This window comes from Phyllobates terribilis, unplaced genomic scaffold (genome assembly GCF_046119375.1).
Source record: "Phyllobates terribilis strain yellow unplaced genomic scaffold, ASM4611937v1 Scaffold_1__5_contigs__length_1240528914, whole genome shotgun sequence".
NCBI lineage: Eukaryota > Metazoa > Chordata > Amphibia > Anura > Dendrobatidae > Phyllobates > Phyllobates terribilis.
This window is the reverse complement of record NW_027362761.1, coordinates 1,023,566,396-1,023,710,574: the sequence shown is the minus strand read 5'-3', so window position 1 is coordinate 1,023,710,574 and position 144,179 is coordinate 1,023,566,396. Positions and strand designations below refer to the sequence as shown.

The window sequence follows — 144,179 nt, the reverse complement described above, 5'->3', positions numbered from 1 at the left end:
GCTGAACAGTGAGCGACACACTCAAACTGCTTTTTTTTTAGATACCAAAGGCCCAAAACTGGATAGTACAGCGATTTGACGCGTGGAACTGCGAAACCACACTGGGATGTCGGGCCTACACAAGACTATTTTCAACAGATATATTTTTGTGTCACAACAGTCAGGAGACACTACTGTTTTTCTTTACGGAAAAAACTACCAAAAGCTGAATAATAGAGATTTTTTACCGTGGGATGGCAAAACCACAGTTATTGTTTACTGGGGTATACCACACTTTTTTAAATAGAGATATTTGCGGCTGAACAGTGAGCGACACACTCAAACTGCTTTTTTTTTTAGATACCAAAGGACCAAAACTGGATAATACAGAGATTTGACCCATGGAACTGCGAAACCACACTGGAATGTGGGGCCTACACAAGACTATTTTCAACAGAAATATTTTTGTGTCACAACAGTCAGGATACACTACTGTTTTTCTTTACGGAAAATATACCAAAAGCTGAATAATAGAGATTTTTTACCGTGGGATGGCAAAACCTCAGTTATTGTTTACTGGGGTATACCACACTTTTTTAAATAGAGATATTTGCGGCTGAACAGTGAGCGACACACTCAAACTGCTTTTTTTTTTAGATACCAAAGGCCCAAGACTGGATAGTACAGCGATTTGACCCGTGGAACTGCGAAACCGCACTGGGATGTCGGGCCTACACAAGACTATTTTCAACAGATATATTTTTGTGTCACAACAGTCAGGAGACACTATTGTTTTTCTTTACGGAAAATATACCAAAACCTGAATAATTGAGATTTTTTACCGTGGGATGGCAAAACCACAGTTATTGTTTACTGGGGTATACCATACTTTTTTAAATAGAGATATTTGCGGCTGAACAGTGAGCGACACACTCAAACTGCTTTTTTTTTAGATACCAAAGGCCCAAAACTGGATAGTACAGCGATTTGACCCATGGAACTGCGAAACCACACTGGGATGTCGGGCCTACACAAGACTATTTTCAACAGATATATTTTTGTGTCACAACAGTCAGGAGACACTACTGTTTTTCTTTACGGAAAAAACTACCAAAAGCTGAATAATAGAGATTTTTTACCGTGGGATGGCAAAACCACAGTTATTGTTTACTGGGGTATACCACACTTTTTTAAATAGAGATATTTGCGGCTGAACAGTGAGCGACACACTCAAACTGCTTTTTTTTTTAGATACCAAAGGACCAAAACTGGATAATACAGAGATTTGACCCATGGAACTGCGAAACCACACTGGAATGTGGGGCCTACACAAGACTATTTTCAACAGAAATATTTTTGTGTCACAACAGTCAGGATACACTACTGTTTTTCTTTACGGAAAATATACCAAAAGCTGAATAATAGAGATTTTTTACCGTGGGATGGCAAAACCTCAGTTATTGTTTACTGGGGTATACCACACTTTTTTAAATAGAGATATTTGCGGCTGAACAGTGAGCGACACACTCAAACTGCTTTTTTTTTTAGATACCAAAGGCCCAAGACTGGATAGTACAGCGATTTGACCCGTGGAACTGCGAAACCGCACTGGGATGTCGGGCCTACACAAGACTATTTTCAACAGATATATTTTTGTGTCACAACAGTCAGGAGACACTATTGTTTTTCTTTACGGAAAATATACCAAAACCTGAATAATTGAGATTTTTTACCGTGGGATGGCAAAACCACAGTTATTGTTTACTGGGGTATACCATACTTTTTTAAATAGAGATATTTGCGGCTGAACAGTGAGCGACACACTCAAACTGCTTTTTTTTTAGATACCAAAGGCCCAAAACTGGATAGTACAGCGATTTGACCCATGGAACTGCGAAACCACACTGGGATGTCGGGCCTACACAAGACTATTTTCAACAGATATATTTTTGTGTCACAACAGCCAGGAGACACTACTGTTTTTCTTTACGGAAAATATACCAAAACCTGAATAATAGAGATTTTTTACCGTGGGATGGCAAAACCACAGTTATTGTTTACTGGGGTATACCACACTTTTTTAAATAGAGATATTTGCTTCTGAACAGTGAGCGACACACTAAAACTGCTTTTTTTTAGATACCAAAGGCCCAAAACTGGATAGTATAGCGATTTGAACCGTGGAACTGCGAAACCACACTGGGATGTCGGGCCTACACAAGACTATTTTCAACATGTATATTTTTGTGTCACAACAGACCGGAGACACTACTGTTTTTCTTTACGGAAAATATACCAAAACCTGAATAATAGAGATTTTTTACCGTGGGATGGCAAAACCACAGTTATTGTTTACTGGGGTATACCACACTTGTTTAAATAGAGATATTTGCGGCTGAACAGTGAGCGACACACTCAAACTGTTTTTTTTTAGATACCAAAGGCCCAAAACTGGATAGTATAGCGATTTGAACCGTGGAACTGCGAAACCACACTGGGATGTCGGGCCTACACAAGACTATTTTCAACAGATATATTTTTGTGTCACAACAGACCGGAGACACTACTGTTTTTCTTTACGGAAAAAACTACCAACAGCTGAATAATAGAGATTTTTACCGTGGGATGGCAAAACCACAGTTATTGTTTACTGGGGTATACCACACTTTTTTAAATAGAGATATTTGCGGCTGAACAGTGAGCGACACACTCAAACTGCTTTTTTTTTAGATACCAAAGGCCCAAAACTGGATAGTACAGCGATTTGACAAGTGGAACTGCGAAACCACACTGGGATATCGGGACTACACAAGACTATTTTCAACAGATTTATTTTTGTGTCACAACAGTCAGGAGACACTACTGTTTTTCTTTACGGAAAAAACTACCAAAAGCTGAATAATAGAGATTTTTTATTGTGGGATGGCAAAACCACAGTTATTGTTTACTGGGGTATACCACACTTTTTTAAATAGAGATATTTGCGGCTGAACAGTGAGCGACACACTCAAACTGCTTTTTTTTTAGATACCAAAGGCCCAAAACTGGATAGTACAGCGATTTGACCCGTGGAACTGCGAAACCAAACATGGATGTCGGGCCTGCACAAGACTATTTTCAACAGATATATTTTTGTGTCACAACAATCAGGAGACACTACTGTTTCTCTTTACGGAAAATATACCAAAACCTGAATAATTGAGATTTTTTACCGTGGGATGGCAAAACCACAGTTATTGTTTACTGGGGTATACCACACTTTTTTAAATAGAGATATTTGCGGCAGAACAGTGAGCGACACACTCAAACTGCTTTTTTTTTAGATACCAAAGGCCCAAAACTGGATAGTACAGCGATTTGACCCGTGGAACTGCGAAACCACACTGGGATGTCGGGCCTACACAAGACTATTTTCAACAGATATATTTTTGTGTCACAACAGTCAGGAGACACTACTGTTTTTCTTTACGGAAAAAACTACCAAAAGCTGAATAATAGAGATTTTTTACCGTGGGATGGCAAAACCACAGTTATTGTTTACTGGGGTATACCACACTTTTTTAAATAGAGATATTTGCGGCTGAACAGTGAGCGACACACTCAAACTGCTTTTTTTTTAGATACCAAAGGCCCAAAACTGGATAGTACAGCGATTTGACAAGTGGAACTGCGAAACCACACTGGGATGTCGGGCCTACACAAGACTATTTTCAACAGATATATTTTTGTGTCACAACAGACCGGAGACACTACTCTTTTTCTTTACGGAAAAAACTACCAACAACTGAACAATAGAGATTTTTACCATGGGATGGTAAAACCACAGTTATTGTTTACTGGGGTATACCACACTTTTTTAAATAGAGATATTTGCGGCTGAACAGTGAACGACACACTCAAACTGCTTTTTTTTTAGATACCAAAGGCCCAAAACTGGATAGTACAGCGATTTGACGCGTGGAACTGCGAAACCACACTGGGATGTCGGGCCTACACAAGACTATTTTCAACAGATATATTTTTGTGTCACAACAGTCAGGAGACACTACTGTTTTTCTTTACGGAAAAAACTACCAAAAGCTGAATAATAGAGATTTTTTACCGTGGGATGGCAAAACCACAGTTATTGTTTACTGGGGTATACCACACTTTTTTAAATAGAGATATTTGCGGCTGAACAGTGAGCGACACACTCAAACTGCTTTTTTTTTTAGATACCAAAGGACCAAAACTGGATAATACAGAGATTTGACCCATGGAACTGCGAAACCACACTGGAATGTGGGGCCTACACAAGACTATTTTCAACAGAAATATTTTTGTGTCACAACAGTCAGGAGACACTATTGTTTTTCTTTACGGAAAATATACCAAAACCTGAATAATTGAGATTTTTTACCGTGGGATGGCAAAACCACAGTTATTGTTTACTGGGGTATACCATACTTTTTTAAATAGAGATATTTGCGGCTGAACAGTGAGCGACACACTCAAACTGCTTTTTTTTTAGATACCAAAGGCCCAAAACTGGATAGTACAGCGATTTGACCCATGGAACTGCGAAACCACACTGGGATGTCGGGCCTACACAAGACTATTTTCAACAGATATATTTTTGTGTCACAACAGCCAGGAGACACTACTGTTTTTCTTTACGGAAAATATACCAAAACCTGAATAATAGAGATTTTTTACCGTGGGATGGCAAAACCACAGTTATTGTTTACTGGGGTATACCACACTTTTTTAAATAGAGATATTTGCTTCTGAACAGTGAGCGACACACTAAAACTGCTTTTTTTTAGATACCAAAGGCCCAAAACTGGATAGTATAGCGATTTGAACCGTGGAACTGCGAAACCACACTGGGATGTCGGGCCTACACAAGACTATTTTCAACATGTATATTTTTGTGTCACAACAGACCGGAGACACTACTGTTTTTCTTTACGGAAAATATACCAAAACCTGAATAATAGAGATTTTTTACCGTGGGATGGCAAAACCACAGTTATTGTTTACTGGGGTATACCACACTTGTTTAAATAGAGATATTTGCGGCTGAACAGTGAGCGACACACTCAAACTGTTTTTTTTTAGATACCAAAGGCCCAAAACTGGATAGTATAGCGATTTGAACCGTGGAACTGTGAAACCACACTGGGATGTCGGGCCTACACAAGACTATTTTCAACAGATATATTTTTGTGTCACAACAGACCGGAGACACTACTGTTTTTCTTTACGGAAAAAACTACCAACAGCTGAATAATAGAGATTTTTACCGTGGGATGGCAAAACCACAGTTATTGTTTACTGGGGTATACCACACTTTTTTAAATAGAGATATTTGCGGCTGAACAGTGAGCGACACACTCAAACTGCTTTTTTTTTAGATACCAAAGGCCCAAAACTGGATAGTACAGCGATTTGACAAGTGGAACTGCGAAACCACACTGGGATATCGGGACTACACAAGACTATTTTCAACAGATTTATTTTTGTGTCACAACAGTCAGGAGACACTACTGTTTTTCTTTACGGAAAAAACTACCAAAAGCTGAATAATAGAGATTTTTTATTGTGGGATGGCAAAACCACAGTTATTGTTTACTGGGGTATACCACACTTTTTTAAATAGAGATATTTGCGGCTGAACAGTGAGCGACACACTCAAACTGCTTTTTTTTTAGATACCAAAGGCCCAAAACTGGATAGTACAGCGATTTGACCCGTGGAACTGCGAAACCAAACATGGATGTCGGGCCTGCACAAGACTATTTTCAACAGATATATTTTTGTGTCACAACAATCAGGAGACACTACTGTTTCTCTTTACGGAAAATATACCAAAACCTGAATAATTGAGATTTTTTACCGTGGGATGGCAAAACCACAGTTATTGTTTACTGGGGTATACCACACTTTTTTAAATAGAGATATTTGCGGCTGAACAGTGAGCGACACACTCAAACTGCTTTTTTTTTAGATACCAAAGGCCCAAAACTGGATAATACAGAGATTTGACCCATGGAACTGCAAAACCACACTGGAATGTCAGGCCTACACAAGACTATTTTCAACAGATATATTTTTGTGTCACAACAGACCGGAGACACTACTCTTTTTCTTTACGGAAAAAACTACCAACAACTGAACAATAGAGATTTTTACCATGGGATGGTAAAACCACAGTTATTGTTTACTGGGGTATACCACACTTTTTTAAATAGAGATATTTGCGGCTGAACAGTGAACGACACACTCAAACTGCTTTTTTTTTAGATACCAAAGGCCCAAAACTGGATAGTACAGCGATTTGACGCGTGGAACTGCGAAACCACACTGGGATGTCGGGCCTACACAAGACTATTTTCAACAGATATATTTTTGTGTCACAACAGTCAGGAGACACTACTGTTTTTCTTTACGGAAAAAACTACCAAAAGCTGAATAATAGAGATTTTTTACCGTGGGATGGCAAAACCACAGTTATTGTTTACTGGGGTATACCACACTTTTTTAAATAGAGATATTTGCGGCTGAACAGTGAGCGACACACTCAAACTGCTTTTTTTTTTAGATACCAAAGGACCAAAACTGGATAATACAGAGATTTGACCCATGGAACTGCGAAACCACACTGGAATGTGGGGCCTACACAAGACTATTTTCAACAGAAATATTTTTGTGTCACAACAGTCAGGAGACACTATTGTTTTTCTTTACGGAAAATATACCAAAACCTGAATAATTGAGATTTTTTACCGTGGGATGGCAAAACCACAGTTATTGTTTACTGGGGTATACCATACTTTTTTAAATAGAGATATTTGCGGCTGAACAGTGAGCGACACACTCAAACTGCTTTTTTTTTAGATACCAAAGGCCCAAAACTGGATAGTACAGCGATTTGACCCATGGAACTGCGAAACCACACTGGGATGTCGGGCCTACACAAGACTATTTTCAACAGATATATTTTTGTGTCACAACAGCCAGGAGACACTACTGTTTTTCTTTACGGAAAATATACCAAAACCTGAATAATAGAGATTTTTTACCGTGGGATGGCAAAACCACAGTTATTGTTTACTGGGGTATACCACACTTTTTTAAATAGAGATATTTGCTTCTGAACAGTGAGCGACACACTAAAACTGCTTTTTTTTAGATACCAAAGGCCCAAAACTGGATAGTATAGCGATTTGAACCGTGGAACTGCGAAACCACACTGGGATGTCGGGCCTACACAAGACTATTTTCAACATGTATATTTTTGTGTCACAACAGACCGGAGACACTACTGTTTTTCTTTACGGAAAATATACCAAAACCTGAATAATAGAGATTTTTTACCGTGGGATGGCAAAACCACAGTTATTGTTTACTGGGGTATACCACACTTGTTTAAATAGAGATATTTGCGGCTGAACAGTGAGCGACACACTCAAACTGTTTTTTTTTAGATACCAAAGGCCCAAAACTGGATAGTATAGCGATTTGAACCGTGGAACTGTGAAACCACACTGGGATGTCGGGCCTACACAAGACTATTTTCAACAGATATATTTTTGTGTCACAACAGACCGGAGACACTACTGTTTTTCTTTACGGAAAAAACTACCAACAGCTGAATAATAGAGATTTTTACCGTGGGATGGCAAAACCACAGTTATTGTTTACTGGGGTATACCACACTTTTTTAAATAGAGATATTTGTGGCTGAACAGTGAGCGACACACTCAAACTGCTTTTTTTTTAGATACCAAAGGCCCAAAACTGGATAGTACAGCGATTTGACAAGTGGAACTGCGAAACCACACTGGGATATCGGGACTACACAAGACTATTTTCAACAGATTTATTTTTGTGTCACAACAGTCAGGAGACACTACTGTTTTTCTTTACGGAAAAAACTACCAAAAGCTGAATAATAGAGATTTTTTATTGTGGGATGGCAAAACCACAGTTATTGTTTACTGGGGTATACCACACTTTTTTAAATAGAGATATTTGCGGCTGAACAGTGAGCGACACATTCAAACTGCTTTTTTTTTAGATACCAAAGGCCCAAAACTGGATAGTACAGCGATTTGACCCGTGGAACTGCGAAACCAAACATGGATGTCGGGCCTGCACAAGACTATTTTCAACAGATATATTTTTGTGTCACAACAATCAGGAGACACTACTGTTTCTCTTTACGGAAAATATACCAAAACCTGAATAATTGAGATTTTTTACCGTGGGATGGCAAAACCACAGTTATTGTTTACTGGGGTATACCACACTTTTTTAAATAGAGATATTTGCGGCTGAACAGTGAGCGACACACTCAAACTGCTTTTTTTTTAGATACCAAAGGCCCAAAACTGGATAATACAGAGATTTGACCCATGGAACTGCAAAACCACACTGGAATGTCAGGCCTACACAAGACTATTTTCAACAGAAATATTTTTGTGTCACAACAGTCAGGATACACTACTGTTTTTCTTTACGGAAAATATACCAAAAGCTGAATAATAGAGATTTTTTACCGTGGGATGGCAAAACCTCAGTTATTGTTTACTGGGGTATACCACACTTTTTAAATAGAGATATTTACGGCTGAACAGTGAGCGACACACTCAAACTGCTTTTTTTTTAGATACCAAAGGCCCAAGACTGGATAGTACAGCGATTTGACCCGTGGAACTGCGAAACCGCATTGGGATGTCGGGCCTACACAAGACTATTTTCAACAGATATATTTTTGTGTCACAACAGTCAGGAGACCCTACTGTTTTTCTTTACGGAAAATATACCAAAACCTGAATAATTGAGATTTTTTACCGTGGGATGGCAAAACCACAGTTATTGTTTACTGGGGTATACCACACTTTTTTAAATAGAGATATTTGTGGCTGGACAGTGAGCGACACACTCAAACTGCTTTTTTTTTAGATACCAAAGGCCCAAAACTGGATAGTACAGCGATTTGACCCGTGGAACTGCGAAACCACACTGGGATGTCGGGCCTACACAAGACTATTTTCAACAGATATATTTTTGTGTCACATCAGTCAGGAGACACTACTGTTTTTCTTTACGGAAAATATACCAAAACCTGAATAATAGAGAATTTTTACCGTGGGATAGCAAAACCACAGTTATTGTTAACTGGGGTATACCACACTTTTTTAAATAGAGATATTTGCGGCTGAACAGTGAGCGACACACTCAAACTGCTTTTTTTCAGATACCAAAGGCCCAAAACTGGATAGTATAGCGATTTGAACCGTGGAACTGCGAAACCACACTGGGATGTCGGGCCTACACAAGACTATTTTCAACAGATATATTTTTGCATCACAACAGTCAGGAGACACTACTGTTTTTCTTTCTGGAAAAAAATACCAAAAGCTGAATAATAGAGATTTTTACCGTGGGATGGCAAAACCACAGTTATTGTTTACTGGGGTATACCACACTTTTTTAAATAGAGATATTTGCGACTGAACAGTGAGCGACACACTCAAACTGCTTTTTTTTTAGATACCAAAGGCCCAAAACTGGATAGTGCAGCGATTTGACCCGTGGAACTGCGAAACCACACTGGGATGTCGGGCCTACACAAGACTATTTTCAACAGATATATTTTTGCATCACAACAGTCAGGAGACACTACTGTTTTTCTTTACGGAAAAAACTACCAAAAGCTGAATAATAGAGATTTTTTACCGTGGGATGGCAAAACCACAGTTATTGTTTACTGGGGTATACCACACTTTTTTAAATAGAGATATTTGCGGCTGAACAGTGAGCGACACACTCAAACTGCTTTTTTTTAGATACCAAAGGCCCAAAACTGGATAGTATAGCGATTTGAACCGTGGAACTGCGAAACCACACTGGGATGTCGGGCCTACACAAGACTATTTTCAACAGATATATTTTTGTGTCACAACAGACCGGAGACACTACTGTTTTTCTTTACGGAAAAAACTACCAACAGCTGAATAATAGAGATTTTTACCGTGGGATGGCAAAACCACAGTTATTGTTTACTGGGGTATACAACACTTTTTTAAATAGAGATATTTGCGGCTGAACAGTGAGCGACACACTCAAACTGCTTTTTTTTTAGATACCAAAGGCCCAAAACTGGATAGTACAGCGATTTGACAAGTGGAACTGCGAAACCACACTGGGATATCGGGACTACACAAGACTATTTTCAACAGATTTATTTTTGTGTCACAACAGTCAGGAGACACTACTGTTTTTCTTTACGGAAAAAACTACCAAAAGCTGAATAATAGAGATTTTTTATTGTGGGATGGCAAAACCACAGTTATTGTTTACTGGGGTATACCACACTTTTTTAAATAGAGATATTTGCGGCTGAACAGTGAGCGACACACTCAAACTGCTTTTTTTTTAGATACCAAAGGCCCAAAACTGGATAGTACAGCGATTTGACCCGTGGAACTGCGAAACCAAACATGGATGTCGGGCCTGCACAAGACTATTTTCAACAGATATATTTTTGTGTCACAACAATCAGGAGACACTACTGTTTCTCTTTACGGAAAATATACCAAAACCTGAATAATTGAGATTTTTTACCGTGGGATGGCAAAACCACAGTTATTGTTTACTGGGGTATACCACACTTTTTTAAATAGAGATATTTGCGGCTGAACAGTGGGCGACACACTCAAACTGCTTTTTTTCAGATACCAAAGGCCCAAAACTGGATAGTATAGCGATTTGAACAGTGGAACTGCGAAACCACACTGGGATGTCGGGCCTGCACAAGACTATTTTCAACAGATATATTTTTGCATCACAACAGTCAGGAGACACTACTGTTTTTCTTTCTGGAAAAAAATACCAAAAGCTGAATAATAGAGATTTTTACAGTGGGATGGCAAAACCACAGTTATTGTTTACTGGGGTATACCACACTTTTTTAAATAGAGATATTTGCGACTGAACAGTGAGCGACACACTCAAACTGCTTTTTTTTTAGATACCAAAGGCCCAAAACTGGATAGTACAGCGATTTGAACCGTGGAACTGCGAAACCACACTGGGATATCGGGACTACACAAGACTATTTTCAACAGATTTATTTTTGTGTCACAACAGTCAGGAGACACTACTGTTTTTCTTTACGGAAAAAACTACCAAAGGCTGAATAATAGAGATTTTTTACCGTGGGATGGCAAAACCACAGTTATTGTTTACTGGGTATACCACACTTTTTTAAATAGAGATATTTGCGGCTGAACAGTGAGCGACACACTCAAACTGCTTTTTTTTTAGATACCAAAGGCCCAAAACTGGATAGTACAGCGATTTGACCCGTGGAACTGCGAAACCACACATGGATGTCGGGCCTGCACAAGACTATTTTCAACAGATATATTTTTGTGTCACAACAGTCAGGAGACACTCCTGTTTTTCTTTACGGAAAAAACTACCAAAAGCTGAATAATAGAGATTTTTTACCGTGGGATGGCAAAACCACAGTTATTGTTTACTGGGGTATACCACACTTTTTTAAATAGAGATATTTGCTGCTGAAAAGTGAGCGACACACTCAAACTGCTTTTTTTTTAGATACCAAAGGCCCAAAACTGGATAGTACAGTGATTTGACCCGTGGAACTGCGAAACCGCACTGGGATGTCGGGCCTACACAAGACTATTTTCAACAGATATATTTTTGTGTCACAACAGTCAGGAGACACTACTGTTTTTCTTTACGGAAAATATACGAAAACCTGAATAATTGAGATTTTTTACCGTGGGATAGCAAAACCACAGTTATTGTTTACTGGGGTATACCACACTTTTTTAAATAGAGATATTTGTGGCTGGACAGTGAGCGACACACTCAAACTGCTTTTTTTTTAGATACCAAAGGCCCAAAACTGGATAGTACAGTGATTTGACCCATGAAACTGCGAAACCACACTGGGATGTCGGGCCTACACAAGACTATTTTCAACAGATATATTTTTGTGTCACAACAGTCAGGAGACACTACTGTTTTTCTTTACGGAAAAAAACTACCAACAGCTGAATAATAGAGATTTTTTACCGTGGGATGGCAAAACCACAGTTATTGTTTACTGGGGTATATCACACTTTTTTAAATAGAGATATTTGCCGCTGAACAGTGAGCGACACACTCAAACTGCTTTTTTTTTAGATACCAAAGGCCCAAAACTGGATAGTACAGCGATTTGACCCGTGGAACTGCGAAACCACACTGGGATGTCGGGTCTACACAAGACTATTTTCAACAGATATGTTTTTGTGTCACAACAGTCAGGAGACACTACTGTTTTTCTTTACGGAAAAAACAACCAAAAGCTGAATAATAGAGATTTTTTACAGTGGGATGGCAAAACCACAGTTATTGTTTACTGGGGTATACCACACTTTTTTAAATAGAGATATTTGCGGCCGGACAGTGAGCGACACACTCAAACTGCTTTTTTTTTAGATACCAAAGGCCCAAAACTGGATAGTACAGCGATTTGACCCATGGAACTGCGAAACCACACTGGGATGTCGGGCCTACACAAGACTATTTTCAACAGATATATTTTTGTGTCACAACAGTCAGGAGACACTACTGTTTTTCTTTACGGAAAAAACTACCAAAAGCTGAATAATAGAGATTTTTTACCGTGGGATGGCAAAACCACAGTTATTGTTTACTGGGGTATACCACACTTTTTTAAATAGAGATATTTGTGGCTGAACAGTGAGCGACACACTCAAAGTGCTTTGTTTTTTAGATACCAAAGGCCCAAAACTGGATAGTACAGCGATTTGACCCATGGAACTGCGAAACCACAATGGGATGTCGGGTCTACACAAGACTATTTTCAACAGATATATTTTTGTATCACAACAGTCAGGAGACACTACTGTTTTTCTTTACGGAAAAAAACTACCAAAGCTGAATAATAGAGATTTTTTACCGTGGGATGGCAAAACCACAGTTATTGTTTACTGGGGTATATCACGCTTTTTTAAACAGAGATATTTGCGGCTGAACAGTGAGCGACACACTCAAACTGCTTTTTTTTTAGATACCAAAGGCCCAAATCTGGATAGTACAGCGATTTGACCCGTGGAACTGCGAAACCGCACTGGGATGTCGGGCCTACACAAGACTATTTTCAACAGATATATTTTTGTGTCACAACAGTCAGGAGACACTACTGTTTTTCTTTACGGAAAATATACCAAAAGCTGAATAATAGAGATTTTTTACCGTGGGATGGCAAAACCACAGTTATTGTTTACTGGGGTATACCACACTTTTTAAATAGAGATATTTGCGGCTGAACAGTGAGCGACACACTCAAACTGCTTTTTTTTTAGATACCGAAGGCCCAAAACTGGATAGTACAGCGATTTGACCCGTGGAACTGCGAAACCACACAGGAATGTCGGGCCTACACAAGACTATTTTCAACAGATATATTTTTGTGTCACAACAGTCAGGAGACACTACTGTTTTTCTTTACGGAAAATATACCAAAACCTGAATAATAGAGATTTTTTACCGTGGGATGGCAAAACCACAGTTATTGTTTAATGGGGTATTCCACACTTTTTTAAATAGAGATATTTGCGGCTGGACAGTGAGCGACACACTCAAACTGCTTTTTTTTAGATACCAAAGGCCCAAAACTGGATAGTACAGCGATTTGACCCATGGAACTGCGAAACCACACTGGGATGTCGGGCCTACACAAGACTATTTTCAACAGATATATTTTTGTGTCACAACAGTCAGGAGACACTTCTGTTTTTCTTTACGGAAAAAACTACCAAAAGCTGAATAATAGAGATTTTTTACCGTGGGATGGCAAAACCACAGTTATTGTTTACTGGGGTATACCACACTTTTTTAAATAGAGATATTTGTGGCTGAACAGTGAGCGACACACTCAAAGTGCTTTGTTTTTTAGATACCAAAGGCCCAAAACTGGATAGTACAGCGATTTGACCCATGGAACTGCGAAACCACAATGGGATATCGGGTCTACACAAGACTATTTTCAACAGATATATTTTTGTATCACAACAGTCAGGAGACACTATGGTTTTTCTTTACGGAAAAACTACCAAAAGCTGAATAATAGAGATTTTTTACCGTGGGATGGCAAAACCACACTTATTGTTTACTGGGGTATACCACACTTTTTTAAATAGAGATATTTGTGGCTGAACAGTGAGCGACACACTCAAACTGCTTTTTTTTTAGATACCAAAGGCCCAAAACTGGATAGTACAGCGATTTGACCCGTGGAACTGCGAAACCACACTGGGATGTCAGGCCTACACAAGACTATTTTCAACAGATATATTTTTGTGTCACAACAGACCGGAGACACTACTGTTATTCTTTACGGAAAAAACTACCAACAGCTGAATAATAGAGATTTTTACCGTGGGATGGCAAAACCACAGTTATTGTTTACTGGGGTATACCACACTTTTTTAAATAGAGATATTTGCGGCTGAACAGTGAGCGACACACTTAAACTGCTTTTTTTTTAGATACCAAAGGCCCAAAACTGGATAGTACAGCGATTTGACCCATGGAACTGCAAAACCACACTGGGATGTCGGGCCTACACAAGACTATTTTCAACAGATATATTTTTGTGTCACAACAGTCAGGAGACACTACTGTTTTTCTTTACGGAAAAAACTACCAATAGCTGAATAATAGAGATTTTTTACCATGGGATGGCAAAACCACAGTTATTGTTTACTGGGGTATACCACACTTTTTTTAAATAGAGATATTTGCGGCTGAACAGTGAGCGACACACTCAAACTGCTTTTTTTTTTATACCAAAGGCCCAAAAATGATAGTACAGTGATTTGACCCATGGAACTGCGAAACCACACTGGGATGTCGGGCCTACACAAGACTATTTTCAACAGATATATTTTTGTGTCACAACAGTCAGGAGACACTACTGTTTTTCTTTACGGAAAATATACCAAAACCTGAATAATAGAGATTTTTTACCGTGGGATGGCAAAACCACAGTTATTGTTTAGTGGGGTATACCAGACTTTTTTAAATATATAGATTTGCGGCTGAACAGTGAGCGACACACTCAAACTGTTTTTTTTTTTAGATACAAATGGCCCAAAATGGATAATACAGAGGTTTGAACCGTGGAAGTGCAAAACAACACTTCTGTTTCTCTAGCCTACACCAGACTATTTTCAACAGTTATATTTGTGTCTGAAAAATCAGAGACACGCTTTTTTTTTGGGGGGTGGGGACACACCAAAAGGTTAATAAGACGGGTATTTGTATAGTGTAAAGGAGGAAAAAAAAAGGAGGATTTAGATGAAAAAAAGAGGATTTTTCCTGGCCCCCGACACCTGGAGCTAAGTCCAGCAATTTCAGCAACAGGAGCACACAGGACTGTAATGCAGCGTTTGCTGGTATAACCACTGTGTCTCCTATACAGCCTGCCTGCCTGGTATCTGGGATGGATATTAGTCCTGAAAAGGACTGTTTATTTGTTCTGGCAGCATTTACAGACCCTACACTAACTATTTTGCAGTTTATATGTCTCCCTAAATCAGCAGCACTGTCCCTACACTGTCTAATCCGGAGCGACTGTGTCCAAGATGGCGGCGCCCAGTTTTAAATACTCGAAGTGATGCTGTGCGGCTAGCCAATCACTGTAATGCCCACAACCAACATGGTTGCAGCATTACAGTGACTGGCTGGCAATCCCTGCATGTTCATTGGCTCTGTAAAGAGCGCCAAACATGCAGGGCGGAGACCCGAGCTCCCGCCCGAGTAACCCGGAAAAGCTCAGTGCTCGCCGAACATCCCGAGTAGCGTGATGCTCGGGCGAGTACCGAGCAGTGTCGAGCATGTTCGCTCAACACTAATGTTTATCTTTATGGCTAATTGGTGTGTGTAGTACCCTCCAGGACACTGACCATTCAGCAATAGACTTGCTCCATCATTTAGTCTATAGATTGTTTAGGGTCCCAGGGAAAAAATTCAAATTGATCAGTTATTGATAACAATCAATGTTTATAGCTTTAAGCTGTTTAAGATTTAACTTAATTATTTCACAATAGATTATATGTTAATTATTATATTTAGAAAATAATTCCAGCTATAAACTTTGAAGGATATTCTTTTGTAGACTGATTTAAGCACAGCATGATAAGGAAATGTATGTTATTTAATTTTATCATAATCACTACTTCCCACAAACATTATTTTCTGATTACCTTATAAATGTTTAATCTTGCAGCAAAGCAGGGGATTAACACAACATTAAAAAGAGCTGCAATGATTTTATGAAATGCCTCCTCTGACTAAATTGTACATTTATAGTGATGATGGCCTACTGTGCATAACTTATAACTAAAAGGTGCCAAAGAGATATGTATAATGATCTCTGCAAAATTAACTATAAAATTCAGCTTCAGATGACATCATAGTAATAATTTGTAAAGCTTAAAATTCCTCAAAATAGCTCTTACTGCTAATTATGTTTCACAAAATCTAAGTGAAAGCAAATAATAAATAGTAGCAGCATCTTTCGTTTCTGTTGACAATCTAAATAATTCAGCACTAATTGAAAAATCTAGTTTGTATACTCATATATACAGTTGAAACCGGAAGTTTACATACACTTTTTAGAAAGACACATATGCATGTTTTTCTCAATATCTGACATGAAATCAGAATAAACCTTTCCCGTTTTAGGTCAATTTGGATTACCATAATTTTTAATATTTGCTAAATGCCAGAATAATGAGACAGTGAATGTTTTTAGGCATTTTTATTACTTAATGAAAATATCAAAAGTTTACATACATTTCATTAGTATTTGGTACCATTGCCCTTAAACTGAATGACTTGGGTCAAACGTTTGGGATATCCTTCCACAAGCTTCTCACAATAGTTGGTCTGAATTTGGGCCAATTCCTCTTAACAAAACTGGTGCAACTGATCCAGGTTTGTAGGTCGCCTTGCTCACACCTGCCTTTTCAGCTTTGCACATAAATTTTGAATAGGATTGAGATCAGGGTTTTGTGATGGCCACTCCAACACATTGACTTTGTTATCCTTAAGTCATTTTGTTACCATTTTGGCAGTATGCTTCGGGTCATTGTTAGTGATGAGCGAGCACTAAAATGCTCGGGTACTCGATGCTCGGGTCGAGCACATTGCAATACTCGGGTGCTCGACCCGAGCAACAAGCCCAATGTAAGTCTATGGGAAACTCGAGCATTTTTCAGGCGGCTCCCCCCGGCAGTCTGCAGAGGGCCTAAAAATTGCCCAAATCGATGGGGACAGTGCTCAAATGACATGGCGACAGCATGGGGAAGACCCCTGGAAGCATTTCTGACTCCCAGGTCACTTCTGTCAACAACGTTGTCAGAGGTATTACGCCACTTTTACGGACTCACAATAAAACATACCAAAACGAAACCAAATTGGATTTTCCTGGGAAATATGTTAAGGAACATCCTTTCCTGGGTAATGACTTGTATATAAAGCAAAATAAATAACCAAAAACAAAAATGCTCCTCCACACCTTGGGCTATGTTCACACGTAGCGTTTTTGATGCGTTTTTTCACTTTTGCATTGCTTTCAACCGTGACAAATGCATTCACCAGGAAATGTCATTTTGAAAATTTGGATGCACTCCAGTACCCCTTTGAAGAGACTTAGAGGAAGGCCTCATTAAAAATGTTCCCATTATTAGGAAGTGGGTCTCCCATAGTGTTGACTCATGCAGTGAATGCAAGGGCTTCCTAAAATTGGGAGTCACACCAATGCCCATTGAAAGAGACTTGGAGGAGGGCCTCATAAAAAAATGTTCCTATTAGAAAGGAGCGGGCCTCCTATGCTTCTAATGCCCATGCACTAAGTGTATGGGCTGACAAACATTTACCCCTGGGGGGTATACATGAATATACATAAAAAAAACTTTTTTTGTTACGGGCATCATAAACACCCTTTAAAAAAATTATGTGGGTGTTGCATCATGGACCACGGTCACCCTGGTGATATGATGGTGGAGGATGAGGAGAAGGAGGAGGACAAGAGCAAATAGCCAAAATCAGGAAGCGTATACCCATGTCTGGGTGTGAAAAGGTACATGGGAATACACCTCCCATGAAAAGACACTGGATTTGAGTTTGCTACGCTGCTATCATTCGATGGTGTTGAGAAGTCTGGCCCAATCCAGCCCTTGTTCATTTTTATAAGAGTCAGCCTGTCTGCATTTTCAGCTGACAGGCGGATGCGCTTATCAGTTATAATTCCACCAGCGGCACTAAAAACCCGCTCTTATAAAACATTAGCGGCATGGCAGGCCAGGACCTCCAAAGCATAGAGAGCCAGTTCATTCCACGTATCCAGCTTGGATACCCAATAATTATAGGGCACAGAGGACGTTGGTACGTTCAGCAAAGTACTCCCTCAGCATCTTCCCAAACTTTGCACTCCTTGTGAAAGTACCCCGCTCCTCAGGGCTTGTGCGATGGGAAGGGCTGAGAAAATTCTCCCATAACTTTAACAGTTTTCCCCTGCCTCTGCTGGATTGAAGTTGTGTCTCTCTCGCCTGTACTCCTTGGTTGTCCAATGAAGTGTGCCCTCTGCCACCAGTGTTTTCAGATGGGAATTTTTTTAATAGTTCCGCAACAAGGGCCTTCTGGTACAGCCCCATTTTCGCAGACCTGTCCGCCTCAGGAAGAAAAGATATAAAGTTCTCCTTGTCACACTTCCTTTATCAAACGGGACCTGTTAGTAGTCTGTTATGCATGGCTGAGTTTATGTTACGCTTAATTTCCCATGACCCTCGCATTCTCAAAATTTTGGGTGATAGTCATTACTGGTTGGTGACACTTCTGGATCCACGCTACAAGGAGAACTTTATATTAACGACAAAGTTCCATAGCTGGAATCCTATGAATTATTTCCGGTTATTTAACTCAAAATATACATGTCACACTTCCTCTCTCAAACGGGACCTGAGGCCCCTAAGAAAAGACTTGAATGAGTATTTTCAACCATAAAATCCAATTTTATTATATCCAAAATTAAAAACCTGATAAAAACCAATCACAGTGCTTCACAAATGTGAGCGGGCTAATAAATATGTACATTGAAAAATATTATTATATCCCGACTTCCCAAAAATAGTATGATTTTGTGATTCAAAATATGTTGTTGAAAGTTGTGACCATGCGGCTAACTCATAAAGGAGTTATGTAACTCCTTTACAATGATTGCGTGGTACACGGTTCAATGTTATTATTAATTGAGAGGAGGAGAACTGTTCCCACTCAATAGTGCATCTTGTCCGCAGATAAAACACATGAATTTTGTGACATACTGGGCTTTCGTCCAAGTACAACCATAATGTGGAATCCACATGATTATCACTTTTCATTAATTCAATTTGTAAAAGAATTTTCATTTACTTCTTTCTACATATACTTACCATGCCGCCTGGACCGGTGCGCATGCGTATGATTGACCGCTTCCGGGATACTTCCCGACCCGGCCACTGGGCCTGTGAACGTACATGCGTTGCCTAGCAACCTGTCGCTTGCGGTCCACCGGCCGTGAACGGAAGTTCCGTAACAGGAAGCCGTCATCTAGCGCATGCGCCGTTTGAGGTCAAGGAAAAGGCAGCGCATACACTGATGTGGGATTACCGCTCCATCCTATACATACCACCATGCAACATATTCACTTCAGCTCCCTGAGGAAGGATATTCGAAATATGCGTCAGGTCGACGGGCGGGCTCTTGCACATGACACTTTGTCAAGGTAATGTGGATTTATTCAAATTCGTCCCTTTGTCCGTGAGATACAGCTTCTGAGTTCAAATCTAGTTGTAGCTGCTTCCTATACATAGGCATTCTATATGCTACTAATTATATTTGTGTGCACTTTGCATATTCTTTATGAGGTAGCAGCATGGTCATCAAATAATACACTCCAATTAATAGTGACAGCTGCTTCTCATACATAGGTATTTCATATGGTCCCTACTTCATATGTTTATGAGGTAGCCGCATGGTCACAACTTTCAACAACATATTTTGAATCACAAAATAATACTATTTTTGGCATGTCGGGATATAATAATATTTTTCAATGTGCATACTTATTAGCCCGCTCACATTTGTGAAGCACTGTGATTGGTTTTTATCATGTTTTTAACTTTGGATATAATAAAATTGGATTTTATGGTTGAAAATACTCGTTCAAGTCTTTTCTTAGGGGGCTCAGGTCCCGTTTGAGAGAGGAAGTGTGACATGTATATTTTGTGTTAAATAACCGGAAATAATTCATAGGATTCCAGATGTGGAACTTTGTCGTTAATATAAAGTTCTCCTTGTAGCGTGGATCCAGAAGTGTCACCAACCAGTAATGGCTATCACCCAAAATTTTGAGAATGCGAGGGTCATGGGAAATTAAGCGTAACATAAACTCAGCCATGCAAAACAGACTACTAACAAACAAGACTTCCGTGTCCTCACCAAGAGGATGACTGACCATGCTCTCTTCCTCCTCCTCTATGTCCTCTGGCCATCCACGCTGAACAGTCGGTATGACAGCTGTGCAGGTAGTAACGTCTATAGCGCATGACACTAGCTCCTGTTCTTCCTCCTCCTCCTCTTCCTCATTATCCCCCAATCCACGTTGGGATGAGATGCGGCTGGGCTGTGTGTAATCACCCTGTATGGTTCCTTGCTCCATCTCATCGTGCTCCGCCTGCAATGCATCCTCTTTGATTGTGAGCAGAGAGCATTTCAGAAGACAGAGAAGCGGGATGGTGACGCTAATTATGGCGTCATCGCCGCTCACCATCTTGGTGGAGTCCTCAAAGTTTTGGAGGATGGTACATATTTCTGACATCCATGTCCACTCCTGAGGTCTTATGTGTGGAGTCTGAGCTGAATACCGACGGCCTTGCTGATGCTGGTACTCAACAACTGCCCTCTTCTGCTCACAAATTCTTCCCAACATCTGCAGTGTAGAGTTCTAACACGTGGGGACATCACACACCAGTCTGTGAGCCAGAAGCTGCAAACACTGCTGAAACATGGCAAGGGCGGCAGAAGCTGTTGGTGGCTTTCTAAAATGGGCACACAGGCGGTGTACTTTAACAAGCAGATCCGGCAGCTCTGGGTAGGATTTGAGAAACTGATGAACCACGAGGTTAAACACATGGGTCAGGCATGGTACGTGTGTGAGCTCACCTCACCTCAGAGCCGCCACCAGGTTCCGGCCATTGTCACACACGACCATTCCTGGCTGTAGGTTCAGCGATGTGAGCCACAGATCTGCCTGCTCTTTCAGAGCTGTTCACAACTCTTCAGCATTGTGCGGTTTGTCACCTAAGCATATTAGCTTCAGCACAGCCTGTTGCCGCTTGGCCGAGGCAGTGCTGCAGTGCTTCCAGCTTGTGACTGATGTGGTCATTTCGGAGATGGAGGCTGAATAGGAGGGGGAGGCTGAAGAGGATGAGGTGCAGGAGCTGTAGACCGTGGGGGCAACCCTGATTGACCTAGGGCCCGTAATCCTTGGCTTCGGGAGGACATGTTCCGTCCCAAGGTCCGACTCGGTCCCGGCTTCCACTATGTTAACCCAGTGTTCCGTCAGCGAGATGTACCATCCCTGCCCACAAGCACTTGTACACGTGTCCATGGTTAGGTGGACTTTACCGGTAACTGCGTTGTTGAGGGCACGGCTAATGTTTTGGGACACGTGCTTGTGTAATGCGGGGACGGCACACCGGGAGGAATAGTGGTGGCTGGGGACTGAGTACCGAGGGATGGCCGCCACCATTAGGTTGCGGAATGCTTCCGTCTCCATGAGCCTAAAATGCAACATTTCGAGCGCAAGCAGTCGTGAAATGTGAGAATTTAGTAGTGTGGCCTGTGGGGCATTGGCTGCGTATTTGCACTTGTGTTCCAAGGACTGTGGTATGGAAAACTGAATGCTGCACTGGGACAAGGACGTGGACGTGCTTCCTGATGCTGCTACTTGAGAGTGTGCAACGACAGGTGCAGGGCAGGAGGCATCTTCACATGCACCATGGACAGGGGATTGGCTTGCATGCACAACAGCGGAAGAAGCAATGGTGCCACCCGCAGACATTGTTACCCACCCATAAAGTCGGGTGCTTTGCTGCCATGTAACTGATCATGCTTGGTGGTGGTCTGGCTGCTAGTTTTGCCACCCCTGCTGATGCTGGCCTGGCAGGTGGTGCAAATGGCCTTTTTGGGGTTATCAGCACAGTCTTTAAAAAACAACCAGACTCGGGAAGACCTAACAGTTGTACTGGCAACTTCCTTTGTGTGGTGTTACGGGGAATGGTTGCCTGCCTTCTGTCTGCGGCCACAATACTGCTTCTTCCTGCCTGTTGGGGTGCTCTGCCTCCCTCCCGCTGTTTGCTTCTGTCCTTGCTCTGCATGTCCTCCTGTCAGGTTGGGTCAGTTACTATATCATCCACCACCTCGTCTTCCACTTCCGCACACTGGTCCTCCTCCTGACTTTCTGGCAATTGTGTCTCATCATCGTCCACCTCTTGTGACACTTTCCCACCGTCGCCTTCATGTGACCGTGGCTGCTCAAATATTTGGGCATCACTACATGCGATCTCCTCTTGCCCCACTTAAAGTGGACCGGGCGAGAGGCCCGAATCTATAAATGGAAAGGTGAACAGCTCTTCAGAGTGTCCAAGTGTGGGATCATTTGTCTCCGGGCACTTGGCATGGTGGGAGGAAGGAGGATCATGGTAAGGAATATGCTGCCCAGACTCACGGCTACTGAGACTTGACTGTGTGGAAGACAGGGTGGTGGTTGTGGTGGTGGCTAAGTGACTGGAAGCATTATCAGCTATCCAACCAACAACCTTTTGACACTGTTCTGGGTTCAATAGTGATGTGCTGCGGTCCCCTAGGAATTGGGACAGGAAGGTCGGGCGAGAAGATTTGGGTGTTTGTTGTGCCACAATTTCAGCTTGCCCACGGCCTTGTCCTCAGGCTCTGCATGCACCCTCACCATCACGTCCAGTTCTCCGTCCCTTGCCACATGCCTTGCCCATTTTAAATGGAGGACAATATCTTCCACGCTTAGAACAAATGACTGAATTTGGAGTGAACTTATATGTGATCCGTGTGACGGAGAAACCACAGTTTTAAATACATGGCCTGTAGGTAACTATTTTGAACAGCAATCTGGTGTCAATTGCTTCACTTGCACACTGAAACAAATTGTTAATGGAGGTCAGAAATGGCAGTATTTTCTGAAAACATATATGTGATCCATGTGACGTAGAAAATTCAGTTTTAAATACCTGGCCTGTAGGTAACTATTTTGAACAGCAATCTGGTGTCAATTGTTTCACTGACACACTGAAACTAATTTTTAATGGAGATTAGAAATGGCAGTATTTTCAGAAAACGTATATGTGATCCGTGTGACGGAGAAAATACAGTTTTAAATACATGGCCTGTAGGTAACTATTTTGAACAGCAATCTGGTGTCAATTGTTTCACTGACACACTGAAACTAATTTTTAATGGAGATTAGAAATGGCAGTATTTACAGAAAACGTATATGTGATCCGTGTGACGGAGAAAATACAGTTTTCAATATCTGGCCTGTAGGTAACTATTTTGAACAGCAATCTGGTGTCAATTGCTTCACTGACACACTGAAACTAATTTTTAATGGAGGACAGAAATGGCAGTATTTTCTGAAAACATATATGTGATCCGTGTGACTGAGAAAACACAGTTTTAAATACCTGGCCTGTAGGTAACTATTTTGAACAGCAAACTGGTGTCAATTGCTTCACTGACACACTGAAACAAATTTTTAATGGAGGTCAGAAATGGCAGTATTTTCTGAAAACGTATATGTGATCCGTGTGACGGAGAAAACACATTTTTAAATACTTGGCCTGTAGGCAACTATTTTGAACAGCAAACTGGTGTCAATTGCTTCACTGACACAGTGAAAAAAAATTTGAATGGAGGCCAAAATGGCAGTATTTTCTGAAAACATATATGTGATCTGTGTGACGGAGAAAACACAGTTTTAAATAGCTGGACTTTTGGCGCTGTAAGATGGAAAGGACCTGGCTGTATTCTGCAGTGCCAACAAGCTAATGGCGCAGAAAAACGGTGTTCTCTGGATTGCTTTTTAAGCAAATAATGAGGAGTAAGATCCAAAAAAGTATTCCTGGCACCTGAAACATGGGCCTTTGTCAAGAAATATCTAACAGCAGCAGAAGGCAGAATTGGAATGGAGCCTCTTGTGCTATATGCACTGCAGTATGATATATACACTGCCTGCCCATATACACTGCCTAACATGAATACAATTGAGCCGAACTCTATGGTAAATCTTTAACATCATCCTGTATATTCAGGGTACTCCTACTTAAATACATAACCTATAAGGACATGGAGTATAACCCCCATAAAGAAGTGTAAAGCGATACTAGATGGTATTAAAATGGAAAACTTTTATTAGGTACAAATATTAAAATCAAGAGAATATTGAAAGTTAACAGGTCACTAGGGGTGAAAAACACAAAGTCAGGGCGGCAATTGTGTATAGAGATACACATGGGGTCATCTGACAGAACTTAGCCAGAGGTTGCACTCTAATATATATGTGACTGGCCCCATAAACAAGCGGGCACACAGATAATATATCCAAGTGACAGTGTATACAGTCAGCAGAATACAGATGGCAAGGAATCCACAAGTGTATAAGTTCAATAACGATTCCAACCCTTTTTACATGTATACAAAACAGGCATGGATAGTATCTACATCGTAACAGATGGCTCACCCATATGTCGTGTGAACTCTTATGCCGCGCTGAGGCCCCGACGTGCGCTTCGCGTGTAACTTCCTCGCCTGTTTTGTATACATGTAAAAAGGGTTGGAATCATTATTGAACTTATACACTTGTGGATTCCTTGCCATCTGTATTCTGCTGACTGTATACACTGTCACTTGGATATATTATCTGTGTGCCCCCTTGTTTATGGGGCCAGTCACATATATATTAGAGTGCAACCTCTGGCTAAGTTCTGTCAGATGACCCCATGTGTATCTCTATACACAATTGCCGCCCTGACTTTGTGTTTTTCACCCCTAGTGACCTGTTAACTTTCAATATTCTCTTGATTTTAGTATTTGCACCTAATAAAAGTTTTCCATTTTAATACCATCAAGTATCACTTTACACTTCTTTATGGGGGTTATACTCCATGTCCTTATAGGTTATATCCATATACACTGCCTGCCTGATATCACTGCAGATGGATTAGTCCTCAGAAGGACTGTTTGTTAAGATGGATATGTGTAATGTACGGGTTTTCTCCCTACACTACCTAATACACAACCAAATCTCTCCCTAGCTCAGCAGCACCTCTCCCTACTCTGCCTGATTCCGGAGTGACTGTGATGAGCACAGTGGCGCCAGGTCTGATATAGACCTGATGATGCTGTGCGGCCAGCCAATCACTGTAATGCCACAACCACCATGGCTGCGGCATTACAATGATTGGCAGGCAATCCCTGCATGTTGATTGGCTCTCTAAAGAGTGCCAAACATGCAGGGAGGGGACCCGAGCATCAGCCTGAGCATCTCGCAAGTACTCGGCAAGCTCCGAGCATCTTGAGTACTGAGATGCTCAAGCGAGTACCGAGTACTTGCAAGTATGCTGGCTCATCACTAGTCATTGTCCATTTGGAAGACCCATTTCCACCCAAGCTTTAACTTCCTAGCTTATGTCTTTAGATGTTGCTTCAGTATTACCACAAAATCTTCTTTTCTCATGATGCCATATATTTTGTGAAGTGCACCAATCTCTACTGCAGCAAACCAACCCCACAACATGATGCTGCCACTCCCGTGTTTCACAGTTGGGATGGTGTTTTTAGGCTTCCAAGCGTCTCCCTTTATCCTCCAAACGTAACGATGGTCATTATGCCCAAAAAGTTCAATTTTAATTTCATCAGACCACAGGACGTCTCCAAAAATTAAGGTCTTTGTTCCTGTGTGCATTTGCAAACATTAATCTGGCTATATTATGCTTCTTTTGGAGTAATGGTTTCTTCCTGGCAGAGTGGCCTTTCAGCCTATGTTGAAACAGTACTCGTGTCACTTTGGTTATTGGCACAATCTTACCAGCTTCCGCCATCATCTTCACAAGGTCTTTTGCTTTTGTCCTTGGGTTGATATGCACATGTCGAACCAAAGCACGTTCATCTCTGGGACACAGAACCCATCTCCTTCCATAGCAGTATGATGGCTGGACATTCCCATCTTGTTTGTACTTGTGTATAATTGTTTGTACAGATGAACAAGGCACCATCAGGTATCTTGAAATTGTATCCAAGGATGAGCCAAGACATGTGCAAGTCCACAATTCTCTTCCTGATATCTTGGCTGATTTCTTTAGACTTTCCCATAATGCTTCACAAAGAAGCAGTGTGTTTTAGGTGTGCATTAAAATACAGGTGTGGCTCTAATTTATTCAGATTTTGCCAAAAATACAGAAGCTTCCAAACATATGACATTATCATAAGGGCAGTCCAGAACTGTTTAAAAGCATAGTAATCTTAGTGTATGTAAACTTTTGAATTTGCAGTAAGTAATAAAATGCCTTAAAACATTCTCTCTCTCATTATTCTGGCATTTGGCAAATATTAAAAATGATTGTAATTGACCTAAAACGGGAAAGGTTTATTCTGATTTCATGTCAGATATTGAGAAAAACATGAATATGTGCTTTTTTATATAGTGTATGTAAACTTCTGGTCTCAACTGTAGCTAATATACTGTATATATTATATATATATAAGTGTTTGTCCCCCTTTAACTTTTCTACCTTTTGCCACATTTCTGGCTTCAAACATAAAGATATAAAATTCTATTTTTTTGGGGAAGAATCAACAGCAAGTGGGCCACAATCATGAAGTGGAACGAAATTTATTGGATATTTTAAACTTTTTTAAAAAATTAAAAACTGAAAAGTGGGGCGTGCAATATTATTCAGCCCCCTTGAGTTAATACTTTGTAGCGCCACCTTTTGCTGCGATTACAGCTGCAAGTCGCTTCGGGTATGTCTCTATCAGTTTTGCACATCGAGAGGCTGAAATTCTTGCCTATTCTTCATTGCAAAACAGCTCGAGCTCATTGAGGCTTGATGGAGGGCGTTTGTGAACAGCAGTTTTCAGCTCTTTCCACAGATTCTCTATTGGATTCAGATCTGGACTTTGACTTGGCCATTCTAACACCTGGATACGTTTATTTTTGAACCATTCCATTGTAGATTTTGCTTTATATTTGGGATCATTGTCTTGTTGGAAGATAAATCTCCGTCCCAGTCTCAGGTCTTTTGTAGACTCCAACAGATTTTCTTCCAGAATGGTCCTATATTTGGCTCCGTCCATCTTCCCATCAATTTTAACCATCTTCCCTGTCCCTGCTGAAGAAAAGCAGGCCCAAAGCATGATGCTGCCACCACCATGTTTGACAGTGGGGATGGTGTTTTGAGGGTGATGAGCTGTGTTGCTTTTACATCAAACATATCGTTTTGCATTGTGGCCAAAAAGTTCGATTTTGGTTTCATCTGACCAGAGCACCTCATTCCACATGTTTGGTGTGTCTCCCAGGTGGCTTGTGGCAAACTTCAAACAAGACTTTTTATGAATATCTTTGAGAAATGGCTTTCTTCTTCCCACTCTTCCATAAAGGCCAGATTTGTGCAGTGTACGACTGATTGTTGTCCTATGGACAGACTCTCCCACCTCAGCTGTAGATCTCTGCAGTTCATACAGAGTGATCATGAGCCTTTTGGCTGCATCTCTGATCAGTCTTCTCCTTGTTCGAGATGAAAGTTTAGAGGGACGGCTGGGTCTTGGTAGATTTGCAGTGGTCTGATACTCCTTCCATTTCAATATGATCGCTTGCACAATGCTCCTTGAGATGTTTAAAACTTGGGAAATCTTTTTGTATCCAAATCCGGCTTTAAACTTCGCCACAACAGTATCTCGGACCTGCCTGGTGTGTTCCTTGGTCTTCATGATGCTCTCTGCACTTGAAACAGAACCCTGAGACTATCACAGAGCAGGTGCATTTATACGGAGACTTGATTACACACAGGTGGATTCTATTTATCATTACCAGTCATTTAGGACAACATTGGATCATTCAGAGATCCTCACTGAACCTCTGGAATGAGCTTGCTGCACTGAAAGTAAAGGGGCCGAATAATATTGCACGCCCCACTTTTCAGTTTTTAATTTTTTAAAAAGTTTAAGATATCCAATAAATTTCGTTCCACTTCACGATTGTGTCCCACTTGTTGTTGATTCCTCCCAAAAAATTTTTAATTTTATATCTTTATGTTTGAAGCCAGAAAGGTGGCAAAAGGTAGAAAAGTTCAAGGGGGCCAAATACTTTCACAAGGCATTGTATATATGTATATATATATATATGTATATATATATATATATATATATATATATATATATGTATATATATATATATATATATATATATATATGTGTATATATATATATATACACACACACACACAGTCATGGCCGAAAGTGTTGGCAGTGGCACCCTTGAAATTGTTCCAGAAAATTAAATATTTCTCTCAGAAAATTATTGCAATTACACATGTTTTGTTATACACATATTTATTTGTGTGTGTGTATTGGAGCAACACAAAAAAACAGAGAAGAAAAAACGAAATTGGACATCATTTCACACAAAACCCCAAAAATGGGCTGGACAGAATTGTTGGCACCTTTCCAAAATTGTGGGTAAGCAATTTTGTTTCAAGCATGTGATGCTCGTTCAAGCTCACCTGTGGCAAGTAACAGGTGCGGGCAATATGAAAATCACACCTGAAACCAGATAAAAAGGGGAGAAGTTGACTCAATCTTTACATAGTGTGTCTGTGTGCCACAGCTATGCCAGTGACCCTCGGTAAAATCGCTACCACCGGTCACAGCGCTACGGGGATCATGCTGTCAGCTGTTAGTGGGATCCCTGCAGCTGTGACAGTGACCCGCGGTAAAAAGCTTAACACAGGTCACAGGCGCCGGCTGATGGGACTACTAGCCCCATCATCTAGCGCCTCCAGTCACTGTAAACAAGCGCAGCTGATTGGAGACATCATCTCTCATCAGCTCAGTAAAAGTGAAAGTTAAAATAAATATTTAAATAAAAATAATAAACACATCATACTCACATATCACTTACCTGCACCTTGACTCTGATGTTCTCGTCCCCTGTAAAAAATAAAAAAACACCATATACTCACGTTACAGCTAATCCCCAAAGACCATACTCCCCTGCAATAAAGGTAAAATAATAAACCAACCTCATCCTCACCTGTCCGCATTAGTCCATATACCGAGTGTCCCATGACGATCTCAGTGATAGCACGGCCACATCCAGAGATGTGACCGTCCTATCCAGCAGCCGGCGATACATTGACAGGGGCTATGGCTCCCGCAGTGTATCGCAAGAAGCAGCTGGCTGGGGTCACCAGAGTTCAAACAGCTTATCATCAGCTGTTTGAACTCAAGTGACCTCAGCCCCAGCACTATACACTGACAAGAGTGACTACACTCCTGTCAGTGTACAGTGCTGTATTCTACTGCGGGGTGACCCGGAACGCCGTGGGACAATATGGATTACATCAATACAAGGCTAACATGAACCCCGTCCTATTACCCCACTCTCCACCGCTAGACAGCAGTGAGATGAGCGAGGCTAAGCGCCAGAATTGGCACATCTTATGGATGCGCCATTTTTGGGTCCACTGAGGGCTGATCTTAATAGCCTCAGAGAGAGCCATGATCCATGGCCCCATCCCTGGCTATTAATATCAGCTCACAGCTGTCTGTTTAGCCTTTGCTGGTTAGATTTTATAGGGGGACCCTACATCAATTTCTTCTGGGGTCCCTATGTAATCTAGCCAGTAAAGGTTAAGCAAACAGCTGTGAGCTGTTATTAATAGCCAGGGACCATCTTTGGCTAATAGTTCCTAGTAATAACAGTCCTCAGAAGTCTGCTTTCCCTCTGCTGGTTATGAAAATGACGCGGGAGCCCACGCGATTTTTTTATTTAATTCTTCATTTTATTTCATTTATAAGAAATCCCATGCCCACTGTGCTTGTTTTTGACGCTGAGTAAACTCACCTGCAGCATGTCAATTTCTGTAGTGGAGATGCAACTCTCCGCTGCAGATTTTGACCGATTGAAATGTCATTACATGCGGTGAATCCGCATGTACTGACAAAACAAGTGCAGCATTAGAACGAAGTGTTTTGGATGCAGCGAAAATACTCACCCCTGGTCCGACGGTAATCCAATTGTGTATGTGCACACGATCTGGACAATCAGCGCTTTGAATGCAGTATACTTTATGCTGCATCCAAAGCGCTGCATTCTATTGAATGTAGGTAAATCTGCATGTGTTCATTGAACCATGCGGATTCACCGCATTCAGTACATTGTACAGATCAGATTTCTTTTGTAGAAACTAGCGACTCTGCAAGAGAAATTGACATTGTGCATTCTTGAAAGACGCGTCGCATGTCCGTGTCTGCGGGTGATCTGCAGGTGCAGAAAGACGCATAGTGGACATGGAATTTCTACAAATCCCATCCACTAAGCTGTAAGATTTGGCGCTGCGGGTTTGACATTGCATAAGCAAGCAGCATCAAACCCTCGGCGGCTCCTGATCGTGTGCACATAAAGCGATGTCCCACATTTCTTTTTTCAAATATCTTTATTTAGCTCCAAAAAACATTCATTGCTGTACAAAAACACATGCAAAAAACGCAAGCAAAAATGCACTAAAAGCTCTGCAACAAAGCGAATCAGAAATGTGAAGTGTCATGCATACGTTGAGCATTTTTGTCTTGCAGATTTGATGCAGAATCATCATCATGTTGATGCTCTGTGTTTTTTGCCTGCGTTTTTTACCTGCATCAAAAGGGAATATAGAAAATAATCTGAATGCACTGAAAAAATGCATCAAAATTGAGACAAAAAACACAACAAAATAGCGGCAAAAACAAGCATCAAAATAGCAGTAAAACTGTGGCAAAATGCAGGCAATAACATGCATCAAAATCGCGGTAAAATCACCGCAAAAACGCAGGTAATAACAAGCATCAAAATGGCAGTAAAACAGCGGCAAAAAAAGGCAGGCAACAACACACATCAAAATCGCAGTAAAACCGCAACAAAAAAAGGCAGGCAATAATCGCTGTATAACCGCGGCAGAAACAAGCATCAAAATCATGGTAAAATCACGGTAAAAATGCAGGAAATAACACGCATCAAAATCGCGGTAATATCACATCAAAAAAGCAAAGTGTGAACACAGCCCTATTCTGAAAAAAAAACATGCAAAGCACAAAATCCTGTTAAAAAAAATTATGTGTGCATGAGATTTCTGGAATCTCATAGACTTTGCTGGCACTGTAAAACGCAGCTGCAAATGTGCATAAAAAAAACGCAGAAAAAAAGCAATGCGTTTTTGCTGCATTTTTTTTCAGCAGCAAATCCTGATGTCTTGCCAGGAAGGTTTGTTCAGAATTTTTCTTGCTTTTTTTTGCATTTTTTTCACTGTCATTTTGTCTCTTTATGCATGTACTTAAAGTTCAGTGAAAAAAAAAATCTCATCAGGTTTTGGTACAAAAAATGCAGAAAAAACTGACACCTGCGTTTTTGGTGCTTTTTTCAAGCTTTTTTCACCACCCATTACTTCCAATGGGTGAAAAATGCTGAAAAAATGCTGGAAGAAGTGACATGTTCCCACATTGCGTTTTTTCAGCATTTTTTTATGCTTTTTCTATGCTAATTTTCTGTTGTGTTTTACTGTACCAGCAAAGTCTGTGAGATTCCAGAAATCTCATGCACACATCTTGGTTTTTTTTATCAGGATTTTGTGCTTTGCATGTTTTTTTGCAGAATAGGGCTATGTTCACACATTGCATTTTGCAGCGATTTTTGGGCAATATTGATGTGTTTTATTGCCTGCATTTTTTGTCACGATTTTGATGCTTTTTTTTAAGTGAAGTCAATGCAAAGAGAATTGACATGCTGAAGATTATTTTCTATTTTGTCTTTTGGTGAATTTTCCAGGCAAAAAACGTGGCAAAAATGCACAGAGAATTTACATGCTGATGATTATTTTCTGCACCAAATCGGCAAGTCAAAAAATACTCAACGTGTGCATGACACTTTACGTTTCTCATTGACTTTGCTGCAGAGTTTTTGTTGCGTTTTTGCATGCATTTTTGTACAGCAATGAATGGTTTTTGGAGCTAAATAAAGATATTTGAAAAAAGAAACATGGAACATTGCTTTAAGGGTATGTGCACATCAGGAGCCACTGCGGGTTTGCTGCTGCATGCTTATGCAACTTCAAGCCTGCAGCGCCAGATGTTACAGCATAGTGGATGGGATTTGTAGAAATCCCATGTCCACTATGCGTTCATCTGTGCCTGAGGATCACCCATGGACACGGACATACGGCGCGTCTTTGAAAACCGAACCATGTCAATTTCTCTTGTGGAGTCGTTAGTTTCCACAAGAGAAATCTGATCAGTACAATGTATTGAATGCGGGGAATCATTCAATTAACACATGCAGATTCACCTGCCCTCAATAGAAAGCAGCACTTTGGACACAGCATAAAGTATACTGCGTCGAAAGCGCTGCTTATCTAGATCATTTGCACATACCCTAACCCTTGGATTACCGTCGGACCAGGGGTATTTTCGCTGCATTCGAAATGCTGCGTATTAATGCCGCACTTTTTTTGTCAGTACATGTGGATCCACCACATGTAATGACATTTCAATTGGTCAAAATATGCAGCGGAGAGTTGCATCTCTGCTACAGAAATTGACATGCTGCGAGTGAGTTTACACAGCGCCAAAAACAAGCACAGTGGGCATGGCATATCTTATAGATGAAATAAAATGAAGAATTAAATTAAAAAAATGACGTGGGCTCCCGCGTCATTTTCATAATCATCAGAGGGAAAGCCGACCACTGGGGGTTCATATTAGTAGTCGGGGAGGGGGCCATTAGCCAAAAATGTTCCCTGGCTATTAATAACAGATCACAGCTGTTTGCTTAGCCTTTACTGGCTAGATTACAGGGGGACCCCAGAAAAAAATTGACGTAGGGTCTGTCTATAAAATATAACCAGCAAAGGCTAAACAGACAGCTGTGAGCTGATATTGACAGCCAGGGAAGGGACCATGGATCCTGCCCCCTCCGAGGCTAATAACATCTGCCCTCAGCGGACCCAGGAACAGTGCATCCATAAGATGCGCTAATTCTGGCGCTTAGCATCGCTCTTCCCACTGCCGTTTAGCCGTGGCGAGTGGGGTAATAGAGCTGGGGTTCATGTCAGCCTTGTATTGGCGGCTGACATTAAGCCCAGGTTAGTAATGGAGAGGCATCTATAAGATGCCCCCATTGCTAACCGCATAGTAAATGTTTACGACACTGTTTCAATAAAGACACCGCCAGAATAAAGTCTTTTATTTAAATAAAATTCCACACAGTTTTAATAATTTATTTATTACTCACCCAGTTCCCGAATCCCTCGATCTTCTGTAAAAAAAAAAAAAAGTAAAAAACAACCATATCCCTTACCTGTCCGCCGTAATGACATAATCCAGATTGTCCCATGGCGATCTGGGTCACTTCTACAGCAGGGACATCCGCAATCACTCTTGTCAGTGTATAGTGCTGCTGCAGGGGTGAGGTCACTTGAGTTCAAACAGCTGATGATCAGCTGAGAGCTCAAGTGATCTCACTTACGGCATTAGGGCTATCACTGAGATCGTCGTGGGACATTCGCTATATGGACTACGGCGAACAGGTGAGGATGAGGTTAGTTTATTATTTTACTTTATTGCAGGTGAGCATGGGCTTCGGGGATTAGCTGTAAGAAACCCCATATATAACCCCATTTATAAGGCAAGAAATCCCACTTATTAAACCTGACAGGGCACACCTGTGAAGTGAAAACCATATCCGGTGACTACCTCTTGAAGCTCATCAAGAGAATGCCAAGAGTGTGCAAAGCAGTCATCAAAGCAAAAGGTGGCTACTTTGAAGAACCTAGAATATAAGACATATTTTCAGTTGTTTCACACTTTTTTGTTACGTATATAATTCCACATGTGTTAATTCATAGTTTTGATGCCTTCAGTGTGAATGTACAATTTTCAAAGTCATGAAAATACAGAAAAATCTTTAAATGAGAAGGTGTGTCCAAACTTTTGGTCTGTACTGTATATACAAAAAAAATCAATCCATAGATGTCCATCAGTTAAGTTATGTGTAATAATGAGAATTGACACAGGGAAAAAGTATTGAACACACTTACTGTATGGAGAAATTGAAATTGAGAGTTTCCTTGGCTGTGTGCTTGGAATCATTGTCTTGCCGAAATGTCCACCCTCATTTCATCTTTATCATTCTGGTTAATGGCAGCAGATTTGTATCAAGAATGTCCTATTACATTTGTTCTTTCATCCTTCCTTCTAGTATATGAAGTTCGCCAGTGGAAATTTAATTCTCCAGCAGGACTTGGCACCTGTTCACACTGCCAGAAGTACCAATACCTGGTTTAAAAACAACAGCATCACTGTGCTTGATTGGCCAGCAAATATATTGGGTATTGTCAAGCGGAAGATGAGAGACACCAGACCCAACAATGCAGACCAGCTGAAGGCTGCTATCAAGGAACCTGGGCTTCCATAACTGCTCAGCAGTGCCACAGGCTGATCGCCTCCATGCCATGCCACAATGATGCAGTAATTGATGCAGTAAATGATGCAAAAGGAGCCCCGACCAAGTATTGAGTGCATTTACTGAACATACATTTCAGTAGGCCAACATTTCGGATTTTAAAAACATTTTTCAAGCTGTTATAAAGTATTTTAATTTACTGAGATAATGACTTTTGTGTTTTCATTGACTGTAAGCCATAATCATCATCATTAACAGAAATAAACACTTGAAATAGATCACTCTGTTTGTAATGACTCTATATAATATATGAGTTTCACTTTTTGTATTGAAGAACTGAAATAAATTAACTTTTTGATGATATTCTAATTTAGTGAGATACACCTGTATATACACACACACATACACACAAATACACACACAGTGGTGTGAAAAAGTGTTTGCCCCTTCCTGATTTCTTATTCTTTTGTATATTTGTCACACTTAAATGTTTCAGATCACAAAATAAATTTATAAGATAAAGATAACACAGGTAAACAAAAAATGCAGTTTTTAAATGAAGGTCTTTATCATTGGAAAAAGAAATCCAAACCGACAGGGCCTTGTGTGAAAAAGTGATTGCCCCCCACCTCCATTAACCGGTTCCCGACCGCCCACTGTAGATAAACGTCGGCGCTTGCCGGGCTCTGTGCAGCGCCGACGTTTAAAAACGGTGGGTGGTCTCGCAGTGCTCAGGACCCCCAGGGTCCTGCAAGCACTGCGATTCCGGTGCAGAGCGTTAGCTCTGACAGGGTACATCATCGGGACCTGATTAGATCAGGTCCCAGTGATGTTAACCCTTTGCTGTCTTCTATATGCTGTGATCTATAGTGATCGCGGCATATAGGAGACAGCAGGAAGAGAGGGGGTCGTCTTACTTACCTCCGAAGACCTCCATTTCGTTTGAGGACCTGGGGTTGCTATGGCAGCTGGAGGTCACATGACCGCCTCCAGCTCTGCCATATATGGTGTCCTTCCCGTCTGGCTTCAGCTTGTATGTAGCTGAAGTCAGACAGGAGACTCTGACTGAAACAGTCAGTGAAGATCTCATATAATGTAATATATGTGTATTACATTACATGAGATCAGTGATCAGAAAAATAAAAATTAATGTCCCATACAGGGACTAAGTAAAAATGTAAAAAAAAGTAAAAAAAAAGTTTTTAAACTATTAAAAAAAAAAATCACAAAATAAATAAAAATAAATAAATAAAATATTAAACCAATAAATCCGTAAATTATTACAAAACCAAAAAAAGTACACATATTTGGTATCGCCGCGTCCGAAACAACCCGAGCTATAAAACTGTCACACTAATTAACTCCTTCTGTGCACACCGTAATAAAAATAAATAAAAAACGGAGCAAAAAAATATGCTTTTTCATCATATCGCCAAACAAAAAGTGGAAAAAAATGTGATCAAAAAGCAGAATAGAAATAAAAATGGTACCACTGAAAATGTCATCTTGTTCCGCAAAAAAAGCCGCCATACAGCTCCATCAGCCAAAAAATAAAAAAGTTATAGCGCTCAGAATAAAGCAATGCAAAAAAATGTTTTTTTCTATAGAATTGTTTTATTGTGTAAAAGCGCCAAAACATAAAAAAAATACAGTAAGTGTAGTATCGCTGTAAACGTACTGACCCGAAGAATAACGCTGCCTGATCACTTTTACCACACGCAGAACGGCATAAAAAAAAACTCAAAAAACAATTCCTGAAGTGTTTGTTTTTGTTAACTTTACCTCCCAAAAAACGGAATAGAAGGCGATTAAAAAATGTCACGTGCCCAAAAATGGTTCCAATAAAAATTTCAACTCGTCCCGCAAAAAACAAGCCATCACATGACTCTATCGGCCGAAATATGGAAAAATTATAGCTCTCAAAATATGGTGATGCAAAAACTAGATTTTGCAAAAAAAGCGTATTTTAGTGTGTGACAGCTGTCAGTCATAAAAACCCGATATAAATCTGGTATCTCTGTAATCGCACCGACCCGAAGAATAAAGTAATCTAATCAGTTATATCACACTAGGAACGGCATAAAAAATAAATAAAACAAATATTATTCACCTGCTACTGATTTGTTTATTATGTCTCCCAAAGATCCCAGTAAGGCTCTGCTCACATTTATCCTGTGCACTGCGCTGAGCACTTACACCAGAGTTTCCGTGTAAATCTCTGAAATACGTGATTCAGCCAGAACCCATGATGGAAGATTCCCTGTAATGAGGCAGATATAGGCCACTGTGGATGCCGTCTAGCCTGGGATCCCACGGTGTCATTTGTTTTAGGCGTGCATAAAAGTGCGGTTGGCCACAGTTTTGTGCACTTCTGAAAAAAAGGACACCACTGAACAGAGGCCAGACGGAGTCCAGAGTAACTCTGCTGCCTCATTACAGTGAATGGATCCTGCAGGGGTTTCATCTGAATTACATCACTTGGAAAATTAGATGGAAACCCCGATGTAAGTGCTCAGCCTAGAGCGCCGGATAAATGTTACGTAAAATGTTCCCAATAAAAGCTTCAACTCAGTCCTCAAAAAAAGCTAGTCCCCACTCAGGTCCATCATCTGTTAAAAATATAAGGGACTTCCAAGTTACTGGTAGCAGAAAGGCTCTGGAAAAGCAAAATGGTCCTTGCCCCCCAAAAGAAATTCAGAAAATTTTGTGCTCCCAAATCCAAATGCCTATTCTACAATAATTTGTTCTCCAATTGTCAAATAGCGCTCCTTCCCCCTCAAATCTCACCGTATGGCTAAGTGGTACGATACAGCCACATATGGGGTATTGACACTTTTAGAAGAAATTGTGTGACACATTTCGGCACCATTTTTACCCATTGCCCTGTGTGAAAATGTAAAATCTGAGGGTAAAACATTTTTTTGTGGTAAAAATATAATTATGCTTTTTTCACTGCCCAATGGTATAAATTTAAAAATTAAAAAATGCTCACTACTTCCCTAGATGAATTCCTTGAGAGGTGTAGTTTACAAAATGGGGTCACTTGTGGGGGTTTCTGCTGTTTTGGCATGTCAGCGACTCTTCAAATGTGACATGGTGTCTGCTGCCTATCCCAGCCAACATAGCGCTTCTTTCTCTTCCGAACCCTGCCGTACACCAAAGCAGTGGTTTTCCCCCACATATGGGGTATCGGCGTACTCAGGAGAAATTGTACAACAAATTTCATGGTGCAATTTATCCTGTTACCCTTATGATAATGCAAAATTAGGGAATGAAAAACATTTTTTATGGGAAAAATGTGAAAATTTTATTTTTACGGCTCAATATTATAAACTTCTGTGAAGCAGCTGGGGGTGCAAGGTGCTCACCACACATCTAGATAAGTTCCCTAAGGGGTATAGTTTCCAAAATGGTGGCACTTGTGGGGGGTTTCCACTGTTTAGGCACAATAGGGGCTCCCCAAATGTGACATGGCGTCTGCTAATTATTCAAACAAATTTTACATTCAAAAAGTCAAATGGCGCTCCTTTCCTTTCAAACCCTGCCATGTGCCCAAACAGTAATTTGCCTCCACATATGGAGTATCGGCGTGTTCAGGAGAAATTGCACAACAAATTTCATGGTGCAATTTATCCTGTTACCCTTATGATAATACAAAATTAGGGAATGAAAAACATTTTTTGAGGGAAAAATGTGAAAATTTTATTTTTATGGCTCAATATTATAAACTTCTGTGAAGCAGCTGGGGGTGCAAGGTGCTCACCACACATCTAGATAAGTTCCCTAAGGGGTCTAGTTTCCAAAATGGTGGCACTTGTGGGGGTTTCCACTGTTTAGGCACATTAGGGGCTCCCCAAATGTGACATGGCGTCCGCTAATTATTCAAACAAATTTTACATTCAAAAAGTCAAATGGCGCTCCTTCCCTTTCAAACCCTGTCATGTGCCCAAACAGTAATTTGCCTCCACATATGGGGTATCAGCGTGTTCAGGAGAAATTGCATAACAAATTTCATGGTGCAATTTATCCTATTACCCTTATGATAATGCAAAATTAAAGGATGAAAAACGGTTTTGTGGGAAAAATGTGAAAATTTTATTTTTACAGCTCAATATTATAAACTTCTGTGAAGCACCTTGGGGTTCAAGGTGCTCACCACACATCTAGATAAGTTCCCTAAGGGGTCTAATTTCCAAAATGGTGTCACTTGTGGGGGGTTTCCACTGTTAAGGCACATCAGGAGCTCTCCAAACGCAACATGGCGTCCGCTAATTATTCAGACAAATTTTACATTCAAAAAGTCTAATGGCGCTCCTTCCCTTCCGAACCCTGCCGTGCGCCCAAACAGTGGTTTTCCCTCACATATGGGGTATCAGCACGCTCAAGAGAAATTGCACAAAAAAATTTGGGGTCCATTTTTTCATGTTACCCCTGTGAAAATAAAAAAATTGGGTCTAAAGTAACATTTTTGTGAAAAAAGTTAAATGTTAATTTTTTTCTTCCACATTCCAAAAATTCCTGTGAAGCACCTGAAGGGTTAATAAAGTTCTTGAATGTGGTTTTGAGCACCTTGAGGGGTGCAGTTTTTAGAATGGTGTCACTTTTGGGTATTTTCTGTCATAAAGACCCCTCAAAGTGACTTCAAATATGATGTGGTCCCTAAAAAAATGTTTTTGTAAATTTTGTTGGAAAAATGAGAAATCGCTGGTCAACTTTTAACCCTTATAGCTCCCTAACAAAAAAAAATTTGGGTTCCAAAATTGTGCTGATGTAAAGTAGACATGTGGGAAATGTTATTTATTAACTATTTTGTGTGACATATCTCTCTGATTTAAGGGCATGAAAATTCAAAGTTTGAAAATTGCAAAATTTTCAAAATTTTCACCAAATTTCCGATTTTTTCACAAATAAATGCAAGTGATATCGAAGAAATTTTACCACTATCATGAAGTAAAATATGTCACGAAAAAACAATCTCAGAATCAGGGGAATACGTTGAAGCGTTCCAGGGTAATTACTTCATAAACTGGCAGTGGTCAGAATTGAAAAAATTGGCCCGGTCACGAAGGCAAAAACAGGCTCTGGCGCGAAGTGGTTAAAACATAAATGAACTGTGGTTTATCACATCTTTGGGAAGCGGAGTTCAATTTCCCTAGCCACACACAGGCCTGATTACTGCCACACCTATTCTCAATCAAGAAATCACTTAAATAGGACATGCCTGACAAAGTAAAGTAGACCAAAAAATCCTCAAAAGCTAGACATCATGCCGCGGTCCAAAGAAATTCTGGAACAAATGAGAAACAAATTAGTTGAGATCTATCAGTCTGGAAAAAGTTATAAACTGGTTGAGCGACCCTTAGCAGAAACAACTGCAATTAAGCGTTTGCGATAACTGGCAATGAGTCTTTTACGACACTCAGGAGGAATTTTAGCCCACTCATCTTTGCAAAATTGCTGTTATTCAGCCACGTTGGAGGGTAATCAGGCCTTTGCGTGGCTAGAGAAATTAACTCAGCTTCCCAAAGATGTGATAAACCACGGTTAATTTATGTTTTAAGGGGGATGGAATCACTTTTTCACGCAGGGCTCTGTAGGTTTAGATTTCTTTGTCCCTTAATAATAAAGACCTTCATTTAAAAACTACATTTTGTATTTACGGTACATGTGTTATCTTTGTATAATATTTAAACTTCCTTTGTGATCTGAAACATTTAAGTGTGACAAACATACACAAGAATATGAAATCAGGAAGAAGGGGGCAAACACCTTTTCACACCAATATACAGTACAGACCAAAAGTTTGGACACACCTTCTCATTTAAAGATTTTTCTGTATTTTCATGACTATGAAAATTGTACATTCACACTGAAGGCATCAAAACTATGAATTAACACATGTGGAATTATATACTTAACAAAAAAGTGTGAAACAACAGGAAATATGTCTTATATTCTAGGTTCTTCAAAGTAGCCACCTTTTGCTTTGATGACTGCTTTGCACACTCTTGGCATTCTCTTGATGAGCTTCAAGAGGTAGTCACCAGAAATGGTCTTCCAACAATCTTGAAGGAGTTCCCAGAGATGCTTAGCACTTGTTGGCCCTTTTGCCTTCACTCTGTGGTCCAGCTCACCCCAAACCATCTCGATTGGGTTCAGGTCTGGTGACTGTGGAGGCCAGGTCATCTGGCGTAGCACCCCATCACTCTACATCTTGGTCAAATAGCCCTTACACAGCCTGGAGGTGTGTTTGGGGTCATTGTCCTGTTGAAAAATAAATGATGGTCCAACTAAACGCAAACCGGATGGAATAGCATGCTGCTGCAATATGCTGTGGTAGCTATGATGGTTCAGTATGCCTTCAATTTTGAATAAATCCCCAACAGTGTCACCAGCAAAGCACCCCCACACCATCACACCTCCTCCTCCATGCTCCACGGTGGGTTACCAGGCATGTAGAGTCCATCCGTTCACCTTTTCTGCGTCGCACAAAGACACGGTGGTTGGAACCAAAGATCTCAAATTTGAACTCATCAGACCAAAGCACAGATTTCCACTGGTCTAATGTCAATTCCTTGTGATCTTTAGCCCAAACAAGTCTCTTCTGCTTGTTGCCTGTCCATAGCAGTGGTTTACTAGCAGCTATTTTACCATGAAGGCCTGCTGCACAAAGACTCCTCTTAACAGTTGTTGAAGAGACGCGTCTGCTGCTAGAACTCTGTGTGGCATTGACCTGGTCTCTAATCTGAGCTGCTGTTATCCTGCGATTTCTGAGGCTGGTGACTCGGATAAACTTATCCTCAGAAGCAGAGTTGACTCTTGGTATTACTTTCCTGGGGCGGTCCTCATGTGAGCCAGTTTGTTTGTAGCGCTTGATGGTTTTTGCAACTGCACTTGGGGACACTTTCAAAGTTTGCCCAATTTTTCGGACTGACTGACCTTTATTTCTTAAAGTAATGATGGCCATTCGTTTTTCTTTACTTAGCTGCTTTTTTCTTGCCATAATACAAATTCTAACAGTCTATTCAGTAGGACTATCAGCTGTGTATCCACCAGACTTCTGCACAACACAACTGATGATCCCAACCCCATTTATAAGGCAAGAAATCCCACTTATTAAACCTGACAGGGCACACCTGTGAAGTGAAAACCATTTCCGGTGACTACCTCTTGAAGCTTATCAAGAGAATGCCAAGAGTGTGCAAAGCAGTCATCAAAGCAAAAGGTGGCTATTTTGAAAAACACAGAATATAAGACATATTTTCAATTGTTTCACACTTTTTTGTTAATTATATAATTCCACATGTGTTAATTCATAGTTTTGATGCCTTCAGTGTGAATGTACAATTATCATAGTCATGAAAATACATAAAAATCTTTAAATGAGAAGGTGTGTCCAAACTTTTGGTCTGTACTGTATATGTATATATATATATATATATATATATATATATATATATATATATATATAATTTCTGTTGCAAGTGTAAGACAGAAGAAAAGCTTTATCATGTATTTTGTTCAATGAAGATACTGCTGTGTACTAAAAACAGCATTAAATTTCAGCTTATTTATGGCCATATCAAAATTTCAGGTCAACTTTGATGTGTTCTGTGGTATTAAATCAGTCCAGAGAAGTTCAGAACAAGATAGATAAAAAGGCACAAACTTCTGTAAGAAAGAACCATTGGTGAAAAGTGTCTCTGAGCTGTTTGGTCGGTGAGAGTTGCTCATGATCACTTAATCACAAATAAACAGTTAAGTACATAAGCAGAGTTGTGTAACTTTGCCAGAAGTACAGGAATTGGGCTGTAGATGTCTTGGGTAAGGCTATGTGCCCATGATGCAGAAATGCTCAGGATTTTTTCCTGAGCGTTTCTGCATCTTCCTGGCAGAAAAAACGCATGCGGATTGTACATGCAGAATGTACATGCGGATTGTACATGCGGATTGCACATGCGGATTGTACATGCGTTTTTCCTGCCAGGGACAAGCGGAAGTGAAGCGTTCTTCACATGCATTTCCGCATGCGGGTTGACAAGCGCTTTCCAAGCGATTTTAGCATCACTTGGAAAGTGCTTGACAACTTGGTCACACTATATAAATCCATGCAAACGGCATGGATTTATATAGTGTGACCTTAAAGAATGGTAAAAAATAAAAAAATAAATCTATACTTACCTTCTGATGGCCCCTGGAGTCTTGGTTCGCTTCGTCCTGGCTTGCTGGCAGCTCGCGGTACACTACACTGAAGAACCTGCCGTCACATGACTAAATGACGTCAGCGCAGGTCCTTCAGTCCACCGCGAGCCGCCGGCAAGCAAAGACAAGGAGACCGGGGGCCATCAGAAGGTAAATATAATATTTATTTTTTATTTTATTCTTTTTTTTTTTTTTACAGTTTCTATAGTACCTGGGTCCGGAGGAGAGTCTCCTGTCCTCCAGACCTGGGTACCATCCGCACATTGAAACGCTTGGATTCCACATGTACAGATCCAGTGATGCGGAATCCAAGCGTTCCAATGCAAGTCACTGGCGGCGAAAACGCAGCGCTTCCGCAAAATAATTGGTAGTGCTGCGTTTTTTTCCGCAATGATAATCCGCAGCGGAAATTTCCGCAGCATGTGCAAAGCACATGCGGATTATCATTGGGGAACATGGCAGACCTTCTACCAAGCGTTTTTTAAGCGTTTTTGCAGCATTTTTGCCGCTGCAGAAACGCTTAAAAAACGCATCGTGGGCACACAGCCTAAAGGTATTTTCTCAGATAAAGACCCCTTTCAGACTTTTTGGGACATCTGAAAGAATAAATGTACGGAAGGAAAAGGTGAGCCCTATCATCTCTGACATGCTAAGGTCAGCGCTATCAGTCCTTTGTAATGCCAACACTAAATCCCAGGACCATTCATGTGTGGAATTGCTTTTTATTCAAGCAACTGGGCTCACTCACAATTTTTCCAAAGAACACTGCCATAAACAAAGATTGGTATCTAAACCTCCTTCAACTTATCCCAACAATCCAGGAGCAGTTTGGTGATGAACAGTGCTTTACCCAGCAAGATGAAGCACCATGTCACAAAGCGATAACTAAGTGGCTCAGTAAACAAAATATAGAAATTCATGGTCAGGAATCCCATTAAGAGCCTGTGGTCAATCCTATAAAAGCAGGTAGACAAACAAAAGCACAAAGATTAACAACCTAAAAAGATAATGAAGGAGCAAAAGATCCCAATAACATATAAAACTTCAAATTTATTTAGAAAGTTCATAAAAATTGTAAGCATAATATAATGTATACACATAACAGGGACATGGCATATCAGAACAAAAGATATACAGAGACCACTGTGTCCAGCTACACTACATATAGTGCCTCACTACCCAGTCTAGATAGTAACTATAGCAGTATCATCATTATAGCCCTAAAGGCACTATTCTGTACTGCCAATTGTGCGAAACGACTATTCAAGTCCTGCTAACTATGGATAAATATCCTGAATAATACAGGCAGACACAAGCTGACTACCATCTATAAAATATAGGAGGCAATATACGGCAATATATACCTATGGTGCAAAGATGTATGTATATGTATATATATATATATATATATATATATATGTATATGTATATGTATATATATATATATATATATATATATATATATATATATATATATATATATATGTACAGTATAGACCAAAAGTTTGAACACACCTTCTCATTTAAAGATTTTTCTGTATTTTCATGACTATGAAAATTGTACATTCACACTGAAGGCATCAAAACTATGAATTAACACATGTGGAATTATATACTTAACAAAAAAGTGTGAAACAACTGAAAATATGTCTTATATTCTAGGTTCTTCAAAGTAGCCACCTTTTGCTTTGATGACTGCTTTGCACACTCTTGGCATTCTCTTGATGAGCTTCAAGAGGTAGTCACTGGAAATGGTCTTCCAACAATCTTGAAGGAGTTCCCAGAGATGCTTAGCACTTGTTGGCCCTTTTGCCTTCACTCTGCGGTCCAGCTCATGTGTTAATTCATAGCTTTGATGCCTTCAGTGTGAATGTACAATTTTCAAAGTCATGAAAATACAGAAAAATCTTTAAATGAGAAGGTGTGTCCAAACTTTTGGTCTGTACTGTATATATATATATATATATATATATATATATATATATATATTTATATATATATATATATATAAATAAATACATGTGGTCATGAGAGTGGTCGTATGTAACCTGGTGACAGGAAAGTCCTGGTGTTTTTTTGTAAAATTATACTGTTTGATGGTGGGGATTAATGCAAGACTGATAAAAATTCCTCCTTATCTTTTGTTTTTAAAGTCTTAATAGCCAGTCAATATATTGAGATATTGGCTCTATCAGAGAACAGATTCCTGCCACTATTGGGTGGCCCGAGGGGGCTGACATAGACTTATAATATTTTGGGACAAAGCACCAATGGTTTTTTTTTTTGGGAAAGGAAGTAATTTTTCTGCTTTTTTTTTTTTTTAATTTTTTTAGAAAATGCCTTTAGATACATGAAAGTATAAAAAGGATTCTAGCGATTTTTTTAACTTAAATGTAGATCGAAAGTTAGTGGACTGTAGGTATTTTTATCTGACAATTGTCTTAAAGCTACCATGCAGTAGTATTCCTTTTTTTAACAGGATGACGTTCCCGCCCTTAACTGCCTGGCGGATGATAATCTCATAATTAGATCTTAATAGGTGTAGGGCTTTTCTCTCACCTTCATTCAAATTTTGCTTTTCATAGTAAATAATTGTTATCCTCGTTACTGTATTCCATGTGATGACGTCTCTGCTGGTAAGAGTTAAATAAGGTATCCACGTCATCTCTTGTTCAGACGTGTTGAAGCGCAATCCAGTGCGAAACGGCCATCGTCTGCTCTGCTGCACCTGCCACCCTCTCCCTTTCCCACTCCCACAGAGATGGTTTTAAGGGAAGATTTGAAATAAAGAAAAACTTTTTAAACATTGGTGAGTGCCTCTAACTTTCTTTTTCACTGGACAGAGCAGAAATACTTACTCGCATGACCAATTTGGTCTGAGATCTGTCAATTCAGTTGTAGAGACCATGGAAAGAATTCCTTGTGGTGTTTGGCCCAAGCTGAAACTGCATTGGAAACACAAGTAAAGGCAAGGGCTACAAATGAAGACTTGGCCAAGGACTCCACACATTTATCTGTGGGGTCTTTGAGAGATGCCAGGGTGTCCACTTTTTTTGTCTGGCACCTCACTGAACTCAGTGTGGTTAGAAAAACATTTGGTGGTGCTCCTGACTTCTGAAGGACACAGTCTCTGCAGTGGGATAAGAGCCCGCTTCTTTCATGTTCAGAGACTGGTCCACCATACTCACAGCTGTCGACCATATCCCTCAGCTTGAGGGCCTAGTAGAAATCCAGATCCAAGTCAGATTTGTGATTATGCTCCAAATCCTATGGGGACTGAACCTTTGGTGAAGAAGAGCGAGATGGTAAGTTTCGTTTTAGAGATGTGGAGAGAGAAAACCAAGATGAAGAACTAGTTTGCGGTTGCTTGGATCACTGCTGTGATCTGCCATGTTGGTGTAGAGTAATAAGCAATAGGTAAGCACTCCATCACGGTGATCAGGGTCTGGGACACCTTTACCAGCTCGGATACAGAATGGATAGAGTAATGGCAAATACAAGGGGAGCGTACTCTCGTCACAGGCCGTGGGGAGCTCCTGAGCTGGAGGAGCAAGTAGTGCAAGTAGCAATTGGTTGGCCTCAGAGGAATTTGCTTTTACATGAAGTGCAGGCAAAGTGGGCGGCCAGTGGACGATGAGCTGACTGGTGTGCTCAATACTCTTTTGAGACAGACATGACAGGAGAAAGAGGGTAGTAAGAGGGGGAGAGAGAAAGAGAGAAAGAGAAAAAGAACAGGAGGGGAAAAAAAGCAAGTGGAGGGGAGCGCTGTAAAGATACTGAGTGCTGGTCCCATGAGGCAGCAGACTGCTTCTCCGGTCTAAAAGAGGAGGCTGCAGTTGAAGCCGGGCCTCAATTTGAGTCTCATTGGAACCAGGGGAGAGTGCATTGAAATGGAAAAAGGCATACGGAGGCGCGGTGAAACATGGGATGACCTGAGAGTGAAGGGGACAAAAAAATGGAGAGAACCAAAGCAAAAAAATACACAAAAGCGCCAAAGCAACTGGACCAATCCATACTACTTGTTGGGGATGTGGGGCAAGGGAGCCAGCGCTATGCGACAGGATGCAGAAAGGGTCTCTGCTTGCCTGAAGAGGCTTTGGTTCTATGGTTCTGGTCTTTTGCTTGTTCTTCACTCTATGCAATTCAACACGCTTCTGGAGACAAAAAGAAAAGGACCATCCTTATCAGTACCTGAAGGCCTACAGTGTTAGTAAAGACTCCTACCATATATAAAAAAGATACCACTTGCGCATTTACAGACAGTCATACTTATCCTTTAGATATAAAATGGATTCTATATACACTGCTCAAAAAAATAAAGGGAACACTTAAACAACAGAATATAACTCCAAGTGAATCAAACTTCTGTGAAATCAAACTGTCCACTTAGGAAGCAACACTGATTGACAATCAATTTCACATACTGTTGTGCAAATGGAATAGACAATAGATGGAAATTATTGGCAATCATCAAGACACACTCAATAAAGGAGTGGTTCTGCAGGTGGGGACCACAGACCACATCTCAGTACCAATGCTTTCTGGCTGATGTTTTGGTCACTTTTGAATCTTGGTTGTGCTTTCACACTCATTGTAGCATGAGACGGACTCTACAACCCACAGAAGTTGCTTAGGTAGTGCAGCTCATCCAGGATGGCACATCAATGCGAGCTGTGGCAAGAAGGTTTGCTGTGTCTGTCAGCGTAGTGTCCAGAGGCTGGAGGCGCTACCAGGAGACAGGCCAGTACACCAGGAGACGTGGAGGGGGCCGTAGGAGGGCAACAACCCAGCAGCAGGACCGCTACCTCCGCCTTTGTGCAAGGAGGAAAAGGAGGAGCAGTGCCAGAGCCCTGCAAAATGACCTCCAGCAGGCCACAAATGTGCATGTGTCAGCACAAACGGTGAGAAACTGACTCCATGAGGGTGGTATGAGGGCCCGACTTCCACAGATGGGGGTTGTGCTCACAGCCCAACACCGTGCAGGACGCTTGGCATTTGCCACAGAACACCAGGATTGGCAATGTTGCCACTGGCGCCCTGTGCTCTTCACAGATGAAAGCAGGTTCACACTGAGCACATGTGACAGACGTGACAGAGTCTGGAGACGCTGTGGAGAGCGATCTGCTGCCTGCAACATCCTTCAGCATGACCGGTTTGGCAGTGGGTCAGTAATGGTGTGAGGTGGAATTACTTTGGAGGGCCGCACAGCCCTCCATGTGCTCGCCAGAGGTAGCCTGACTGCAATTAGGTACCAAGATGAGATCCTCAGACCCCTTGTGAGACCATATGCTGGTGCGGTTGTCCCTGGGTTCCTCCTAATGTAGGACAATGCCAGACCTCAGGTAGCTAAAGTGTGTCAGCAGCTCCTGCAAGATGAAGGCATTGAAGCTATGGAGTGGCCCGCCCATTCCCCAGACCTGAATCCGATTGAGCACATCTGGGACATCATGTCTCGCTCCATCCACCAACGTCACGTTGCACCACAGACTGTCCAGGAGTTGGCGGATGCTTTAGTCCAGGTCTGGGAGGACATCCCACAGGAGACCATCTGCAACCTCATCAGGAGCATGCCCAGGCATTGTAGGGAGGTCATACAGGCACGTGGAGGTCACACACAATACTGAGCCTCATTTTGACTTGTTTTAAGGACATTACATCAAAGTTGGATCAGCCTGTAGTGTGTTTTTCCACTTTAATTTTGGGAGTGACTCCAAATCCAGGCCTCCATTGGTTAATAAATTTGATTTTCATTGATGATTTTTGTGTGATTTTGTTGTCAGCACATTCAACTTTGTACAGAACAAAGTATTCAGTGAGAATATTTCATTCATTCAGATCTAGGATGTGTTATTTGAGTGTTCCCTTTATTTTTTTGAGCAGTGTATATTGGGATTGGGATACTATGAATAAGAACTGAATTGTTCGAAACGCAAGGTTCATCTCTTACACTTTTTTTCAATGATGTTTTAATCTTTAATTTTAACATGGAATAATAAAGGACATTGATTTTAATCATCACCTGTGGACGTGATGCTGGATACACTCAATATTTGCATTTTTACCCACTGCTGACAGCTTCCATCCCTGAAATGCCCTAGGATAATGTCCATGAACTGTATTTCAACTAGGTGAGCTGGATTTCAATCTTTTTTTCTGCATATATATATATAAAACGGACAGAATTGCTTTTGTTAATCTCCCCCAACAAAAAAAGTAAAAAATGTATCAAAAAGTTGTATGTATCCTTAAATGAAACAGGCTCTCAGAATATAAAAAAAGTGATTTTGTTTCATGTAAAATTAGTAAAACTATAGAAAACAAACAAAATAGAAAATATGTATCACTGTAATCATATAAAGTCACATATATATATAATTCTCTCTCTTGGGTTGCCGCTTGGAACACGAAGCCACAGGTTTGTTTTTTTTTAATATCACACATGGAATAGTATTTATTTTCTCTGTTGGTACAGTGCCAAAACAAAACCATAAACAATCTTTCCCACGCACTAACTAAACAATACAGACCCTGGCTACTCAGACACGGCTGAGTAAGTCTCAGTTCGGTCACACAAAACAGATATTGTCCATAGCAACTCTTGGTGGCTACTGGACTATTAGGTCCTACAGCTTTAGCCCACAAGTCCCAGAACAACGGGACGTCACGTTCGAAATTATAGCATGCAATAAGTAGTCGCCAATTTCTACTTCAGGGGACATGGACCACAATCTGTGCATATGTTGACTTGGACATGGGATAGTTCTTGGTGTCTACATGGATACACCTTACCCTCACCCTCCTCCCAGGGATTAGCAAACGTGGAAGTTTGGCCCTTACAAGAGTCACCAAACTTCCTGAGTCCAGTCACGGACACACCATTCACCATTACCTGGCAGAGCTGAGGCCTCTCACCAGGGTGAGGTACAGCACTGCACTCGAGATGTGCAAAAACTATGAAGCGTCGGCCTAAAGAGCAGTCCATTGGTCCGGAGAACGACACCTCAAACAGACATTGGTACCCTTGTACCTGGCTCTCAGCTGTCCTGGGTCTTTTGATGCCTCTCAGACATGGTCTTGGTCTTTTGAGTATCCCATTAAAGCTGACCTCAGACTCTCTTGATTGCTCAGGGAGTTTTCCACAGTCAAGTATCTTTCCGCTAGTCTCACAAGGTCATCTGCATTCTGGGGATCTTCTTGAACATCTCAGATTCGTACGGATTTAGATAATGAGTGGATAAATCGGTCCACCACCACTCTTTCCACCACCTGCGCCTTAGAGCAGGTCTCAGGCTGTAGTCATTTTTGCACCATTTATAACAGGTCGAACATTGGAGACCGGCGAGGCTTGTCCATGTGGTAGCACCAGAGGTGCACTCGTTGTGCCCGGACTGAAAGGATTACGCCTAAACGTGCCATAATCTCTGCCTTTAGCTTGTCGTACTCATTGGCATCCTGTGGAGCAAGGTCGTAGTACATTTTCAGCAAATCCCCAGTAAGATATGGAGCTAGCATCTCTGCCCATTGCTCTAGCGGCAGTTTCTCATTGCCTTCCACCCTCTCAAAGACAGTCAGGAAAGCCTCAATATCATCCTCCAGAGTCATTTTCTGCAAGGCCTCCCGTTCTGTTTGCGCCACATGGATACTTTCACATTGGCTGGCGGGAAGTGCAGTCTCCCTGACCCAAACAGTTTCACCCAAAGGAGCCATCTGTTGCTGATGCAACTATTGGATCAAGAGTTTGTTGGCTTCTTGTGGAGCCTGCTGCTGCTGCCACTGTTGCTGCTGTCATTGCTGCAACTGCTGGATCTGGAGTTTGTTGGTTTCTTGTTGGGCTTGCAGTTGCCTCTATCCAGGGCATTCAGTCTTTAAACTGTAATCACTAGTGTTGAGCGAGCACTAAAATGCTCGGGTGCTAGAAGCTCGGGCCGAGCTCACTGTGATACTCGGGTGCTCGACCCGAGCAACGAGCCCAATGTTAGTCTATGGGAGACCCGAACATTTTTGCGGCGACTCCCCCGGCAGTCTGTAGAAAGCCTAAAAAGTGCCCAAAACGATAGTGACAGTGCTCAAATGACATGGGGACAGCATGGGGATCGCCCCTGGAAGCATTTCTGACCCCCAGGTCACTGCTGTCAACAACGTGGTCAGAGGTATTAAGCCACTTTTACAGGCTCACAATAAAACGTTCAAAAACGAAAGTGAAAGTGCTTTCCTGTGAAATATGTTAACCCCTTAACGACCATGGGTCTTTCTGTTTTTGTGTTTTCCTTTTTTGCTCCCCTTCTTCCCAAAGCCAGAACTATTTTAATTTTCGTTCAATATGGCCATGTGAGGGCTTATTTTTTGCGGGACGAGTTGTACTTTTAAACACCATCACTGGTTTCACCATATCGTGTGCTGGAAAATGGGAAAAAAATTCCAAGTGCAGTGAAACTGCAAAAAAAATGCAATTCCACAGTTGTTTTTTGGGTCCTTTTTTTACCACGTTCACAGATTGCTAAAACTGACCTGCCATCATTATTTTCCAGGTCGTTACGAGTACATAGACACCAAACATGTATAGGTTCTTTTTTAATTAAGTGGTGAAAAAAAAATCCAAAGCTTGCTAAAAAAACAAAAAAAAATGACGCCATTTTCCGAGACCCTTAGCTTCTCCATTTTTCGGGATCTGGGGCCAGGTGAGGGCTTATTTTTTGCGTGCCGGGCTGAAGCTTTTATTGATACCATTTTGGGGTAGATCCGATGTTTTGATCGCCAGTTATTGCATTTTATTGCAAGTTGTAGCGACCAAAAAAACTTAATTCTGGCGTTTAAAATTTTTTTCTTGTTACACCGTTTACTGATTGTATTAATTCTTCTTTTATTTTGATAGATCGGGCGATTCTGAACACAAGTATGCAGCCTGCCACCCACCCAACCCCAGGCTGCAATACCATACTGCTAGCTTGCTTGCACTTGAAATTGGGCCTTTTAGGCATGTGGGGGTGGAATCTGGCCACCACGTCATGGCTGCGTCGGTAGCCAGGTATTCATACTCAGTCCCCAGCCGCCCGGCGGCCGGGTGTCCACGCTTGGTCCCCAGCCGCCAGGGGGCGGCCGGGTGCCCACACACAGTCCCCAGCCGCGTGGGGGTGGCCGGGTGTCCATAAAAGGTCCCCAGCCGCCGCTATTTGTCCCGGTGCGCCTTATACACAAGCGCGCATACCAAAACATTACCTGTGCCCTCCCCAGTGCATTTAGTGGGAAGGACAGCCTAACCACAAACACGTGGACAAGTGAATGTGGCCAGGAATGGTCCATCTCACTGACACCTTCACACTGGGTTAATATTGTGGAAGCCGGGACACAGTTAGACACTGGGATGCAACAGGTCCTCCAGACATAGAGGATTGCGGGTCCTGGGTCAATCAGGCTTCAACACAAAGTTCAGAAGGTAGACAGCAGCAGTGGTCGGCCTCCTACACAACGAGTAAATTATTCATGATCATGAGGCCATCCACCTCCTTAGCTTTCTGTTCCTTGGAATGCAAGCGCATGTATGTAGTAGCAGCTAGGCCTGAGGTGGTCAGCGTTTTGGTGCATATTCTACCTCCTTCGAGGATTGCTGGATGTTTTCCTGCTACTATCCCAGTTCTATGACTCCCGTTAAAACAAAGCTTCAGGTGATGAATGATGGATGAGGTGGTGGCAAAGGAGAAAGAGCAGGAGGAACAGGGACCATTCACATCAATATCAGGCCAGCCAACCACACATGTCTTGTAGGATACGTTTCTGTACCAAAAGGAGCGGTTCAGCTACACAGTTATAAGGCATACTGTGAATGCAATGCCTACCAAAAATTTCGAGGCACTGCAATGCCCCTTGGAAGTGACATGGAGGTCAGAGGGCCTTAACTAAACCGTTTTTTCCATTTATAGCAACTGGGTCTCCTGTACACTGTTGGTCTAAGCAGGGAATGGAAGGCTTTCCAAAAATTATTAGGCACTGCAATGCCCCTTGAAACAGACGTGGATTACAGAGTATTAAAAACCTTCTACCCATTATTGGGGAGTGGGTCTCCCTTAGTGTTCGCCTATGCATTGAAAAGCAAAAGCTGACAAAAATTAGGAGGAAATGCAATGCCCGTTGCAAGAGTCGTGGAGGTTAGAGGTAATTAAAAACAACATGTCAATGCCCCTTGGAAGAGCTGTGGAGTTCAGAGTGGTTTAACAAGACGGTTTTAATGCCCCTTAGAAGAGACGTGGAGTTCAGAGTGGTTTAACAAGACAGTTTTAATGCCCCTTGGAAGAGATGTGGAGGTCACAGTAGCTTAACAAGATGGTTTTAATGCCCCTTGGAAGAGACGTGGAGTTCAGAGTGGTTTAAAAAGACAGTTTTAATGCCCCTTGGAAGAGTGGTGGAGGTTACAGTGGAATAAAAAGACAATATCAATTCCCGGTGGAAGAGACGTGGAGGTCACAGTAGCTTAACAAGACGGTTTTAATGCCCCTTGGAAGAGTGGTGGAGGTCGCAGTGGAATAAAAAGACAATATCAATGCCCCTTGGAAGAGTGGTGGAGGTTACAGTGGAATAAAAAGACAATATCAACGCCCTGTGGAAGAGACGTGGAGGTCACAGTAGCTTAACAAGATGATTTTAATGCCCCTTACAAGAGCCATGCAGTACAGCATATTAAAAACATTATTCCCATTATTGGGGAGTGGGTCTCCCATAGTCTTTGCCTATGCCTTCCAAGCAAAAGCTGCCAAAAATTAGGAAGGGGGAACTTGCAATGTCCCTTACAAGAGCCATGCAGTACAGCATATTAAAAACATTATTCCCATTATTGGGGAGTGGGTCTCCCATAGTCTTTGCCTATGTCTTCCAAGCAAAAGCTGCCAAAAATTAGGACAGAGGAACTTGCAGTGCTGGCAACATGGACCACGGTCACCCTGGTGGTATAGTGGTCGTGGAGGCTGAGGATAAGGAGAAGAGCAAAAAACAGCCGAAATGAGGAAGCGTATACCCATGTGTGGGTGTGAAGCGATGCATGGGAATACACCTCCCGAAATAACACAGTGGATTTGACTTTATGTTACTCTGCTGTCATTTGGTGGTGATGAGAAGTCTGGCCCAATCCAGCCCTTGTTCATTTTGATAAGGGTCAGCTTGTCAGCATTGTCAGTTGACAGGCGAGTACGCTTATCAGTTATAATTCCCCCAGCGGCACTAAAAACACGCTCCGATAACACGCTAGCGGCAGGGCAGGCCAGGACCTCCAAGGAGTACAGAGCGCGTTCATTCCAAGTGTCCAGCTTGGATACCCAATAATTAAAAGGCACAGAGGAATCACGGAGGACGCTGGTACGATCGGCAAGGTACTCCCTCACCATCTTTTGAAACTTTCCACTCCTTGTGAGAGTACCCCGCGCCTCAGGGCCTGTAAGCTGGGCGGGTGTCAGAAAACTGTCCCAGAACGTTGACAGTGTTCCCCTGCCTCTGCTGGATTGGAGTTGCATCTCTCTCGCCTGTACGCCTTGGTTGGGCAACGAACTGTGACCTCTGCCGCTACCGTGTTCAGATGGGAATTTTTTTAAGAGTTCTGCAGCAAGGGCCTTCTGGTATTGCCCCATTTTTGTAGACCTCTCCACCTCAGGAATAAGAGAGTGAAAGTCCTCCTTGTAGCGGGGGTCTACAAGTGTCACCAACCAGTAATGACTGTCACCCAACATTTTGACAAAGCGAGGGTCACGGTTAAGGCAGCGTAACATAAAGTCAGCCATGCGTGCCAGACTGGTAACGGGCAAGATTTCCGTGTCCTCTCCAAGATGACGACTGACCATGCTCTCCTCCTCCTCTTCCTCCTCCCCCCTGTCCTCAGGCCACCCACGCTGAACCGACGGTATGACACTTGTACAGGTACTACCGTCTACAACGCATGATAGCAGCTCCTGTTCTTCCTCCTCCTCCTCCTCCTCCTCCTCTCCCTCATTGTCCCCCAATGCACGTTGGGATGAGATGACGCTGGGCTGTGTGTAAACGCCCGCTACGGCTTCTTGATCCATCTCATCATACTCTGGCTGCAATGCCTCCTCTTTAATTCTCTGCAGAGAGCGTTGCAAAAGACAGACAAGTGGTGGGATGCTGACACTAATGATGGCGTCATCGCCACTCACCATCTTGGTGGCCTCCTCAAAGTTTGTCAGGATGGTACATATGTCAGACATCCAGGTCCACTCCTGAGATTTTATGTGTGGAGTCTGACCTGAATATCGACGGCCTTGTTGCAGCTGGTACTCCACAACTGCTCTCTTCTGCTCACAAATCCTTTGCAACATGTGGAGGGTAGAGTTCCAACGTGTGGGGACATCACACACCAGTCGGAGTGCCGGAAGCTGCAAACGCTGCTGCAACACAGCAAGGGCGGCGGAAGCTGTAGCCGACTTGCGAAAATGAGCTGACAGGCAGCGTACTTTCACGAGCAGATCTGGCAACTCGGGGTACGATTTAAGAAACCGCTGAACAACGAGGTTAAGCACATGAGCCAGGCATGGTACGTGTGTGATCTCACCTCGCCTCAGAGCCGCCACCAGGTTACGGCCATTGTCACACACGACCATGCCGGGATGTAGGTTCAGCGGTCTCAGCCACAGATCTGCCTGCTCTTTCACAGCTGTCCACAACTCACAAGCAGTGTAAGGTTTATCACCTAAGCTTATGAGTTTCAGCACAGCCTGTTGCCGCTTGGCGGAGGCAGTACTGCAATGCTTCCAGCTTGTAACTGATGTGGTGATATCTGAGATGGAGGCTGAACATGAGGAGGAGGAGGATGCGCAGGAGCTGTACACTGTGGGGGCAACTCTGACTGACATAGGGCCCGCAATCCTCGGTGTGGAGAGGATGTGTTCCGTCCCAAGGTCCGACTGGGTCCCGGCTTCCACTATGTTTACCCAGTGTGCCGTCAGAGAGATGTACCGTCCCTGGCCACAAGCACTTGTCCACGTGTGCGTTGTCAGGTGGACTCTCCCAGTAACTGCGTTGTTGAGGGCATGGCAGATGCTTTGGGACACGTGCTTGTGTAGTGCGGGGATGGCACACCGGGCAAAATAGTGTCGGCTGGGGACCGAGTACCGAGGGACGGCCACCGCCATAAGATTGTGGAAGGATTCCGTCTCCACCAGCCTAAAAGGCAGCATTTCCAATGCAAGCAGTCGTGAAATGTGCGAATTTAGGACTGTGGCCTGTGGGGCGTTAGCTGCGAATTTCCGCTTTCGTTCAAAGGTCTGGGATATGGACAATTGAACGCTGTGGTGGGACGTGGACGTGGATGCTGTTTCTTGAGAAACTGCCATAACAAGTGAAGACTGAGAGGAGGGGGCATCTTTACATGCAGTATGGACAGGGGATTGCACACACAACAGGGGGTTCTATTGCACGCACAACAGTGGAAGAAGCAGTGGTGACACCCGCTGACACTGGTCGTGGACCCTGGGTTTCGCGCCACAAAGTCGGGTGCTTTGCTGCCATGTGCCTGATCATGCTGGTGGTGGTCAGGCTGGTAGTTTTGTCACCCCTGCTGATGCTGGCATGGCAGGTGGAACATATGGCCTTTTTGGGGTTATCAGCAGAGTCTTTAAAAAAATTCCAGACTCTGGAAGACCTACCGCTTGTACTGGCAACGTCCCTCGTGTTGGTGTTACGGGGAACGGTTGCCTGCCTTCTGTCTGCGGCCACCACACTGCTTCTTCCTGCCTGTTGAGGTACTCTGCCTCCCTCCCCCTGTGTGCTGCTGGCCTCACTCTGCATGTCCTCCTTCCACGTTGGGTCCGTTACTAGATCATCCACCACCTCCTCCTCTTCCACTTGCGCACCACGATCCTCCTCCTCACTTCCTGGCAATTGTGTCTCGTCATCGTCCACCTCTTGTGACAGATTGCCAACGTCGACTTCCTGTGGCCGTGGCTGTTCAAATATTTGGGCATCGCAACATGGGATCTCCTCTTCCACCACTTCAAGCGTATCAGGCGAGGGGCCCAAATATGGAAATGTACCAGTGAACAGCTCTTCAGAGTGTCCTAGTGTGGGATCACTTGCTGTCTGACGACACTCGGCATGGAGGGAGGAAGGAGCATCAGGGTGAGGAGGAGTATGCGGTCGAGACTCACGGCTACTAAGAGTTGACCGTGTGGAAGACAGACCGGAGGTGGTGGTGCCCAGGTAACTGGAAGTATTGTCTGCTATCCAATTAATAACCTGTTCACACTGATCAGTTCTCAATACTGGTGTTGTTCTGTGTTTCCCTAGTAATTCGGTCAAGAAGTGGGAGCGAGAAGATGTGGCTGTTGGTTGTGGCACATTTTCACCTTGGCCACGGCCCCGTCCTCTGCACGAACCATCACCAGAACGTCCACTTCCACGTCCCTTGCCACGCGCCTTGCCCATTGTAAATGAAGTAAAATAGCTTACACTTTCACTATCAATGGAAAAAGGGTAATAAAGAGTAGATTAGAACCGTGGAAGAGGAAAACCACAGTTATTGTTTACTGGGGTAAACCACACTTTTTTAAATAGAGATATTTGCGGCTAAACAGTGAGCGACACACTCAAACTGCTTTTTTTTTTAGATACCAAAGGCCCAAAACTGGATAGTACAGCGATTTGACCCGTGGAACTGCGAAACCACACTGGGATGTCGGGCCTACACAAGACTATTTTCAACAGATATATTTTTGTGTCACAACAGTCAGGAGACACTACTGTTTTTCTTTACGGAAAAAACTACCAAAACCTGAATAATAGAGATTTTTTACCGTGGAACAGCAAAACCACAGTTATAATTTACTGGTGTATACCAGGCTTTTTAAAATATATATATATTTGCGGCTGAACAGTGAGCGACACACTCAAACTGTTTTTTTTAGATACAAATGGCCCAAAAGTGGATAATACAGAGGTTTGTACCGTGGAACTGCAAAACCACACTTGTATTTCTCGGGCCTACACCAGACTATTTTCAACAGATATATTTGTGTCTGAAAAATCAGGGAGACATTATTTTTTTTTTTTTTTTACAGCAAAAAATGCAAAAAGCAGGATAATAGAGATTTTTTACCGTGGAACAGCAAAAGCACACTTCTGTCTCTCTGGCCTACACCAGACTATTTTCAACAGATATATTTGTGTCTGAAAAATCAGGGAGACACTATTATTATTTTTATACAGCAAAAAATGCCAAAAACAGGATAATAGAGATGTTTTACCATGGAACATCAAAACCACAGTAATGATTTACTGGTGTATACCAGGCTTTTTAAAATATATATATATTTGCGGCTGAACAGTGAGCGACACACTCAAACTGTTTTTTTTAGATACAAATGGCCCATAGAACTGCAAAACCACACTTCTATTTCTCTGGCCTACACCAGACTATTTTCAACAGATATATTTGTGTCTGAAAAATCAGAGGCACACTTTTTTTTTTTGGGGGGGGGGGGGGCACCAAAAGGTTAATAAGATGGGTATTTGTACATTGTGAAGGAGGAAAAAAAAAAGAGGATTTAGATTAAAAAAAAAGGATTTTTCCTGGCCCCCGGGACCTGGAGCTAAGTCCAGCAATTTCAGCAACAGGAGCAGCACACAGGACTGTAATGCAGTGTTTGCTGGTATAACCACTGCGTCTCCTATACAGCCTGCCTGCCTGCCTGCCTGATATACCTGGGATGGATATTAGTCCTGAGAAGGACTGTTTGTTTGATCTGGCAGCCTTTACAGACCCTACACTAACTATTTTGCAGGATATATCTCTCCCTAAATCAGAAGCGCTGTCCCTACACTGTCTGATCCGGAGCGACTGTGTCCAAGATGGCGGCGCCCGGTTTTAAATACTCGAGGTGACGCTGTGCGGCCAGCCAATCACTGTAATGCCCACAAACAACATGGCTGCGGCATTACAGTGATTGGCTGGCAATCCCTGCATGTTCATTGGCTCTGTAAAGAGCGCCAAACATGCAGGGCGGAGACCCGAGCTCCCGCCTGAGTAACCCGGAAATGCTCGGTGCTCGCCGAACATCCCGAGTAGCGTGATGCTCGGGCGAGTACCGAGCAGTGTCGAGCATGTTCGCTCAACACTAGTAATCACCTGTGCCCATTCTCCACTAATTGTAGGGGTTCACGATATGGGGTAGCTGCTTGGAACACAAAGCCATAGGGATTTTTTACATCAAACAAGGAATAGTATTTATTTACACTGATTGTACAGTACCAAAACAAAACCATGAAATATAAAATACCTTGCCTTGCCCAGGTACTAACTAAACACTATAGACCCTGGTTACTCAGACACTTCTGACCCAATTTCAGTTCGGTCCCACAAAACAGCCATCATCCATAGCAATCAATGATACTTGCAGTTTACTGCACACAGCCTGTGCAGTCTCTGTTCAGAAACATTCTGACTTGTCTTTCTTCAGCCCCAACACAACCCACTCTGCTCAGCTTCCCCAGGTGACTCACTAGTGAACACATGACCTAGTTCTAGTCATAGCTATCCTGGTGCACCTAATCAGAAACTGTAGTGCTAGGATTTAACCCTAGCCACTTCTATGCACAAAAGTATAACAGCAAATAAACAGTTCATTCAGCAGTCACATATATGTCAGTGCCGGCTTACCCAAACAGATTACAGTCCTTCCTCCCGTATAAACTTTACAAACAGAAGAGGTATGTTCCTGCTAGTCTCGGTATACACTTCAGCCTGAATTCCAGCAGCTTCCAGGGCCAAACAGAAGTGTTCAACTCCCTGCACAGTTCACACTGAACAGGCTGTAGCTTTCACACATTATTCTGAAGCTCCAACATACAGACTGCTTAGCTTTCCTACCTGACCCATGCAGTCTCCATTCAGACAACTCTGGCTTGTCTCTCTCCCAGCTACAGCTCACATTTTGACTGCTCACTCACTAGCTTCAACACACTCCACTCAACATCCAGAGGACTAACACAAGGTGAACCCATTTCCTGGTTTAGTCAAAGCTAGCCAAGTGCATCTAATTAAGACCACCAATGCTATTATTTAACCCAGTCCAACTGGCTTTGATACATACCCCCATTCTCTGTCCAAAACCGATGTCTGGGCACCATCTGCCAAACACCAGTGCCTACAGGGCTTAAATTGACCTGAATAGGAGGTTCTTGCCTGGCCAATTGTGGAAAATGATTATTGGCTCCTGGGTAACACCATTAGGGCAGCACGGTGGCTCAGTAGTTAGCACTGTGGCTTAGTAGTTAGCACTGTAGCCTTGCAGCGCTGGGGTCCTGGGTTCAAATCTCACCAGGGACAACATCTGCAAGGAGTTTGTATGTTCTCCCCGTATTTGTGTGGGCTTACTCCGGGTTTTTCGGTTTCCTCCCACACTCCAAAGACATACTGATAGGGAATTTAGATTGTGAGCCCCAATGGGGACAGCGATGATGATTATGTATGTAAAGCGCTGCGGAATATGTTAGTGCTTTATAAAAATAAAGATTATTAACAAATTTCACACAGGGCTCTGCTACTGACAGATTACATACAATATTCTGCAGCCTACAGATTACACGAAAAGCTCTGCTATACATATTACAAAGACAAACACTACCTACAACATGCATTCAGTCTAGTACTACAAGCAAACATACAACACTTGCAAAAGTACCATACAGCTCGGCAGACACAAAACCTCTGTACAGATGAACTGATTCTGGCCTGTGCTAAATACACTACATTCTCCTCTCTAGCCAGTACAGTGAAAGGAAATTAACCATTTACATCATATGACCTTGTTACTATAGCCGACTCCTGGCGGCATACCGAACTACTGGGTGTTAAAACTTTAGCCCGTATATCCCAGAACAAAGGAAAATCTCAACCGATAATGGCATGCAACAAGTTCTTGACCATGCCCACTTCGTGGGAAATGGGACCACAGTCTGTGCATATGTCGATCTGGGCCATGGGAAAGTTCTAGGCATCTCCATGGATACACCTTACCTGCACCTCCTTCCCAGAGATTTGCACATGCGGAAGTGTCCAGGGTCACCAAACTCCCTGTGTTTAGAAGTCCTGTCATTTGGACACTGTTCACAGTCATCTGGCATGCGTAAGGCCCTTTCCCAGGATGAGGACCAGCAATGCAGGCAGGGTGTCATACCAGTGACCTGTTGCAGTGTGGTCAATTCCTTTGTCTGCTGAGCTATAGCTCTTTCTTCCCTGTTCAAATGCAGATGGTTTCGATCATCTTTGTCTTCCTTTCTTGGGATGCTCATCAGGTGTTTCTCATTTTACAATTTTAGTTTGCCCAATCCCATTCTTGGTGGGGTTTTATATGTTCACCCTTCACTGCACTTCCTTGCTGGCTATACCTCTTAGTGGATGTGTGTTCAGGAGTTCCAGCCCTTCAGCGAAGGGGTTTACATTGCCTGGTAAACTCCAGTTGTATTCTTGCAGTAAGTCTGTTTGCTTTCCCTCCCAGCACCTTTTTCCTTTTACCACTGTTAGGTTTTTGGGAGGTTATACTTGTTCCTTTTATTTTTGGTTCGCCTTCGCTTTCCCTCTCTACCCATATGAAATGTGTTTTTGTTTCTCACTCTGGGTTTTTGAATCTTACTTCACACTTTTCTTTTCCCTTGTTGGAAGTGAGTTGCAGCCTCCCATCTGGCTCCGCAGGAGGTACAAAAAACCCCTTTGATGGCCTTTTAGGAAGTTAGGTCCAAGGTGGTGCTTTTAGTTGTGCAGCTAGGGCCTTTCTAGTCTGTACAGGGACCAACTGGGCGTAGATGTGGCGTTTCCCATGTGTACACCTTTGTAACACAGGGTAGGAGAAGTAGGAGTAGCACCGGCCTATACTGCAGTCCATTGGTTCAAAGACTTGGTCAGCTCCACCATATCTCTGTACTGAAGTGCTATGTGAAACTGCCCCCTCCGCCCCTAGCCCCTACCAAGTCACGCTAGCGACGCCATGACACAACAATGTCATCTTCCAGCAGGACAGATCCTCCATGCTTTCAGACTGGGACCAATTCATATTTCAAGTGACTGAGAGGCCTACCTATTACAAACCCCCTCCCCCAGATTGAAGACGTATTGGACAAGATCTTTAGCAAGGTTGCGGAACAATGAAATCTGAACATCGCCCACTAGGAGATTTCACAGCAGTAGCCTTGAACCTAAGAGCTCAGCCTTACTCTTGGGCAGATCCAAATCTCCAACAAGATCATTCAGTTCACTTTGTGTTATGAGGAGTGGTTCAGCTGAGGTGGATGACAAAAACTCGGTTGTGATCGGAGATGCTTCATGACACCAAGCGCCCCCTTCTTCCTCATTTGATTCGGCTCAAAATGTTTCTGGTGCTTTTGAAACTGGCAGTTGTGTGTGTGGTACTAGTTGTATTGCAGATAAAATGTTTGGATACTGTAAAATCCACTTATTCCTTGAAACTTCTTTCCGAATGGGGGTGGGGGGAGGGGGTGGCACCATGCAGAAATGGCAATTGGCAGTGTGATCGGTTGGCTCTCTCCAAATCATTGAGACTGCAAAAAGCATAGATTGCCTCTCCCCATGCAGCCACTGGGTAAGATGAGATGCACATCTATTGCAGCATATGTGTGGAGCCCAACTCTTGTCCATATTTCCTATTCTGCAGCCAAAATACATGTTGTAGGCTTCCCTTATCATGGTAGTCAAGTTTTGCCTTTTTGATGCAAAAGTGACTTCCCCACATATGTAGCAAAAACTATCCGCTTGAAGAACCTTTCTCCCAAATGAAAGATCAGAAGCACCCAAATCCAACCGGTAGTGCTTAAAATACGTGGATAGTGAAGACCAAGTTGCTGCTCTACAGATTTGTTCAAGAGTAGCATTGGCCCTAAATGCCCACGAGGTACATACCGCTCTGATAGAGTGGGCTTTCAAATTTTCAGGAGTGGGGTTGGTGTCCGCCTGAAGATAGGCCAGAGATTGCAGATCTAACCCATCTAGCAAGGGTCCGTTTAGACGCTGCCTGGCCTTTGTTTGGACCCTGAAAAAAAACAAAGAAGTAGCTTTCCGCTATACAGATGTGCTTTCTAAGTTTTGTATTAAACACCTTCTGACCTCTAGGGAATGGAATCTAGCCTCCTTCTCATTTTTGAGGTTATCAAAAAAGGGAGAATGATCTCCTGAGACCTGTGAAAGGCTGAGGCTACTTTGGGGAGGAAAGCCGGGTCTGGTCTAATGATTACTCTATCAGAGAGAATATTGGTGAATGGTAAGCTAATCGATAGAAGGACACGGGAATTGCAAGCTCTAACTGAAGTGAAGTGAGGGCCACCAGTAAGATCGTTTTAAAGGTTAAAGTTTTGATTTGCATGTCCTCTGAAGGCTCAAACTAGGGCCTGGTTAGGGCATCTAATACCAAGTTAAGGTCCCAAGGTGGAACCTGGGACAGGGCCACTGGTCTAGACCTACCTACCGACCTTATAAACCTCACTACCCATGGATGGTCAGCAATTTTTTGCTCAAACAAAATGCCATGGGCTGATATCTGTACTTTCAGGGTATTAATGGATAGACCCAGCTCGAATCCTTTTTGCAGGAGTTCTAGGATCTTAGTCCATGGTACGGGGTTACTTACAAAGGTATCTATTACTGAGAATTTAAAAAAAAAAACTGTTCCAGACCCTAGCATAAATCTTTGTTGTAATCTTCTTCCTACATCCCATGAGGGTAGATTAGAGATGATTTTTGGAAAACTCCTTTGACTCCAGGAGCTGCCGCTCAAACGCCATGCAGTCAGATGGAAATTCTCTAACCCCAGTCAAGCCACTGGGCCCTGGGATAGTAGATCCAGGATTTCTGGAAGAACCCATGGACTCCCTCTGCGATTAGTCTTAACCTAGTGAACCATGTTCTTTTGGGCCAAAAGGGTGTAACAAGAATCACGTTGGCTTGGTCTGACCGAATCTTCCTTAGCACTAACGGGATCAGGGAGATTGGCGGAAATGCATACGCTAGCTCCTGAGTCCATTTGTGAAGCAAAGCATTCACCCCATAGGAGGATTCCCTCATTATTTAGGGAAAAAAATTTTTACACTTTCCTGCTGGTTTTGGATGCAAAAAGGTCTGAGGTTGACCCCATAGTCCCACTATTTTTTGAAATACCAACTGGTTTAATGACCACTTGTCCTGACTCAGCTGGTGGAGCCTTAGTCTGCTCTCTTGTTGTCTTTTCCTTTCAGATAATCTGCAAACAGGGACGAGATTCTCTTCTGCCACCGCCATGAGTTTCCGTGTTTCGGGCATCAGTGATCCGGACCATGGGCCCCCTTGTTTGTTTATATAGAATACCGTGGTTTCCTTGTCTGAAAGGATTTTTACGTTTCTGTTCTTTAGGCCGGGTAGGACTTCTACCAGTGCTATCCTGACAGCTGTTAGCTCCTTCAGATTCCAGGAAGACTGCTTCAGAGCCCATGACTACTGCCCCTGAAACACTGTTTTCCTCATGAGCCCCCCCAACCAGAGGGGCTTGCATCGGTGGTGATGACAGATAGATTCAGAATCTCCCAGGGAACTCCAAGTAAAAGATTCTCTCAACAGAGCCACCAGACTAGGGACTGCAGAGTTGCTTTTGACACATGTATTCTGCTGTCTAGGTGTCCCTTGCATCTTTTTTCTGCTTACAGAACCTCCCACTGGAGCGTTCTGAAGTGTGCTCATTCCCATGCAACTGCTGAGAGGCACGACGATAAGGACCCCTGGATGGACATGGCAGAGTTTGCAGAGTTACCATTGGGTTGTTGATCAGGGTAGAAACCATCTTTATTATTTTGGCTATCTTCTCCTCTGGGAGAAAAGAGCTCTGTTTGTGCACGTCCAGCAGTATCCCTAGAAAAACCTGTGTCTGCTCTGGAATCATCTTTGATTTCTTTGAATTTAACAGCCATCCCAGGGAGGTTAGGACGTTGGTCACATGATCCACAGCTCGACTGCAGTCTGAACTTGTCCTCCCCACTATCAGAAAGTCGTCTAAATATGGGATGAACAGTATATCTTTTTCTCTGATATGGGCAGACACCTCTGATATTTTCATGAAAACCCTCGGGGCCATAGACAATCAGAAGGGAAAGGCTTGCCAGCTTCCTTGGATGTTTACTGCTACTCTCAGAAATCGTTGGCGTTCCTGAAGAATAGGCACAAGGTAATATGCGTCCCGGAGATCTAATATTGCCATGAAGCAATTTGGGAAAAAGGCGTTTCACTGCTGCTCCTATTGTCTTTATTTTGAAATGCCTGATTTTTAAACACCAATGTAAACCCTTCAGGTTCACAATGGTCCTTTAAAGGAGTGGTCTGGTTTTTCCTGTAAAAAAAAAAAAAAAAAAAGAGAACTGTAGAATCCTCTCCCTATTTATGACTTCTGAACCCAAGTGTGGACCCTTTCTGTACTAGAGAGATGACTTATTGCTTTAAGGCCTGTTTTGCCTTTGATGACTGGATTATCGTAACCTTGAATTTTCTGGTGTCTGGGAGCTGAACTCTAAGATCCACCTGCTTCTTGAAATCTTTAACCAGGCAGGGAGAAACATTTTTAACCTTTCACCTACCTAGGGTCTGTTGTCATTGCCTTCTTGGTCTTTTTGTGGAATCAGCGGGAAAGGTATAGTTAAATCCTTTCCCTCTCCTTTGACCCTTCCATCTTGGCTCCCTGACTCTTGTAGAGGAAAACTGTCTTTTCCCTGAGGGACGAAAGGACCTCCTCTGAAAGGGATTAGAGGGGAATCCCTTCTTGGTATCCGCCACTTTTTCCAGTATTTCGTCTAAGGCTGGCCCAAAAAGGAATTCTCCTTGGCATGGAATGCGGCAGTTTGTTGTTTGTTCTTCAATTGCAGATCTCCTGCCCAGTTTTTACCAGAGTGCATGCCCGAGCCGTGAGCATTACTGCATCTGCAGAAGCGTCTGCTAAAAAATCCGTCGCCTTCTGAATGGTCGGGAAGCTGGCTAAAATTTGGTCTCGCGGGCATTTGTCCTTTACCTTAGAGTATAGCTGATCAAACCATATAATCAGTGACCTTGTTGTGCAAATTGTAGTGATATTTGGCTTGAATGCAGCTGCTCCTGAGTCCCGAGTCCCAGGCCCTTTTTAGAAAGCTTTCCGCCTTTTTATCTACGGTGTTCTTTTAGAGCCTTTAGTTGCCCAGAGGTAATGCTGATTTAAGGGACACACGAGAGATAGCCGCATCAATTTTTGGGGCCTTTTCCCAGCTTTCAGATATCCGCTTCAAAAGGGTACTTCCTCTTAACCCCTTTTAGAATGAAGCCTCGTATCTGGCTTCTTCCACTCCTTTCTTTTATTAGGGATGATGCGTTTTTATGCACAGGGAAACATTTGTTTCCTTCCCTCCAATCCCCTGAACATCATATACTGTATGGTTTTGGGCTCCTTGATGTCCTCACTATTCATTGTGGCCTTGACCAGTCTATCCGCATCCTCTGCAGGAAAACAAGGACGACCCTCACGGTTATCCGAGGAGGAGGATGAAGATGAGACATCCAAAAAAAAAAAAACCCTCTAATTCACCTTCTAATTCCTCATCTGAGCTTGTAACAAACTTCTCAGCAAGAGTGTAAGGGGTCCTATTCTTAAATCCCTTAAGTGAATTTCTGACCTCGGTCTTTACAATAGTTTCCAAGTTATTCATTAGGGATGAAGATTCTTCCGCTACTGTTCTCTCTATGCAGGGTTGACATAACTTTTTGCTATAGAATGACAATAGCTTAGTTTTACACAGAGCGCATTCCTTATTTCTTGATTTACACAGTACTTTCCTAGGCTTGCCCTAAAAAATATATGCAGGGGCACAGTATTGGATAAATTGAAAGAAAAAAAAACAAAAGACTTTTTGTTCACCTCACCCACCCCAGTAGCAGTCAACTACCGTGCATTGGTTGCAGGATCTTTGGCTTGACTCTCTTCCTCCATTCTTCCTACAAGATCACTGGTGGTGCAGCCAGGGATGGTTTGGGAGCAACACTTTTTACATGAATGGGTGCCATTTTCAAACTTCCCACCTCTGTGGCAGCTGTGCCCCTAGACACGCCCCCGGAAGTGACTTCAGACGCCAGCCACTTCCTCCTAGCGCCCATGTGAGCGCACTGTCCTGCCTCTCAGCATGGACTTCGACATGCTTTGAACGGAACACTCAGGGGCCCAGGCGAGCTTCTGCACTGCGCCCCCATCCCTACCACCCTTGGAAGATCCACCGGGAACTCCCACGATCGCGAGCTGCCAGGTGAGAGGGGATTCCTGCCTGCTGCTCTGGAAAGAGATATTGGATCTCCCCAGCATGCTGCAGCGCTTTACCATATTCCCCCACCCCCACCCCCACAACTAGGGGAGAATGGAGTTCCTGGCGTCTCCAGGACTGTAGATCTCCCTCCAACGACAGGAAACCACTGAAGCGGGAGAGACTCTGCCATTTAAATCTGTAGGTTTTCTGTCCTTAGGGTCGGATCCTCTCTTGTACGGTGCTGTCGTGGGGATGTGAAAATCAGTAACAAATTGCTCATTTCAAAATTGAACCTAACTTTTGAAAATATGTAGAACAGTGTTTTCTATGTACTATTCCATGCCTTTTCCCATCCCCTTCCATATGAATATTTTCCACAGCTTTGGATCATATGTTGAGAGGTAGGAGATAGGATATTGCCACCATGAGACCTTTCTGGTGAGTTATATTTATACACCTATCATTTATTCATAGGGATTCTATTTAGTCCACATTTCAGTCAAGTAATTCCATAACCATCTGTGTATGACCCATTTATCTTAAAAGAAATAAACAGCATGTACAGTCTACAGCATACTCTATGGTTATTTTTCTCATTTTCCAAATGGGGATGATGCCTGGTGTTTTGGGGATATATCCATATACACAGAAAACATTTGTATTCTGAACATCTTTCACAAGTGTACTACTGTGTACCCCCTTTTAGCCATATACCCAATGCATATAATTATTGCTCACTCATGCTGGGTTTGGGGATATACTCGGTGGGTAGGGATTTTTTTCCCCCAACTCTCATTGTATCCACCATAATGTGTTAAGGATCCTGTCTGCCAGTCATGGGTTAATAACTCTCTGGGAGGCACAACAACGCTCACTATTGACTCTGCGCATGCGCACTGTGCAATGGCATTGATCCTGCACTTGCGCAGGGAATGGCCTTTGACTGGCCGGCGATAACCACTTTCCTGACAATGAGCTGTGACGTGATTAGTGGATCGTACACATGTGCTGGGTGAGCCCTCTGATTGGCTGACATTTTTCTGGCGGGTTTTAACACTGTGCAGGCGCAAATGGCAATGGGCAATCGCTACAGTAGAGACTGATGTTCTCTTTTAAATCCCCACTTCAGAGTTTTGTTTTCCTGGCACTGGAGTGGCGCTTTAACTCTAAGCCCCTGGTCATTTACTCACCCTTTGGAGCCAATCCAGTCCCCCCACGGCATTTTGTGATCACAGCTTCTGGCCAGAAGTCAGTAGCTGCATCACATGCTGTCAATACAAGTCTATGAGAGCCAGAAAGAGGCTCTTAAGACTTGTATTGTAAAGTGACCTCTGCGCAGCTCCATGAAACACGAGCGCTGCAAGCATGTCACTTTTCGCCGAAGACCAATGGGAGCGATGCTAGAAACGGATAAACGCGGCAGCAGGAGAGTATCAGACAGGGGACTTACATTTAAAGCGCTACTATGGTGGAGAAATAAAAAAAAAAAGCCCGCTGGAGTGGTGCTTTAAGCTAGCGTCCATAATATTCCATTGTAGTTTGTTGGGGTTTGTTTTTATGGTGTTCACCGTACGGTATAAATGAGACCAAGACTGAGTAGAGTGATTCCATCTGCCTTATTATGGTGAATGCCTCTGTCGAGGATCATTGGTATTTCATGGAGAAAACAAGTATTCACCAAAACAGGCAAAGCAAATATTTATCTTTATCGTTTGGTGATGGAAAAAGCACATACAACACTGATAAAGAGGCTGAAATACCAAACATTTTATACAGAAAAATTTCTTGATGTACAAATTTATTTATTTACAACCTTAATACACTGTGCATTACTTTACTATAGCGGATACAATTTAAAGTTTATAGTAATGTCTTTATATATCTGATAATATTCAAAATAAAATAAAGATCAAAAATAAAAAGATTTAATCACTTTTTTCAGCAAAGTCAATAATTAAACCTTTAGTTAAAAATACAAACTTTATACAAAAGAAGCTTTGATAGAAAATGTTAAGACTTCTCAGTCTGAACCTAAAAAGTCCTAGAAATCTGTAGACATCTCACCATCGAAATATTGGCCAACAGATACCACTTTACTCAAGTTATTTGCATACAAACATTACCTTTACAATAGATTGCAGGTTGCAGTAATTGCATTATAAACATTTTGAATCTAAATTGAAAAATACTATTAAAAAAAAGAAATCTATATTTTTAACTCTGGAAAGGTGGACACACAACAATTTTTCACTAACTAGACTCTCCAGGATTTGGAGGAGCAGGGGGTGGTGGAGGCGGCGGTGGAGGTGGAGGTGGCAGATTGTACAAGTGCAAATTTTGCATATAAGAATAATGCAAGTTTTGGCCGGGCCAATTCATATCTGGTGGCGGTGGAAGCTGAGAAAATGCTTGCATATTACTATAATGTCCAAAGAAGTTTGGCATAGGGGCATGATAACCATTATTTGGCACTGGCATAGTATATTCTTGAGTATTAGCATTATGATAAGTAAATGACGGCTGAATCATATCCTGTCCTGGAAACCCTGAAGGGTAATATGGTTGTTGGTGGTATTGTCCATATGCATTTTCTTGTGACTGTGAATGCCGCCCTTGAGAGAAATGAGGTGCAGAACCATTTCTTGCATAATTTCTTGGAAATGTCTGAGCACCGGAGAACTGATTTGACACCTGGGCACTCGTTGCTTCAAAGGAAAAAAGAAACAAAAAAGTTAAAAACCAACATTGTAAAGAACTGATTCCTCATTACAACGGCATTTTCTCTCATAGCCTACAGCACTGTGCTGAGTGAGATCGTTATAAGTGCAAGGAAAGTAAATGGATGCGTAAGGACTACATTTTTTTTCCCCAACAGTACATCCAAAACCACTTGGGCATTGCACAGAGACCCTCAAGTTATACAGCAAATTATTTAACTTCCATTTGGTGGAATGAGCCCTGAGGACAGCAGCAGTAAACTCAAGGCATTAAAAATCCTGCTTAATCTAAGAAACCTCCACACCTGTACAATAGGTATTGTCTCACTGAACTGCGTGTGATCAATTCCACCGCTTTCCTCCTTAGTATTTCTTACATAGTGTCGATTATGAATGTAACATGGCCACAAGATACAATCCACTTACATGGCTTGTTCTGATCAAATTTTTGCTTCTTTTTTCCGGTGTTCTGAGCTTTTTTCTTCTGTTTTGCATCCCGTTCCTTTTCATCATCACTGTATTCTACAACCTTTAAATAAAAAGAAGTACATTTAATTAAAACAAGTGCTTACAGTTAAAAGGGGAGGAGTGAGATCTTTTGTTTTTATATTGATGATCAACCTTTAGACTAGATTAACATAAAAAAGGTGAGGGGCCAACACCAGATACCCCCAGTGTTCTCCGTGCACCATTTACATTTGGATGTCATCAGAATGGTGGAGGTACCGTATGTTAGACTCCCCATCTGCGTATAATGATGACATATCCGCGGGATAAATCATCATTTAAGAAGTAATGGCCAACAACTTTAAAGGGAACCTGTCACCCTCTGGGACTTATCTGACCTCTAATATGGGCATACAAGTGATAGAAATGTAAATTTATACATAGGCCTTATATTAGAGGTCTTGTTACTGTGAAATGTCTTTTTATTCATTGAAGTTTCTGATGTGTTCCCGTCCATGGGCCGGGATGAATGTAATGTTTCCCCCCTACACTGCCTTGTGACGTGCAGTTGACGCGGCTAGATCTCGCTCACTTCACTTTTTACAGAAGGTGCACTTGTACTATGTACTATGCAGTCATAGTACTGCAGGCATCTTGTGACAGGAAGTCACAGATGGGAAAAGCTCAGAATGGGCCTCTCCCAAGTGAAGTCTACTAATATCAATGAAATCTGCAATGGGCCAGGGCTCTGAAGAGAAGATCACTAGAGATCTCAGCGCTCAGACCTACAAACAAAACCCTCTAAGGCCAATGTGTTTAAAGACATTGTGTTTTTGCTGCGTCTTTTAATGCAAATTAAAAGCTACTTTTTTACAGTACCAGCAAAAGCTATGAGATTTTGGAAATCTCATGTACACGCTTGTTTTTATTTTTCTGACTGGACATGTTGCAGATGAAAAAAGGCTGCAGTTCTTAAATTCATTCATGCACTGTTTTTGCATCATTTTTTCACCCATAGAACGCCACAAAAAAGTGAAAAGTCGTTGCAAAAAATGCAACATTTTGGCATAGTTTTTTGGTGAACAAAACCAACTTTCATGAAATATGTACAGTATATAAAGCACACATTCTACACCAAAAAATGCTGGAAAAAACAAAAAAAAAAAACACGCAACATAAAACCGGGTGTTTTGAATGCAGTGTTTTTACTGCCAAGAGAATTCCGCGTGTGAACATAGCATAAGGGTATGTGCACGTTAAGTATTTCCTGGATTTATTTACACACGCCAAAAAAACTGAAGCAGTTTCAAACCTGCAGCATGTCAATTCTTTCAGCGATTTTCCACCCATTCTAATGAATAGAAAAAGAAAAATATATGCAACAAGCATGTGAAAAACGTATCAAGAAGTCTAAAAAGGTGCATATTTTACACAGTGTTTTTCATGCCAACTGATGTGTTTTTGATGCAGAAATTTCTGCTGCAAAATACCTTAAGGAAAGGGGTACCCAACCTGTAGCTGAGGAGCCACATGTGGCTCACAGGCTCGTGGCTGTTTGCCTGCTTGGAGCATGGTGTAGCAAACCGCTATTAAGAGCAGATCTCTAGATAGGGACTTGTGTTTAGCCCTCCACAGAAGAGCAGATCTGAATGGGGTAAGATAAGAACCCCTGGAGCTTGGCATACTGCCTTGGTGTGGTTTCGGTGGAAAGGCTTTGGCTGTCAATTTACCAGTAATAGGGGGCTACTGAGAGTGGTAGAGAAAAATTGGCGTGCACACAGTAGTGGAGGCGAGGTACATGTGGAAGGAGATTATTTAGTTATTTAGTCCCTGGCACATCTAGGTAGTCAAATTCACCGCACACGCTGATGATGAATGCAATTTTTATTATTTCAAAATAAAAGTGCAGGTAACATCAGCTCAAAACAATCATGAAGTGCAAGTTATGAGACATAACGTTTCCACCTGGTCCCAGGTCTTGTTCCCAAAGTCTCTCTTATTATGCAGATCTTGTTAATAAGAAGTACTGGTGGTCCCTGGTGGGGTAAAGCAGAGAAGTTGTGGCATCCTGGTGTGTGCACCTGTGACACTGATGTGTGAGCTGTGGTCACTGCATCTTATTAACAAGCTTAGAATGAGGAGAGCGACTTTGTGAACAAGACCCGGGACTGGGTCGAAACTTTACAGGTCACATTTATAACTTGCACTTTATGCTTGTTTTGAGCTGAAGTTACCTGCACTTGAATTTTGAAATAAAAAGAAATTGCATTCAGAGTGTGCGGTGAATCTGACTACCTAAATTACTGAAAGTGGGGCAGGAGCTGGATGGGGCTCGCGCCCCTCCCTCAGAGCGGAATGTGGCTCAAGATAAAGGTCGGGGACCTCTGCCTTCAGGGTATGTTCACTCGTGGCCTTTGTGTTCATTTTTCTTCAGCCAAAACCTTCACTTTTGGCAGCAAAAAAATGCTGCCTACAAAACGCAGCAAATAGCTACATGTTTCAGGCAGCTTACAAATGAGATTTGTCTATAGTACACATTAAAGAACTTGGTTTTATTCACCAAAATGCAGCACAAATGCTATGCAGGCTTTTTGGCGCTCATTGCATTTATGGGTGAAAAAAAAAGCAAAACAAAAAACGCTGAAAGAATTGACATGCTGCAGATCTTGCAAATCACAGCAGTTCTCAAATTCAGTCAAGAAAATAAAAAAAAGCTGTGTGTACATAAGATTTCTGATATCTCAGCTATTGCTGGTACTCAAATGCAGAGAAGAGAATGGAAAAAAAAAAAAAAGCTGCATGCAGAAAGGTTACATGTGAACTTGGCCTTAAACTGCTGTGCAACTGGCTGATAACAGAAAGCAAGTATTCAAACTTGGGTTAGATATGGTAGGCGTTCATTTCCCTTCTCCTACCTACTCATTGACATACTGGCAGATGAATACCCGAGTACCAGGCAGACTGCTCACCAAGAAAAACGCTGCTTATGAAATGAAAAACTTAGATTTCAGGTAAGAGGAGCACAAACTCTTTTGGTGCAAGGATCATACTCCAAGACTGTGCCACATAAAGAGAAAAAAAAGAGGGGTCGCTCACTGGTCTATTCGGGTGCTCTGAAGAAAAAAGTAATCTTCATTGCAAAAAGAACTTGGGCACTCCATACATGAATATATAAGAAATATTGTATCTAGACTAATTTCACTTTGAGAAATGAAGGTTTTTTGCGCATAATTTGGCCAATTTATGTGTGCCCAGGTGGTTTTAACTAGCTCTACCAGCCCATACATTGTAGGTTAAAAGCCCAAGCAGAGACATATTGTTCATACAGGCTTACAGCCCAAGAGTGGCATATCCAGTGGTAGAGTAGCGTAGTTTCTCATCATACGAAGGTGACCTTGTCGTGGTTGATGGGCACACATAAATTGGCCAAATTATGCGCAAAAAAACCTTCATTTCTCAAAGTGAAATTAGTCTAGATACAATATTTCTTATATATTCATGTATGGAGTGCCAAAGTTCTTTTTGCAATTGTGCCACATAAAGAGACAGCTAAAAAAATTTGATGAGAAAATTAAGAAGGGAACCTGTTACCATGAAGTTTCTATCCAATCTGCAGGTACCATGTTATAGCTCAGTGAAGCTGAGAAAATTGATATTTAGTTTTGTGAGAAAATATTCAGCATAAACTGGGATTAAATCACTTAATCCTCTGATCTTTCTAGGATTTTGGGTCTAGTGGGCGGTTCTATGAGTGACTGACAGCAGTCTATGTATATATGTGCATACAGCTGTATGTATGACTGACAGCTGTCAGTCGTGCATACAGCTGTATGTATGACTGACAGCTGTCAGTCACTGATGGGACCACCCACTGGACCCAAAATCCCAGGGAGAGCAGAGGTTTAAGTGATTAAAACCCAGGTTATGCTGAATCTTTTCTCACAAAACTATATACCGTAATTAATCGAATCCGCTTCCACTGCTCTATAACATGCTGCCTGCAGAACAAGTTCCCTTTAACTAATCTGACAAATACATGTTTCTGGTTCACAATTACTAAGTTTTTGACTTGGCTTTTAGGTCTACCTTCACAGTTGAGCAAAGTGTTAAAGAAAAGGGCACATTATTGGTGTGTGTGAGAGCATTTCAGCCATAATGTGATGATTAAAGAACTTAGAATGAAGAATTTAACAAAACGGTCTATCTCCAATGCCAAGATCATGAGTCTGAGATCTGGAAGCAGGGAGTGGGGGAAGGATGGTAAGAGAACTAATTTAGTCAACTGAATGGGTGCCCCTCCCATAGATTTATCATAGCAGTGCATAGCAGTGGATGCCTTTAAGCTAGTGTGGAAGATGTCCTGTGTCCAAATCCCACCAAAGACAACAACATCTGTAAAGACTTTGTATGTCATCATAGCGTTTGCATGGATTTCCTCCAGATTCTACCCACATTCCTAAGGCATACTAAGGCCTCACAATCTAATCTAATCCCCTAACAGAAACAGTGATTATATAGTCTGTAAAATATGATGGCATTATAAGTAAAATTAATACTATAGATAAAGCATTAAAAAAGTGTAAACAAAAACAGTGACATTAAACAATATCAGATTTAATCCCATTGAAATGCTTACTTACATCTACTGGTGGCTCTTGGTCATTTGTCCAAGAAGCATCAGAACCCTTTTCTCTATAAACAGGAAAGAGAGATTAGGAAACAATATAAAACAAAAATTCTTCAAAGATTACATCTTTCAAACCTTTTTTCATTTTAGTGGCTGGTATTAAATGCTACTAGTCATATTCTGTTGTTGGTCATATTACAGACCTAATCTATAAATGTTTTATTGGTATATGCCAGTGCTTCTCAAATTAGTAAAACATCCACCAGTTGAGGAGTACATTTAATTTATTTATTTAAACTCACTTATATAGCGCCACTAATTCCACAGCACTTTACAGACATCATCAGCACTGTTTCCATTGTTGCTCACAATCTAAATTCCCTATCTGTATGACTTTGGAGTGTGGGAGGAAAGCGGAGAACCGGAGGAAACTCACGCAAACACGGGGAGAACATACAAACTCCTTGCAGATGTTGTCCTTGGACCCCAGCGTTGCAAGGCTGCAGTGCTAACCACTGAGCCACCGTGCTGCCCTACATCCTAGATTACTACAGCCTGAGAAAGGTATCATGATTTAAGGGTAGATAAAAACATACGATTTTGGATTACTGATCACACTTTACATTTTTTTTTTTTTGGTTGGGTGGATTCCCAAGATCTAATAATGGCAACTCAAATTTCCAATGTGTTTTTCCTTTTCAACGTTTAAAAGCAAAGTTTAATAATTTTACTGTTTGATGGCTCAGACTTTTTGGGATCACGACAATAGCAAATGTTTATTATTTTTTATTTAATTCCTTTAGATTTGAAGGGTGAAAGGTTAAGCAATTTTTACACTTTTATTTTACAACTGCCATGGCAAATTTATGGTTCACAATGACAAGTAAAATGCTGCTGTCCAAGACTGACAGCAGCATTTAAATGGTTAAACTGCTACAAACAGAACCAGATACCATAACACAGATAGCCTGTGGCAGAGGCTCAGTCCCGAGTTGGCCTAATACTTTTTTTTGCAACCCATGAAGAAAATGCAGTCATATGGGCTGTATAGGCATTAAACATTCCTTCCATTCTAGAGAATGGAGAGTTTTTGTATTTTATTGGTTACAGCTTGTTGCATAGCTTACTGGCCACTACTGAAGTCTATCAGGTGGCCGTTTTCTAGGCAAAAAGCGTGGACTTGAAAGTGCCGCTCAGAATCGGACTGAAGCTGGTCTGGTCCGCTGATCCGATGTCCCTGCTTTCTCTGAAGCTCTGGGGGCAAAGCTGCCTTGGCCTGCAGAATAAGAGCGCACAGTTCAAGCCAGTAGCGCAACCATAGAGCTGGAAGAGTCAATTTTCATGAGCAGACAGGCAAGCAGGAAGCACGGAGGCAGGGGAGCAGTGCGCTCCTGATCAAAGAACATGAGACAACCCCTTTAACGTAATTTAGCTAATGTTTGGTTATTTTATTCGTTATATAGAAAATGAGTGGAAGCTACATCAACTGATCAGCTTAATTTTTAAACGGACTTAGAACACGGTAACAACAGGACCTCACCGCTAGTAGGTTCTCTCAAAACTACATGAAGATAAATGAATATATAGACTAGAAATTAAAGCGTTAAGCTGTGCATCTGAAATATGGCCATGAAAATAAGGCCCTTGAGCTTGTTCAAAAGGTTACTATAGACATGTTCCTGTCACTTACATAATGTGGAGAGACAAATGACTAAGCGTTGAGGTATGCCAATAGCAAAATGAAGACCCAAACTACACACATACAGGTCAGGTTTCTGGTAAGTGGGAGGATGAGCAACAATGGAAAATATCAGCTTAGCACCATGTCACTCCCAAACAATGAGCAACATCTTTTACGTGAAGGAGTATAGTTATCTGCTAATGAATTTTACACAAATCATTATCTATATTACATATCACAAAGGATTTCACAATGCTCAGTGGTTTATGATTTCATAGCAAAAAATCATTCAATTCTGGACTGAAGCCTACCCGCTACAAATAAGCTTGCCTCTAGGGACGCAATGGCTAAATGTACTGCTGATCTAGCAGAATATTAATTTTAAGATGGCTCTGGAATATTAATAAGAGCAAACAAAAGCACCATCGCAGATTAACATTTTCTCATACACACAAAGAATGAACTTTACCTTTCATTTTGTTGCAGAGGAAATTGGCAAACAATGAAGAAGTCTTTGGGTTGGTGAAGGTCACATTAATGTCAGTTCTTAAATCAAGCATGGTACGTCAGTGCTCCCCCCCCCCCAACGCAACAGTTTAATATGTGCAGCTAAACAACAATATATGATTATCATCTGTACTATACGAAATTACTACATTTGGTAAGATTACTTCTTGTTCAAATGTTTTAGCAAGACCTATACAAAAAGGTTGGATGATATACCGGTCCCCACCTTTATACTTTCAATTACCCAAGTGGCTACAGAAAATCTCCAAGTCTGGACTTCCTCAGAAGCTCAAGGACCATCATTGTCCCAGCACTGCCCTGAAGCTGTATATGTTGGATTCTCTTATCTTTCTTTACTACAAGCGTATTTACTGAAACCGACATATCGGGAAGGGGACAGGTCCTCCGTAAATAACTAAGGCTATGCATACACTAGTATAATGTTTACTGTAAGAATTGCCTCTTCTGAACCTTGAATCAGAAATATGCCCTTTGTCTGTGCGGCTATCCTGTAAAACTAAGTATTGTAGAACTCTAGAGGTTATAGTTAGCCAAGTAACATATCCATCTACTTATAAAAGTGGTCAAAGACCAAGGGCATATTTCTGATTCAAGGTTCAGAAGAAGCAATTCTTACAGTAAATAATATACTAGTGTATGCATAGCCTTAGTTATTTACGGAGGACCTGTCCCCTTCCCGATATGTCGGTTTCAGTAAATACGCTTGTAGTAAAGAAAGATAAGCGAATCCAACATATGCAGTGATGTATTAAAGTGAAGAGAAGTGCAGGGAGACCTAGAGAGGACATCAATTCATGATCATAAAATGTTAAGAGTTGGAAGGGACCTCCAGAGTCATCATGTCCATCCCCCTGCTCAATGCAGGATTCACTAAACCATCTCAGACAAATGTCTGTCCAGCCTCTGCTTGAAGACTACCATTGGAGAACTCACCACCTCTCATGTCAGCCTGTTCCACTGATTCATCACCCTCACTATCAAAATGTTTTTTTCTAATAATAAATCTAAATAGTAATCTAATCTGCATCTTCTCCCTTTCAGTTTAGTTTCATTCTCGTGTTTCCATATGCAAATGAGAATGATGGCATTTCATATGTCCTGATATTTCCGGTACTGGAAAAACCAGTACCAGAGATATCTGTGTCCGTGTGCACCTGTGTTGCACACGTATGACAATTGCATGCCGCTTCAGGATCACACGTTCCAGCGCTTGGGAATCAGTGGTACAGTGGTGAACGCTGCCCTCATCATTGTCCCCTGCTTGCGCTGCGATCAGTGCGAGCAAGGGACAATGTTGAGAGTAGTAGTCTGCTCCTACTGTGTCCTGATGTAAAAATAAGAATACAATAAAAAATCCTTATACTCACCTATCCGAAGATGTCCCCCGTTGTAATCCACCTGACCGCTCACGCCTAGCCGGGGAGAATGACTTGCTCCAGCGAGTGGTGTCCTGTCACTCACTGAGCTCAGCAATGAGAAGGGGCCCACTCGATGGAGCAAGTCATTCTCTCCGGCTCCTCTGCATAAGCAGTCAGGTGAATTACAGCGGGGGATAACTTCGGACGAGTGAGTATAAGGATTTTGTTATTTTATTCTTATTTTTACACCAAGACACAACAGGAGCAGAATACTACTCTCATCATTGTCCATTGCTCGCGCTGATTGCAGCGCCGGCAGGGGACAATGATGAGGGCAGCTGATTCCCAGGCGCCGATACGTGTCACACTGATGACACACGGATGTCATCTGTGTGTCAGTGCGGGACTTTTTGCAGCCTGTGCAGTGGGTAAAAAACGGACATGTCAGCGTGTTTTGCCCACGGACACACGGTCCGTGAAAACACACTGATATGTGCACAGACCCATATGATGATCCCTCTACACAGACATCCCTTCAGATATTTGTAGACAGCTATTAAGTCACCTCAGTCTTCCTTTTTGAAAGCTAAACAACATTTCCAGATCCTTTAACCATTGCTCATAGGAAATAGTTTGCATTCCTCTCACCATCCAGGTAGCTCTTCTCTGAACTTTCTGAAGATGACCAACTACCATATGTTCAGCAACTGGGGCATGAGATATGAAAAGTTATCTAGCACATAATTAGGCCTCATTCAGATGTCCTTGTTTTTCATGGATAAAACATGTACCTATTCTAGTCTATGGGGCTGCTTACATGTCTATTTTTTCCCCCGGCAGCGCGGATAATAAGTACCAGTACAAGTCTATGGGTCCATAAAAAACACAAGCAGCACATGGATGGCAGTGTGCAATCTGTGACCTAGCCATGTTTAACATTGCAAAGGATAGAAGTTTTTTAAATTTATTTATTCATTCGTAAAAGAAAAAAAACACTGATGAGATACGGAATCAAAACACTGATGACATGTTTGCGCACGTGAACATCAATGAAGCCTTAAAGAAAACCATCCAGAAACACTTTGGACCTCCTTTGGCTTTCAGTATCGCAGCAATTCAATATAATTTCAGATTTTTTTCTACATTTAATTGTCACCCATAATCTGTACAATGCAAATGAAAAAAATATGTACCGTATTTTTCGGACTATTAGACGCACCGGACCATAAGACGCACCTAGGTTTTAGAGGAGGAAAATAGAAAAAAAATCTATGCAAAAAATGTGGTCATGATGCCCTGTTAAGGGGAGGGGGGTCTGTTGCTGACACAGTTATAGGGGTAATGTCCCTCAATTCTGTTAATATCCTCTATCCTGGTGTGTATATATGGCCCCCCCTCATCTTGGTATGTATATATGGCTCCCCTCATCCCTCTTCCTTGTATGCTTGGTACTCCTCATCTTGGTTTGCTTGGCACCCTTTGATCCCCATCACGCTGCACACAAACAAAAACAAACAATTATACTCACCTCCTTGCTCCTCCAGCGCTGCGCCCTGCTCTGCAGCCGACAGAGATCTCACTGCGTGAGCCGCGCATGGCGTAACTGCCATGTGCCCTCACACTGTGAGATAGTCTACTGGAATAGTCACTGCTCCCCACGCCGGGACTGTGTGCGTCGGGAGCAGTGACCATTTACTCTCCTTAATAGCGCGCAGACTGTACCCGTAGCGCTACTCCAACACTGCGGTCACGTGTGGCCGCTATTAAAGACCATGAATATTCACTACAACCCACTCCTCATGGTTGTAGTCCCATGGGCGTGGGGAGCAGTGAATATTAATTTTCTTTAGCAGCGGGCACAGTGTAGGATGCAGTAGCGGGCTACTGCCTCCTGTGCCCAGCTCCTCCTCCGCAGCTCCCCCCAGATATATATATATCGGACTATAAGACGCACCCCCCACTTTCCTCCAAAATTTGAGGAAAAAAGTGCGTGTTATAGTCCGAAAAATAAGATTATCTTTTCAGGAGGAAAGACAAATTCAGAATTTTGTCCAATACTGAACACAAACAAATCCCCAATTATAAGACTGTGTTCACACTCCTGAAATAACAATTTTGTAATTTTTATTTTCCCCATGAAAATGATTTCAGTTTGTTTCTTGATGGACTAGTACATATTATGGGCGACATTAAAATGTGAAAAAAATTCTACAATTATTTTTCTAGGAATTCCTTTTTTTTTTTTTTTTTTTTTTTACTACACATGACAAACCGGAATTGTGCCATTAGGAGCAATTGTTCACTCTTCCATCAGACCACACTGGAGGAATCTACAAATTAGATGTTTTGGAAAAAACACTAGGGATATTAGATTCTGAACAATATGGGTGTCCCATATCTAAGAAAAGTTACACAAGCTGAAACCTTCGGCAACTAAGTGAACAGCGCACAGAAAATTGCTTTAGGCCAAGAAAACCTTTTAGATACAGATTATACATCGAAGACTATAGTCAACTGCGTGCTAACTGAAGAGAGTTTAATAGACTGGAGTATTCCTCCTTTTACTTGGAGTTGGCTGTATGAACATTGCCATGATTCAAGGCTCCTATATGGCACAGCTGAAGAGCAAGTATAAAATGGAAATACGAAAAGGCAATTTAGTGTTCCACCAGGCAGTGGCACTTGATTTACAAGAGTGCTGCTTTTCCTACATTCACATCTAGAAAAAGAGAAGTGTTTTGTACACATTATTATGTGCAACGGTTTTAACCCCTTCTCACTAAAGCCAGTTTTGACCTTACCGACAGTTTGTCGAATATGACATGTGTCACTGTGACAATTTTGGAAAGCTTCTACATGTCCAAGTGATTCGGAGATTTTTATCCCCTTAAAAACAGCCGTACTCCACAAAACTGTTAGGCTGTGTGCCCACGATGCGTTTAAGCGTTTCCGCAGCGGCAAAAACGCTGCAGAAACGCTTAAAAAAAACGCATGGTAGAAGGCCTGCCATGTTCCCCATTGCGGATAAAAACGCAGCACTACCAATTATTTTGTGGAAGAACTGTTTTCGCCGCCATTGACTTGCATTAGAACGCATGCATTCCGCTTCACTAGATAAGCACATGCGGAATACAAGCGTTCAATGTGCGCATGGTACCCAGGTCTAGAGGAGAGGAGACTCTCCTCTGGACCCGGGTACCATAGAAACTGTATAAAAAAAAAAAAATAAATAAAAAATAAAATAAAAAATTAAAATATTATACTTACCTTCTGACGGCCCCCGGTGTGCTCATCCTCCCTTGCCGGCAGATCGCGATGGACTGGAGGACCTATGCGGACGTCAGTCATGTGACGGGTCATGCGACGTTGACGTCTGCAGGTCCTTCAGTGTACCGTGATCTGCCGGCAGCCAGGACGGTGAAGCAAGACTCCGGGGGCCATCGGAAGGTAAGTATAGATTTTTTTTTGATTTTTAACCATTCTTTGGGGGTCACACTATATAAATCTATGCCTTTTGCATGGATCTATATAGTGTGACCAAGTTGACAAGCACTTTCCAAGGGATGCTAAAATCGCTTGGAAAGCGCTTGACAACCCACATGCAGAAATGTATGTGAAGAACGCTTTACATCCGCATGTCCCTGGCATGTACAATCCGCATGTGTTTTTTTCTGCCAGGGAGATGCAGAAACGCTCAGGAAAAAATCCGGAGCATTTCTGCATCGTGGGCACATAGCCTTAATGTCATTTACAAGATGTCAGCATTATGCTTTTAAGTTTAGCTGCAAATATTTTATATTTTCAAAGACATTACCTAAAAAAACGCATTTCAGAAAGTGTGTTAACCCTTCAGGAGTTTCAAAGAAGTTAAAAGCAAAGCAAAATAAAGATCTGAAAAATATTTTTTCCACCAAAATGTAGTTTTACCACCAAATATTTAATTTGCAACTGGTAATGAGAGAAAATGAATTTAAACAGTAGAACCCCGTAGACCACCAAAGAGACCCCAATTTGAAAACTATACCCATCAACAAATTCATCTATGGTCGCAGTGAGAATTTTGATGCTACAGGTAACATTAAGCCGTAAAAAAGCCTTAAAGGGAACCTGTCACCAGAAAAAAAAAAAACTGCAGATATAGGGTTAATCTGCAGGTTAAAAGCATTGTTAGCCGAATGCTGTGGGGAGAAAAGGAGCTTTATTCCCTCTGGCAGCGTCCTGGCTTCAGTCACGGCTCTGAGTATACAGGCTGTAACTTCCCCCTCGGTCATGACTGACAACCCAATGCTGAGCTGCTGTCAGTGCTGGGGGAGCAGTTACAGCTGCCGCTCTAGACCGGTGACTGAACCTGCGCCACCCCGGTAACTAAAACCAGAACGCTGCTGGGGTAAATAAAGTTACTTTTCATCAGGCAGCATTCGGCTAAGTGTTGGCGCCAGGCAGGTTAATAAAGTTTTTTTTTTTTTCTGGTGACAGGTTCCCTTTAAGTGTTGTTTTTGCTGCAAAAATTTAGTTTTAGTTATTCAATTTCACCTGAGAGTACTGTTGGGCACACAAGGCTCAAAAGAGAGGGAGCACCATTTGATTATTTGGAGAGGGAGCACCATTTGATTTTTTGTGTGTAAACTTGGATGGAATAGATTAAAAAAAAAAAAAAAAAAAATTACATGACTTTTGCAAAGCGAAGCTCACATACTCTTATGGGTACCATCTTGAGGTACTTTGTTCTGTTTTATTTGGATTTTGGGAGAGGAGCTTGCCAGAATTGATTTTTTTGTTGTTAATTATAATTAATGGCTTTTATTGTGTTGTATAAGTAACACGATAAGTTTACTCTTCAAATCAGTATCATTAAAGATACAAGATTTACATGGTTTTTAGTGTGCAAAAAGTAACACATTAGCACCTACTTTTTTTTAATTAATTTATTTTTAATACTTTCTAGGAGTACTAGAAATTACCTGAGTGGTCCACAAACAGCGTGGCGCAAACCCCAACGCACGTTTCGGACAAGAGTCCTTAGTCAGAGAACACTCCTGTCCGAAATGGGCATTGGGGTTTGCGCCGTGCAGTTTTTGTGGACCACTCAGGTAATTTCTAATACTCCTCCTCTCCCCACTGTGTACATGCATCCTGGTAACTCACATTATGTGACCATCTTTTAGTCTTATGTGGATGTAATCTTATCTACATTACATTGGTATATTCTTTGCATAATTCCACATGGCTTTTACCTTCCCCTTTTCCGGTCCCCTTCTTCCCTGTGGAGGCACTTGTATACTGTCACCACTATGATACATACACATTGACTATTAGGTGACAGTATACTTATGGTTTTCTAATATTCTGTACAATTTGGTTTCATATTAATACATACTACATAAACTGGATCATTTTGATATATACCATTTGTACGTAGTGTTATGTAGTATTAGTTTGACCCTTTGTTATAGATCCAATAGTGTTATATATATGTATATTATCTTCTTTGTGGTCTCTTTTGTCTACACTTTGTTTTTGACTTGTAATACGTTAGTGCGAGCACTCTTGTGCGTGTAGTGCCACTATACCATTTGTCCAATAAAGTTTTTTTAGATTTCCGAATACTTGCCTTTTAATGATTTTTGGAGCCAATATTCGGTGTTACGCTCTGCTGGTTGTGCTTTCATCTGAATGGTCTGCCATTTATTTGTCCATATAGCAAACATATATAAAATTCTATGGGTTTGAATAGCCTATTAGGTCCTTCTAATTTTATTTATATGATCTGCTTCTTCGGAGCCTGTAAACAGAGACTGGGGCAATAGCTGAGAGAAAAGGACAACAGCTCCCCTTCATTTGTTTGTCCTGAACCTAAAAAAAATATCTTATCAAAAATATATCACCCGTTTACATGGGCAATGAGCTGCAAAATGATGATTTTTAAGCAAGCATTTAAAAAAAATATATCACCATTCGATGAATGAGAATTTTGCTGGTCTGTTTAGACGGGGCAGATAGTTGGAAACAAGCATTCCTATAACTCATTCCTCGATTAGTGGCTCATCTACAGGGGTCACAAGAGTAGGGACGCACTGTGCACCTTGAGCCTTAACCCATTACCTCTGAAGCCAATTTTGACCTTCCTGACAGAGCCCCATAACTCTGGAATGCTTCTCCCACTCTTATGGATTCTGAACATGTGTATTTGTGACACTTTGTACTTTATGATTTTAGTACATTTCGGCTCATAAAATCTGCATTTATGACAATATTAGAATTTGGGCAAAAAATTTGCTACATTTTCAAACTGTTTTAAGAGGAAAAAATATGTTGCATCTCATAAAATATTTAAAAAAGCAACATTTCCCATGTTTCTATTTTTTACAATACTTTCCATTTTATTTCTTTTGTTCAGTTATTTTTTAAAGATGTTAGACGTTTAGAAGCAATTTTATTTCTTTTCAACAAATGTTGCAAACTATTCAGTTTTAAAGTGATTTTGATGGGCCTGTGCATCAGGGAACCCCCCCCCCCCCCAAAAAAAAATGCCATTTTAAAAACTGCACCCCTCTAAGCAATGAAAATTATATTCAAGAAATTTAAGCCTTTGGGTGCTTCACAGGAATAATGCAAGTGGAAAGAAAAAAAACATTCAAATATTACTTTCAATTAAAATGTTGCTTCAGCCTCAAATTTTCCATTTTCACAAGAAGTATTGAGAGAAAATGCACACCGAATGGTGGCTGGAATCTACAGTTTGGGCACAGAAGGGAAGGAGCGCTACTTCTGAAGGGCAAATTTGGCTGAAATTGACTGTGGACTTAGGGTATGTGCCCACGTAGTGTTTAACAAGCGTATTTGATGCGGAATTTCCGCAGCGGAAACGCTTGTAAAACGCTTTTCAATCCGCACCAGATGGTCCCCAATGAGAATCCGCAAGTTCGATGCCCATGCTGCGGATTTTTCCGCAGCGTTTTTGATGCGCACAAAAATCCGCAGCATGTCAATTAATTTTGTGTTTCCGTTGCCTTTGCAATGCAATAAAAAACGCAAGGCAATTCCGCATGTCGAAAAACGCGCGATAAACGCTTGCGAAATTTCGCATGCGTTTTTTCCGGGAGAGGACATGCGGAAATGAAACGCAAATTTTCCGCTTCATTTCCGCAACGTGGGCACATAGCCTTAGTGTCACATTTGCAGAGCCTTTAACGTGCCAAAACAAAATCCCCTGCTCATCCTCAAAACGACCCCCATTTTGGAAACTACACAAGGAATTCAGTTAGGGGTGTGGTGAGCATTTTGGAATCACATGTGCGTCACAAAAAATTTATAACATTAGGACGCAAAAACTAAAAATGTTGCTTTAGTCACAAGTTTTTAATTTTCAGAAGAGGTAGAAAATGAAAATAGACCCTACAATTTGTAAAGCAATTTCTCCTGAAAGCAGCAATACCCCAGTTGGGGTCTAAATCTTCTGTTTGCGCACATGGCATGGCATGAAAGGTGTGCTATTTGACCTGACTAGATTGCGGATGTCATATCGCATTTGCAGAGCCCTTGAAATGCCAAAGCAGCAGAAAGCCCCGGAAGTGACCATAACTTGGAAATAACAACCTCAAGGAATTAATCTAAGGGATGATCATTTTGATCATGTCGATGCTTCACAAATTTTATAATGCTGGGACTTGAAAAATTAAAAAGGTATCATTTTCACAAGCCTTAATAGGAGAAAATGGACGCCAAAATGTGTAAAGCAATCTCAAATGTGGCAATACCCAATATGTGGTTGAAAACTACTGGTTTGGGCACAAGGCAGGGAACGGAAGGGAAGAGCGTTATTTGTGTGGTCAATGCATCAGACAACTAGCACATTAACTGGCGGGATGCATTTCATCACCACGCCAAGTTATCTCTTACTTCTTTGCAAACGAATATAAACCTATGTAACCATATACAAGATGATGAAAACAAGGGCTCTTTTCAGTGTCATGATCACATACCTTTTCAATACATCGGGAATTATATACTGGGTAAAGTCCTCAACAGACGGAGCAAAACACATGGTATCTTTTATCTGGATTCCGCAGGATTCAATGTGATCTTTAGAATTAAAACGAACCACATAAAATGGATGTGGAACTGGTCCAAATATCTCAAAGATCTGCGAAACATCAAAAATATTAATCAGTAGCTGATTGTAAAAACAGGTGTCCAAATAAAATGTGATACATCCATAATACAGACGATACTAGATAATTTTGCAGTTGAGAGTCCTAAAGTAAACTCTCCAAATGCTAATAAAAATTCCAGCCAGCTATTGTTCATCACTTTTTTTTCATTATAAGGAAAAATTGAAAACCTCTCAGCAAGATATAGACAAATGGAATAAATATACATCCTAAAACACATTGATTCCTTCCTCCAGTGGGTGGCCTAAGTAATCCAGGAGTGTGGCAATTCCAGACCAAACACTTCTAAGGCACTCGGGAAAAGTCCAAAACATCCACGCAAACATCACCCCTCCAGTATCAACCCAAGAGAAGTAGTGCAATAAGATAACAGCTGAAGTAAACCCCATAAACTAATAATCTAGGGGAATGGTTAAGCAGTAGTGTTGAGAGAGTATGTTCTGTTCCGAGTATGCTCGGGCTGAGCTCCGAGTATTTACAGCTGCTCGGTGATATGATTGAATCGCTCCCGTGTGCATGATTTGCAACTGTGACAGCTTTATTACATGTGAGGAATGTGTAAGAAATAGACATTCCTCACATGTAATAAAGCTGTCAAACAGTTGCAAATCATGCACACGGGAGCGATTCAACCATAACACCGAGCAGCTGTAAATACTCGGAGTTCGGCCCGAGCATACTCGCCGAAAGGGTTAACAGAACATACTCGCTCAACACTATTAAGCAGTAATTACAAACACAAATTTTCCACCCAATTGTGGCCAAAAGTTTTGAGACTGACAAACTTTGGTTTTCACAAAGTTGGCTGCTTGAATATTCTGAAGGGGGCTTCAGAGAAAATAATTGTATTCCCTTTTTCTGCAGTCCAATCCCTGTACTTCCTGCAGAATGTCAGTATTATGTTTTCCTTGGGGACAGGAGGATTCTTTGCTGTCCTTATTGACAGAAGGTCAGCCTCCGAAAGCCTTTACCTTACTGATGCACCGACTCCTGCCTGCAATTCATGAGCAAGCACTGCACTGGTGTTGGATCAATCCCCTAGCTAAATCCTCTATAGGAGATTGTCCAGGCATTTGCTGCAGTATCTTGTGTGACCTTAACCCTTATTCACAGCAACTGAAACCCTCTCTTTTTGATGCTATTGATAATACGACAGATGGTCGTTTTAGGGGCAATTTTACAAGAAGCAATGTCCTTCCATGTGAAGGCCTTTCAATGCATAACAATGATGACTTCATGATTTCTTTAGAAGTAACCAAGGTTAACAGAAGATGACAATGATTTCAAGCAGCAGCCCTTTGTAAAGAAGCCAATCTGCTCTTATAATTCAATCAGCATGTCAGATACTTTGTCTTCATTTACACTTTCTACTGTGCTAACGAGAAGATAACAAATTTTGTTAGGTCATTTCATGGCAGGGCTGGAAAATCAGTTAGGAGAATTCACTAATTATATAACTTATGGAAGCAATTGGTCACACGGGTTTTATTTAGGGTGACTGGACCACAGGGGGCGGAATACAAATGAACGGCACAGTTTTCAGATTTATACTTTTAAAATCTTTAGAAAAAAAAAAAAAAATATGTATCATTTCCATTACACTTCACAAGTACTTGCTACTTAGTGTTGCTATATTACATAAAATTCCAATAAAATACATTTAAGATTGTGGGTGTAATATGAAAAAAAAGTGTTAAAAGTTCATGGGGCATGAATACTTTTTTTTTTTTTTTTTTTATAAAAAGGCAGAGTAATTTGCATGTTGCTTTTTGTTAAAATATAAACTGCGCTGTGCTCACCTTCCTGAGGTCCACTGGAGAATCCCCGTCATTGTTCCAGGAGTCTGGAATTCGCTGCAGCGCTGACGTCACGTTGACAGCCAATCAGTGAGCTCAGCGGCTCGGAGCTGGGCGTTCCATCTCTAATGCCACTCTGACCGCTGAGCTCACCGACTGCTGTGTGTCAAGGTAATACCAGGGCTCCAGTCAATGTCACAAGCCACGATGGAGATTCATTGGTGGACCCAGGGAAGGTGAGCACAGCGCAGTTTGTCTTTTTAAAATAAAATGCAGCAAAGGGTGAATTCTATTTGAAAAATAAACCACCCCTCTAAGAATTGAGTGGGCAACAATTATTAAATGTGGAGTGGCAGCCTGTATGAAGATAGGAGTAAAGTATGAAAAGAGAAAGTCATACACATAAAAGGTATACATCCAGCTAAATTAAGAAAATCTCAATACTTTCTTATCCAGATGAAGAAGTCAATACACGCAATTAAAACTGTACCAAGATGTACAGGTCCAAGACAGGACCATGATAAGGCTATAGACCATACCACATGGCTCCAATATAAAAAGCATACATCTAAGCAATGAGCAATACTAGTAAATGCAACACAAAAGCTTTCCTTCTAATCAATTCTAAGCAGTATTCATGAAAACAAAAATTGTGCAAACAAAAATATATAGTCTGTTCCAAATTACTCGCCCTGCTGCAGTACATGGGTGCAGCAACCTAAACATATTGCAATGCAAATGTGTCTATCTGTGCTATATAGTGAATCATGCATCCCCCACCCCATTATGTTCAGGTCATATACAAAATTAGGAATGGAATAGTAAAGTTACACTGCAGCCTATATCCTCCATGTTCACCATTGTTAAAATGGGTCAGGAATTACTGTTTACACCATGTGCAACACATGAGCTATGCTACCATGTCAGATATGAGGTGTCACATGATGGTGGAAGAGGTATAGACACCTACTATTAGTGTACAGCACTCCAAGGTCTTCCACAGAAGGACCCAGGAGAGTATAGCTTTACGCATAGATGCCACATCTGAGGCCAAATAGAACATAGATGTATGTAAAGACTGAGGCATATTCTCCATCCCACAAGCACCAACACTAATTATTGAGGGATAAATGGTGCGTTTTTGTGCATGTGAATTAATAGTAGTATAATATTATACAACAACCCATTTGGATCACAAACATCATGATTAGAGGTTCAAAAGTGGGAACAGTGCCTCTTGTGTCCCCCAAAAACAACTCCATATACAGTACAGACCAAAAGTTAGGACACACCTTCTCATTTAAAGATTTTTCTGTATTTTCATGACTATGAAAATTGTACATTCACACTGAAGGCACCAAAACTATGAATTAACACATGTGGAATTATATAGTTAACAAAAAAGTATGAAACAATTGAAAATATGTCATATTCTAGGTTCTTCAAAGTAGCCACCTTTTGCTTTGATGACTGCTTTGCACACTCTTGGCATTCTCTTGATGAGCTTCAAGAGGTAGTCACCGGAAATGGTTTTGACTTCACAGGTGTGCCCTGTCAGGTTTAGTAAGTGGGATTTCTTGCCTTATAAATGGGGTTGGGACCATCAGTTGTGTTGTGCAGAAGTCTGGTGGATACACAGCTGATAGTCCTACTGAATAGACTGTTAGAATTTGTATTATGGCAAGAAAAAAGCAGCCAAGTAAAGAAAAATGAGTGGCCATCATTACTTTAAGAAATGAAGGTCAGTCAGTGCGAAAAATTGGGCAAACTTTGAAAGTGTCCCCAAGTGCAGTTGCAAAAACCATCAAGCGCTACAAAGAAACTGGCTCACATGAGGACCGCCCGAGGAAAGGAAGACCAAGAGTCACCTCTGCTTCTGAGGATAAGTTTATCAGAGTCACCAGCCTCAGAAATCGTAGGTTAACAGCAGCTCAGATTAGAGACCAGGTCAATGCCACACAGAGTTCTAGCAGCAGACACATCTCTACAACAACTGTTAAGAGGAGACTTTGTGCAGCAGGCCTTCATGGTAAAATAGCTGCTAGGAAGCCACTGCTAAGCATAGGCAACAAGCAGAAGAGACTTGCTTGGGCTCAAGAACACAAGGAATGGATATTAGACCAGTGGAAATCTGTGCTTTGGTCTGATGAGTCCAAATTTGAGATCTTTGGTTCCAACCACCGTGTCTTTGTGCGACGCAGAAAAGGTGAACGGATGGACTCTGCATGCCTGGTTCCCACCGTGAAGCATGGAGGAGGAGGAGGTGTGATGGTGTGGGGGTGCTTTGCTGGTGACACTGTTGGGGACTTATTCAAAATTGAAGGCATACTGAACCAGCATGGCTACCACAGCATCTTGCAGCGGCATGCTATTCCATCCGGTTTGCATTTAGTTGGACCATCATTTATTTTTCAACAGGACAATGACCCCAAACACACCTCCAGGCTGTGTAAGGGCTATTTGACCAAGAAGGAGAGTGATGGGGTGCTACGCCAGATGACCTGGCCTCCACAGTCACCAGACCTGAACCCAATCGAGATGGTTTGGGGTGAGCTGGACCGCAGAGTGAAGGTAAAAGGGCCAACAAGTGCTAAGCATCTCTGGGAACTCCTTCAAGATTATTGGAAGACCATTTCCGGTGACTACCTCTTGAAGCTCATCAAGAGAATGCCAAGAGTGTGCAAAGCAGTCATCAAAGCCAAAGGTGGCTACTTTGAAGAACCTAGAATATAAGACATATTTTCAGTTGTTTCACACTTTTTTGTTAAGTATATAATTCCACATGTGTTAATTCATAGTTCTGATGACTTCAGTGTGAATGTACAATTTTCAGAGTCATGAAAATACAGAAAAATCTTTAAATGAGAAGGTGTGTCCAAACTTTTGGTCTGTACTATATATATTGCAAACAATTTAGAGGTTCACACAATGGATTCTCCTGGTGATTCATCCTATTAACGTAGATACATTGTCTTAACACAAGGAGAAGCAGTTTTCCCTAAGGTGAAGGCCCCAAAAGCAACTCTGTATTGGCTTTCAAAAGGAGATCACTGTCAGGTAAGACTAGAGAAATAAACAATGAATGACAAATAATATTTTATTATTTTTTATGTGTTATTATATAAATTAAAAAACAAGGAACAGAAAAAAACAACCAGGGGAGATAAGGATGCTTACAGGAAAGGCATAAAACTAACAGTCTCATTGAGACCATGCGGTACCATTGAACCCAGGACTGATCCATAGAGTCTCCTTCTGGGCCAATATCTTTTTCAGGTTGCCTCCTCTAATGCCACCATGCACAACATCAATGCCTTTAATGGCCAAGGTCTTCGCATTACAGTTGTGGAACGGTCTAAAATGTCGTGGCAGAGTTTTTAATATAGAGGGATCGGCCACTGTGCTGGCAGAAGCAATATCGCGAACATGTTCCCTAGTCCTCACCCTCAGCTGAAAAAGATATAGGCCCAGAAGGAGACTCGATGGATCAGTCCTGGGTTCAATGGTACCGCATGGTCTCAATGAGACTGTTAGTTTTGTGCCTTTCCTGTAAGCATCCCTATCTCCCCTGGTTGTTTTTTTCTGTTCCTTGTTTTTTAAATTTAAAAAATAATAAAATATTATTATATATGTGTTATTTGTCATTCATTGTTTATTTCTCTATTCTTACCTGACAGTGAGCTTCCTTTTGAAAGCCAATACAGAGTTGCTTTGTGGCCATCACCTTAGGGAAAACTGCTGCTCCTTGTGTTAAGACAATGTATCTACGTTAATAGGACGAATCACCAGGAGAATCCTTTGTGTGAACCTCTAAATTGTTTGTAATTTTTATATATGTATTTGCACATCTATTTGCTGTATTTGTTCTTAGGGGTGGGATTTATGAGGTTGCCATTGCCCACCTGTGGCATCTGAAGTGGTGCGCATGCGCCCACCTCTTGTCCGGCGCGGTGTCCCTTGCGGTGTCGCACAGGGCTGTGCGCATGACCGGGAGCCCTGTGACGCGTCTCGGCTCCCGCGCATGAGCACGGTGCATGACGCCTGTGGGGGGCGGTAGCTCAGATGAGTGGGCGACATGCGCCGTTAGAACCATCACCCGTTGGCAGAGGCTACACCATGTGACTCATCACATGGTATAAGGTGGTCCTGGAAGGTATAGGCGCATATTCCCCCATGAGGAAGCGGTCATTTATACAAGCGAAACGTGCATAGGGGACGTGGGGAATTTTCTCACCAGGCTGACGGTCCCATTGGCGTCCATCTCCAACTGCTGGGTATGTTCATGAGTCCAATTATTTAATATGTATTCTCCCTTGAGCCTATTGATAACTGCAAAGATGCACTAGGTACTATACCTTCCCTTTGGCTCAGGGTTTAACTTATGGACTCATTAGATACTATCAGTATGTACTATGCAAAGGAATGCCCTTGTGGCATAGTCACTATTCATGATAGCACATTGTAATTGGCGCCACTGGCTACTCACAGCTTGGGATCTGTGTTGATCACATTTTTGGGCATAAATGTTATATGGGTGTTTTTTGTTACTGATTTTAATCTTTATATGCAATAAAATTTGAATAATCGTTCTAAGCTATTGAAGGCTCCATTTTTCTCTTTGTTATAAATAATAGTAGTATAAGTAGTGCATATAAGTGTATACACTCATGACTGACATGCAAGAACACTTCATCATTAGAGGTATGTGAGCAGAGACATCCACCGAATGCTATGATACATTCTCATGCAGAAGTCTCCAGAAACCGAAGTAGATTGCAATTTATATCTGTGTCACTTCTATAGTCTGCCTCTCTTCACTAGAGCAACTCAACTAAAATCAGCCTCACAACTAAGCGCAGGTCTAAAAAGAACGAACACTGCTTTATTACCTTGTCTGCTCTCACACAAACATGTACATTCTTTATTGCCAGGACATTTTACACGATTGATGTCTTGCCTTGTTTGGGGCAAACATTTTCCATGTATGGTGATCTCAACTCCGTGAATTGCAGCTCAACATTCATCTCAAGATAACACTTTCTGAAGATATTTTTCTAGCACACACACAAAAGGATTGCTATTCAGTAAGACACGTCTCAAAGAAACGCTCTGGAATAACCAACATTTTACATAATGCAAGGAATGATCAGAAACACATTTGGTGCCCTTCTTGCCATTTATTGCGGTGCTGGAGCTGTGGACCCCTTTTTGCCCCAACATGGCTGGAGAGCTTATACCACCTAGCAACATACAAGTAACATGGAGTTATACAAGCAACTATATGGAGGACACACATGTCAGGCGATACACTGAACATTAATCCACAAAATGATGTGTGATGAGAACCTGTGAGCCTCTTTAAAAACGCTGAACGCTTTTCTTTGTTACAAAATCCTTACCTTACCAACGGTGCTCCGATCCTCCTTAAAGACAATAGTGTCTTCATTTAATGGCAGAATGTCTCGTAAAGATTCAATGATTACTGAAATAGAAACGGTAAATCATTTGCAAACCCTGAAAGGGTGGTCATGGAGAAAAATTAATGCTCTGAGCAAGTCTCAGGAAGCCAGTTAGTTGTAAAGGGTCCCACCACCAGCACCCCCCAGTAATACGCTGTTAAACTGCTAACTTGTGGGTTACACTGCGGTCCGCTTTTTTCACACACTAGTAGGTGTTAGTTTACATTGGACTGATCTGGTCAATAAAATTAGGAAGCTGCAGCTCAATTCATTTATAGAAGAAGCAATATAAAGTATCAAAGGAAGCTTGTCAGCGCAGAATGACTGTTCAAACCAAGTACAGGCGCTCGGAGCATCATGGCGCGGGTAAAAATTTTAGGGCACCATCCAACCTACTTGTTTTCCAACTATCTCCATCTTTCTTTGTCTCTATGAAGCCAGTCAAAGAAGAGGGGGTGGAGATAGATGGAAAACAAGCAAGTGGGAAGGTGTATTTAAATGACAGGCCACGACATGGTGCACCGAGCTGCGGGACATAGTTTGAACAAGCATTATGTGCTGACAGTCACTTTAATGAAATGTCTTTGCAGAACGCCTTTTAGACTGTCCTCATGTCAAACCCTGACATGGCTTCATGTTCTAGCTGAAGACTTAGCATCAAGAACTGGATCTGATCCAGTCAGAAATAAATCAGAGATGCTATTCCAAAATGAAAGAAAAAAAGTCCAATCCAGTTCTTGACATTAAACACATGATTACTACAAAGAGCCGTATTCCAGCTGTCTGAGTGCAACCTACTAAATGTAGCACCTTGGCACAAATCCGGGCCGCTGCCTCACATCAGCACGCAATTAGGCAGCTCTGGAGACTTTAGCACAAAATAAAGTCAACACGCGGGACTTCGACAGGCCAGCTCCAAGTCATTATTGCCATCTATAATTAATACTTGAAGCTCTGAAGTATGAGTACATTTAGAAGGCTTTTATGTAAATGCTTCTGAAGATTTCAGCTGCGTGTCCAGCTCTTGTAGAGCCTACTAAAGGAATAATTATGGGACAATTAAAAAAAAAAAAAAGTATAACAAGAGGAAGGGACAGGGGGTCATGATCAAATGGAGTTTACAGGCTCCATCAAACGTGTGTTAAAAACAAATCAGGGCAGATATCTGGACAGAGGCGGCAAAAGTTCACTGGGAAAGCTCCATCGTTCTGAGCGCACTGTTGCTAAGGAACAGCTGCGAGGGTTAAACCCATGTAGTCTACCAAAAAACAGACCAGTAACAAATCTATTCAGAGAAAACAAAAAGATCTACATGTATAGAGAACACAACCTTCGCACCCAGGGAACAAGAAAACACATTGGCTTCATTAGCAATAAAGAGGCTACCTTCCCTCTCTGTACAGAGTCATCCGTGCCAGTATACAGGCCACTTCACAGGTGTCAAAAGGGTCTTTCGGGGTTTCAGAAAGCCCCTGTCTGCAGGCTTTTTATTTTTAAACAAACTTTGATTTCCCTCCCCTTATCCTCCACCGAGTCTCCGCGGCTACTCCCTGTGTTTGTAATTGTCCGAGCCACACGTTTATTAGCTGCACCACTGCAGACAATCAGGCAAGCGGAAGCAGTGGAGGAGACTCAGAGCTGGACCCAGGGAGGTCATGTAAGGCCCAGATTATTTAAAAAAATAAATAAAATAAAATAAGGAAAAAACTTGCGCCTGGGGAAAAAGGGTTTGTACAACCTGACAGAATCAGGTTAGATGAAAATGCCGAGGTTTTGAGGCGTTATTAATCCTTATTAATTCCGGACAAAGGCTGTAACCTTGGTAAGTTGGGTGTTTGGATCAAGCTGCTGCTGTTAGAGGCATTTGCTAGCAGGAATTGAGCAAACACTACCATCTAACCAGAGAATGGTCGTTTTCACCATGTACTGAAAAACTAAAGTACAAAGTAAAAATTATAGAGAGCTCTCGCTAATATAGATAGAGGCGCTATTGACATGAAATTTTCACTAGATGTTGGTGGTAACCCATCCAATCCACACAGGCAAAGAAATCAAACGGTAGGTGTCCATAAATTCTGTGTAATAATGAGAAATGACAGGAAAAAAGTATTGAACACAGTTACTAAAAATATTTATTACTTTGTACAAAAGACGTTGTTGACGACAGCTTCAAGACACCTTGCATGGAGAAACTAGTCGCATGCATTGCTCAGGTGTGATTTGGCCCATTCTTCAAATCTTGAAGATCCTGTGGGCTCTTTCTATGAACTCTGAGCCTTAGTTCCTTCCAAAAATGTTCAATTGGTTTCAGAGAAAGAAAATAAAGCTGCTAGAATGGCCCAGCCGATAAGCGGTGTTTGGAATCATTGTCTTGCTAAAATGTCCCCCTTGTTTTATCTTCATCATCCTGTTAAGATTGCAGATTTTTTTTTTATCAAGAAAGGCTCTGTACATTTGTACATTCATCCGTCCTTCAATAACATGAAGTTTCCCAGTGCCGTATGGTGAAAAACAGACCCACACCATGATGTTCCTACCCCCAAACGTCATTGTTAGTATGGTATTTTTGGGTGATGTTGTACCTTTTGGCCCCAAACATGGTGCGTATTATGGCACCCAAAGAATTCAATTTTGGTCTCCTTTGACAAGACTGTATTCTTCCAGTATTTCACAGACTGTCTAAAAGTTGTTGAGCAAACTTGGTAATGAGACACCTTTTTATTGGCCATCAGTTGAAGCAGCTGATATTTTTCACAAAGGGACAGGATTTCTTTTAATTAGCGATGGCGTCATGACTTTCCATTACTTTTTTCACCTCTTTCTTCAGTTGTTCAATACTTTTTCCCTGTGTCATTTCTCCATATTACACAAATTTATGGACATTTAGGCTACGTTCACAAGTTGCTTTTTTGCTGCTTCTTTTCTGCAGCCAAAACTTGATCTCTTAGCAGAAAAAAAAAAAAAGCTGCAGACAAAAAGCAGGTTTTGCTGCGTTTTTAGGATCCCAAAGTTCAGCTTTGCTTCCATTACAAGCGCATGACCAATGCAAGGTATTGGGCCAGCAATGCAAGACATATGGGTAGAATCTTTTAAGGGCCATTGAGTTGGTCAGATATTGTTCAATTTCACACATTGCCTGACCAATGTTTAGATTTACACATTGGTTGGCCATTGAATTGCTCAGGCAAATGTTTACTTTAACACATCACTAATTTAATTAAATTGTACTAATCCTAACTGCCATTCTCATGAGAGGCGACCAAGACATTTTCGTTTAAACTTGAGAAAAATCACAAAAAATAAATGTGTTTCACATCCTGCTATACCTGCCTTTTTCACTAAAAACACAGCAAAAACTGATGGCAACGCTTTTTTCACTTACTCATTGCTTTCTATGGGTGAAAAAAACGTAACGTGTGAATATAGCCCTATGGTTTGATTTCTTGGTCTGTTTGGATTGGATGGGTTGTTACAGACATCTGGTGAGAATTCCATGTCAAAAGCACCTTTAGGAATTTATTTAGAAAATTGGTGACATGTTCAATATTTATTTCACCCGCTGTATACATAAAATGTTTGAAAAAAAAAAAAAAGGTAACTACATCCCTTCTTTTCCAGGTTCAAAAACAAAGAAAAAAAATACACTAAAATTTTAACCACTACAAAATAAAATAGACCTTATACATTTGGTATGAATGTAATCATACCAATCTGGAGAATCATGCTGCCAGGTCATTTTTACTACACAATGAAAGCTGGAAAAATAAAGACCAAAAAAAAAAGAAGAAACACTATGCCCAAAATAAAAAAAATTCCCCGCTTTAAGCATTTTTTTTCCTTTTAACAAGAGTAGAGCTTTACTTTTTTTATCTGAATACCTCATATGAGGTCTGGTTTACGGGGCGCAAGTTGTGGTTTATAAATACATCATTCATTTTACTTTATCATCATTGGGAAATAGTCTGGTGAAATTGTTAAAAAAAAAAAAAAAAAAAAAAACACACGCTGTTTGAGTTTGTGTTCAGCGTGTATGGCAAAAAAAATGCAATTACAATAAAGTACAGCACAATTATGGCAATACCATAATCACCATCGACTTGAAAAGTGTTTTTTTTTTAAGTGTATTTTTTTTTTATAGCAAATGTGTCACTTTAAGAAAAATCTGCTGTAAATACTGGAGCATTATCTTTACCACATAAACCCCAAGTCATACCTAATTGCTCAATGATGCTGGAAACTGTTCCAAATGGCTTTAATTCAACATGGTCTGGCAGATTAATGGACATCTCTTCAACTTCGGGTAACTCCTACAGAAGGAGGAAAACAAAAGTGTAACTCCGTGCAATACGTGAACTTTCACATAAAATGACAAACATCTCTCAAATCTAAAGCTTGCGGTCAACCATAGGCTGAAAATAATCCCAGCTACAGGATGATTACCATATATTTATCAGGATAATCTTCCAGATTAGTGGGCTATGGGTAAAGCAATTGCATAAGCAGCTTCATATTATCGTTTTTTATTCCTAGTGGATATTATGAACATAGAGCGTCTAATACTCCACTTCTGGCAGAAAATGGAAAGGTCAGATTCTAATTTGTAGCAAGTACGAGAATGCAAGACCGGAGGATTTAGCAGGCTCACGATCGTGCTAATGTTAGAAAATATGTCAGCCAATTTCTATTGCCAGTACAGACAAATTCATGCAAGTCAACTGCTCTCCTCAAAACCATTAGAAGCACATTCTAACAAGTCGGCAGGCCTACCAATACTGGATCAAGCGAGAAGCCATTAGAAACACAGCTTGAAATTTCCTGCCAGCCACAAGACTGCATTTTGTAATGAACCAAAACACGACAAAATCAGTGACGTAAAAAAATTTGAAAATGTACAACATTAAATGGGTTCTCTGGGAATATAAAATAAATACTCATTATAAAATACCTTTAATTGGCAAATCACAACCATTTTGTTTAGAGAGATAATCACTTTAATACATCAAATGGATCACAGACTAGTTACATTACCAGAAACCTGTACTAGAATGTTTATCGGACAGGTGTCAGTGAGCAGTAAGAAGCTCCGCTGCTGTAACATGCAGATATCTATAACACCTAATGTCAAACTACTGCTAAATATGCAGAATGGCATAGAGGACAGCAGTGTGAGTAGTCTAGTCTTACCTCAGCACCCTGTTATCTACAGTATTAGATGGGATATACAAGGTGGACAGCAGTGTGAGCAGCCTAGTCTTACCTCAGCACCCTGTTATCTACAGTATTAGATGGGATATACAAGGTGGACAGCAGTGTGAGCAGCCTAGTCTTACCTCAGCACCCTGTTATCTACAGTATTAGATGGGATATACAAGGTGGACAGCAGTGTGAGCAGCCTAGTCTTACCTCAGCACCCTGTTATCTACAGTATTAGATGGGATATACAAGGTGGACAGCAGTGTGAGAAGCCTAGTCTTACCTCAGCACCCTGTTATCTACAGTATTAGATGAGATAGACCGGGTGAACAGCAATGTGAGCAGCCTTGTCTTACTTCAGCAATCCTGAAATCTCCAGTGTTAGATCAGAAAGGCAGAGTTAACAGCAGTGAGAGAAGCTTCTTCTAACACTCAAAATAACAGGAATGCTGATGTAAGAGACTGCTCACACTGCTGAAGACTTTTTTTTTTTTTTTTTTAAGATCAAGAGAAATGATTAGCTACAATGAATTATAAAAGGGATAACCGTATTGAGATCACATCAGAAAAAAAAAAAAGACTTTCTGCTGCAGATTCCTGCCGCGTATTAACATGTGATACAGCGAGACTGCAGACTGGTGACTATCATCATGCCATACTCGGCTAATGACAGAAGTGTTCATGCTCTATGTAACAGTAAAGAGATGACAATTTTGCATAGGGTTCTGTGAGATATAAATATCTAAAAAAAGAGAAATATACTCCTTGCCTATCTTTTACGGATCCCCTACTGGTAAAATCTGTATTCAGTGATAACAGTTTTAGCTCACTTAGACATGAGAGAAAGGGGAGCAAGGAGGAGTGGGAGGAGGAAGAGGGTGATCATGACTAGGAAGGGGAGACAGACAGAAAACAGACGTTTTTCTGCAAATTCTCCTGAATCAAGGGTATGTGCGCACACGTTGAATATTTGGTGCAAAATTTCTTCTATAAAAAGCAAATTTTAATTGACAAGCATTAAAAACATGGGACTAACAATCAAGGTATGTAAAGATATTGTATTTTAATAAAGTAAAATAGCTAGAGGAGTAGGGTTAGAATTGTTCCAAAGGGTCCTCTAATCAATTTACGTCCCTCACGCCATACTATGAATCCTCAGTTACTTACCACCTGGTGGAAGGAGTCTGTTGACTCCTATTAGATTCAATGCACATCCTCTTTGAAGAAAAAATATCTGTTTGAATCTATCACACAGCTGAATTCCCATACTGACCGCATTTTTAAAAGGGGTATTCCCATCTCCAAGATCCTATGCCAATATGTAGTAGGTGTAATAGTAGCAAATACCTCCAATTAGAAATGTAGTATAGTTTTTTCTGATTCGTTATGTCCCTTTACTCATGTGCAGCCATTACAGGATCTTAGGTTTCCATAGTTACGACCACTGATATAGTGACAGTTAGCTAGTTGCTAGTGGTCGTAACCATGGATACCTAAGCTCCTGAGAAGCCTGCACATGAGTAAAGGGACAAAGAATCACAAAAACTATACTACATTTCTAATTGGAGGTATTTTACTACATATTGGCATAGGATCTTGGAGATGGGAATACCCTTTAAGTAAAGATCTGATCCAGACATCAATAGGCGTGAAAACCCTCTACAAACATCAGTAAAAAGGTATCAAACCTTTCTGAAAAAAAGCATATCCAGTTTCACAGGGTTTTGAAGGAATTTAAAGGAGAACCAAGCTTATTATTTTCTCACTGAAAACCGGTCTGATATGTCTTCCTCGGATATTAAGACCTCAAACACAGAGACCTGAACCTGTAGTAAAAAGGAAGTTTAGGAAGAGGTAGACCTTACAGACAGAAATGGCAGAATTTAAAAACACCCCACAGGCATGGACATGACTACTCTGTCCCCACCCTCTGTCTCATCTCTACTTGCTACATCTTTTTTTTTTTTTTTTTTTTTTTTAGAGCAACAAGCCCTCATGGAGTATCCCTTAAGGAATCACATCCATTGAATAGAGGAAAAATCATAAACCTCTCCAGTCGGTCAGTCACTTTCTAAAACTGAATAGAATGATGTTCTCAGAAAGGGTCTTACTGGAGAAAATACTTAAAAAACAATGAGGGGAACAATGAAGATCTGGAAGGTCATGACAATACCATTGAGAGATAGAGAGAGAGAATAGTTTAAATATATACATAAGGCTGAAATTCACCTCAGATTAACATGAGCTAACTACCTTTTCTTGATATACTGATTATAAAACAACAAGATGGCACCTTGGGCACCAGGACTTACCGATAACCATCTGCTACCAACAACTTGCTAAAACGCTTGCTAAAATGATCGCCAAGGCTTTAAAATGGAAAGCAAAACCAGAGAGACATGGAAGAAAACTAAAGACTACCATTCGAATGGATCGAAGAACAGCCAGAAAAGTAAAGGCTCAGCCAATGATTAGCTCCAGGATGATCAAGACGACTGTGTGATGCTAATCTCTTAGCAAGAAGTCCCCGCAAAGTCCCACTGTTATAAAAGACATGTACTGAAGCGGATACAATTTGCCAAAGAACACAAACTGTCCTAAAGAGAAATGGAGAAACATTTTGTGGACTGATGAAAGTAAAATTGTTCTTTTTGGGTCCAAGGGCCACAGACAGTTCATCAGACAATCCCCAAACTCTGCATTCAAGCCACAGTACACTCTGAAGACAGTGAAGCATGGTGGTGCAAGCATCATGATATGGGCATGTTTCTCTTACTATGGTGCCGGACCTATTTACTGCATTCCAAGGATCATGGATCAGTTTACATACACTGCTCAAAAAAATAAAGGGAGCACTTAAACAGAATATAACTCCAAGTGAATCAAACTTCTGTGAAATCAAACTGTCCACTTAGGAAGCAACACTGATTGACAATCAATTTCACATGCTGTTGTGCAAATGGAATAGACAATAGATGGAAATTATTGGCAATTATCAAGACACCCTCAATAAAGGAGTGGTTCTGCAGGTGGGGACCACAGACCACCTTTCAGTACCAATGCTTTCTGGCTGATGTTTTGGTCACTTTTGAATGTTGGTTGTGCTTTCACACTCGTGGTAACATGAGACTGACTCTACAACCCACAGAACTTGCTCAGGTAGTGCAGCTCAACCAGGATGGCACATCAATGCGAGCTGTGGCAAAAAGGTTTGCGGTGTCTGTCAGCGTAGTGTCCAGAGGCTGGAGGCGCTACCAGGAGACAGGCCAGTACACCAGGAGACGTGGAGGGGGCCGTAGGAGGGCAACAACCCAGCAGCAGAACCGCTACATCCGCCTTAGAGCAAGGAGGAACAGGAGGAGCAGTGCCAGAGCCCTGCAAAATGACCTCCAGCAGGCCACAAATGTGCATGTGTTTGCACAAACTGTTAGAAACCAACTCCATGAGGGTGGTATGAGGGCCCGACGTCCACAGATGGGGGTTGTGCTCACAGCCCAACACCATGCAGGACGCTTGGCATTTGCCACAGAACACCAGGATTGGCAAAGTCGCCACTGGCACCCTGTGCTCTTCACAGATGAAAGAAAATTCACACTGAGCACATGTGACAGATGTGACAGAGTCTGGAGACGCCATGGAGAGCGATCTGCTGCCTGCAACATCCTTCAGCATGACCGGTTTGGCAGTTGGTCAGTAATGGTGCAGGGTGGCATTTCTTTGGAGGGCCGCACAGCCCTCCATGTGCTCGCCAGAGGTAGCCTGACTGCCATTAGGTAACGAGATGAGATCCTCAGACCCCTTGTGAGACCATATGCTGGTGCGGTTTGCCCTGGGTTTCTCCTAATGCAGAACAATGCCAGACCTCATGTGGCTGAAGTGTGTCAGCAGTTCCTGCAAGATGAAGGCATTGAAGCTATGGACTGGCCCGCCCATTCCCCAGACCTGAATCCGATTGAGCACATCTGGGACATCATATCCCGTGCCATCCACCAATGTCACGTCGTACCACAGACTGTCCAGGAGTTGGCGGATGCTTTATAGTCCAGGTCTGGGAGGAGATCCCACAGGAGACCATCGGCAACCTCATCAGGAGCATGCCCAGGCATTGTATGAAGGTCATACAGGCACGTGGAGGCCACACACAATACTGAGCCTTATTTTGACTTGTTTTAAGGACATTACATCAAAGTTGGATCAGCCTGTAGTGTTTTTCCACTTTCATTTTGGGGGTGACTCCAAATCCAGGCCTCCATTGGTTAATAAATTTGATTTCCATTGATGATTTGTGTGTGATTTTGTTGTCAGCACATTCAACGAGAATATTTCATTCATTCAGATCTAGGATGTGTTATTTGAGAAATAGCCAACCAAAGCCAAAAATGGTGGGATGTAGTCAAAGCATCCTGGGCAGGAATAACAGGTGACATGTGCCAGAAGTTGGTTTTCTCTATGCAACATAAATGTGAAGCAGTTCTAAAAAAAACTGTGGGTATACAACTAAATATTAGGTTAGTGATTCACAGGAATGCTAAAATTCTCAAAAAAAAGAGCGTACATATTGTGAGTTTGTAAAGACAAATGAAGACACTGCCATTGTTCATTTTTTGTTATTTTCTGTAAAGTAGTTAAATTGTATACATTTTCCCAATGTATGGAAATAAAAACGAGTATAAAAATTCTCAAGAAACACTGGGGCATTTTGCTAACTGACCCAGACCTGAAGACGTCATCTCACCAGTATTGACCATCACTTTCTGAAAGGGACGTTTGGATTGTCTTTTTACAAAAATCACACTCAGCAGGGACTTGGCTCGACAGGAAGGCCTGTGTTTTTTTTTTGCTGCGGTAAGCCGGTAACTTGTTCGTGTAGATGGATGAACCCATGCAGGTCGTTCTCCAACGCGTCCACGGGTAAAACCTTTTTTCTTAGAGACTTTGCCAACTGTAAAACCACAGGCGTGGTATATATGGCTACCTGCACTAGTCCCCTTAATTACGTGGGCAAAGCTAAGTGGGAATTCAGAAGAAGGGGTGGCGAACATCTGGGCAACATCTGGCATGGTCGTGACACCCCATTAGCCAGACATATGAACAATGTTCACAGGGGTGAGTTCAACGATATATCCGTTTGTGTTATTAAAGTAGTGAAACCAAATACAAAAGTGGGTGGGTGGGGAAATCACAACAGGTGCATCTTCAGGAAGGAAAGCGAGTGGATCTTCAGAATAGATTCACTCACTCCCAGGGGTCTGAACAAGCAATTGTCCTTTTCATGCTTTATGAAATTACTGGTCCCATTAATCTATCTGTACCTATACTTGCTTTACCATTAGGGGTCATGTATACAGGGATCCTTTATTATACAATATGTATTGTGTTAGAATATTCTCATAAATGTGGTAAAACCACCAAAGGTTTTCTCTTATGTACTCATATAGCCCCATAAGAACCTTATAATTAGATAGTATGTTAGGAAATTAATCGGTGACAGAGATATTATCAAATATACCCAGTGTTTTATCTATTGTATCTACCCCGCCTTATCTTAGAAACCACAACACATGAATAAGAGTTATATCCAGCCCCCGTTTGTGTGTTTTAGCAATGAGACAATTTGGGCTCCTATACTACGGAGAATGCATTGTGTGATGTAATGATGCGTCTCACACCTGAAATGCATGGAAATTCTCTCAGAAAATGCGCAAGGGAACTGCGGGACATGCACGGTGCATTCCGGAGTGGAACGCGCTCTTCCGGCCTTGCACACATACTATCTACGTGCAGGTTCTGGACTATGCGTTCCGGAGTGGAACGCACCTTCCTACCAGTCAAGTGCATTGGTTCGACTTTGCGTTCCGGAGTGGAATGCACCTGCTTTCCCATCAGGCGCCTTAGTCTCAGCGCCAACAAGACAAATACTGGAGACCACTAGGGGACACAGAGGCGGGCGCATGCACAATAGTGATCTGCAGACGGTGCAGAGCGGTCAGATCTAACACTTAGTATCTCAATGGGTGGGCTTAATTTGTACAGGCGGACTATTTACATCTGGACACTATCTTTAGCCAGACATATCACTTTGGGCCTCCTGCTACCATAACCATATCAGCCTCCTGATGAACCATTTGGGGAAACACATTGAGGCAGTCTCTAAGGATATGCTCTGATAAGCATGTATTTCTTAATGCCTTAGGTCTGCCCTGGTGTTAACATCAGTTGATTGCACTACTGTATATTTCCAGATAACCCTGTAGGTGAAATATTTTGTATATATCCATATTAGGAACCATAGGTTACACGGTGTTGTATTAATATACATTGCTTCCTCTATCTATGATATTAGTGTTACACAGGGCACACTGGGGACAGTCGTCGAGGAGCGGGGTTGCAAATACCATTATGTATGTATAAGGGTGTCAACCTCCATGGATAGGCAGGATCTATTTTGTGGGACAATTTAGCCTTATTCCTCTACCCATTTGGTTATATAAAAGTACAGCATCTTCACAAACCATGATTGTTTGTTAGCCCCATGTTTTTAATGTATTAGGGGGGGTTCTTCATATTAGCCTTCAGTCATTGACTCCTGAGTCAATCTAATTATGTTAAGAGGGGCTGACATTTCTGCAACATATCTGCATCTCTTGGCAGGAAAAATGCCACGTAAAATTGTCGCGTTTTTTGGTGCAGATTTTACTCCACTAATTAGAATGAGTGAAATCTGCAGCAAAGACGCTGAGGGAATGGACATGCTGCAGATTAAATCTGCAAGTCAAAAATAAGCAACGTGAGCATGAGACTTCAGGATTCTCAGTCTCTTTGCTGCCATCAGGAAACTTCAGGTTTTGTGAGAAATCTATGCAGGAAAAAAAAAAAACGGAAAAAAAAAGCGATAAATCAGCAACAGGCCGTTATGCTTTGAAACCAGGGCTGTGGAATCTAAGTCGAGGAGTCGGGAGTTCATTTTGAAGGAATCAGAGTCATGTATCCTTTTTTAGTGGAGTTGGAATGGATTGATTCCTAAAAAAAATAAATTGGGTTCAGTAGTTCTGTGTAGGATGGGCTGTAAATATTTTCATAAGAATTTGGGAAAGTTATGAAATGTCCTATAAATCTCTGTTGTGTTCCTGATCTAAGGATCTCAGCTTTTACTTGAGATGAATCTATGCTGCACTTTATGTACACGCTCAGTAGTGAAGCTCCGGCTACCAGGGCTGTGGAGTCGCAGTTGGAGTAGGAAATCAGGGAAATTGAGGAGTCCGTGGTTTGGCTTACCGACTCCACAGCCCTGTATGAAACAAAGTTTTACATAGAAAATATTGATGAAATATACAGAAGTGTGAACAACCCCAAAAACAACCCCAAACTTTGCCTTTTACCTGACACAATACTGAGCTGTGAAGAGGTTATATTTAAAGATCTGAGCTTATTCTACAAGAGGAACTAGTTTACAAATGGAAAAATGTGCACTATATAATCAGGCAATATATGAACACAAAAACATGAACTATAAATACACTTTACATTAATAACCTCAAAATGCAACACTCAATATAATTGCAGCAGAACGATAGCCCTTCTCCAGTAAGCTGAAGAGGCAAATGTTCCCTGCTTTACTTGTTATTAGTTTCTGTGCTATAGCTATGGACTCCGCAATTACTCAAACAAATGTTGTAAACAGTTTAATTAGATAATTAAGTGATAATGGCAGAATAATGGCTTCGTTATTTTCATACAAATACTACAATTTAGTAGATTTATGATAAACACGGATGCTTTGGGTTTTTAATCCTGATCTTATGTTCTCATCAAAAAGGACATTATAGCAACATGTTCGGAAACTACTCATACAAGCGTACAAACTACTCATACTTCCCTAAAGTGGAATCGGCAACAGTAATAAACAAACTACTACATATAAACGTCAAGGGAATCGGTCACCAGGTTTATGCTTCCCACTGAGAGCAGCATAAAATAGGGACAGATATCATCCGACTGTCATTTACCGGGCTACAATCATTTGCTCCATTTGCGGCAGCTCGGGTAGTCCTGTCAATGAGGAGATTAGGCCAACTCCGCCAACGTCATTATTCTATACCTACACTGTGCATAGGCAAAATGCTGCCAATAAATGGTGGGGGAAAAGGGGGCAAGTATAACCAGAACCATAAAGAGGACCAGCAGATAAACATTTATCAATGTAAGAAGCCCAGTGACAATGCGCTGGAATCAGTGTCTATCTCATGTTGCTCTCAGAAGGGGGTAGAAAAAGATCTGCTGACAAGTTCTTTAAAAAGGGTATGTACAGTTTTTTGTTTAAACATGCAAGTATACCCCCAAAGCAGGGGTCCTCAACCAGTGGCTCGAGGGCCACATGTAGCTTGCCGTCTCCTAAACTGTGGCTAGGGACTGTCTGCTCGAGTGAGTGCCAATCTCCGTATTAGTGTCTACAGAGGAAGCCTTACTTGTTGGGCAGGCAATCTGGGGGGGATAGGGAGGAGAGCAATATTACTTTATAAGGAGGTGCCCAGAAGTAAGAACTTTACAATGGGCGCATGAGGCTACGTTTCCATAGAATGTGAATCGCAATCTCTCAGAACTGAATGTGGCTCTCATGGTAAAATAGTTTGAGACTCCTGCCTTAAGATGGTTATACCAGAGCCAAATCACTGAGCTCCATGGCTTGTGCAGTCTACACAGGCATAGACACGGAGCTTAGCACTTGGTTGTAGGGTTGTCGACATCATGAGAACTGCAGCTAAACAGACACTGGGACAACAGAGGAAAGCTGACACGGGACATCCAGTTTAACGGTGGTTTCACACATAGAGGGAAAAAATAATTCTAATTTTTAGCCTGTACAAACTTGGACCAGACATTCTAAAACGGTGCCGAATTTACCAAAGTGGCTCATGCTAAATGATTATTCTACCACCTTTTGACAGGCTGACACTCCGGCACCGAGAAGGATTAGTCCTACCTATATATTTCCCATTCCTTATGAATCCACTTCTTACTATGGCTCAAAAAAAATAAAAAAGTAAAGAAAAAACAAAATGACAATGGTTTTATCTTTAAATAAACATGTGAAACCAACAAAGTGTCTAGAGTGTAAAATATTGTGATAGGATTTACTCACAGCCACCAGTAGCTCGTCTTTAGTCTTCAAAGGCACATCATTATTTTCTTGTGGTTCTTGATCAAGTTGGAGCATTGAAGATAGAGAAGACGAAGATGATGATGTAGAAGAGGACGATGAATCGGAATCAGTGTCACTGAGAACAAAAACTGACCATTAGGACAGCTCTTTAAACAATACAATAAGGTTTGTAATAATCACGGACAAAAATAGCAAGCTAAACGTTTTACAATTTAATATTTGAAAATACATGAACACCACAGATTCTTTAAGACTTCTCAGAAATGTGTTGAAAGGCGACAGTACAGGCAAAGTTTCTACATTTTGGATTTCTGACCAGACTTCGTGGAGCCCTCAGTCATACACAGTGTCTTATTCTAGCTAATCCAGCCTTCACTCTGCAATATGCTGCTCGCTTAGGACAGAGTCTCAGGTTATGTGCACACGATCAGGAGCCGCTGAGGGTTTGAAGCTGCGTGTTATGCAGTGTAAAACCCGCAGCGTCCAGATGTTACAGCATAGTGGATGGATTTCTAGAAATCCCATGTCCACTATGCGTCTGTGCACCTGCAGATCACCCGCAGAAACGGCTTGCTTTCAGGACCGTGGCATGTGAATTTCTCTTGCGGGTCCGCCTGGGGACTTTCCCCATAGACTAACATCTATGAGGAAAGTCTGCATGTGAAAAAAAATGGCGCCGCTCAATTGCATAATGAGGGCAGAAGCCACGCGACTATTCCACAGCGTCGGGGCCGCAGGAAGCTCCTGAACGTGTGCACATACCCTCAGGGTTTCCTCCTGAACACCTGAAAAACAGAATGTAGATTATCCCATTGAAGCAGACTACATTATGGTGTCTGGCCAAAAAACGGACACTTCCAGGAAGGAGATGAAGCGAAGTCTAAAGTTTCATATTTTGTACTAGAGACATGGGGAGCAGTGGGTCCCTATACAAAAACTGTGATATGTGGCCCTCTTCTTAAGGGGAATCTAATAGGAGAAACTTGACAATCAACTGGAGCAAGGACAGGAAGAAGCCACGTCAGACTAGTCAAGTCTCACCCTATAGTCCGTGGCCTTCTTTTCAACTAAATATTTTCTCTGAAATAGCGGCTTTTCAGAGTTAAAGAAGTTGTTCACTACTTGGACAACTCCTTTTCATACTCCATGCTTAACCCCGATAAAATAAAAAAAGCCTATACTCACCTCCCGTGTCGATGCCAGTCCAGTGTCAGAATGAAGTAGAAAACGACGGCACTTCCTGTAAGGTGGTGCACAAGTAGGGTGCCAGGCCTTAAAGAAATATTGAGGAAACTTGGCACACAAATAATTATGCAAATCATGAGTGATTTAATGATGGTACAAAGTAGTACAGAATAACATACGTTTCGGTCTGCAAGGACCTTAATCAGTGTACCCGTGTCTCTAGGACAGTGGTGAGTGAAAGCATAGGTATTTTTTTCAGAAACAGGTTGTTCAGGCATGCTATCTGAGAGGAGAAGCCAGTTTCCGGAACGCGAAATCCACCGCTAGTTCTGTGGAGGAGGATACCGCGTTCAGGACGCTGGCTTCCCCTGAGACACGGGTACACTGATTAAGGTCCTTGTAGACAAACGCTTGTTATATTGTACTACTTTGTACCATCATTAAATCACTCAAAATTTGCATCATTTGCTGAGTGCTAACCTTCTTCAATATTCCAGTGGTGTCGGCACTCGTGGTTCCGGGTCTCTCGTGCAGTGTTGTGACAAGCCAGGCGCTGATGTCACTGTCCCCACTTTCAGACAAACTGAACATGAAATCTGCTGATTGGGAGCGGGGCTCACGTGTCACAACAACAGCACGAGAGCCCCGTGACAGGTTCTCTAAGTAACACACATAAGACATCAGACACATCACGCAAACATAGTGCATGTCACACCAGACCGTGCATGAGAAACACTGCACACATCAGATGAGCACAAGCATTGGTTACATAAATAAGCACAAACACTCGCAGCATGTGCACGGTTATCAATGCACAAGTCACATTATAAACATATTAGTAACAAGTCAATCACACTGAAACACTTCACAGATACACTGCCTCCCTTCTACAAGATCAACCCCAGAAATACAAGGCTCCATCTCCAATGATAAAGCCCCACCCATCAATGACACTAAACACACTCAAACCAGTAACTTCCCAAGTCTATAGGCTATTTTATGCCTTGGACAGGGCCCAGGTATTATGAAAGTGTAGTTTAGGAGAGCCAATCATCCACTCTGTGCTCTATCATCTGCACAGACTATTTCCACGCCTGTTTTGAACGCAGTTAGCATTGCTAAACTTAATGAAGTACTCCCATAAGCTCCCCCCCCCCTCAAATTATGTATATACTGTAGTGTCAGTGTATTAATATAATCCCATATTGCAGTCTTCTCCAGTATCCAGCACCACTCCGGTCCTCTTGAGTGATATCACCACCCTTCAGACTCTGCGGATCACATTGCACTCTGTGACCCAGAAGTGGCTTTTACAATGTAAGGTCTAAGGATCATCAGAACACAGCTCCATAGACTTCCATTATCCCCCCCTTCCTGAGTCCTGAACGGGCAACATAACGCAGCAGTAGCAAACAGTGTGTGGAGGACAAACCACCCCTGTGTATCTTAACGGTCATTAAAGAAGCATTCCCATGAAAAATGTTATCCTCTTAATATATTGCAATTATATTATGTAATTACACGTGATTGTAATTATAATTGCTCATTTTGCCTTTCTACCCAGCTAATTCTTCTGTTTCCATTAGGTCTATGACATCACGATTAAAAACTGACTAGCTGAATCCTTCTAAGCTCTATTTAGAAACAGAAGATCAATTTTCCCTGTATGAGTCATAAATCACTGCAAATGTCCCTGGCAGGCGGAGGAGAAGGGAGTTGAAGAGGGGGGAAGGATAAATAAAAAGATAGATCCACTACGGTGCTTAAAATAAATAAATGCACTAATGGAGGCCACAGGGCTGTGGAGTCGTACTCGGTATAAAATTGACCAACTCCAACTCCTAAAATATATAATAAACTGGGTACAGTAGTTCAATGCAGCTTGTGGGGAATATTTTCTCATAAGAATTTGGGAAAGTTATGAAATGTCCTATAAATGTCTGTCCTATTCCTGATCTAAGGGTCTAGACTTTTAGCTGAGATGAATCTGTGCCACAGTAAATTTATCACTTAAACATGAGCCATGTATGAGGGAGTTGTGGAGTCAGTCGTGGAGTCGGAGTTATGGAAATTGAGGAGTCGGAGGTTTGGCTTACTGAAGCCACTATTAGAACATTATATGGTCAAGGACTAGCTGATCGTGCAAAGGATGAATATAAACGCATGTGACACCGGTAAAAGCAGTAGCAAGGAACCTGATTTACTCACCAAATCAGCCAACTACTTTATCATTACTCAATATCAAGGAGTTTGTATGTTCTCCCTGTGTTTGCGTGGGTTTTCCCAGGGTTCTCCCGTTTCCTCCCACACTGCAAAGACATACTGATAGGGAATGTATATTGTGAGCCTCAATGGGGACAATGCCCATAATGTCTGTAAATTGTATGAATTTTAAAGCGCTGCAGGGTATGTTGGTGCTTTATAAATAGATTACTATTATAACATTTCCGGGGTTTTCAAAAAGATTATTCGCAGGCATTGGCCAATTGTGCAACAAGACAAAACGAATAGGCAAGTTCTTACCAGACTGACCCAGATTTATACGAAAGCTCAGACGTTAGGTAATCTAGTAGTACCAAACAAAAAGACAACACAATCCAAACTTCTGGTCTTCAAGAGAAGGTTTTACTCCATGTGGAAGGTGTTCATGTTGCAAAAAAAATCCCAACATTTTCCAACTCAGTGGGGAAAGACTCATGTTAAAATGAATGAAGCCATCTCCGGTTACACATCAGGGGTTATATACATAATAGAGTGTCCATGTAACAAATGTATGTGGGATGTACAAAAAACGGGCCCTGTTTTAAAGAATAAAAACATTACAATATTAACAAGGGCTACAAAGGGCACCCACTTTTGCGACACTATAGGGTCTCGAGTTTCATAACCAGTCATGTAAGGGTACCCATTTCTTTGGTATCCAAACAGTCCCAAAAAAATTGGAGGGGGTGGAGATAATCTTAAAAAGATGTTCAGGATCGAATCCAATTGGATTTTCACTCTTAAGAGCCTAGCCACCAGAAGACTCAACCATGAAATCAAACTTTATGCCTTCTAGCCATTTCCAGCACTCTCAAATCACATAAAAAAAATAAAAAAGTGTGAAACTATATGAGCATACGTGGCTAGACGTTATTTCACTGTTGAATGCCCCACAGGGCCTGAGTTAGGGACGCACTATATGACTTATCAAAACAGGCTTTTACGATTCAAATAACACTGTCACGCACTCTGTATGGACTTAATTATTTGAAAAGATGGACAAGAATTCCCACTTCATCAATTCATTATCGTATGCGAGTCCTATTCCATTTTTATTTATATTTCTCATTATTTTTCATGTTTTGATATTCTTAATATTCTCCAATTTTTATACTTGTGTGTTTTGTGTACATGTGTAACTAAACTAACAAGCTGGTGGTGAACTATAGTAGGAGAAAGGTGGACTGTTCACCTGTCACCATTGCAGGTCAGGAAGTGGAGCAGGTTGACAGTTATAAATATTTGGGGGTCCATTTGGGCAGCAAACTGGACTGGAGGTGCCATACGGAGAAGATTTACAGGGAGGGGGGGGGGTGATAAGCAAACTGTACTTACTACGGAAACTAAGGTTGTTCAATGTGTGCAGCAAAATGTTAGAAATGTAGAAATGTTCTACCAATCCATAGTGGCAAGTGCCATCTTTTTCGCAATCATATGCTGGGGAAGTAGTGTCTGATGCTAAACAAGCTCCGCTGTTGGCCACCATCTTGATACTTTTGAGGAAGTAGTGGAGAAAGGAACTCAGAAGAAGTGTTTGGCAATAATGAATAATAAAGCACACCCATTATAGGAGCTGTTCATGGGGCAGAGGATCACCTTCAGTAACCATCTAATCCTACTAAAGGTGGAAGAAGGGAAGATACTGGAAATAGTTCGTGCCAACTGCTATGGGAACGTACAATTACCTAACTGTGAAATTCTCCAAAGTGACTGGTGTATTATTGGAGTTCTAATTGTATATTGTACTGACCAGTCATGAATAGGAATGTATGAGATTATACCTGAAAAATTCTACTGTTATATTGTAAATCATGTCTATGTTCTGCTTCTGTGATATACTGTAATTTCCCTCGGGATCAATAAAGTGTATCATTTTGTAATAGATTTTTAACTCCTGCTTTAATACCAATAATTTCACACATTTAATGGTTTTCATAACTATTAATAAAAAATATTTGAGCTTAAATTAAATAGAACGTCAAATTATACAAGCTAGAAATAATAATTGGCATTGCAATGCTATTTGGAGCATTTGCCTCTCTCTTATGCAGCCATCAATCATTGGAAGCAGATTCCATTAAGCCTATATAAAGTAGCTATCCGTGCATTGGCCACAACCTGAGGAAGAAGGACTGAGATCCCTCGTAACGCGTTGGATCTGTGGCCACATCGGAACTCCGTAGCTTTTGTGCAGTGACGTCACGCGCCTTCAACACGTGCACAGCAGGTTCAGGGACGCCACCGGCCGGAGCGCAGCACACGACACAAACGGGAGGACGCTCCTACAATGAATCTAAGTAAAGATAGGACTTTCATTCCTCCAGCAGCACTCGGACTATTCTCTTTATGATAGACTTGCACAGTAAGTGTAACCCCCCAAGACATACAGCTAGGACTTTATATTATTGTATCACCGTTCCAACTGAACTTTTACCACGGTCGTATGTATTACTCTCTTGCATGGTTATTGACACGAGGCACTGACTGTTCATATCAATACAGAAATCCAAGAGCCAGCTGTGTTTTTTTTTTGTTTTTTTAGGCTGTGTGCCCACGTAGCATTTTTCAAGCGTATATGCTGCGGAATTTCCGCAGCGTAAACGCTTGAAAAACGCATGTATATCCGCACCCCATGGTCCCCAATGGCATTCCGCAATGTCAATGCCCATGCTGCGGATTTTTCCGCAGCGTTTATGCTGCGTTCAAAAATCCGCAGCATGTCATTTAATTTTGCGTTTCCGCATGCAGAATTGCCTTTGTCCAATGCATAAAAAACGCAAGGCAATTCCGCATGTGGAAAACGCGTGATAAACGCGCGAAAAATGCGCGATAAACGCGTGTGGAATTCCGCATGCGTTTTTCCGGGAGAGGACTTGCAGAAATGAAGCAGAAATTTTCTGCTTCATAAATGCAACGTGGGCACATGGCCTTACTGTTACATGTGTTTATATTCATCCTTTGCAGGATCAGCTAGTCCTTGTCCACATAACGTTCTAATAGTGGCCTCAATTAGCGCAGGAGTGTATACACGCACAGAACCTGACAATCTACCAGCAGCAGTAAGATCATTAGTTTCTTTAGGCACGAGCGCCAGTGTGTATTCTCTTTATTGGATGATAAAGGCAGGGACAAGATACTTTCTGTTTCTACATAGAGCAGAGAAAAGAGAAGCATTATCTGGGTAGAAATGCAAAATGAGCAATTGTAAGTACACAGTACTATATAATATGATGATTGCAATATATTAAGAAGATAAAAACTTGGGAGTGGTTCTTTAAAAGGGTTATGCTGTCAGATCTAAATAGAATGACTCAGGGATGTGCATTTGTGAAATAATATGAATATCACAAATATAAAAAAATATATATTATTTTAAAACAATTCATGTCAAATTTGTATATAGGAGACATCTCCATGAAAGGTATTCAGAGAACTGGAATACAGATGAAACCAAGCTTGCTTTATTCACCTCGATTAAATGACTAAAAGCCAGTCCTTAAAAAGAAAACAAATTTGTGAAGCATGAAAGAAACCATGATTGTACTTTTGTTACCAAAAACAGAGGTTGCTCTTTACGTCTAAAACGTTTCTTACTTGCTTTTATTACAGTGAAATAGACATATAAAGGAAATAGAGCAGAACTGAACGGCGAGCTGCGCTCCACACCCTGTTAGTCAGGAGTTTATGGGAAGAGATGGTCTGCAGAGACTTTCATCTTCAACTGTACGCTGCTAGTTTCCACAAGGAGAATTCGGAGCTGCATGTAGGGGGAGATCTCTCTCAAATAAGACAAGGTAGATAAGGGTGAGGAGGGTTATAAAGTTTGAGACCTTAAAAAGAAGTTGTATTTCATGTAATACATTGAACATTATTTTGTTTTTGATTTACTTCTGCAAAAATCTCAGAATATCACAGAGAATAATATCCTGATTATGTTGTACCATGGGCTCTGATCACCGACAGCGTAAGGATCGGGCACCAACCAGATTTCACAACACAAACTGCTTACAACTTAGACCTAATGAGGTTGATGTAATATATGACACAGAATCCATGTAAAATTGGCTGCATGTAGTTATAGTGTGAGTTATTATAATTACAGATATGCCCATTTTTGGGTTGTTTTTTACTGCTTTTTCATTAAAAAGCATCTATTTTTCTGCATCACGAGAGCTGTGGTTTTATTGGCATCATGTTCACATACCCATGACCCTTTTATCACTTTTTAATTCATTTACATATTCTGGCATTGTTTTTCATATTTTTGTTTTTTTACCTCTATAAAAACCAGAGATTTTTCCATTGTTGCAAATGCCTCTTTTTTGTTATCCACTTCCAAAAGCCATAACTTTTTTATTTTTCTGTCGACAGACACGCGAGTTTGTTTTTTTGTGGAATAAGCTGTAGTTTGGACACTATTCACTTTGGCACATAATGTACTGAGCAACGGGACAAAAAAAATTTCAAAAGGGACGAAATGGTAGAAAAAGAAGCTGCAAATACACAACAGTGTTATTTTCACAGCGGTCATTGCGTGGAATAAAATTACCTTGAAACACGATTACCTAAACAGTGCGATTACAGCTGGCCGTCTACTTGTAGCGGTTGCCACAGGGTACTACACATCCGCCTCCAGTTGATTTGAATAGGAGGCAGATGTGCAGTATCAGACCCTTGCTACTACAAGTAGACGATCAGCTGATCGGCAGGGGTGCAGGGCGTCGGACCCCGGCCGATAGGACATCAATGTAAAAGTAGTGGACAACCTCTTTAAATTCCGGAGGTATTGTTTGTTTTTTTTAGGGAGGTGACCCCAATATTTTTTTCTATTTACGTTGCTTACATCTACAGTGGCATATGCACTTTTACGTGCTTTATCTATTTTGCTACATTACAACCTGCGCTTAAATATTTGTAATAAGAGGTGTATGTTGCACCAGCACTAAATTAGTCTAAGTTGGTAAAGTGAGAAAAATATAGGCATAAGTTTAATTTATGGGATCAAATAACTAAAAAATTGACGTGTGCATATGTATTCACCCCTTTTGTCATGAAGCTCCTAAAAGTTTCTGGTGCAACAATTACATTCATATGTCACATGCTTAGTGAAAGGAAGTCCACCTGTGTGCAATCTAAGTGTCACATGGTCTGTCAGTATATAAACACCTTTTCTGAAAGGCCACAGAGGCTGCAACACCATTAAGAAAGAGGCACCACTAACTAAACACCATGAAGACCAAGGAGATCTCCAAACAAGTCAAGGGCAAAGTTGTTGAGAAGTACAAAAAAATATCCCAATAGCTGATGATCTCCTGGCCCACCATCAAATGGAAAGAACATGGTACCACAACAAACCTGCCAAGAGAGGGCCGCCCACCCAAACTCTCAGCCCGGGCAAAGAGGGCATTAATCAGAGAGGCAGCACAGAGACGAAAAGGTAATCCTGAAGGAGCTGTAGAGTTCCCCAGCAGAGACTGGAGTATCTGTCCATACGACTACAATAAGCCGTACACTCCATAGATGTGGCCTTTATGGAAGAGTAGGCAGAAAAAAGCCTTTACTTACAATTTGTGTGTGTAAAACTTGTTTTGAGTTTGCCAAAAGACATGTGGGAGACTCCCCCAAATATATGGAGGAATGTGCTGTGGTCAGACGAGACAAAAATTAAACTTTTTGGCTACCAAGGTGTAAATGTTTTGGAGGGGGTCAAAGCCCAGACCTTAATCCAATTGAGAATCTGTGGTCAGACTTGAAGATTGCTGATCACCAGAGGAAACCATCTACCTTGAAGGAGCTGGAGCAGTTTTGCCTTGAGGAATGGGCAAAAATCCCAGTGGCAAGATGTGGAAAGCTCATAGAAGCTTATCCAAAGCGACTTGCAGCTGTAGTTGCCGCAAAAGGAGGCTCTACAAAGTACTGACTTTAGGGGGGAGGAGGGGGGTGAATAGTTTTGCACACTGAAGTTTTCAGTTATTTTGTTCTATTTGTTGTTTGCTTCACAAAAAAATAAAACCAAATTTTAAACAGGTGTAGGCATGTTCTTTACATGAACAGATGCAAACACTCCATAAAAAGAAAGGGAAATTCCAGCTTGTAAGGTGGCAAAACATGAAAAATGCCAAGGGTGAATACTTTTACAAGCCAGTGTATATTTTGATAGATCGGAAGTTTACAATTGCAGCAAAAAAATTTATTTATTTTTTTTTTTTAAATTTGAATAGAATTTTATTTTTCCTCTATTGATGGACCTCTGGCACTAGCAGGGCTTGCTTTTTGTGTGGCAAATTGACATTTTTATTGATATTTTAACGTGCATATACTTTGTTTTTCTGCGAGGCGGGGGCGCGAGCCAAAAACAGCAATTCTGGATGTTTTGGTTTCATTTACATTCTATTGTTTACTATATGGGTTAAATCATTTTACATTCACGGCAATATTTAGGTCTTTTTTCAAGGTCATTTGAATCTGCAAGTGCCACATTATTGCAGGACATAGCTTAAATCACTGTCTCCAATGAAGCCTATCCTTTGGTGAAGTTTTACAGGGTTCGTTACGGCTACAGGCAAATGCCAGCTGCATAACACAACCGCCATCTGCCAAGTGAAGAGCAGGCTCAGCTCCCGAGCCTGCTCCATAGTGCGTGCTGTATATGGGCATCACATTTTGAGAAGGAGTTAAAGGGAACCTGTCACATGATAATGGCAGACACTGACTTGTATATGCTGTGTGTAATATGGAATACCCGCACTGAACATAAGAGGCAGTACAGCCAGTAAAAAAAAAACTACAAGTGTGGTGCAAGGAGAATGAGAGGAGTCAAAGAAACTACAAACTTGCTACCCTAAGAAAACAAAAGACAAAAACAAGACATATCCTACCTGTCTGATGAGGAGTCCTCTGAAGAACTATCTCCATCCTCTATTTTAACATAATCCCGAGGACAATCATTTACAATACTCGTATTGTGGTCACTTATTGTGTGATTTTTGAAATGTAGGCCTTCCAGCTGTTCGGCTACCTCCATACCTTCCTGTGGTTCCAGGATACAAAGCAAAGGCTCAATCTGTGTATCCTTTTCAGTGACTTCAGCTGCTATGGACAAACACTGTACTACACCATCATCATGGAAAGAACCCTCTTCTTTGGGTACAGCTGGGGCCTCTTCATGTATATCATTACACTCGGGCAGTGGTGAGTTGTCAGACGTACATGCCAAGGTTATATAGGGCATTAAATGTTCTCCTCCGGGAAGGTGATTGTTTGCCAATACATTTGTAGGTTCTGCAGGTACAGACATTTCCTCCAGTGTTTCCATGTTATGCTGGAATCCACAACGAAGAGCAGTTAATACACAAACTACAACAATGCAACAAAGTAATAAAACCTTTGAAATGTCGGCACATATTAGAGCTGTCTGAAGTTTTTAACAGTTTAAGCTTTTGTTCCAGGAAAGTAAAACAACCAACCAAAGAAACTGTGCTGTCCAAATGTACAGCATCAAGATAAAACATTTCTTGGTTTCTATTCTTATATTAAATGTGCACGGGTCTCCAGTAGTGATGAGCGCAAGTGGTCGAAACTTGAGTTTTACATGGGTGCTCGGCTATCCAAAGAGTATCGCGGGTACTCGATTGACATGTTCAAGTCTCGTATGTTTCGTGGCTGTTAGACCTCACAAAACATGCGGAGATTGCATGGGTTTGTCAGGCAATCCCCGTATGTTTTGTGGCTGTCTAACAGCTGCGGAACATGCGGCCGCAGGGACTCGAACATGTCACTCGAGCACCCGTGGGTGACCGAGCTCCCTATGCAAACTCAAGTAACGAGCACTTACGCTCATCACTAGTCTCCAGATAAACTGGAGTCAAACTGCTAAACAGGATCTGGCACCCTGGAGCAAAACTTGATCCAAGTTATTCTATTTCAGTAAAATTTTATAGGCTGAAGGTGTCATTTGATCCCTCACTGAAGACAGATTTGAGCAGTTTTGGGAAGAGAATAACCACTGCAGGAGACAAAGTGACTAGTAAGAGAGTAATTTTTCTCTAAGATATACCACAATATTTTTTAACTTCATTTGTACTACTAATATATGAAAAAAAGTTTTGTTTAAATTAAAACTGTTGCAGAAAGATGTTACTGGATCGCAGCAAAGGACAATAATTCAAAAAACATCACAGAAAAAAAACAGCCTTACCAACACCAGGTCAAATTACCAATGCACTAGCAGGAGGCAGCAGACCCCATTGATAAAGGCGGGGCAGCACAGGTACAAAATACTGATGGAAACAGCCACTCACAAACCTACCAATTCATGGAGGGGGTGGCTGTGTAGTATTATACAGGCACACAGATAGAACTTGTATGGTACGCCAGTCACACAGATAACGTGTCATGCACAGTACCTGGCTTACAGCCCATTGATGACGCCCGTACTAGTAGATCAGGCAGGCTGCCCAGCTGTGTATAATTGCACCCCACAAGACAGACGCCCCAATTCACCCAACCAGCACTAAAGGGCCTGGCTGCATCCTGCAAGATAGAAAAATGTGCAAAGATGAAAAATTACGTAATATTACACAGCCACCCCCTTCATGAGTTGGTAGGTCTGTGAGTGGCTGTTGCATCATTATTTTGCACCTGTGCTGTCCCCTGCATTTATCATGGGTGTCTGCGGCATTGTGCTAGGGCATTGGTAACCTGACCTGGTGTTGGTAAGGCTGGTTTCTTTTCTGTGATGTTTTTTAGAAAGATGTTACTGTAAAGGGAACCCGATACGTGATGTCCAAGCTATTGGCAGCACGTATCAGGCACTGGCTGTGTGATTTCAGACAGATACAGTATGTGACTGAAACGCTGCAGCATATAGAGAAAAATAAGGTTTAAAAGCCACCAGGGACAGAACCACATTGGAGACTAGTAAGGTAGGTCTCCTGCGGCTTCTTCCCGCCCGCTGAACTGCAGTGATAGGTCTCTGCCTGCCTGAGTTTTAAGGGAGAGACCTGTCACTGCCGGGGTCCTGCCTGCTTAAGAACCTGCCAGCAATTTACATATAGAAGTGATAGTATGGCTATGATACATTTTTCTATATAATAAAAAAATGTAAACTATTAATGTTTTAATTTTGTTTAAATATTTTTCATTGTATAAATTTAAAAAAATATATTTAAAAACATGATATTTTCAACAATAAGGGAGCAGCTGCTGACCTTTATCATGAAAATCTAGTATGGCGCTAGCTCGCATTACGACTGCAGTAAATGTGGGCGGGATCTGCTCACGGCTGATGTCACTCCTCCTCCACTTCCTGTTTCCAAAAGGAGAGCGTATAACGTTTCGGATCACACTGCAGAGACATTTTGTTGGCGACTGCAATGTGATACTGACATGTAGACAGTGCCATCAGGTAATTCTGGCAGGGCAGGTGCTGGCATTCCCGCCGAGGCGAAAACTGTAATGGCGCCGCTCACCACAGTACAATATACAATGCAGTGAATATACACAATTCCTACACTATTTTTTTACAGCATTCATTGTATGATAAAAATGACCAGGATCATGAGTCTGCATCACGACTGCGATAAAGAAAAAAAATGTAATTGTCTTTTGTTGACATTTTCTGAGACCGCTAACATTGATTTTCCGTGGTTTTTCTCTGTAAGGGCTTGTCTTTTGCATTGAGAGCTGACTTGTTTGTTTGGGTTACATGCAATGTTTTCATAGCATTTTTTTATTTTTTTATTTATTTTTTTTTTTTAGAGAAGTGAACGAAAAAACACAATTCTGGCATTCCAATTTCCTTTCTGTTATTGGCATTTCCCATAGGGGAGAATTCATTTTAGTATTTTGATAGACTACATTTTTACAAAATTGAGCAATACCAAATATGTTTATTTTTTAATAAACATTTCTTAGTTGTATTTGTCCCTGGGAAAACTGTTCAGCTTTTCTAAGTTCTTGGATTTCCCAAGAACAGATATAACTAACAGCAACTGAAGAATCTATCGGTTCTTTGGAAAGCTGGTCACAGATATTAGGATTCTCATCTGCTGTAACAGGAGGCGCTAGGGAAGGGCCAGTTGGTTGGGGCTGCACAGCTCACCAGTTTGTACAGAGATCAGAGTGTAGCAGTCATAACATTGCATCTGCAGCACTCTGGTCATTATAATTACTTGTGAGCGTTTAATCAGGACCGGGCACCCGTATTGTGGCTGTGTCTTCATATAGGACGTGCCCAGTTCACAGCTGATGTGGCCACACTACAGGAGATATGAGACTAGGGTCAGAATCTCACCCAATACTTTGTGGCTGCCATATTTGCTGTGTGAAAGCATCACGCTCAAGACACTTACACACAAGCAAATAAAAATGACCCCCCCCCCTCCCTAGTGGCTGAGTAAAAAACATTCCATCAGTAAAAGTTGATTATTAAGTGATTAACAAATTCCAGATTTAAAAAAAAATGTGGCACATTCCCTAAAACAAGTGTCTGTTAGCCCCAAAACTCAAAATAAACCTCATATTCATTCATAGTGGGGACTGAGCACTGACAAATATCAAAACTTTTGTACTACTTGCACTAATTAGATTTTACTTAAGAAATAGTTTTATTGAATAAGTAAACGATGGGACCTTGGTGCACCCAGGACTTAGTGCACCATTCTGTCCCCCTCAATTACAATCCTCTGCAACTCCCTCCCTTTATTTAACATTCGCTCTTTAGAGCATATTGATGATGCAGAAGACTGACAGAGCGCACATGCTCTCATCCCCCGCTCCTGTCTGCACACAGCCTGCGGCTGCAGACAGGAGAGAGGGATGACAGCGTGCCCACACTAAGATGAGTGCGCTCTGCTCCTGCATGACTAGGGATTCAATTCAAACAGCACAAGAAAACCAGCGCTGCCAAACATCATAGAGGGAGCAGACGGTGCGCTGAGCCCTGGGGGCATCCACATCCCCCCAATAACTAATCCAATAAAACTGTTTCTTATTGAAAATTAAGTTGGTGGGCTCTGCACTGCGGGTCCCATCACAGAGGGCTCTGCACTGCGGGTCCCATCACAGAGGGCTCTGCACTGCGGGTCCCATCACAGAGGGCTCTGCACTGCGGGTCCCATCACAGAGGGCTCTGCACTGCGGGTCCCATCACAGAGGGCTCTGCACTGCGGGTCCCATCACAGAGGGCTCTGCACTGCGGGTCCCATCACCATCACAGAGGGCTCTGCACTGCGGGTCCCATCACCATCACAGAGGGCTCTGCACTGCGGGTCCCATCACCATCACAGAGGGCTCTGCACTGCGGGTCCCATCACCATCACAGAGGGCTCTGCACTGCGGGTCCCATCACCATCACAGAGGGCTCTGCACTGCGGGTCCCATTACCATCACAGAGGGCTCTGCACTGCGGGTCCCATTACCATCACAGAGGGCTCTGCACTGCGGGTCCCATTACCATCGAGGCTACAATAAGTGTGGGACCCAGACCTGGGACTATTCTCAAAAGATGCCCCATCATGTGTATCCAGGAAGACAACAGCGGCCATCATACATGTGCACCTCTCAAAACTAACAGAGCAAACAGACAAGCTGGCACCCCACCGGTTAGATATTTATAGTGCAGCCTATGGATGGTATGAGGGTCCAGACCACCTAACAAACCTTCTCAGAGCCACTAATTCCTCCAGTGCATTGGCCCCCTAAGCCTGCAGAGGCTGTCGCAGGTCATATTAGAGGGTTGGGGGTCTCCCCTATAATAGCCAATCAGGAGCAGCTGAGTGACATCACTGCGTGCACTGCCCCAGAGGGGCTCTAGAGCCCCTCTATGTCCTATCACTAAGAAGCAGTGAGTTATAGGGACAATGTACTGCAATGCTTCTGTGTGTGAGGTCAGGAAGCATGGGATACACCGCTGCAGCCACTCGGTCATGTCCATCCAAACTACTACAGTGAAACAGGGCTCCAGCTGCAGAGACACAGACTGAGAATGGAGGCCACAAAAAGCGCAGGTGACCAGTGTGCATCAGTCGGCAGCTCACTTACCGCTCTCCTTTGCGGCCGGCAGCGCTCACTCCCCCAGCATAGCTCTGGAGAAATCACTACACGCGTGCATCACACGCTGTCCGGCTTTGTGTTCCAAGCCTCGATGTGATCCACATTCGTTATTGCTCGATGATTGGTTCTAGAGTTCACCGCCTGGCACCATACTTCTTTCTGATTGGTTTTCGTGCCTGTGGAGGCGTGGTTAGGACTATATGGCAGAAACTTCCAGTGACGTCACTTAGATTGTAAGGTTCGCAACGCTCAGGGCTTCACTCTCGCGGCGCCCACGTTTCTCTGTATCGGATTGCAGTGTGTTGACTTCTGCTAGATTCATAGTGAAGGAAATCTAAGGTGCACGATTACTAATCGCCAGTCTGGGCGGCCATTGTTATCTGATAAGAGTTTACAGCCTAGGACTGGAGAGTTGAAAAAGATAAAGTTGTCTAAATAGGAAAAATAGAAAAACGTAAAAAAAGAAGAAAAAAATCATAATAAATATAAAAAATACAAAAATAATGAAAAGTTTATGGCTAATAACAATAAAATTAGTAAAGTGTATGCAAAGGATATATTGAAGTGCCACCATACCCGATCACATGGTGCAAGAAGAAAGATCAGCCGGATATAATGAAGTGCCAGCATAGCCGATCACATGGTGCAAGAAGAAAGATCAGCCGGATATAATGAAGTGCCAGCATACCCGATCACATGGTGCAAGAAGAAAGATCAGCCGGATATAATGAAGTGCCACCATACCCGATCACATGGTGCAAGAAGAAAGATCAGCCGGATATAATGAAGTGCCACCAAACCCGATCACATGGTGCAAGAAGAAAGATCAGCCGGATATAATGAAGTGCCACCATACCCGATCACATGGTGCAAGAAGAAAGATCAGCCGGATATAATGAAGTGCCACCATACCCGATCACGTGGTGCAAGAAGAAAGATCTGCCGGATATAATGAAATGCCACCATACCCGATCACGTGGTGCAAGAAGAAAGATCAGCCGGATATAATGAAGTGCCACCATACCTGATCACATGGTGCAAGAAGAAAGATCAGTCGGATATAATGAAGTGCCACCATACCCGATCACGTGGTGCAAGAAGAAAGATCAGCCGGATATAATGAAGTGCCACCATACTCGATCACGTGGTGCAAGAAGAAAGATCAGTCGGATATAATGAAGTGCCACCATACCCGATCACATGGTGCAAGAAGAAAGATCAGCCTATACGTGTCTATAGAGAAAGGAAAACCATAATAATAATGTATCTGATGAAACTAGAAATTTCGTAATTTCTATTCATTCAATCTCTTGGGTTCAAGGGCATCCAACCTGTAGATCCAGAAGGACTCACGATGTGAGAATGGGGTCAATGATGACTATATCTGAACAGTGCTGTAGAATTAAAAGTGCTATATAATCGAATAAGATAAATATATATATATATATATTGTATATACATACTGTAGTATACAGTGCTCAGCATAAGTACACCCCAATATATTAATCAGAAAACCTTTAGATTCCTCTCAGAATCAGCATTTCTTTTGTGATACCGTACTGTAAAATACCCCACAAATGTGGACCGTTGGTTGCAAACAAGATTTGTCATTTTGCAAACCCAAAAAAGTAATTTTAATAAATTAATTCAAGACCAAGTTGCAAAAATGAGTAAACCCCAAATGAAAGACAGGAGCAAAGCTAAAGTTTAGACTAGAACATTGGGATCTAAGGGGTAACTTCTCTCCTTATGGAGAGTGACATGCCAGTGTAAGGAGACTTATAGGCCATACAATATTTCTCTGGGAAATTAAATATGCAAATTGTCTCTTCAGAGAGGAAGAGGACTAGAACTCTAGTGCCACCTATTGGAGGTAGCAATCCTAAAAGTCAATATTGACCCTTTAACGAGCCTTGGATTTTATCCTAAGTCATATGGCAAGACTTGTTAAAGCGTCGATGTTGACTTTTAGGATTTCTACTTCCAATAGGTGGCGCTAGAGTTCAAGTCCTCTTCCTCTCTGAAGAGACAATTTGCCAACTAGAAAATTCTAATTAACAAGAATTCAATCGGCACACGCTGTAGGAGTTCAGAAATCTTCAGTCACAAAGAGTGACTGCAAACTTTCATCCCAAACATGGACTATCCCTTTAACTGTGCATTAAAGGGGTATTCCCATCTCCAAGATCCTATCCCAATATGTAGTAGGTGTTATAATAATAATATTAGCAAATATCTCCAATTAGAAATGTAGAATAGTTTTACTGATTCACTATGTCTCTTTCCTCGTGTGCAGGCATTGCAGGACCTTAGGTATCCATGGTTACCACTGATATAATGACAGGTTCTAATGGTCGTAACCATGGAAACCTAAGGTCCTGTAATGCCTGCACATGAGGTAAGTGACATAGCGAATCAGAAACTATACTACATTTCTAATTGGAGGCATTTGCTAATATTATTATTACACCTACTACGTATTGGGATAGGATCTTGGAGATGGGAATACCCCTTTAAGGAAGCAAATGCAGAATAAACAAAATTCTGTGCAAAGATGTACCTGACCTCTAAAACACCAACATTACAGGAAAAAGAAAAACATCCAATCTGAAGTGTTTTGAGCACCACTTGTGCTCTTAGTCATAGATATAATCTGAGCTAGACGTGTGTTACTTAAGTATGGTCAGTTCCACTAATTAGCTGATACTTATTAGACGCATGTAATTGTGTGGATGCAAGAAAAAAACATAGCACTCAAAACATTATAAGAGGGAAAAGATACTTATTGGGAGAAATCAATATTGAAAAGGGTTCATGTACGACTAATAATGAAGTGTAAGAACTTGGCGCTTATTTAGCCTCTCGACACATGAGAATGAAGTAAAAAAGATCATCAGTCTGACTGCCCTGTTAGGCTGCGTTCACAAGTCGTGGCAGAAAATCGCAAAGGAGGCACTTGTGGTTATTATCTCCACCTCTCGGAGGAGAATTAACTCTTTCAGTACTCTGCATTCTAGGGCATGACACCTTACCCTGGTATACAATCTGACATTGTGCTGACATGTTGCCACTATTTGAGCTTAGTACCATGTTACGGGTCCGGGTGGTGGAACCTCTGTGCCGCGATGCAAGGAGGGACCCAGAGGGTTGTAACTAAGTATCAACTCAGACCGACCTTGGTCGTACGGCGGCTAACGACTCCGTGACCAGGGAGGGACCGAGCAGAGGGACCAGGTGCTACTCTGGGGACGACCTTGTAAGAGAGCAGGTGGCTCCCACGGGTCAGATGACTGGGACTGACCGGTATAGCGGATGGACACAACAAGCAGGCAGAAGTCTCTGGGTTAGCTGACAGGTGGTCACGGCAGGTGACGGCAGAGCAGGCTGAAGTCTCTAGGTTAGCAGACAGGTGGTCACGGCAAGTGACAGCAGAGCAGGCTGAAGTCTCTAGGTTAGCAGACAGGTGGTCACGGCAAGTGACAGCCGAGCCTCCAGGTAGGCTAGCAGGTAACAAGCAGGTAACAGGAGAGTGCTCCCAGGTGAGCGGGCTAGCAGGCACGGCAGGTAGCAGGCAGGTAACAGGCGAGTGCTCCCAGGTGAGCGGGTTAGCAGGCACGGCAGGTAGCAGGCAGGTAACTGGCAGGTGCTTCCTGGTAAGCAGGCGGACTTGCCCATAGACAGACTGGCGGGTTGAACGGAAGACAGACTGTCGGGCTGGAGAGTAGTCAGGCTGGCGGACTGGAACAGTAGTCAGGCTGGCAACTGGACCTGAGGGCTGAAGCAGAGGTAAGTATACTGTGCAACAACTATTGCTCGGGCATCTCCATTTTGGAGGAGGTGCCTTATATATGGGAGGTCCTCCAGCTATTGGCCGGGGACTCCTTAGGACTGCGCACGCGGCCCCTTTAAGAGAGAGGGAGCGCCCTAAGCACAGTTCCCGGGAAGCAGCACGCACTGACAGCAGCAGCAGGAAGAGGAGCGCTGGAGGACACCGCGCGGGGAGCAAGGAGGTGAGAGGGACGGCGTCTCTGCCTGGCAGGAGGCTGAGACGCCGATGCTACATACCATAGATAAAGGACGCCTAATGTGAACCTTCAACTTCCCGGTAGTGCTCCCCACATATTGTAGATTACATGCACTGCAGGTGATCGAATATACAATGTGAGTTGTGTTACAATGTATCTATTATTTAATATAATAACATTTCTCATTAAATACAGAGGTAAAATCCTCAGATATCAGTAATGATTTGCAGTACTCACACTCTTGTAACTGCATTTGTAGCAACCCTTACAATTAAGCCAAGTTGGTTTATGATTAGATTTGGATACAAAAGATATACTAGAAGATAGGCTATGGTAGGTGTGACAGAACTTAAAGGGGGAATCCAGCTTTGCTTGCTTTCTTATTGGGAGGTGAGTGGGGTCTACAGAAATCTGCCAGATCTTATCACTTACCTGTCCTGTTTTAGAGAATACTGCCCCTTACTGAACATCTATATGTAAGTTCAAATGCCTTCAATAGTATTTGGGCTAAGGGAATATATAGAGCATAAAACATTGATATGATACTTTGGATATGAGGAGCATTACACAGTTGTCATCAACCCCAAATACCATTACCCCGATTGCCACCGCACCAGGGCAGTCGGGAACAGCCGAGGCTAAGCGCAAGAGTTGGTGTATCTAATGAATGCGACATTTCTGGGGCGGTGGAGGGCTGTTGTTTTCAGTCTGGTAGGGGACCATGGTCCATTCCCAGTCTATTAATATCAGCCAACAGCTGTCTGGTTAGCCTTTGCTGGTTATTGAATATAGGGGGCCCACGTCTTTTTTTTTAAGGGGTCGGGGGTCCCTCCATTTTAATAACCAGTGAAGGCTATTCACACAGCTGCCGCCTGATATTAATAGGCTGGGAAGCTTCAAACATTTGGTCTGTACTGTATGTGTGTATACATATATACAGTACAGACCAAAAGTTTGGACACACCTTCTCATTTAAAGATTTTTCTTTATTTTCATGACTATGAAAATTGTACATTCACATTGAAGGCATCAAAACTATGAATTAACACATGTGGAATTATATACTTAACAAAAAAGTGTGAAACAACTGAAAATATGTCTTATATTCTAGGTTCTTCAAAGTAGCCACCTTTTGCTTTGATGACTGCTTTGCACACTCTTGGCATTCTCTTCATGAGCTTCAAGAGGTAGTCACCGGAAATGGTTTTCACTTCACAGGTGTGCCCTGTCAGGTTTAATAAGTGGGATTTCTTGCCTTATAAATGGGGTTGGGACCATCAGTTGTCTTGTGCAGAAGTCTGGTGGATACACAACTGATAGTCCTACTGAATAGACTGTTAGAATGTTTATTATGGCAAGAAAAAAGCAGCTAAGTAAAGAAAAACGAGTGGCCATCATTACTTTAAGAAATGAATGTCAGTCGGTGCGAAAAATTGGGAAAACTTTGAAAGTGTCCCCAAGTGCAGTTGCAAAAACCACCAAGCGCTACAAAGAAACTGGCTCACATGAGGACCACCCCAGGAAAGGAAGACCAAGAGTCACCTCTGCTTCTGAGGATAAGTTTATCCGATTCACCAGCCTCAGAAATCGCAGGTTAACAGCAGCTCAGATTAGAGACCAGGTCAATTGCACACAGAGTTCTAGCAGCAGACACATCTCTTCAACAGCTCTTAAGAGGAGACTTTGTGCAGCCGGCCTTCATGGTAAAATAGCTGCTAGGAAACCACTGCTAAGGACAGGCAACATGTGTTAATTCATAGTTTTGATGCCTTCAGTGTGAACGTACAATTTTCATAGTCATGAAAATACAGAAAAATCTTTAAATGAGGTGTGTCCAAACTTTTGGTCTGTACTGTATATATATATATATATATATATATATATATGTGTGTGCGTGAGTGTATATACACACACATATATGTGTATATACATATATATATACCCACACTCATATGTGTTCCTTTATGTATGTATTTTATGGCTGAAAATATTTAGGATAGAGAGCGGAAAAGTACGCATCCAACTGTGCCGGAGGGAAACAAAGCACGCTCCAAGGGAGCCGCGCTTTGCGCATACGCGGGAGGGGTGGCAGAGCAGGGCACGTCACAGGGTCTGTTACAGTGCCATGTGATGTGCCGGGGAGGGGGGGAATATGCTAATTTACAACAGAGGCGGCGATTTAAATGTATAATAAGCAGATAGGAGGGCTTTGATTGGCGTCCCCCGGATGACAAGCCTCTGCAAAATGGACTTTAAAGAAGATTTCTCTGCAATCAGACCTCTACTATGGGCCATACAGATAAGTATAGATTTACTTTTCTATACCCTGTATGGCCATAGTAGTGGTCTAATATTGCCCAAGGGGTGACAGATTCCCTTTAAGAAGACAAGTGAGATAGAGATTGAGAATTTTTTTCCTTGTTGCCTATTTGTTACTGTAAATTTATCTGAAACCTGAAAGGGAATCACTCATGTTGCATGGGTAACAGCTGGAGTTCAGTAGTAGATTATCGCAGTTAGTGGGCTTCATGTATAGGTCAATAGATTGTGTGATAAATAGTGTTGAGCGATACCTTCCGATATCAGGAAATATCGGATCGGATTGGATCGGGCCGATACCCAAAAAGTATCGGATATCGCCGATTCCGATACCGGAAACCAATGCAAGTCAATGGGACACAAATATCGGAATGAAAATAAACCCTTTCTTTCCTTGTAGGTTAATTCTACATGAAGGAAAACAACTAACAATAATGTAGAATGTATTGGGGGAGGTGGTTGCCCAAATCGATGGGAACAGTGCTCACAGTGAAACATGAAAAGCCGGCAATTCAGCAGCGGCATACACCGGTACCCGACAATTTAGAACAGAAAGAATAGAGCTTCACACATAGATTAGATAGAAACATGTCAGTCACATATATATAAAGTACAGTGACAGTGTTGATTACTGTACTTGTCATTTAGTGTAAAGGATTTATTAAAAAAAATATTAGTGTTTTCATGCACCGTCACTGTACTTCATATATATGTGACTGACATGTTTCTATGAAATTCATGAAATAATTAAGAAAAAAAGGGCTTCCATATATTGATGTGTCCAACCAGGTACAAATAGGCAGCTGGTGGTTGGGGGCAGCCCCTTCCTGCCTGCTGTACCTGGCTGGACACAAATATAGTGCGAAACCCCACGTCAATTTTTTTTAAATTATTTCATGAAATAATTTAAAAAAAATTGACGTGGGGCTTCGCACTATATTTGTGTCCAGCCAGGTACAGCAGGCAGGAAGGGGCTGCCCCCAACCACCAGCTGCCTATTTGTACCTGGTTGGACACAACAATATAGGGAAGCCCTTTTTTTCTTTATTATTTCATGAATTTCATGAAATAATTAAAAAAAAAAAATACGTGGGGCTTCTCCCTATTTTTGTGTCCAGCCAGGTACAACTAGGCAGCTGGGGGATGGAATCTGCAGCGCAGGGAGGCCCAAGCTTTCTGGGGCCCCCCCCCCGCTGCAAATTGCAGTCCGCAGCCACCCCGGAAAATGGCGCGTTCATAGAAGCGCCATCTTCTGGCGCTGTACCCAACTCATCCAGGGCCCTGGTGCGGTGGCTCACTGGGTAATAAAGGGGTTAGGGCCAGCTTGGTATTATTGCTGGCCCTAAGCCTGAAATTCATGGGGTCACGCCAATAATAGACATGACCGCCATGAATTTCTAGTAAAGTATTTAAAAAAAACACAACACCCAGAATAAAGTCCTTTAATTGAAATAAACACACAATTCTTTATTGTTCTAAATTAAACCATACTTACCATCACGCCCATTCCAGCTGAAGCGAATGATCTCCCGCAATAAAAGAAAAATAATAAAAAACCAACATCATCCTTACCTTTCCATGGTTCCCAGGACAGCTCCAGCTCTGCTACATCGATGTAGCGCCGGCGTCCCTGCCCTCTGCTAGGCAGGGACGCTGTTCCCCTCACCCCTCTGCTCCGAGCCCGGCGTCCTCCTCCCGCTCTGCTGGCAGCGCGCGCTCCTTCCCGGCCACTGTGCTTAGGGCGCGCGCGCTCTCCCTCCCTCTTAAAGGGGCCGCGCGCGCCGTCCTAAGGAGTCCCCGGCCAATGGCCGGAGGACTTCACCATATATAAGGCACCTCCTCCAAAATGGAGGTGCCCGAGCAATGTTGTTGCACTGTTCACTACTCTGCTTCAGCCCTCAGGTCCCGTTGCCAGTTACCTGCCAGTTACCTGCCAGAAACCTGCCAGTTTGCTGTCTGTTTCCTGCCTGACTTTCCTCCTACCTGCTTGCTAGCCTGAGGTCCGACGGTCTGCCTTCCTACTCCTGTCAGTCTGTCTATGGACCAGCTTGCCCGCTCACCTGGGAGCGCACATCTGCTACCTGCCTGCTAGCCTACCTGGAGGCTCCGCCGTCACGTGCTGTGACCACCTGCCATTCCAGAGACTCCTGCCCGCTCACCTGGGAGCGCACATCTGCTACCTGCCTGCTAGCCTACCTGGAGGCTCTGCCGTCACGTGCTGTGACCACCTGCCATTCCAGAGACTCCTGCCCGCTCACCTGGGAGCGCTCATCTGCTGCCTGTCTGTTGGCCTACCTGGAGGCTCCGCCGTCACGTGCTGTGTCCACCTGCCATTCCAGAGACTCCTGCCCGCTCACCTGGGAGAGCTCATCTGCTGCCTGTCTGTTGGCCTACCTGGAGGCTCCGCCGTCACATGCTGTGACCACCCGTTTATCCAGAGACTCTCGCTTGCTCACCTGGGAGCACACATCTACCATCTGCCTGCTAGCCTACCTGGAGGCTCAGCCATCACAGGTCGTACCTACCCTTTACCCAGAGACTGCCCCGGTCACTTGCCGTGACCTCCTGCCCGTTCATCCTGAGACTGCCCCGGTCACTTGCCGTGACCTCCTGCCCGTTCATCCAGAGACTACCCCGGTCACTTGCCGTGACCTCCAGCCCGTTCACCCAGAGACTGTCCCGATCACCTGCTGTGACTGCCTGCCCGTCTTCCCTGGTCGCCACCCGCTCCCTTACAAGGACCGCCCCCTTGTATAGTAGCTCAGAGGTTCCGCCTCCCAGACCCGTTACAGTTTGCTCGGGCCCTGGAACCCGGTGGCACCCAAGCTCCCTCACTCTCGGACCTGTGTCATGAACTGTCCCGTCAGAGGTCCCAACAGGAGTCCATCCTGGGTCACCTGCGGAATGTCAATTCTCGCCTGGACACTCTGACTGCTCCACCAGCAACCACCGCCAGTGCCATGACTCGCAATCCGGCAGCTCCGCTGCCCACCAATACTATGGTATCCTACCCCGGAACCCGGCTTTCTGCACCTCCTCGCTTCGGAGGCGACTCCGCTCAGGCTCGGGGCTTTATAAATCAGTGCACCCTGCACTTTGAACTCCTGTCCCACCAGTTTAACTCCGACTGGGCCAAAATTGCCTTCATCATGTCCCATCTCACCGGGGAGGCCCTGGCCTGGCTAAATCCTCTATGGGAGAGAGGAGACCCCCTGGTGTCCGACTTGCCTGCCTTTCTCACGGCTTTCCGGAAAGTCTTCGACGAACCTGGACGGAAGACCTCATCCGCATCATCTCTGCTATGCCTCCGTCAGGGAAGTCTCACCGTGGGCCAATATGCCATACGGTTCCGTACCCTTGCCTCGGAGCTGGCCTGGGATAACGACGCTCTGGTATCTGTCTTCTGGGAGGGTCTGTCCGGCCGTATTAAAGATGAACTCGCCGGTCGAGACATTTCTACCACTCTCGATGACCTAATAACTCTTGCCACCCGGATTGACCTGCGGTTCCAGGAGCGTGCCAAAGAAGTCACCCGTGAGAGGAGGTTTCCACGTCTAGCTCCTACTTTTCAGAAACCCGTCACTCCCTCCGTTTCTCCCCAGGTACACTCTCCTGAGCCTATGCAGGTCGACCAGACCAAGATGGTCAAAACCCGTCAGGACTTACGCCGTGCCGAGGGGAGCTGCTTCTACTGTGGCAGTAAGGAGCACCGGATCCGTACCTGCCCGGAGAGGTCGGGAAACGCCTGTGTCTAGGTTCTCTCAGAGAGGTCGACCTAGACAAGAATAAATCCTCTCCATCTCTGCTGCTGTCAGTCTCAATTATCTGCGGGGAGAATCGTTATTTCGAACTAGCCCAACTTGACTCTGGAGCGGCCGGGAATCTTATTTCACAGGCCCTGGTAGAAAAATACCGCATTCCCACCAAACCTCTGGCTATACCATTATCTGTCGCTGCTGTGGATGGGGGCCTCTTACCACGTCCCATCCAACTCATCACCGAATCCATAACTCTGCAGGTGGGAATGCTGCATTCTGAGAGCATCTCTTTTCATGTTCTGCCTGGACTCTCTCACGCCCTCTTACTAGGTCTACCTTGGCTCCAGAGACATGCACCCGTGCTTGATTGGCAGACCGGAGAAGTCCTTCGCTGGGGACAGGACTGTCATAAGACTTGTTTGGTTCCTATTCATCCCGCCCGTCCTTCTCCTACCCCAACTAATCTACCTGGACTTCCGATTCCCTATTGGTCATTTGCTGATGTCTTTAATAAAAAGGAGGCAGAGACATTACCCCCTCATAGACCATACGACTGTCCTATCGACCTGTTACCCGGTACTACGCCTCCCCGTGGGCGTATTTACCCATTGTCCGCTGCTGAGACCCGGTCGATGTCCGAATATATTGAGGAGAATTTGGCCAGGGGATTCATCCGGAAATCTACCTCCCCGGCGGGAGCAGGCTTCTTTTTCGTAAAAAAGAAGGACGGCTCTCTCCGTCCCTGCATAGACTATAGAGGCCTTAACCAGATCACGGTGAAGAATAAGTACCCCCTTCCGCTCATTCCAGAATTATTTGATCATCTGAGGGGGGCTAGAATCTTCACCAAACTGGACCTCCGTGGGGCGTACAACCTGGTCCGTATCCGTCAAGGGGATGAATGGAAGACTGCATTCAACACCCGGGACGGCCACTATGAATATCTGGTAATGCCCTTTGGTCTCTGTAACGCTCCTGCCATCTTTCAAGAGTTGGTCAATGACATCTTCCGGGACCTTCTCTACTCCTGCGTAGTGGTGTACCTGGACGACATCTTGGTCTTCTCTCCGGATCTCTAGACTCACCGGAGAGACGTTCGTCAGGTCCTGCTCAGGCTCAGGCAGAATCACCTCTTCGCTAAATATGAGAAGTGCCTCTTTGAGCAGACCTCGCTTCCGTTTTTGGGCTACATTATTTCTCAGACCGGCCTACGAATGGATCCAGAGAAACTGTCTGCCATCGAGAAATGGCCCCGACCGGAGGGGTTGAAGGCCATTCAGCGGTTCCTGGGCTTCGCCAACTACTACCGCCTCTTCATACCGCACTTCTCTTCCCGGACTGCCCCAATTTCCGCGCTCACCCGTAAGGGCACTAATCCCAGAGACTGGCCGCCCGAAGCAGAGGAGGCCTTTCTTTCCTTAAACAGGCCTTCTCTTCCGCCCCGGTGCTGCATCGCCCAGATGGCAACAAGCAGTTCTTCCTGGAGGTTGACGCCTCCTCCTCTGGAGCCGGAGCGGTACTTACCCAAAAATCATCTTCCGGGAGAATGGTAACTTGTGGCTTCTTTTCCAAACTCTTCTCCTCTTCTGAGCGTAACTATTCCATAGGAGATCGAGAGTTATTGGCCATCAAGCTGGCATTGGAGGAGTGGCGTTACCTGCTCGAAGGGGCTCTTCACCCGGTAATAATTTACACTGACCACAAGAACTTGGCTTACCTCCAGCATGCCCAGAGACTTAACCCGCGCCAAGCTCGGTGGTCCTTGTTTTTTGCTCGCTTTGATTTTATTCTTCATTTTCGCCCGGCTGACAAAAACATCAAGGCGGACGCCTTGTCCCGATCCTTTCTGGTGTCTGATCTCGAGGAAGAACCGAAACACATCATCGATCCCGCCAGAGTAATGCAGGTGGCTCCCGTGAGTCTAAATCGTCTCCCTCCCGGTAAGACGTTCGTATCAGTACGTGATCGGGAGAAGATCCTACACTGGGGTCACTCGTCTAAACTAGCTGGCCACTTCGGTCAGAAAAAGACCCTCCAGCTTATTACCCGGCACTACTGGTGGCCTACCCTGCACAAGGACGTAATAGACTTTGTTTCTGCCTGTGTGTCCTGCGCCCGCAACAAGGTTCCGAGACATCTGCCAGCCGGTCGCCTCCTTCCGCTCCCAGTACCTGCTGCCCCCTGGCAGCATATAGCAATGGACTTTATAACTGATCTCCCCGTCTCTGCCGGTTGTACGGTCATTTGGGTGGTCGCTGACCGCTTTTCCAAGATGGCTCGTTTCGTTCCCCTGCCAGGCCTCCCGTCTGCACCCGAGCTGGCTAAAGACTTTATCCGCCACATCTTCCGTCTTCATGGCCTGCCCCTCCACATCGTGTCGGATCGTGGGGTACAGTTCACCTCACGCTTCTGGAGAGCCACTTGTAAACTGCTAGACGTCACCCTGGACTTCTCCTCCGCTTACCACCCACAGTCTAATGGTCAAGTGGAGCGGATCAATCAGAACCTGACCAGTTACCTCCGACACTTCGTTAATGCCCACCATTCAGACTGGGTGGATCTCCTGCCATGGGCCGAATTTTCTTACAACAATCACGAGAGCGAATCTTCCTCCAAATCCCCGTTTTTTGTTGTCTTCGGTCAGCATCCTCGGATCCCATTTCCCGTCTCCACCTCGGTGGACAATCCGGCTGCGGAATTTCTTGTTAACAAATTTTCCTCCATATGGGAGAGTACCCGGTCCGCACTCCTTCTGTCATCCGAGCGTATGAAAAGACATGCTGACAAAAAACGTCTAGATCCTCCTCAATTCCGTCCAGGGGATAAGGTCTGGCTCTCGTCCAAGTATGTCCGGCTCAAGATTCCTTTCTATAAGTTAGGGCCTCGGTTCATCGGTCCTCTGGAGGTCATCAGTCAGATCAACCCGGTGGCCTATAAATTGAAACTCCCGGCCAACTTGCGGATCCCTAACTCCTTCCATGTATCTCTCCTCAAACCTGTGGTACTTAACTCTTTTTCCAAGTCTACAGGTACGCCTCCTGCTCCGGTTTCCGCTGAAAACGAATTTGAGGTAGAGAACATTCTGGCCACCAAAAGGGTAAGAGGGAAGACCTTTTTTCTAGTAGACTGGAAGGGGTTTGGTCCTGAAGAGAGAACGTGGGAGCCCCGGGAGAACATCCATGCCCCTCTCATCCTAGCTAAATTTCTCTCTGGCCTAAAAATGGGGGGCCTAAAGGGGGGGGTACTGTAGCGCCGGCGTCCCTGCCCTCTGCTAGGCAGGGACGCTGTTCCCCTCACCCCTCTGCTCCGAGCCCGGCGTCCTCCTCCCGCTCTGCTGGCAGCGCGCGCTCCTTCCCGGCCACTGTGCTTAGGGCGCGCGCGCGCGCGCTCCCTCCCTCTTAAAGGGGCCGCGCGCGCCGTCCTAAGGAGTCCCCGGCCAATGGCCGGAGGACTTCACCATATATAAGGCACCTCCTCCAAAATGGAGGTGCCCGAGCAATGTTGTTGCACTGTTCACTACTCTGCTTCAGCCCTCAGGTCCCGTTGCCAGTTACCTGCCAGTTACCTGCCAGAAACCTGCCAGTTTGCTGTCTGTTTCCTGCCTGACTTTCCTCCTACCTGCTTGCTAGCCTGAGGTCCGACGGTCTGCCTTACTACTCCTGTCAGTCTGTCTATGGACCAGCTTGCCCTCTCACCTGGGAGCGCACATCTGCTACCTGCCTGCTAGCCTACCTGGAGGCTCCGCCGTCACGTGCTGTGACCACCTGCCATTCCAGAGACTCCTGCCCGCTCACCTGGGAGCGCACATCTGCTACCTGCCTGCTAGCCTACCTGGAGGCTCCGCCATCACGTGCTGTGACCACCTGCCATTCCAGAGACTCCTGCCCGCTCACCTGGGAGCGCTCATCTGCTGCCTGTCTGTTGGCCTACCTGGAGGCTCCGCCGTCACGTGCTGTGACCACCTGCCATTCCAGAGACTCCTGCCCGCTTACCTGGGAGCGCTCATCTGCTGCCTGTCTGTTGGCCTACCTGGAGGCTCCGCCGTCACATGCTGTGACCACCCATTTATCCAGAGACTCTCGCTTGCTCACCTGGGAGCACACATCTACCATCTGCCTGCTAGCCTACCTGGAGGCTCAGCCATCACAGGTCATACCTACCCTTTACCCAGAGACTGCCCCGGTCACTTGCCGTGACCTCCTGCCCGTTCATCCAGAGACTGCCCCGGTCACTTGCCGTGACCTCCTGCCCGTTCATCCAGAGACTACCCCGGTCACTTGCCGTGACCTCCAGCCCGTTCACCCAGAGACTGTCCCGGTCACCTGCTGTGACTGCCTGCCCGTCTTCCCTGGTCGCCACCCGCTCCCTTACAAGGACCGCCCCCTTGTATAGTAGCTCAGAAGTTCCGCCTCCCAGACCCGTTACAATCGAGATGACAGGCTGGATCGCAGCAGAAAGCTGCCATCCAGCCTGTCATTCCGCGGACACTGAGAAGCGCAGGCATGCTTGCGCTCCTCAGTGTCAGGCTGTGACGGCATCCAGATGAGAAGAGTCTCTCACGCTCACCGCATGCGCAGGAGAATTCTCCCACGCTGTCAGTGACGTGCATGAGGTGAGCTGAGTTCATTGTCAGCTCATCTGGATGCCGTCACAGCCAGACACTGAGGAGCGCAAGCATGCCTGCGCTTCTCAGTGTCTGCGGGATGACAGGCTGGATGGCAGCTTTCTGCTGCGATCCAGCCTGTCATCTCAATGTAGCAGAGCTGAAGCTGTCCTGGGAACCATGGAAAGGTAAGGATGATGTTGCTTTATTATTTTACTTTTATTGCAGGAGATCATTGGCTTCAGCTGGAATGGGCGTGACGGTAAGTATGGTTTAATTTAGCACATTAAAGAATTGTGTGTTTATTTCAATTAAAGGACTTTATTCTGGGTGTTGTGTTTTTTTTAAATACTTTACTAGAAATTCATGGCGGTCATGTCTAATATTGGCGTGACCCCATGAACTTCAGGCTTAGGGCCAGCGGATAATACAAAGCTGGCCCTAACACCTTTATTACCCAGTGAGCCACCGCACCAGGGCCCTGGATGAGTTGGATACAGCGCCAGAAGATGGCGCTTCTATGAACGCGCCATTTTCTGGGGTGGCTACGGAATGCAGTTCGCAGCAGGGGGGGCCCACAAAGCTTGGGCCTCCCTGCGCTGTGGATTCAAGCCCCCAGCTGCTTAGTTGTACCTGGCTGGACGCAAAAATAGGGCGAAGCCCCACGTATTTTTTTTTTTTTTTACTTGTTTCATGAAATTCATGAAATAATAATAAAAAAGGGGCTTCCCTATATTGTTGTGTCCGGCCAAGTACAATTAGGCAGCTGGGAGTTGGGGGCAGCCCGTTCCTGGATGCTGTACCTGGCTGGCATACAAAAATATGGCAAAGCCCACGTCAAAAATTTTGGGAAAAATTAATTAAAAAATAAATAATAATTTAGGGACTGCAACTTTATTAGCTCCTCTAGTGTCATTTAGTGTTAAAATAAAGGATTTATTAAAAAAAAAATTGGCGTGGGATCCCCCATAATTTTAGTCTCTAGCGGAGGTTAAGCAGATGGCTGGGGCAGATGTTTGAAGCCTGGGAAGGGGGTAATACCCACGAAGCTTCCCAGGCTACTAATATCAGCCCCCAGCTGAATACCTAGCCTTTACCAGCTATTAAAATGGGGGACCCCCCCCAAAGAAATGACGTGGGTTCCCCCTTTTTTTAATAGCTAGCTGTAACGGGTCTGGGAGGCGGAACCTCTGAGCTACTATACAAGGGGGCAGTCCTTGTAAGGGAGCGGGTGGCGACCAGGGAAGATGGGCAGGAGGTCACAGCAGGTGACCGGGACAGTCTCTGAGTGAACGGGCTGGAGGTCACGGCAAGTGACCGGGGCAGTCTCTGAATGTACGGGCAGATGGTCACGGCAAGTGACCGGGGCAGTCTCTGGATGAACGGGCAGATGGTCACGGCAAGTGACCGGGGCAGTCTCTGGATGAACGGGCAGATGGTCACGGCAAGTGACCGGGGCAGTCTCTGGATGAACGGGCAGATGGTCACGGCAAGTGACCGGGGCAATCTCTAGGTAAAGGGTTGGTACGACCTGTGGCGGCTGATGGTAGACGTGAGCTCCCAGGTGAGCAGGCGAGAGTCTCTGGATGAACGGGTGGTCACAGCTTGTGACGGCGGAGCCTCCAGGAAGACCAACAGACAGGCGGCAGATGAGCGCTCCCAGGTGAGCGGGCAGAAGTCTCTGGACAGGAGGGTGGTCACAGCACGTGACGGCAGAGCCTCCAGGTAGGCTAGCAGACTGGCAACAGATGAGCGCTCCCAGGTGAGCGAGCAGGAGTCACTGGAATGGCAGGTGGTCACAGCACGTGACGGCGGAGCCTCCAGGTAGACTAGCAGGCAGGTAGCTGGTGTGTGCTCCCAGGTGAGCGGGCAAGCTGGTCCATAGACAGACTGACAGGAGATGGAAGGCAGACCGTCGGACCTCAGGCAAGCAGGCAGGTGGCTGATGTGCGCTCCCAGGTGAGCGGGCAGGCTGGTCCTTAGACAGACTGACAGGAGTAGTAAGGCAGACCGTCGGACCTCAGACTAGCAGGCAGGTAGCAGATAATCAGGCAGGAATCTGGCAGGTAACTGGCAGGTAACTGGCAGGTAACTGGCAACGGGACCTGAGGCCTGAAGCAGAGTAGTGAACAGTGCAACAACATTGCTCGGGCACCTCCATTTTGGAGGAGGTGCCTTAAATATGGTGAAGTCCTCCGGCCATTGGCCGGGGACTCCTTAGGACGGCGCGCGCGGCCCCTTTAAGAGGGAGGGAGAGCGCGCGCGCGCGCCCTAAGCACAGTGGACGGGAAGGAGCGCGCGCTGCCAGCAGAGCGGGAGGAGGACGCCGGGCACGGAGCAGGGAGGTGAGGGGAACAGCGTCCCTGCCTAGCAGAGGGCAGGGACGCCGGCGCTACACTAGCAAAGGCTAGGCAGACAGCTGGGGCTGATATTAATAGCCCAGGAAGGGTGCCATGATTATTGGCCCCCTCCCAGGCTAGAAACACCAGCCGTCAGCCGCCCCAGAAATGGCGCATCCATAGGATGCGCCAATTCTGGCACTTAGCCTCGCTCTTCCACGCTGCCCTGGTGCGGTGGCAGGGGGTAATAGTGCTGGGGTTCATGTCAGCGCCAGCTGCCATGAAGCCCAGGTTAGTAATGATGGGCGTCTATAAGACACCCCCATTACTAACCTACAAAGTGTTTAAAAGAAAACACACACTACACCCAGAAAAAAATAATTTATTTGAAAAAAACACACCATTTTATTTAATTCTTAGTTTACTAAAAAAAAATGGTTACCTGTCCACGTTCCTGCGCTGATCTCCCATGCACAGCTGTCACATCTGGAGATGGTGACAGCTGTGCATGGCTGCTGTAAGCTCACGCTGCCGGGAGCCACTGACTGAGGTCACCGGAGTGCATTCAGTCAGCGCTGCTCCGGAGACCTCCTTTACGGCACTGCTGTACCGTGGGAATTTCTCACGGTACAGCAGGGCCATAAAGGAGCTAACGGGAGCAGCGCTGCCTGAACTCTGGCGAACCCGCTTATGCAATGACGGGGCTGCTTTATGGCCCCATCATTCTAGCGGCGGCAGCGGTTCAGAGCGGTCACATTCTATGTGGCTGCTCTAAACTGGAGATCTTCGTGGGACACTCGTGGACTACTACGGAGGGGTAAGGATAAGGTTGTGGTTTATTATTTTACATTTTATTACAGGAGATCGATTGCTTCGGGGAATTAGGTGTCTAGGTGAGTATAAGTGTAGTTTTTTATTTTTTACTTTATTTTAGGTGGCGATCGGCGGGGACAGGTAATGTATAAATTTATTTATTGTAGGTAACCACTGGCCACCAATGACATGTATTTAAAATTTATTGGGGACCAAAAAAAACATGTATAGGGGCAAAAATAGCACATGGGGCAGTTTAAATAGCAGGATCAGGCTGATGGGAACTACTGCTCCCATCGAGCTGATCCTGCTGGCACGAGTGGACGAGGGACAGACATAGGCCGATGGGAGTAGTAGTGTCACATCGGCCTATGTCTGCCTGCACGCACACACCCACAGACATCGCACAGACACCGCGCACACCCACACACACTCGCAGACATCGCACAGACACCGCGCTCACACCCACAGACATCGCATAGACATCCCGCAGACATCGCACAGACACCCGCAGATACTAATCATGACGGGTCTGATGGTCTGGGAGGTGAGGCTGACCTGTGCGGCCGTGGGAAAGTTCATGTGAGTTCATGCAATGCAGTCAAGCATGAACTCACATGAACCCTCTGAGGGCACCGCGGCGACTTCAAATGAACAGCTGATCGGCATCACCTGATACCTCAGCTGTTCATTTGAAATAACCGTCGGGAAAGCGCAGCACAGAACGGGAAAGCCGGCGGTGAAGTCTTTTCACTGCCGGCTTCCCCGCCCGGGTCCTTCGCTCTCCGCTCCTTGGTGCTGTGCTCCCTGCCCGGTCCTAACTTACGATCAGGATGGGGGGAGCGGAGGATCGGGGTGGGAGGCTGCGGGGAAGCAGTATGGGGCTGTGTGATTGTTTAAATGCCGGCGGCTTTTTACCGCCCGCCGGCTTTTAAACAATCAGGAGAATTCTCCCACGCTGGGATGGCATTCTGATGACAGGCTGGATCGCAGCTGAGCGCTGCCATCCAGCTTGTCATCCTTCAGAGACACTGCAGAGCGCAGGCATTATGGGAACTTCCGATTCCGGTATTCGATATTGTAAAAGTATCGGAATTAAGTATCGTAATTCCGATACCGCGAATATCGGCCGATACCCGATATTTCAGTATCGGAATGCTCAACACTAGTGATAAATCTTTAAAATGCTTTTGTGTAGAAAACTGATCATGAATGTATCTTGATGAAAAAATAAAAGATGAAGAACCCGATTCATCGTTTACAGGCTTTAGATATTTGTTAATATTTTTCTTGTGGTTCAAGAATTTTGCACAAAAATGCGCTTTATTTTTGTATTTTAGAGCAAAAATTCTCATGTTCTATTAAAATGGGGACTAAAGAACATCTGCCCAAAAATGTAAAGACTTTAAAAAGTACAAGTAAAACCACACTCATATTGGTGAACATAAAAAAGCAACATATACAAAAGACTTTAGAATGGCGCAAATAAAAAGAATTTGGCACAATTCTAAAGCATGCTAAAAAATGCAAAAACTAGACGTAAAAAGCACACATGTAATAATGAATCGAGACCCAATGTGTGGTTATTGGGGTAATTGAAACTTTGTGTGAAGGAGGATTCTGAAGGGCCCTGCTAGATTTGTACTTAGAATGTAGCTTTTCATATGACATGTTTCTGTAAAAGTACATTGGTGTATTTGAAAGTGGCCTAAGAAGTGTTAGCATATAGAAGTCAGGCCCATAATTATCCTTGTTTGTAAGCAGAATTGGTCACGAAATAGGAAATAGTACCTTATTAACAGTAATCAAAGTATAACTATAAATAAATGTTTTTCCATACAGGAGCAGATGGTGGTATTAGGTGGTATCTAGTTATACTGACTGTATGCTTTGGTTATAGTTGAAGGATTGTTTTCGCAATCAATCTTCAGGAGCACAGTGCACCCCAGACTGCTGATTTATTGCTTGGTGTGTGGGCATGCAATCCTAACAGTTTAGCTGCATTGTTGTGCTATCGAACATACAATATGAGAGAGATTTTTCTCTACAGCACTAAAAACCCAGTGGGCTGAAGCTGCCTAAGAGCTAACAGTGCGCTGCAGCGGTCCAGGATAGCCTCAGTGCAGTGCTTACAAACTCATTAACAAAAAGCTTGTAAGCACCATGCATGTTTGGCTGGACAGCAGCCAGTCCCCTAGGCAATTAGCAGGAGAGAAAATAAGAGAAAAGCAAGGATAGGAGTAGAACTGAGGCAGAAAAAATTGCTAGTACTGTACATTACAAACTTGCTTACATTACAAACTTGCTTAAAGAAGTTGTGCACTACTTTAGATTACCCCCAA

General features: G+C 42.8%; 1 protein-coding gene across 1 annotated transcript; it reads right to left on the bottom strand.

The window, feature by feature from the left end:
- Positions 1 to 69,027: 69,027 nt before the first annotated feature.
- On the bottom strand, positions 69,028 to 124,117 carry NAF1 (nuclear assembly factor 1 ribonucleoprotein). The gene is made up of 9 exons (XM_073656396.1): positions 123,969 to 124,117; positions 118,805 to 119,247; positions 108,459 to 108,594; positions 98,340 to 98,433; positions 94,067 to 94,149; positions 86,683 to 86,843; positions 75,147 to 75,198; positions 70,486 to 70,588; positions 69,028 to 70,047 (listed from the first exon to the last, which is right to left on the bottom strand). The coding sequence occupies exons 2-9, from the start codon at positions 119,239 to 119,241 to the stop codon at positions 69,593 to 69,595; spliced, it is 1,521 nt and encodes a 506-aa protein (XP_073512497.1). The 5' UTR covers positions 119,242 to 119,247; positions 123,969 to 124,117; the 3' UTR covers positions 69,028 to 69,592.
- Between the last annotated feature and the right edge of the window lie 20,062 nt (positions 124,118 to 144,179).

What these genes read in the sequence shown, in the direction of transcription:
- NAF1 (XM_073656396.1), bottom strand. Translation starts at nt 119,241, where the DNA reads ATGGAAACACTGGAGGAAATGTCTGTACCTGCAGAACCTACAAATGTA. An exon ending in ATCGGAGCACCGTTGGTAAG is followed by an intron (nt 86,844 to 94,066) that starts GTAAGGATTTTG and finishes GATGTTTCGCAG; the next exon opens with ATCTTTGAGATATTTGGACC. An exon ending in ATTCCCGATGTATTGAAAAG is followed by an intron (nt 75,199 to 86,682) that starts GTATGTGATCAT and finishes TCCTGTTTATAG; the next exon opens with AGAAAAGGGTTCTGATGCTT.